Below are 144,179 nucleotides of genomic sequence, written 5' to 3'. Positions count from 1 at the left end.
TGATCACAGACAAAGCCATTGTGGCCTTTGAAACCATGCATACTATGAGCAATCTATTGAAGGGTAAAAAAGGCTTTATGGCATTGAAATTGGATATGAGTAAAGCCTATGATAGGCTTGAATGGTCCTTCTTAGCTGCAGTAATGACTAGACTGGGGTTTGCCACAAAATGGGTTAAGATTATCATGAGATGTGTGAATACTGTTTCGTACTCAATTCTTCTAAATGGTAACCCTGAAAACCTTTTCTCACCATCACGAGGCATTAGACACGGGAACCCTATTTCCCCATATTTATTCATCTTATGTGCTGAGGTCCTCAACAAATTAAACCAAAAGGCAGAAATGAGAGGAGCCATAACTGGTGTCCCTATTGGTAGCTCAGGACTGCATATTACTCACTTAATTTTTTGCAGATGATTGCCTCTTATTTTGTAAGGCAAACCCTTTTGAACGGAGCAAGTTTTTCTTCCTTTTAGAGACATATGAACAAGGCTCAGGTCAAAGACTTAACAAAGAAAATACTTCTATCTTTTTCAGCAAAAACACAAGGCCAGAAGCGAAGGAGCTGATCCTAGTTGTTGCTGGAACTAAATCCTCTCAATCTTATGATAAATACCTTGGATAACCAATCCAATTAGGGAGACACATAATCAAAGGCTTTAAAAGCATCATTGATTGAGTAAGAAGTAAGATTAGCAATTGGAAGTTAAAGCATTTAAGTCAAGCTGGCAAAGAGATTCTCATCAAAGTAGTCCTTCAAGCAATTCCTATCTATAGCATGAGAGTTTTTAAACTTCCAAAATCCATATTGGAGGAGCTTACCAAATTAACAAGACAGTATTGGTGGGGTCAACAAGATGATAAAGGTAGGACCAATTGGTGTGTCTGGAACCATATGAGAAGATCTAAAGCCGCTGGTGGTCTTGGTTTTAGGGACCTGGAATTGTTTAATATGGCCCTGCTTGCAAAGCAAGGTTGGAGACTGCTTCAATATCTAGATTCCCTAGCTGCTAAGCTCTTTTGAGCAAAGTATTATCCCCATGGGAACTTCCTGCAGGCACAAATCAAAAGAATTGACTCTTTTATATGGAGAAGTATCCTTTCTGCAAAACCTTTACTGGAGGCAGGCCTTATATGGCGCATTGGAAATGGGAGATAGACAAGTATTTGGAAGAACAAGTGGCTCCCAGGCCCCCTCCACATATGATCCTAAGCCCTATCAAGAATTATGACCCTGAGGCTGTGGTTGCATCATTAATTGACTAGTCCTCTATGACGTGGAAGTTATATTTTCTTTGAGGAAGAAGTCAATACTATTCTACAATTCCCATCAGTCTATGCCACAACTCTGACAAGATCATATGGAATGGGTCCAAAAATGGGGTCTTTTTCTATCAAAAGTGCATATTACTTGCAGCTGGCAATTCACAAGTCATCTTAAGGCCAAACATCATACTTGAACTGCCATCAAGAAAAATGGGGTAGACTATGGAAGCTTCCCATCACCAGCTTTGAAAAACTCTTCATTTGGAAGGCTTGTCATATCAAATCTCAAAAGGAGACAAATCATTGATGACTTTTCATGCCCCATTTGCTACCAGGCAGATGAAACAATAGAGCCTTCCCTTTGGGAATGCCCCTCAGCTACTAATGTCTGGAACTATTGTTCCGTGCACTTCCAAAAGAAGCAGGCAACTCAATCATCTTTCAAAGATATGGTTCTCTTAATGCTAGCTAAATTGAAGGAGTCCCTTCTAGTCGAGTTTGCAGTTGTGGTTTGGAAGATTTGGAGGAGAATGAATGAGCTAATTTTCAAGCAACACTTCACTAATCCCCTCACTCTATCTCTTCAATCAAAATAGAAGATGGAAAAATTGAAGATATTGAAAAATCCCACCTCGACACCTCCTATATTGGTTGGGAACTCAGTACCCCAATGGGAACCTCCTCCTCATGATTTTTATAAGATCAATTAGGATGCAAGCCTCCAAAAGCACAATTGTACAAGTGGTGTTGGTGTAGCTATCCGAGATCATGCAGGTCACTTTATTGCTGAAGCTTATGCAGCCCAACAGGCTATCCTTTTAGCTGTCAACATTGGCCTTAACAAGATTATCCTTGAAGGGGATGCCCTGTAGGTGGTAAACGAGCTTAAAGGCTCAACTGAAAATTGGACTCAAGCTAGCTTAATCTCCATGGATACCAGGATAATACTCAACTCTTTTGAATCATGGTCTGTTCAACATGTAACAAGAGCATCCAATGAGATCACTCATGTATTAGCTAAGAATGCTCTCGCTAATGATGATGTCCTTATCGAACTTGAAGACATCCCTGGATGTATTGGCCATTTGGTCTTTTCACGATGAATATAATTATCTTAATTTAAAAGAAAATTTTAATTTTAAGTGAGTTCTACAAAATTTACTCCATTAAATTTATTAATATTCATAAAAAGATTCAACTCACCTCAATTTAACTTAACGTCTAAACATAACTAAGATAAAAGGCTTTGGGATTATCAACCGCGTTTGTTTTGGAACAACCATAGGCATTGGTTTTTTTTAAGATCGAAAAAAACAAACAAATCTCAAAAACAACACATTAGCACGCGTGTCCAATGCCCTCTCCGACAGCCAATCAAAATCCACGTACCTAAACTTAGCACACCGTGGACTCGCCGGTAACAACAGACCTTGTCTGCTCCTCACCTTCAAGTTTCAACTGAAAATTAAAAATAATTAATTTGAAAACACAAAATTGCCAATTTATTGATCATTAGCTATCCATAGCTCGAATTCTCTATGGTTTTTTGAGACCAAAATTATAGAGAGGGATTTGGATCGCCCTCTGAATCTCGAGGAGCCGCTGAGATAGAGAGGGATGGCTATACTCTACGCGGTGGTCGCTCGGGGAACGGTGGTGCTGGCGGAGTTCAGCGCTGTTACGGGTAACACGGGTGCGGTGGCGAGGCGGATCCTCGAGAAACTTCCGTCGGAAGCCGATGCCAGGCTCTGCTTCTCCCAGGACACCTACATCTTCCACATACTTCGATCCGATGGCCTCACCTTCCTCTGTATGGCCAACAACACCTTCGGCAGTGCGTTTCTACTTCTCCTCCTCTTTTTCTTTTAATCTTTCAAATATCGAAACAATTCTTGATTTTCGATTGTGGTTTTGGCTGATGGATTTTAGGATGCGGAGGGGGCTTTGGGTTTATTGATTTTTATGCTGGAAATGATAATGATATTTGATTTATCCAATTGTGTTCCAAAAAATATTTTGATCATGCAAGAATCTAATCTAAACTTCAATAACTAACTTAACTTCGTTCTTATAAAAAAAAAAAATTAAACTAAACTTAGTTGCATTTGCTCGGTATTCAGACCAATTAAAACTAGTCTTCGGTTTGATTCATTATGCGTTAGAAACGATTGCTTATATCTAGATTGAGCAGAATTTCTACTAAGCTCCTGTTGATTTCGAAGGAAACGGGGGGAAACAACGCAGAGTATTAGTTGTTAGATCAGTTTCAGTCTTAGGGGAATGATAACATACTTTTGTTTTATGGGTAAAATAAAATTTTGTTGATAGAAGTAAGTAGGCGTAGCCCCAAGTACCTAAGAGGTATACAAAAATAATCTAATCTTAACTTCAATAATTAACTTTACTTTGTTCTTATAAAAAAAAAAATTAAAAGAAACTTAGTTGCATTTGCTCGGGAGTCAGACCTATTAAAACTAGGCTTCGGTTTGATTCATTATGTGTTAGGAGCAATTGCTTATATCTAGATTGAGCAGAATTTCTGTTAGGTTCCTGTTGATTTCGAAGGAAACGGAGGAAACAATGCAGATTATTAGTTGTTAGATCAGTTTCAGTCTTAGGGGAATGATAACATACTTTTTTTTATAGGTAAAATAAAATTTTGTTGATAGAAGTAAGTAGGCATAGCTCAAGTACACAAGAGGTATAGAAAAATAACATCTAGATACAATTATAGAAGCCCATAAAAACAACATTTTGAAGAAGAATCTCTTAAGTTCATCCAAAGATGTTCTTGATCTTCAAATCTTCGACCATTTATCTCCATCCAAAGACACCACATGAGACATAGGGGGATCATTTTCCACAAAACTCCAATTTAGGGGTTACCCTAAAGACCTCCCCAACAAGTAAGAAGATCCACCACCCTTCTGGGCATTACCCTTGCAAATCCGGTCCTTTTTTTTTATTGGCACCGGGTATCTAAGAACAACGTCCCAACTAATTCCGGAGGTGTACAAGCCCTCGGCAAGGAGTTTCTTGCAAGTGCATCTCGGGTAATTCAAGGGGAAGTTACTCCAGTCCAATGGCCCATAGAAATTGTTTACATCCAAGAGGAATTGAACCTTAGGCCTGGAGGGAGCATACCACTAAGACCAAGGCCTTTAACACTTGAGCCAACCCCTAGGGGTTGGTCTTGTTGAAAATGCCCCCCATAATGTGCTGGCCACTGCACAATGCAATAATAAATGATCCACGAGTTCATCACTTTTTTTTACAGATATAACACCAATCAGTAACAATATGCCCACATTTCCTCAAAGAGAGCTACCTTGAGAGGCACCTTATATCTCCAAATGCACTTCCCAGCAAAGGTGTGGCAGTTTGAACCATCAAAGCCTTGTACAAGGACCGAACTGTGAATCTCCTACTCCCCACATGAATTCAGATCATCCTATCCTCCTCAATGTTACCAATATTTGCAGCATACAGCAAGCTGAAAAAATCAGTGATGGCTCCTACTAGAGCTATTCATCAAGTCTGCCACTTACAGGGAATGCAATATTGAGGGTCCTATCTCCAAACCAAGGATGCTACAATACTAGCCTGTTGAATTTTCATTTTTGGGTTTATAATTTTGTGGGATTTGAATATGTTCATTAAATAATAATAACACCTAACACACCACTTGCCTTTTATTAAGCTTATGTGACAAGCCAAACTGATTCATTTGCCACTGATGTTTTACCATATCCGCCCTTTCTTCGATCCAGATTTGTAGGAACTCTCCTCTTTCAATATCTCGGAAAAATTTCGATATTGGTCAGAGAATATCTCTTCATATTATACTTATCAAAATAAAAAAATATATCTCTTCGTATTATGATCTTTAAGTTGTTTTCAATCCAGATTTAAACAATCCATTTTATTTTTATGGATTTTCTCCTAGATTATCTTTCCATTTGATATCTTTTGTGGTATATTTGCTTCCTGCCTCTTTTAAGTATTTATCATATCATCTACTTATTTATTGTAGTCATCTCATTATGTGTACATTTATACTTCTCTTTTGTGTGATAAGTAACCCTGCAGTTCCGACTTTTAAATCTCATTATCATTTAGATTTTCACATGAGAAGGATGTCAATCTATTTTTTTTTTTTATTGCTTTTATCCCCCAACAAAAAAAGCTGCATACCCCCGTGTTCCCTCTTTTCATGTTCTTCTTTTAACCATCGTTTTGTGACTTCTTTGTGCCTTGGTCCAGGGAGGATCCCTTTTTCTTACTTGGAGGATATCCAAATGAGGTTCATGAAAAACTATGGCAGAGTGGCCAACTATGCACCGGCTTATGCAATGAACGACGAGTTTTCCAGAGTCTTGCATCAGCAAATGGAGTTTTTTTCTAGTAATCCTAGTGCAGATACCCTAAACCGTGTAAGAGGTGAAGTTGGCGAGGTAAGTATCTTCAGTTGTTTTGCAAATTGCTTTCTGTTTCTTCTTTCTTATTTATGTATTCCTGTAATGACATGTATACAGCTGCCTTTATATCATTTTCAATTACAGTGCTTCCCTGGGTTATCTACATGTAAATCAGGGTCCAATATTAATCATTTAAAGTTAGCTATTTCAACTAGTGCCTGCTTGCGACTTACAATAAGACATTGTCAACTGTAGAGCATTTGGTCAAATTGTGTTTGCAAGTTATATAAAAAAGAGAGCTTATGCTTTTTACCCACAAATTACCACCTATTTTTCACTTTACACCCCCAAACTACTAAAATTTCAATTTGCACCATATAGAACTTATATTTTTTTATTTGCACCCAAACTACCAAAATTATGATATTGCATATGATATTGCACCCTCATTTCTTACTTTTGTGTCTGTAGTATCTATCATTTTCCTGTGGCATTTTTTTTTTTCTCACAAGCTCCAAAAATCTGGTGTCCAGATACGTACTATCATGGTGGAGAACATAGAGAAGATATTGGAGAGAGGTGACCGGATTGAACTTCTTGTTGATAAAACTGCAACCATGCAAGATGGTGCATTTCACTTCAAGAAACAATCCAAGCGCCTTCGTCGAGCTCTTTGGATGAAAAATGCCAAGCTTTTGTGGGTTTCTTATATCCTCTTATCAGTTTGGCTTTATGAATGCATTAATGTTCATTCTACCTGTTGTTAGTAAAGATTAAGACCTCGTTTGGTTACACAGATGAAATGAGATGAAAGTTGAATAAAATATTGTTAGAATATTATTTTTGTTTTGGTATTTGAAAAAGTTGAATTGTTTTTTGTATTTTGTTTGGAAGTTTAGGAAAGTTATAATGATGAGATGAGATAAGATGGTTTGTGAAAGCAAGCCAGGCCTAATTATATATTCATAATAGTGCACAAAATAAAATAAAAATTTGGATTTGATCATCTGCTTCTTTGGGGGGGGGGGGGGGTTAGGCATTATTATTATTTTTTATTTTATTTTATAAAATATAATTATATCAATACTAGAAATAGCATAGCCCAAGTATACAAGGCATATAGAAGAAAACACCCAGTAAGGAGTGAGAGATAGATACAAGGAAGTCACATGTAAAAACTATTGGGGATGGGGCGTATTATTATTTTTTATTTTTTTGATAAAATATAATTATATCAATACTAGAAATAGCATAGCCCAAGTATACAACGCATATAGAAGAAAACACCAGTAAGGAGTGAGAGATAGATACAAGGAAGTCACATGTAAACTAAGACTATTGGAGTCCAAAGCAATGATCCAAATAGAAAGGGTGTTGAAAAAGAAACTTTTCATCCAATGAGTGTACCCAATCTTCAAAGTTCAGGTCATTCTTTTCTGTCCATATGCACCACAAAAGGCAAATAGGCCTCATTGTCCAGACTTCTGCGATTTGGGGATTGCCATAAAGACCTCTCTAGCTTGCAAGAAGATCAACCACCCTCCTGGGAATAACCCATCTAACTCGATGAGGTTTTGTGAAATTACAAACAATGATTCTCTGTTCTTCTGCATCTATTCTTTCTGGTGTATGTGGAGAGTAGAATCATTATTGCTATGGCCTTGTGCTTTTTCATTGTTGGACTTTCGAAGCAAATCTTGGGAGCTTTTTAAGAGATTAGGCTTATATCTGGCTCATGACAATCCTATTTTCCATTTTTTTAGTTTTATATTTCTTAACATTGTTTTGTCCTGGGAGTTGACTGCTGTTCTTTTACATCAGAACTCTCTGTAGTTATGTGTAAATACTCTAAAACAATGATTCATTGTACCTCTCCTAAGGTATTCAGTGACATGTCTATGAGCTTAGATTTGTTGAATAAGGAAGTTGAGACTTGGAGATTAGCTGGCTAAACAAATGACAATAGATTTTGTTAGGGATATGATGTGTAACAATTTTAATCAATTTGGTTTTAATATTATGTTCTATCCTTTATTTTACTGAGCTTTTATTTTGTGATTGAAGACATTGGAATCCATTAGGATTAGGGTTCAGTATAAGAGTCAAGTTTTTATTTTTTAAGAATTTAAAATTCCTGATTATTTTGGGATATCCGTTAGTCTATTTAAACGTCTTCTGTACTCCAAGGAGATAGATTTTGATGGAATAAAATTCTGAGAAAGTGATATTCTCTCCTCTCTTTCCTCTGGACCATGGACTTGGTCCCCTCTCCCTCTGGTTTGTTTTCTGCACTCCATAGCTCTCTTCTTCTTCTTCTTCTTCTTTTCTCTCTCTTTTTTCTTTTCACTTGCATCTTCTCTCTGTTTATCCTTCACTAATCTCTAAAGTCCTTTGTTCTACATCGTAATACATTTTAGAGAATTTTCAATTAAGGACCATGCCTAAAATGACCCATCATTTCTTTTTTGGTTGGTGTTTTAGTTCTTCCAGTCATAAAGATCAGTTTTTCTAGTCAGAAGCTAGTTTAGAATCCTGAGTATAGGTGTCGTATTTGCGAAGGACTATGGACTGTGTATAATTAACTAAATAAATATGTAGTGATTTTTCTAATCATGCCTTAGAGTTGGACATGCCACAAATGTTATGTAATGTGTAAGAAACATAATAACTGTTTTGTCTGCAATTATTTGCAAGAGGTTTTCCATTTCTCTTTAATAATGAGCTATCAGCTTTTACCTGCTGCAAGTTTATTCATCAAATAAGAATTGCTTTTATAGAATGAAGAGTTTGATTCTATTTTACTAATTTTATGCATCAAACCAAATTCGGACCATACAATGGAATTGTTGAAAGTACTTGTACACATTAATAGTTTTTGCTGCTTATAGCCTTTGGGAATTGTAGTTTTCATCATATAAACTTTTCTCTTGTTCATGACAGGGCACTGTTGACATTCTTGATTGTTCTGTTGCTGTACTTTATAATTGCTGCTTGCTGTGGAGGCATCACCCTACCTTCCTGCAGATCTTGATTTCCATTCTTGCTGGTTTCGAAGTTCTGCTGAGGTATGCGACTGATGGCTGTTTAAACGATGTCTATTCGTTTCTTTTAGGGTGTTTGGAAATATGGTATCTTGGTCTGTGTAGGCTTCCAGAATTATCCTGTAGCTTCTTTTGCTGTTGTTGGGCTTGATGTAAGTAACCAGCATTTATCTTTGGAAGCCTGATAAGTGCTGTTGAATTGTTATGCTTCATATTTGTAATTTTTTAACAAAATGTATGAGTTCATGGTTAATTCATTATTTAGTACAAAATGTTGATCTGCTCTTTCACACACATATTCCTGTTAATCAACTAATCTTGGTCTGCTCTTTAACATAACTATCCGGTCAATTAGCTTATTTTGTTTAATTGCATGGTCAGTTTTGATTCTCATTTTATTAGTTCTTTTCATTTGTGAAATGGCTATATTATACTATAGTCTCAAGACCAAGCCTTTCAGGTCTTATACCTTTCGTCAAAGCTGCTTTGCTGTTACTTTCCCACTTCTATCCTTTGTATTGCATATTGTCTTAAAACGAATTAAAAAATGTTGAGATATACACGTGGTGAGATAATTCTTATGAATTATATTATAAGAGAATATGGTGGCATAAAGTCGGATTCTGCCTGGGCATTTAGGCCTCATCCCCCTCCATTTCTTTTCTTCCCACTTCTAAATCTATGATACATTTAGAGCATTGTTTGTGTATTTAAATATATGCATATCTTTGTAAAGACTTAGGTTCTAGTTATACATATAAAAAAAGAGTTAGGTTCAAGTTATACTTCATATCTCTTTTACAATGTTATACCACTTGGAAACCTCCCCTATGATCAATATCTTGTCGAACTGACCATCGGATTATATGATATAGCATGCTGATTATGCTTGCCAAATATCAAGATTATCTAAGAATGTACAAAGTATGACTTATCCAAAAACAAATGTATGAAGTATGTGTTTCTTTGTCCATATTTAAAAATTTACTAAACAAATGAGTTTTGGTTTGGATAGCAAATGACTTGTCAAATTAAACATGTATGATAACCGTATGAAGGACATGTAATCTAATTGTAGATTTGACAAAGTATCAGCTTAACAAAATTATTTTAAGAATGTGAAGAGTTAAACCAAACACAACTTGAATCCAACCCACACCCACAGGCACAGGCACACACACACATAGAGAATAAACAAAATAGTTAATGAACAGCTCTAGGAATTATGCTGAACATTCATGTTGTGCCTTCTGTCCATGATTTTCTTGCAAGTCATCTGAACTTTTTGTTCATAGTTGGATTTATGACTGAATAAGTTATCCGATAGCATCATATTTGAAACTTGTCGTAATCATTTGATGGGGGAAATTCTGGTCTGAAATTGGATGTCGAAAGTCTAATCTACATCCCTTTTGGACTGCATTTATTAAGTGAAAGTATAAGATATCAAAATATTTCAAGTAAACAATATAACTGAAACTAGGAAAAAGAAAAAAACTGTCCTAGTACTGTCATTTATGTACATAACGTTATCCGTGTTCTGGAATGCATTTCCGAGAACACAAAACTTTGTAATCCTGGGATTGGCTGGATTTGTAATTCAATAACCCATCAAATATCACAGAATAACAAAGCCTTCGTACTTTTTCCTTGTCTGAGCTTCGGCATACTTGTTTGATGATCTGGAAAATATGTCTGGAGCAATATATTGAGAATAACAGCGCACCAAAAAGTTTGGGCATTGACTTGCTGAACCAAATTGATATCTGCTTCTAGCTTAGAATTCCAAAATCTTCAGTAGTGGGCCTTTTGCTCCTCAGAGTGCTATTTTCTTGAACTTCATATGAGATGGTCACTGTGAACAGGGTTATAGATTGTAAAGATTTTGATTTTCAATTATTTTTCCACCTATAAGAATAGCCGGTATACCTTTATAAAGGTCGCATTGGACCATTTCATCTGTGTTTTAAAAATTTGATATATGCACTTGCTGTGTTTCTGTTCTAGTTCCAGTGCATACGAATATCTTAAGCAACAAGAGCTCGTCATTCTTATATTGTCAGCAAATACTCCAGGATCTTTTACTCTGCATGAATTGGGTGGGTCTACTAGAAGTCATACTGGAATGGGGATGGTGTGAATACGAAGAAAGATGCAATCTTTGAAATCCTTAGTTTCCACTATAATATAAAAGGGTTTAGACTGTAACCGCAAGAAGAGAACTCATCAATGTTTGTTATTTAGATGTTACCAAGTTTTGAGTCACTGCATGGACGGCAGGCAGTGCTGATAGACACTACTTCTCAAATAGTTTAAACTATAATTCCATTATTGAAACTTCTAGTTTTATTTGATGGTGCTGGATCTTGTTGTAGTCTTGCACTTACTTCCTGGCCACTGAATTTAATATCAACTGGCATAGACTGATGCTTCTTGTTTTCAAAAAAAGCTAGAGTGTAGAAGTTCTAGGTCTACAAAAGGATCCTACAAAAGTGAACTTACAAGTTGACGTGGCTTGATGTGAAACATTAGATCTACTTTACAATTAAAAAAGTTTTACAATTTGATGTCTCACATCAAACCCTGTCAGTTTGTAAGCTCATTTTTGTACGATCTGTGTGTAGACCAAGCATTTCTCTAAAGAGTATGTCAAAACAATGCAATCTTCCATTCCCACCCTCAATAAATGTTAAGTTACTTCTTTTTTCGTGGTCTTTGAATTTAAATCGGATTGGGGGTTCAAGAAACTTGTGCATGAAGCTTAGGAATCCTATGCCATCCAGGTGAGACAAAAAAGGGGGATTATGAAATATCGAGGATACCAATCCAAGTTAAATTATCTGGAGGCCTTTTCGTGATCAGAAGAAAATTAACAAAAATCAAATTGCTGAAGGACGATTTTATTCTTGTGGGAGTTTCTTTTAGTTGGTGGTCTTTAGCATGCAAATGCTTACATAACAGAGTCAAGTTGTCAAATCAATAGGTTATGAATCTTTTCTTCCTCGTCCCTCCTATCTTTGCATGCGATTGTACTTTTGACTCTTTTGTTCTGTTTGGCATGGAGATGCTTATACTGTGAAGCCCGACTTGTCAAACAGGTTTCATGGAGATAACAATATTGGTAAGTCCTTCCCCCTCCCCCTCCCCCTTGTTCTATGTTTTTTTCCTCCTCTTCAGCAGTTTAGAATCTTGAGAGAGCAGTCAAGGCAAAATTATCTCCTCCTTTTTCTACTTGTATTCTATTCCTGATTTTCTTTCTCCACTAATGGAGGTGAATTTGAGGAAAAATCATGAACTGCTGCTAACAAGATTCTGAAAATATGGGAAATGTTGTGAGAAGTTATAGTTCATGTAAAACTTGAACGGTCCCAGTGAACTCACATCACCTTATTATATCTCTTCCATGAGACTAGATGGACTTGTGCCCTTGCAATTGCAAGAATTTCTTTCTCTATTATTGTCCTTTATAATCTACAGGATATACAACTTTAAGGTAAGATGCTGCATGTTTTCTAAGATTTCGGATGTGTTAGATCTTGCGATTGTGCCGAAGTTTTAAGTGTCGTAATATGTCTTGTTTTAATATTTTCTTTTTGGTAGGAAAGTTAACACAATAAACAGATTTTGTAAATTAATTCTTTGATATTAATTTTGTCAAATAGAAAATGGGAACATGAGCTTTCGTGTTCCCACTTCCCCTGTTGTTGCCTGCAATCTTTCAAAACATGGGCATAAGAGTAGCAGGGGATATATTCTTACGTTGCTGGTTTACAAAGTATCAAGTACTCCAATGTATTATAAGCCTCAAACAGGCCAGTTCAAGTCACATACCGGGTCTCAATAATTACCTTGTATTGTGCAGGTCAAACGGAATAGGATCTTCTCCATTTCAAGTTTAATCATGTAAAATATGGACTAGTTTGGTCACTAGAATACCACCTTTTTTTCACGAAATTGATCACTTGAAATCGAGAGGATCTTGCTCCAGGTCCGAGAGTTTGAAATTCACGTACCTGAGATGGAGAGATTGCATGTGTCCGAAGATCAGTCGAGACAACATGCAACAATTAAAAGAAGGAAAAGAAAAAAGACCAACTCAACATGTTCTGAACTTTTCTACTTAGTTAACAGTGGATTGGAAATTTAACCCTATTGTGAACGAGGCAAGTCCATGGATAAAAAAGCTTGCAGATTTAGCTCCTTCCAAGCAAACCTGGTGGTGGAGGTGCTGAGCGGAACCTAAATGACGTGACTGTGCAAATGCACGAAATGCCACTCCAACAATACTAAGTGGGACGGCTTCTAATCTAGCATAAAAAGCACAAGCTTTGGGGTCATGCATGCCTAAAACCGGACAAAGAATTAAAATTGCCCCCACCCAACTACACAAAGTGGGGTGGGGAGGGGCTTCTAATGGTGGGAACATACCCAATGGGAAAGAAAGTTGAACCCACGAACAATCAATCAAACAGGCCATGGTATTAGTGGGTGCTTTCGTCTATGAACAAAACTGTGTAGGTAGGACAGTGATGAACATCCCCCCTCCCCCACAATGGAGAGATATAATTTAATAATCGTAGAGTACGCAAGTGTTGTACAGTCATTTTGAAAAAAAATAGAATTTATTATTAAAAATTTAGTTTTTTTCCATGTAGGTTTATATATTTATTCACTTTTTTTAAAGTAATTATACAACGTTTGCATACTTACGACTGTAACTATCATTTCTCTATAATTTATGTTTGGCAGGACCCTCTTCACATGACAATTATTTCCCACTAATTTATGCTTGCTCCACAAAAAGTATCGTTTTTCTGGTATTGCTGAAGGATTCTTTTTTGTCCATATCGCCATTTGGTTTCTTTCATCAAATATTAAACAAATTCGCACTCTATATTCCTTCACCTCTCTCGAGGTACTCCTTCACATCCTCCTTTCCTTCTTATCATGGGGACCTCTATCAGGGTGTTTTCACCACCACCTGCATTAATCAGCAGCAGCAAGTTCTTGTTGCCGTCTACCCTTTCAGTTTCTTCTTCAAGAGCCTATAAGACGTCTTCTAGAAAGCTGTGTAGTCATGTGATCCGAAGCAGCAAGTTTGGAAACTTTCTTGACTTGAAGCCGGAGTTACAACCCGAGTACTTGAACTTTGATCTCCCATGGTTCGAACCAGCATCTGATCGGTCTCGCTTTGACGTGATCATCATTGGCACCGGCCCGGCTGGTCTTCGTCTTGCGGAGCAACTGTCACGCTATGGAATTAAGGTATGTTGTGTTGACCCTTCCCCACTTTCTATGTGGCCTAATAACTATGGGGTTTGGGTGGACGAGTTCGAGAGCTTGGGGCTTGAGGATTGCTTTGACAAAATATGGCCTACGACTTGCGTGTACATCAATGAAAGCAGGACCAAACATTTGAACCGTCGCTATGGTCGGGTTAGTAGGAAAAAACTGAAAACGAAACTAATGGAAGGATGTATCTCCAATGGAGTCATTAAGTTTCACAAGGCCAAGGTCTGGAAAATTGAGCACCAGGAGTTTGAGTCTTCCATTTTGTGTGATGATGGGAATGAATTGAAGGCAAGCTTAGTGGTTGATGCGAGTGGCTTTGCAAGCACTTTTGTAGAATATGATAAGAGAAGGAATCATGGGTATCAAATTGCTCATGGAATTTTAGTTGAAGTGGATGACCACCCTTTTTATTTGGATAAGATGGTTCTCATGGATTGGAGAGATTCCCATTTAGGAAATGAGCCTGATTTGCGGGTTAGCAATTCAAGGTTTCCTACTTTTCTCTATGCAATGCCATTCGATTCAAACTTGATATTCTTAGAGGAGACTTCTCTAGTTTCTCGGCCGGTGTTATCATATATGGAGGTGAAGAGAAGGATGGTTGCAAGATTAAGGCACTTAGGAATTAGAGTGAGAAGGGTATTGGAGGATGAGAAGTGTTTGATCCCAATGGGAGGCCCTCTTCCCCGAATCCCTCAGAATGTGATGGCCATTGGTGGGACTTCCGGGGTCGTGCACCCTTCAACTGGGTACATGGTGGCTCGGATAATGGCTCTAGCCCCTGTCTTAGCCAATGCTATTGCTGAGTGCCTTGGCTCAACCCGGATGATTAGAGGGCAGCCACTTTATCATAGAGTGTGGAATGGCCTGTGGCCACTTGAGAGGAGATATACAAGGGAATTTTACTCTTTTGGAATGGAGACTCTTTTGAAGCTTGATCTGGAAGGGACTAGAAGGTTCTTTGATGCTTTCTTTTATTTGGATCCCTATCAATGGCAAGGGTTCCTTTCCTCAAGGTTGTCTTTCCAAGAGCTTGTTCTGCTAAGCTTATCCTTGTTCGAGCATGCCTCAAATCCGTCCAGGTTTGACATTGTTACAAAGTGCCCTGTGCCCTTAGCTAAAATGGTGGGCAATCTAGCACGGGAAGCTATTTAATGACCATTTAAGGATGGAATGTTGCAGCATGTATCTTGAATCTTGATATGTAAGAGGTTCAAATATTGTGGCTTCTTGAGTTTTAAGAACAAGTTTTTAAGGGCTTTGCTAATAGATGCATCTGTTATTGAAACATATATGTTTCCTTAAATATCTCTATTTTTCATTTCCTCTCTTTTGATTTTAAATCTCCACCACACAAAATCAAGAAATCTGGTACTTCATGTGTATATAAACTGTCAAGGAAATAACATAGTCCATGTTAGAGACCAAGTCAGTTGACATCTCATCTTCAGTTGTTACAGCTAAGTCACTTATCCAGCCATGATAACCATCACAATGCAGATCATGAGGCAACTATTCAAACTGATCAGACCTCTAAAGAGTCATTTATACTAGATCAGTCTTATGGTGATAGTTTTTGGATCTATTTTCGTTTGGTTATATGAAATTGAATTTTCAAACACTAATTCTATAAAAAGTCAGGCATTTATTAGGCGGGTTTGCCAAAACAACAATGATTTTGTTGTACCAGTTTCTATGCTAACTTTTGCACAGTTTCTATATTTTTTCCTTGGTCGTTGATTTGGTGCAGTTTTCATGTATTTATTTATTTTTCATATTTATTGCTTTGTGTGTAATAATTCTATTTAGGTAATTGTTTTTTTTTATAATTTCAATTGCTTCATTCACAATAAAATATATGCAAACATACAGATAATACATTACATCTCAGCATCTAAAAAGACTTGAGAAACAATAAAATATGGGCATTGATTCTTCTATTGTATAGTGTCGTCAATAAGTCGTGCATGTCGAGTCAACAAATGAGTTGCCTCGTTACCTTGTCGTCTAACATGAGTTACTTCATAAGCTATGAATCTACGAAGGAGAAGCTGAATTTGCCCCATCAAAGAATTCTAACTTAAAGTGCCTCTTACTTTGATCGAATCAATAACCACCAAGGAATCCCCTTTCAATATCAAATCAAAAAAACCCATACTCAAAACCATATGCAACCCCCGAAATGCAGCCATAGCTTCTACCTCATCAACACACACCAACTTCCTTATGACACATAGCAAATAAAACATCTCCTTTATCATCCCGGACAATCACCCTAATTCCAACATGACCAGAAGATTGAAACAACGCATCATCAAAATTAAGTTTAACTTTACCTTGTGGAGGTGGAATCCATGAAACTACATGGTCTTTACTTGGTAGCAAATGATGAGAATTTACAGTTACATAGATCTCAACATAGGCAAGACAGTTGTCTAACATTTCCATAACCCCATAGTCTTGTTGCTGAAATAAACAGTGGTTTATATATTTCCACAGACTCCAAGCAATAGTAAGTACAAGTGGAACACTACTCAAATCGGCCAACATTAATTCCCAAACCAAACTTTGAAAATCATAAAACAGTATCCAACATGTCCCTAACCTTGGGAAATTGGGTAAGCCAAACCACATGAGTAGATGAATGGTGAAATAAAGCATGACTACTAGTTTCCACATCCAACTTACAATGGGCACACAGATCAGAAGATTCACCTTGGTAGGAAAATTATCTTGACATGCCCTCCATGTGAATGGTGAAAAGGGTGGTTATGTATAATTTAACAATTTTTACCCACATGCCTGCTTATTCACTCCAAGCTTAAAATACAATATACGCATGCTTCATTTTAAATAGACATACATTTTTTAATCCATTTTTCATGTATTTATATATTAACCAATTATTATAATTATTAAATTTGAATAGTTGTAATAGTGGTCATATATAGTTTACATTTAAATATAGATGTATAAAACCCCATATAAATAACCAGTCCGCATGTTGTACGGATTATAGGCTCATAATAATAATACAAATGATAAATTTTATTTTTGTTTTCCCCTTTAAGAAGTTATTTTACATTCTTGAAATTGAAAACCAATGGATATTAATTTTAGAAAATATTTATATTTATAAAATTAGCATCAGGATTCTAAATAAAAATATGTATTTTTTATTTAATTATGATTAAAAAAATAAAAACTTGATATTGACTTTTATATTACTTTTTTTTTCTTTAAAAAGGTTACATTAAAATTTTCAATTATGAAGAAATACTATGTTTAAGTTTAAAAATGAAAATATTATCTGTAGATTTAAAATATTATATTCCTATATAATATTATTTTAAAAAAATAACAATATCTTCATATTATTCTTCATAATAATTCATCAAAATAAATAATAATCAATAGATTAAATTATTTTTATTTAAATAAATGCAATTATTATTTTTGGGTTCCAATTTAAGTATCAATTTATGATTTGTTTTTGACTTATCGTATTAATTGTTTTATTTTCTATAGTAATGCATTTCATATTAATTTATGGTAATGCATTTGTTAAATTATTATTAAAAATTAAAAAAATATTATTATTCTTATATTGTTTCTAATCCTTTAAAAATACATATTGGTAAAAATATAATTTTATTTTCTAAAATTGATATTGCAATTCCAAATTTGGAAAACTTAATATTATGTATAAATTTAAAAATGAAAGTATAATCTTTAAACTTGAGATAGAATTTCTTTTAAAAATAAAAGTACAATTAAGGTAGGATTTGGGCAACACGTGGATGCAACTCTTCCTAGCGCAACCTATGGATGCTTAAGCTCTTCCTACCTATTAGTGTTGTTTGGGTTGTCCCAAGTATTTTTTTTAAAATGACTTTATTATTTTAACCTTTAATTTTTAATATAATTTGCATGCTTAGTAAGTTATTGTGAAGTTGATAAAGCCCATTGATTGCTTCATAGGCACTCGTCTCCAAATGTGCAATAAACAAAGGCATTAGACCCATCTAGCTATCTAAATGGCCAATCAAAATCAACTATAAATGCAAAAATGATATAAATTGTGGTTGACCTGATCACAAGACTAAAGATTTCTGTATAGTCCAATCCATCTTACTACTAAAATACTTTTGCAACCAGTACAGTCTTGAATCTATCTATATAGCTATTGGCTTTATGTTTCACTTTGAACACACATTTGTTTCGAATGATATTCTTGTCCTTTGGTCTAAGACAGAGATTTCATGTGTGATGGACTTACAATGCATCCAATTCTACCTTCATAGCAGTTTGCCACTCAAGAAATATAGTAGTTGTGTAAGTGAAGTGGGTTCAATAGGAACAATTATAGAATAAAATGCACACAAGGGATATTCAGTTGTGTAATAGACTTGATAGTTTGGACAATTATTTCAAGTGGATATTTAGATTTTATTGATAGAATACGAAAGCGCAAACGCTTGATTTGAATTGTAGAAGGCTTTTGTTATGCAAATGGAGGGGCTTATATCTTTTATATCGGAAATAGTCCATCACAAGGCTGTTCTATGCTCCCTTAACACACGTAACAATTTTTCCTCTTCTTCGTATGTGAGTGATACAACAACAATCACTCAAAAGTTGTAATTACTACCCAAGAATGTATAGCAAAGATGCTCAGGTAATTGCTTCAACTCTGGAAGGATGTAAGTTGTAGTTTGTTGCATCTTTTTTTCAAAAAAAATGCAGAATCCAGCTTTGCTACAATTGGCACTAACCTCTCCACTTCATTGCTAAGTGACGTGTCTTGCTGTAAGACTTCCAAGGCAAATACATAGTGGATAAATTCTTCACTAACAACAAGTAAATTAGATCCATAAATAGCAAAGTTAGTGAAATTATAAGCTTGAGATGAAATGGTGATACATCGTTCTAGGTGATCGACTGGTGTATATTCTTGAAAGGCTTCTTCTACATTTTGCTTAATGACATCTACCCGAAAACAAGTGCTTGACTCTTATGGAAATCTCATGGCTTGGTAGATATTGAACATAATCTCTTCCTTATTCACTCTTAATGTTAATTCACATTTTGAACATCAATTAAAGTGCTTCCAGTAGCCAAGAATGGTTGACAAAAAATTAACAGGACTTCTTCGTCTTCCTCCATATCTAACACTACAAAATCAGCAGGAAAAATAAATTTATCCACATTTACCAATACATCTTCTATGATTCCTCGTGGGCACTTGATGAATCGATCTGCTAGTTACAAAGTAATGGTTGTTTTTTTTTTTTTTTTTAAAAGAGTTGGAGTCACCTGTTCAAGAGTGACCCCTCCCCAATTTTATTAATAGCCCTCACTTGTGGCAGAGGAAAACCGTGGTTACAAAAAACAAGTATCTGGGGTACAACCAAAAAACCCAGCATACCAAAAGCCAACCAACAACCATAAAAAATAAAACAACAAGAAAACAACAAAACCACAAGAAAAAAAACAAACTAAAACTAAGAAATACGAATCGAAGGAATCCCGGAATAGTCCATGCGAATAAGGCCACGCAACATGCGGGGAGTCTCCATCAAATGGGAGAAAGCTGAATCGTTACCAGAAGCACCATTTTTGGCTAACCAATCTGCAACTTTATTACCCTCTCGAAAAATATGGTGAATAGAGCAAGTCATAGAATTCATGATATCAAGAACTTCTTCCCAGAAGTCCTCCAAATACCAAACCCCACATCTTTTACTACGCCACCAAGAAATAACAGTCATAGAATCAATTTCAATTTCAACATGAGTGAGAGATAAAGACCTACAAACCTGGAGTCCGTGTCGGAGAGCTAAAAGCTCAGCTTGGTTATTAGAGCCTGTGCCAGTAAAAGCAGAAAAAGCATGAATTAATTTCCCATGATCGTTTCGAATAATCCCACCTATGCCAGAAACTCCTGGATTGCCCAAACTACTGCCATCTGTATTCAATTTAACCCAACCCTCCGATGGCCTTTGCCATTTAATAATCTTGTAACTCCGAGCAGGAGGGAAACTAGGTTGAACCTGCAAACTCTCAAGTACCTGCAAATCAAAACCAGAGATGTGAGAGCTAGTATGTATATCACGGCAAATAGTACTAATCCACCTTTTGACAGAATGAATGATGTCAGCGGCCGTTTCAAATTGGCCCTCCATACGCGCCAGACAACGCCTTCGCCAGAGACGCCAAGTAATAACCACCGGGAGAATTCCCACTATAATGCCCATTTGTGATGCTAATTTCGCACGACGAAACCAAGTTTGCACCGTATCTTTCCAAGTACGACCATTGACTATACCAAGATTAGCCCCAAAATGATGCCAAACAGTGCTAGCTATATCACCTGCAAATAAAACATGATTTTGGTCTTCATAATGACCGTTAGCACAGCAGTCACAACGAGAAGTAATAGGAATACCAGTGCACCGAAGGTGATGATCAACACTCAAAGCCATATGCCAGGCTTTCCACATATTGATAGACATCTTCAAAGGAAGACTTTTATGCCACATCCAAGAATGCCCTTCCAGAGATCCACCTCTAATACGAACGCAATCCCAAGCCGACTTGGTGGAAAACAACCCATTATCATTTTTAGTCCATATCAACACATCACAAAGTAATGGTTGTTTGTTTCATCCTCCAAGTCTTAATTTATTGCAAATAGAAAGTGACATAAGATTAATGCTAGTACCAAGATCACATAAAAATTTATTAAAAAATGAATTTCTAATAGTGCAATACAAAGTGAAACTCCTTAGATCTTTTAATTTTTGAAGTAATTTCTTTTGAATAATGGCACTACATTCTTCAGAAAGCTTTACTATATCAAACTCCTCTAATATTCTCTTCTTGGAAATGATGAACTTCAAGAATTTAACATAATTCGGCATTTGTTTTAAAGTATCTGCAAAAAAAATATTTATGTGAATTTTCTTAAAAATATCCAAAAATTTAGAAAATTGCTTATCTAATTTTTGTTTTTGGAAACGTTGAGGATAAGGGAATGGAGTAGGGAGAATAGGCGGATTGTCAGGAAATGAAGTAGCTGGAGGCCTTTCAGTTTCTCTTAATGTATCATCCACAATATCCTCTTCTTCTACTTTATTCTTCCTTTTAGCCATTGTTTGCAACTGTAGGGGTGGACTTGATTTCCTTTTATGGTGACCTCTCAATTTCTCTTCTACTTCTAAGTGTGATGGTCTTGCATTGTTCCTTTGAATTCACTTCTGTGTTGCTAGGAAAAGTTCCTCTTTATTGGGCATTGATAGTTGTGGCTAGTTGCCCAATTTGCACTTCAAGATTCTTCATAGAGGCTCACATGTTGCTACAATAAGTCTTAATGTTGTCTAACCGTCTAAATGTTGTCTAACCATGAATCATTCTTTTTGAACATTGCTTTTGTTTCCTCAACAAAGCAAACCATGCCATCCTTAAGTGACATATTCTTCTCGCTTAGTTGACTATCAAATCCCGGAGTAGATTCCAGCACATTCTTTGTACTTTCATAAGAAAAATTCTCATGATTTTGAAACCCTATATGGTAGTAATTTGACATAGGATTACCAAGATAGTTTTAGTTCTGATTGTTGATGTATAGAACTTGTTATTGACTCGTTTCATTACTTGGAACTGTCATACTTGCAATTGTAGCATATTCTACACTTTGTGGTATTCTTTAGGTTGTCAAAGCTGAAGAGGCTGCTAACGGCTCCAATTCATGAATCCCAGCAACTTTCTTAGGTATAGTTCTTTCGGTTGGTCATTGATAGTTGTTTGAGGCCATTTCATCCAAAAGAGAGGTAGCACCTTCAGCTATATTTGACATCAAAGTTCCACCAGCAGCATCATCAACTTTGGTTCGAGTTTATCCATTTAACCCATTGTAGAACATCTAAACCTACAACCAGTCCGGCAATCCGTGTTAAGGGTAGCGTCAAATCAAATCTTTATACATTTCACATGTTTCGTAAAATGATTCGAAATCATTTGTTACTTGAATTGACCAATTTCACTCTTGAATTTGGCTGTTTTTGCAGGTGGGAAGAATTTATCAAAAAACTTTTCAGCCATGTCCTGCCAACTAGTGATACTTCTCTGTTGTAGATATTGTAGCTAACCTCTTGCCTTGTCCCTCACAGAAAAATGAAACAATCTCAGTCTACTAGTGTCTTCAGTAACACCATTAATCTTTACAGTGTCGTAAATCTCCAAAAAATAACTAAATGAATATTGAGATCATCTAGTAGCGATCCGCTGAATTGGGCTTGTTGCATCATGCTAATTAAGGCTGGTTTGAGCTTAAAATTGTTGGCATTAATGGTTTGACGTCTTATATCCGAGTAGCTGTCATTCACAACTTGGCGTACATAATCTTTCAAGGTGTGTGGTTGTGCATTTGTTTGTCCATCAGCCATAACTAGTACTTTATTTTTTCTTCATGATCCGAGTTCTTTCAATTTTCAGATCAAAAAGAGTAATTTCAAGATATTTGGCACAACGTATCCAATGTAACACCTGTAAAATAAAGAATTTCTAAATTAAAACTAAGATTACTTAGTATTGATATTAGCAAAAATAAGAAGAAATCAATCCCGAATAACGACACCAAAAACTTGATCAATACAAAATTACAGTGCATAGTATCGTAGTTTTATAGTAAAGTGATGAAAAGAGTGTCATTCTCAGGAATTGGTAACTCACTTTTGACAAGTACCAAAATTATACTAACCTCGACTATATTAAGAATAGTCACTAAGATTGTTTGTAATTGCAAATTGAAATAAAATCAATCCAAAGAAAATATTCAAAGAAAAAGAAAGTTGTTGTTTGATGATCAAATCAATGAGAAAAAGAACTTCTAGGAAATCTATTTTACCTAATCCATCACTATATTTTTCTCATATAACTAATTAAATTTAATTCTCTCCGTTCGTTAGCAAAATCTCCAAACTCATCCAAAAGCTCATTTTGATAGTCAGTTGAATTTATTCTTAATCATCATTTTACACAAGAGTATGTAAATTAATAAAGCAAGAAAGCATTAAGACCAACGATTTTAAGACTACATATGTTCATTATATAGGTCTTTCGATTTCTATATTTACTTATGCTAAAATATCCAAGGTCTATCCAATAATTCCCTCTTTCGAAAGTAAATCATAAGATCAAAATCATCTAATCAATGGTTAGTCAATTAGAAGTAATAAATTTAGAATAAATCGGACAAATATAGTAGATAATTACTTTAAATTAGCGTAGAAAAGCAACCAAGTTTGAAACTAGATTTCATCGTTTTTCTAGAATGAAGAAAATTTAGTTCATGTTAAAAATTAAATTATACATCAACGAATTCACCATAATTTTTCTGAGAGGAATAAAAGAAAATCGACTATCTACCGTCATCGTCAGCATCCTCAAGTTTTTTTTTTCAATTTTCTTAGCTTTTTTTTTTCTTGATCTTCCGTTCTTCAGCCTTAACTTCGGTGTCTTTCTTCCTGCTTTTTTATGAATTTTCCTCTTCAACGTCTCTTTTCAATTTTCCTTCCGTGTCGTCCTCTAAAAAAAAAATCTTGGTTCCACTTTTTTTTTTTCCTTTTCTATATCTTTTTTTTTTCTTTTGCCATTCAGTCTCTTCCTTTGTTTATTTCATGTATCAACTTTCGTCGTATCTTCAGGAATTTTCATTTCGCTTTTTTTTCTTTTACGCATCTTCAGTCTTTTCTTCTTTTGCAATTTTTTTGTTCCTCCAGATTTTGCTGTTATCTAGTATCCTAAAAATCAACTTTAACATCGGCCTCTCTCAATTCGAATTTCTGCTGTTATCCTCTTCAAATTTCTTTCATGTTTTGCGTCTTCGAGTTTTCCATCTTTGGTTTTTTCGTTGTTCAACGACTTTTGATTTTCACCATTTTCGAATTTTCATATTAAAAAACTCAATTTGATCTTTATCCCCAAATAGCACCAGTGACCAGCTCTTATATTTGAATAAAATCTTTATTTAAATGTGAGAGTGTCCTTAGATGATAGGCTGTTAAAATCTGGGTCTTTCTTTTCTTCAAATTTGAAATAAAAATTAAATGACAACGATGAAGTTTAAAACTGACAAAAATAAATAAAATTAGACTAAAGTTTAAAGTTAAGAAGTGATAAAATATAAGAAATTATGCAAGGCATCAGAAGGATAGTCACAAAAGCTGAAGTTCCCAGGTTTCAAAGTTGTTTAGTGTTGTGGATGGTCTCTAATCCATGTTTGGTTCCGATGGAGACAATATTGTCTTTTTCAAGCTCCACTTTGATACATTTAAATGAAAATATAAACTATAGAAAATTAGTTTCAACTTGGATACTGAAACTATGTTGTATTAATCAATTTATAGACATACATGAGCTTCAATACGATATAATGGATAAGCACTAAATTTCATATAAGAATTAAGTTATAGATATACAACTAAGTTTCAAATATATACAATAGTTATCTTTTTGAATTTAAATGGTCTAATCTGGTTGTTGTTGTTTTTGATAGGATAATGTCACTTTGAAATTTATCAACAAGATCATTTGGTTTCTACAACTAATCTTGATCAACATCTGTTGAGTTATCAAGTGAGAGATGGAGTCCTATGTTCGAGTTGTCTAAAGCAGAGTAAGGGCCGTTAGGATAGTGAGATAAGATGAGATAGTTTTAGATGAGTTGAATAAAATATTGTTAGAATATTATTTTTTAATATTATTATTGTTTTGAGATTTGAAAAGGTTGGATTGTTTATTATATTTTGTATGAGAATTTGAGAAAGTTGTAATGATGAAATGAAATGAGTTAAAAATGCTTATGTATCCAAAAGGGGCCTAAGTCTTATTAATAGACCCCTTCAAGCTAATAGGAGGTGAGACTACCATAAGCTTGGACCTGAGTAAATGAAATTGAGTTGCAGATAAAGCTTTGGTAAATATATCTACTTGCTAATCAGAGGTAGAAATGAACTTCAGCTGAATGCACTTATTGATGACTTTTTCACCCACAAGGTGGTAGTCCACTTTCATGTGCTTGGTACGAGCATGGAATATAGGGTTGGTAGCCAAGGCAAGTGCACTAACATTATCACACCAAAGGATGGAAGCTGTGATGAGAGGAAGATGAAGTTCCTTGAATAACAAGTGAAGCCAATAAAGCTCAGCTGTAGTGATGGCCAAGGATTGACATTCAACTTCAGCACTTGATCTGGAAACTAATTCTTGCTTCTTTGCATTCCAAGAACAAGACAATTACCAAGAAAAATTACAAAACCTAAGATGGATCTTCGATCATCTAAGCTACCTACCCAGTTAACATCATAATAAGGTTGAAGTTGCAACTGTCCCTTAGTGTAAAGGAGTCCATGATCAAGAGACCCTTTTAGGTAGCAAATAGCCCTTTTTGCAGCAGTTCAATGAATTATAGTAGGGCAGTGCATGTATTGACAAAGTTGATTTACAACAAAAGCAATTTCATGTCTAGTAAGAGTACAATGCTGAAGAGATCTCATTACATGTATATACTCAGTAGGGTCAGGGAGTGTTTCACCATCAAATTTAAAGAGTTTAATACTAGAAGAGTAAGGAGAAGGTGATGGTTTGGCACCCTGCATGTGCACCCTAGTTAGCAAATCAGAGATATACTTTGATTGGCAGAGATGGAGTTCATCGTTGGTGCGAGTTGCTTGAATGCCAAGAAAAAAAAAATGAGAGGACCAAGGTCTTTAAGAGGGAATTCCTACTGAAGTCGTGTGATTAGTGAATGAATAACTGAAGCTTGAGAACTTGTGAGGATTAGATCATCAACATAGATTAGGATGTAAATTCAAACATCACCATAATAAAAGTAATAGAGGGATATATTAACAAGTGAAGAAGTGAAGCCAATGTCCAATAGAAAGGTAGAAAATTGATTTTGAGGGGTAGGCCAAGGTCCTTTGGCAAGATGCCTAGCCAATTCTTCTTTTTTAGGTGTTAAACGAGGTCCCATGCTGAGGAGCTTGGCCAATTTTATAGTTCTCAAATCACTGACTAGGCTCCTCTATTGTGATGCTAGACCAAACCTTATTATGTGCCGACTAGGGTCTGGCTAGTCTTTTTTGTATGCTGACTAGAGTACTCTTTCGAAGCATTTATCTAGTCTTTTATTTTGTTTAGGTGCCAACCAGGGCTCTCTATCGAGGTGCCTAGTTATTTTTCATAACTTTTGAGGCACCAATCAAGATCCCTTGTTGAGGATGAGCATGGTTAGTCGTTGTCCTTTTCAAGAAAATGTAGATATAATTTGAGAAGTTGAGAAAGGAAAATACATTCTTATTTGAAATTAAGACTTTTCATTACAGAAGCTGCATATTACATTAATTTTTACTAGTATTATCTCCTTAGGTGTTGGGTCTCCTTCATGCCATGAGTGAGGTAGCCGGATCAGGTTGTTACATCCATAGTGTTTTGTTTATATTTGATATGAACCCGCAGGAATGAAATCCCTTTTATGTCTTCCACAGCTTATATCAAGTGGATCAAAACTAGTTCTCCTTCTTTCAAACCCATCTTGAGTGTTGAGCTCTTGCAAGCTTCATCCCAAGTGGATTGCACCAATCCTTGCATTGCATCCTTGATCTTCTTGGCTCTTGATCTTGTGATTGACCCATCTGGAACTTGCAAATGATCTTTAAGCCTAGGCTCACTTTGGTTCCCATCAATATTTCTTTCACTTGTTTTCTCTACTAGGTTGAAAAACACCCCATTTATCACTTTTTGGCTATCAAATTCGTATACGTGCTATATCACCACACTAGCTAGACGCCAATCTACAAGATGGGCCAAGAAACACCGCCATATGACTAGCGTGTATGTCTCATGCGGTACCAAATTTGCACACGAGCTCCAACATTGCTACGATTCTGTGACTTTGATAACTATAAGTGCAGAATTGACGGAGCCTAAAATATTTAAAATGCCCAACCTGACTCTATTCCTACCATGACCATTCTAGCCAGTGTGTAGGCCTTATGCGCTGATACAGTGGCTAGTGCTCATTGGGTGTTGCCAACAATCAGGTTTTTTCATCTCTAATTATTCCTACTTCCCCTCAATGCTCAAACTCTCCATTCTCATATGCTCTTTGGTTTCTTATCTTATTTTGCTCTATTTTTTTAAATATTGGAAGCTATATCCACCATTATTTATCTAACACAACTAAACCATTTGCTTGTCCCCTCCTATCCTTATCACGTAACCCTATATGACTCTATTTTATCACCGCCCAAGTCTTATGTCTTTCCTTTTCAATTTCAAACTCTTTTTGGCTTGTCGTCACTTTCGACATTTGTTTCATCATTTTTTTTTCCTTTCCTTCTTCTTTTTTCTCTTCCTCTTTGTCCCCACACAAAAACCTCTTATATGTTGCCATTGCACCTACTGCCGTCGTCTCATGCTCTTCTGTTGATATTAGTGTTCACTAATCTCACTCCCTACCATTAGACTTGCACAACAACTGGTAAGTGAGATCCATGCACCACTTAAATTTAGTAACATTTCACAGGTTTTGCTTTCTATTATGAGAGATAGGCCAATGCTATCTTTTTTGTCGAAATAAAACACTAATTCTTGCTTCCCTTAAGAACGTTTTGGAGGATGAGAGTGCCGAAAACTCTATTGAGTGAACTAACATAGTTAAGTGCATTGCGTCTTTACCTGTTGTAGTTTTCAACCATTGTAACCCCTGTGTGATATTGCATAAAAAGTCTCCTTTGTGGTGATTCCTAAGCTCTAGTCGAACAATAAGTGCTTTCGTTTTATTGACTTCCCCTATGTAGTTTGTCTTAAACTCAAAATGTTTATTGTACATTTTAATTGAACTTTCTCCTTTATGTGCTTTTAAGATTGATCTAGCTAGTTATTATATTAAAAATTAAATTAATAATTATGTTGAAGTGGCAAGTCACATGACATGCCATGGGTTAGAAAATTTAAAAAGCCTTAAGAATATAAAATAAAAAATTTTAGAACTTAAAAAAAAGCTCAAAGATATAAAACTAAATATATTTTGAAACATCTAAAATAAAATAAAAGGGAGGGATGAAAGATAGAGGGAGGAAAAGAATAGACGGATTGGAAATCCACAAGAAGATAGTGTTACATGCTATTTAAGAGCTAACTAGTAAGATTAGAGATCGGTTTTCGAGATTGTTTTGCTAGATAGTAGTATTATATGTATTTATAATTTTACATACAAAATTCATGTTATCAGATTCATTTAAAAATTTAAAAATCTTAAATTTTATAATTTTCATAATAATACACGAAAAATTAAGTTTTTTTTATGTTAGCATTTCTTTCGCTAAGAGGAAAAAAAAACTTAAGGGAGCGAGTGACCTTGGGGAGGGAGGCAGGGAGTGCAAACTTATGCCTGTTTAGTAGGGATGGGCAGCAGGGGCCCTCCCTCCGTTTCCCTCTCATATTTAATATAAAAAAATTGATTTTAATTATAAATAATTTATATAAATATATACAATTTATTAAAAATTTGAAATTGAATTGAAGTTAATGTAACAATAAGTCTCATATTGCTTAAGTATGACTATTATATTATCTTAATCTTCTATATAATGGTTGGCCTTGAAGGCCAAAACAATCCAAAATACAACTCTAATGAGTTTATATTCTTTTTAAATGTATAAATTTTAATTTATAATTTAAATTATATTATAATTTGGATCAAAAGAAATTTATAAACCCAATAGGTCGTTAGACTGAGCGAGGGGCGGGGCAGTGTGCAGTTTCAACCTCACCCCCGATAGCGGGGCCTCCTAGGGGCTAGGGGCAGAGTTGGAAACCCTCTCCTACATGATGCGGAGCGGGGCGTGGGGGGCAGAGAGGGAGTGCCCATACGGTGAGGGTAACACCCATACCTTTTAGATACAGAAATAGTTTCATCTCATCTAATCACATCACTATAATTTTTTTAAAATTTTTATACAAAATAAAATAAATAATTCAATTTTTATAAATTTCAAAATAATAAAAATATTAAAAATTAATATTTTAATAATTTCTTCACTTTTCCTAAACAGACAACTCTTGCATAAACTGACAACCTTGTCTTGCATATGAAACGAGTATTCATAATTCATTTGTTACGTTAGAAGGTTACTTTGTCAATGGAGTGGAATCTCAGGAAACAAGCTGAGTGGTGGTGGTAGCGATCCGCAGCAGAGTCTGTATCTTCATCTTCTTCTTCGCCAATCTTTGTGAGGTCGCCCAACCTCTAGGGTTTGTGTCGTCTGAGACTCCCAATTTCAAAGGAAAAGAGAAAGATATCATACATAATGTCACAGAGCGGGAAGCTGATGCCAAATCTGGACCAACAGAGCACGAAGCTCCTCAACCTCACCGTTCTCCAGCGAATCGACCCCTTCGTCGAAGAGATCCTCATTACCGCTGCTCACGTCACTTTCTACGAGTTCAACATCGACCTCAGCCAATGGGTTGGCCTCTCTCTCTCTCTCACGCGCACACTGTTATGATCTGAGGGTTAAAGGTTTAATCAAATTAGTATCCAACAGCAATGGTTGGGTCTTTAACACACACGCACAGCACACAATCACGCACGCACGTACACACACAAAGCTCCCAATTTGTTATTTTGCGCTTGCTCTGATGTTTTGTTTTTATTTCTGTTTTTGGCTTCAATTGCAGAGCCGCAAGGACGTCGAGGGATCTCTCTTCGTCGTGAAGAGGCAAGCCTTCATATAACTATATAATTGTGTAATTGTGTTTAGAAAATTTGGGGATTGATGTTTTGTGTCTTTTTTTTGTCTTTACTGATAATCTAGATTCTTAATTTTGCGGTTTTTCTAATAACTTATTTTCTGTCACTTCAGGAACACGCAACCACGTTTTCAGTTTATTGTGATGAACCGGCGCAATACGGGTTAGTGTCTTTCTTTCCTCTAGTGATCCTTAATATTTGTGATTTTTTTTTGAAAAATTAATATTTAAGATTTTGAATATAAGTACAATTATTTGGTGATTCAAATTGATCATGGGACATAATTATGCATTCTGTCATTATTGTTCTTAAGAAGGGTTAAATTTCTCACCTTGCTGCAGAAGAATCGGTTTAGAGTCTTACATTCCTTTTTATCTAGCATTCATATATGTTTATCAGTTTATTTTTTGAACTGAAGAACGTGTTCATATGAATAGATAATTTGGTGGAGAATCTGTTGGGAGATTTTGAGTATGAAGTCCAGGTTCCATATTTATTATATCGAAATGCAGCACAAGAAGTGAATGGTATTTGGTTTTACAATTCACGCGAATGTGAAGAGGTTGCAAATCTTTTCAGCAGGTAAAGTTTGTTTGTTTTTTGGTTTCACATTTCCTGCGAAATTCATAATCTCATAACTTGTTGTTAATTGGACATAAATAAAGATTTATGTTCACTTCTGAAGTGTGTCACTTTTATTGGACCTTTCTATAATCATTGCTTAAAAGAATATCCTTTATGGGGATCTGACTTATGCTGTTCCATCATTTTATGGTTGTTGGAAAAACTGTTGCACTTTCATTGGTGCCATCATCGGCTTAAGTGTTCTGTATGTGTGAGGATCATGGTTCGGCTGCTCATCCCAAAATATGACTTAATTGTGATCATTGATCTATTGGCAGTTGTTGGCCATGTTTCTGCATGTAGTTAACTAGCATCCTTCTAGTTGGTATAAGATGTATTTGATGTTATATGATGTCTTTTTGTCTATGTTATCTATGTTCTATTTTAATTTCATATGTTTGCTAAAATCACGTTCTATATTAATAGGCTATGCTTGTGGATTACATTTCATTTGGGCTTTAAAGCCATTTTTCCAATAAAGTAATGACTTAAGTGCAAAATTGCTGGGGTTTTATATCTGTGCAGCTTCATAATTTGGTATTCATTCTAGCTTCAGAACTAGGTAGTATGTGCATCATATCTTATTTTCTTAGAGTTTATTAAATATTTATTTATAGTATTATCCAATTATCCATCTTGGATCTGTTTAGTGGAGAGAATAAAGAGGAAAAGTATCTTCACAAGTAATTTGGTGTATGTGAAGTAAGATATTTGATTATTTCTCTGTGTTCTTTATTCAACTGCTGCTCAATCCCTGTCTCTGTTACAGTTGATTGAAAGCGATTGAAGTTGAAGAACACTTTTTTCCCCAATGGGTGAATGAAAATTAGACTAATCATTTGGTTAGTAGAATGGTAATACTTGTAATGGAGTGAGGGACTTTTGGGTATCGTGACATTAGGAATTATTTCGAAGTCATAAGTGGCTCAAAGTACCATGGAAATAGGTTTTTCAGTTTATAGTAAATGGAAACTCCGTATTAGGCCAAAGAAACATGGCATGTGTGCATGGGTTTTGGTATACTTGTGTGACATCTGATCAGGAGCATGGCAAGGTTGTAGGAATTTTCATGAACACAACTGCTATGGTTCATGGTGTGAGGTCAAATCTTGATGCGATTAATGAGTATTATAGAGTGGGGAGTTAGATCCTACAGACGATTCCAAAATTATTATGGCATTCTGTTTAGAGCAAGTTACAGTAATTTTGGGATCATTGCAATTTGCAAACACATAGGTTTTCTTTTAGGTCATCCCCATGCAATGTTGTTGGAAATTGGGCTATTTCTTTTATTTTTGCATTTTATGCAACAAAGTTAGGACATTTAATATGCACATGCTTGATTGCACCCAATATGTTGTGGTTTTTTAAATTACTGCACAGATTCAGATTATTTTGTGCTTATTCTACTAGGAAACAAAACTTAAGACGAAAACAAGGGTTTTCTACTTTGGTGGGATGACTTTTGTCGGCACATGGTGTGTTGGAATTTTATTTGATTGATTTGTCATTAAGGAAAATGCAACATGAAATAAATTTTTTATGGTTTTTCACTGATGTGAAAAAGGAGAAGCTTCATTTAAGAAAGATTTAGTTTTCGTCAATTTTACTCTGGTAGTTGGAATGCTGCTTTTGAAGCTGGGCCATTTTGTCCCAATCATGTTAATGCACATATGTTAGTACTTGTATGGGTTATTCAAATAAACTGCTAGTTTTTTAGAGAGGATAAACTTCTGGGTGAAGCCCATTCTCGGAAACTTGTGAGTAGAAAACTGCGTGAGAAAGTTTCTGAAGTTTCATTTTCATTAACAGCTTTCTTTACCAGCCTGTGAACTGTTGATCTTGTGGCTTTCAATGAAAATGTATATCCAACATTGCTAGGAGGAGGCTAGAGGAACTAGATGGTTGCCAATGCTATGCATTCATTCCCATATATAAAGGTGCTGTATACGTCTGATTTATTCTATTAAATGGATCTTAGATACAAGTTACTGTGGATTATTAATGAACTCAATTTAAAAGGTTCCAATGGATTGTACATTGCTAGTAACTGTCAATGAGAGTAAAATAATCAGCATCTCGTAATTTGGTCCTCATGATGAGAAGTTATTGAAGTGGAGGTCTAATAATCACAAGAAATGTACAGTTAAGGCATATTATAACATTTTGTCAACACATGATCATACTCCATTTCCATGGAAGAATATTTGGAGGTCTCGTGTGCCTTCTAAAGTAGCTTTTTTTGTATGGAATGCCGCTCTTGGGAAGATTTTGACCACTGACAATTTGAGGAAGAGGATGTGTAGTGATGAATTGGTGTTATTTGTGTAAAAAGAATGGAGAATTTGTGGATCATCTCTTGCTACATTGTGAGGTAACAAGGGTGTTGTGGGATGAGATCTTTCAAAGGGTTGATGTTGCTTGGGTTATGCAGTTGAGGGTGGTGGAATTGTTGGGTTGTTGGAGGAAGATGCAAGGCTGTCATCAAGTGGCAGCAATGTGGAAGATGATTCCGTTGTGCATCATGTGGTGTATTTGGACGGAAAGGAATGCACGCTGCTTTGAAGATAAGGAACGTACAATGGCTGAGTTGAAGAATTTCTTTCTCCACACTTTAATGTTTTGGTTTTCCGCTATTGTCTTAAATGAGGACAATGTTCATGATTTCTTGTCTTTAATTTATCGCTCTTAGAATGTATTTAGGTATTCTTCTATATACTTACTGTGTACATGGGCTATGCCTTTTTCATTCAATTCAGTAATATTTATCTTTTACTTATAAAAAAAAAAATTATTGTAGCTTATCATTGTTATGACTACTGAGTATGGTTGAGTTCATTGATGTGCTTTCATTGCATATATTTATGAATGTGAATATAGGTAACTATGTTGCATATATTCCGTTGTAAGTGACTTGTATCCTTATTGTGTCTGATACTTTTTGGATGCTTCCTGATATGTATCAAATTTTTAAAGAAAAACATAAATCATGAATAGAAACATAGGAAGGGTTCATGACATGCATTTTGAATAATTTACAAATTAAGAAATATTTTTACATGATTAAGTTGATTTATCAACATTAATGCAATATATAAATATTTAGTTATGCATCTATTCACAAATGAAGATGCATGCTCATATTTAATGAATTTATATATTAGTATATCTGTTCAAGTATATTTAGTTATCATTGTATCTCTATCCACATTTTGAAGAACACAGTTGGTCAATTTTAACAAGTCAGCTGAATGTCTACATAACCATTTGCTAGTGGCTCTGGATAACTCACTGTGACTCAGGGCCTCCAGACATCATTTGCTTGGTTTCAAGTTTTCAACTGAAATATACGCATTATATTTATTTCTGATAAGTAATTTAATCTCTGCGCTTTTGATCTTACTAAAACAAAGATAACATGTAGATTTCAGTTGAGACCAAGCAAAGATATTGTGATCCATATTATCTATCTGACAAAGAACTTGTGATGCATAGATTTGTTTCACTATTTTAGTTTCTTTCTCCTACCCTTTTATTATTCTTTTTTCGTAATTTTTTCTTTTATGCTTGCAGGATACTTAATGCTTACTCCAAGGTGCCTCAAAAGTCAACAGTGCCTTCAAACAAAAGGTAATAAGTAGCATCCTATTCCAATTTTTTTTTTTTCTTTTAATAAGTAATGTAATTTTATTAGATGCACTTAAGGGCACAACCCTAGTACACATAAACTATATAGAAGGATACACCCAAATAGCGAGAAGGTGATAGAAGCAAAATTCTTTTTAACCTGGAATTAGAAAGCTTGATGACGTTTTAATATTTGTAAAGACTTTTTGCTGTATTGATAAAAAAATTTTGTAAAGAATTTTTGTTGTTTACAACTTATTCATTTGGCTGCCATTTCTGCTCTCTATATCATAGCCTATGGAACAGTCTTATAGGATCTTACACAATGTATCATTTAATATATTGTTGCATGACTATGCCAGTTGCGTTTTCAAAATTAGCAAAAATGTATTATAGTAAACACTGTGGTTATCGTTTTGAGCTTTGTTTTTTTATTATTATTCTTTTTTTCCCCTTTCAAAAATTCGTCCTTTTTTTTTTGATAGTTCTTGGATTGACATTTTTCTTAATTTTTTTTTTTAAAGTTACGTTTTACAGATTGCTGCAAAGTTTTTACATCTGTGGTTATCCTTTTAGTTTTCAAGTTTCCTAGTGGCACTGGAATAATCAATGTTGTGGCCTAAAAGTCAATAAAAACTTCCACTTGTCCTTTATTTTAAGCAGCATTATTTATTCTTTTCTTCGGCTGACACCCTTGAGTCATGACATGAATGTCATTCATGTCTACTTGTTCTCTTCTTCTATAGATTTTTGTTTATTGTAGAAAATTCAAAAAATAAATGTTTTGATTATTTCTCACTGCAGTGAATTCGAGGAATTAGAAGCAGTACCAACTATGGCAGTTATGGACGGTCCTCTGGAGCCACCGTCATCTACTGCCTTCAATCCCCCTGATGTTCCTGATGACCCTTCCTTTGTGAACTTCTTCAGTGTATGTAGCTTTAACTCTGCCGTTGTAACACCCATCTCTTCTTGGGTTAGAGATTCTACTAACGTTATTTTAACAAGTAAAACTGAATTTTATTAATGCTTGTAAAAGTAGGCATAGCTCATGTACATGGGGCGTATATAAGAGAAAACACGTTGTTAGAAGCTAGAAACTAGAGATGCTACTAACGTTAACATTCCATGAGCCGGGTTATAAGAGAATTCCATAAAGATCAAAATATATTCTATAATAAAAGTAACTATAGGCATATGAATAGTATTTTTTGTTTGTTTTTCTTTCATTTGTAAAGAATTTGCTTGCCCTTCCTTTTAGGTGTTTCTCTTGTATATTCCTTTTGTACTTGGGAAAACCCTTTGGTTTTGATGAATTTCAATTACTAATAGAAACAAATACATTCACCTTATTCTCCAGCTTGCTTAACTTCCACACTTCTTTAGCAACTTATTAAAAACATTCCTAGCTATTATTGTAAAATGTTTTAACTTAAGCTAATACTCAAAATCCTTTTGAGTTTAACTTTGTGGTTTCAAAGAAACTTAATTCTTTTATTTATGATTAATCATATCATTCATTCATGTTAAGCATAAAACTCATGCACTAGTTGCAATGATCCCCTTTTTGGATGGACTACACTACAATTAAGTTTATGTCCTAATGCAGTTGAGACCCTTGAAAGTCTCTTAGAGTTGCTGTTTCCAGCATGTAGGTATCACTTTTGACACCTAAAGCCTCAGCCCGACACACAAGTGTCGGGTCCTAAAATCCTTCTAAAGCCTCTGTCCAGATCTATTGTTGGGCCTTAAAGTGAGCTTTTAGGTCTCCATAGTCAAGTGTCCAAGTGCACAAGTGTTTGTAAATGTATAGGCTGTGACCAGCCTTGTGCTTGTGGTGTCACTCTGATTCCAATTTGTGCCTCAAACCTAGGAAATTTGAGTCATTACTTGACTTAAATATTTCCTTCCCAAACATACCAAGCACAAAACGCTTTTCAATTTTAAATCTTCAACCTTTTTATCTAATCATTACTTAATTATTTCAACTTTCTCAAACTCCCAAACAAAACACAAAAAATAATACAAATTTTTTTTATTGGCACCGGTTGTCCGGGACAACTTTTTTAAATTTTAAAACAAAAATAATATTAAAAAATAATATTCAAACAATTTTTAAACTTTATAATATTTTTATTCAACTTTTTCTCTCATTTTCCAAAATCCAGTAAAACATCTTAACTCAAACCATTTCACTACTATTAACAGATATATTGAGATATTTTAAGTATCCGCCTCCAATAGTCTGCACAGTGGATGTCCTGCTGTACATGGCACTAGATTCCTCCTATTCTTGGCTCTGTCAACCTCATGTCACTTTGAATTTAACAGCTAATACATATGATTAAGGCCTTGTTTGGATGTTGAGATGAGATGAAAAATCTGTGAATAACAGTGAAATAGTTTGTGAATAGTAGTGAAATGGTTTGAGTTAAGATATTTTATGGGGTTTTGGGAAATGAGAGAAGATTGAATAAAAATATTATAAAGTTAAAATATATTTAGAATATAAATTTTTAATATTATTTTTGTTTTGAGATTTGAAAAAGTTGAATTGTTTTTTGGGATTTTTTGGAAGTTTCAGAAAGTTGTAATGATTAGCTAATGATTGGATGAAAAAGTTGAATATTTGAAATTGAAAAATGTTTGTGCTTGAGTGATATTTGGTTGTTGAGATGAGATGATATGAGAGTCAACATCCAAACGGGGCCTAAGTTTGGGATTTGACTAGTCATAAATATATTTTTGCAATTTAGAGCTTCATGAAATTAGATTGTCAAGCTTGAACAGCAGTTGTAACCTACCTAACATCACTTTTTTTTTGATAAGTAATAAATTATTTCATTGATAAAGAAAGTAGGCATAGCCCAGGTACACTGGAAGTATACATGTGAATACACCTATTTAAGAACTAGAAATAGTTACAAGGAAATCATGGAAGCTGAGGCCATCTAAAAGAGCAATGGCCCACAAAAATAAAGTCTTCCAAAAAAAATTCCTAAACTCTTCCATGGAGCGCTCATTATCCTCAAAAAGCCTCTCGTTTCTTTCACACCAAAACATACAAATGGGAGTCATCTTCCACACAGCCTTGATCTGTGGTGTTCCAGTGATCCCTCTCCAGCTTGCTAACAGTTCCACCACCCTACCCGGCATTACCCAATCTATTCCCATTTTGCTGAAGAAATAACTCCATATATCTCGAGTAAAATCACAATGTAAGAGTAGATGGTCTGTCGTTTCACCACTATTTCTGCACAAACAGCACCAGTTCGTGATGATAAGGCCACGACGTCTAAGATTATCTATGGTCATAATCTTTCCTAGAGCTGCTGTCCAAACAAAGAATGCTGCCTTGGTTGGTGCTTTACTCCTCCATATGATCTTCCATGGAAAATTATGCCTTTGTTGCATAGTAATAGAATCATAGAAAGAGCGTACCGAAAACTTCCCTTTCCTAGAAGGTCTCCATTCCAACAAATCCTCAGCTGTGGCCGCAATAGGAGTGCTGTACAGCAAGTTCAGAAACTCCACCAAACAAGTCACTTCCCAATCATTAGCATCCCGAGTAAGGCTAATATTCCACTCTTGTGAACCTTGATTAATTACCCGCAAATCAGCCACCATAGCTTCCTTCTCCCTTGCAATACTGAAAATTATGGGATAAGCCTCCTTCAAGGCCGTATCTCCCACCCACACATCCTTCCAAAAGCTAATCCTACTCCCATTCCCCAAACACAACCGAGTATGACTAGCAAAGGAGCACCAACCTTTCCGTATATACTTCCATAGCCCCACTCCATAAGACCCCCTACCTTCTTTAGAAACCCAACCCCCTCGTTCACTACCATACTTCATGTCAATCACCCCTTTCCATAAGGCTCCCCTCTCATTGTTATAACGCCACAACCATTTACCTAACAAAGCCTTATTAAAATCTCTCACATTCCTAACCCCCAAGCCACCATCCCTCAAAGGAGAACATACCTTTTCCCACCCCACCAAGTGGAATTTAAATTCATCTCCTATTCCACTCCATAAAAAGTCCCTTTGAATTTTCTCCATTCTAGTTGCAATACTTACAGGTAGAGGAAATAAAGATAGGAAGTATGTGGGGAGGTTGGATAAAGTACTTTTGATAAGTGTGATACGCCCCCCTTTAGATAAATACAATCTTTTCCACCCGGCCAGCCTCCGCTCAAATTTTTCCAGCACCACCTCCCAAATTGTCTTAGTTTTGAAGGAAGCCCCTAATGGAAGTCCAAGGTACTTCATTGGCAACGAAGAAACCACACAACCCAATATGTCAGCCAACCCTCTGATATTGTTTACATCACCAACCGCAACCATCTCCGTCTTAGTAAGATTAATCTTCAACCCGGATACCGCTTCGAAACAAAGTAGGATGGCCTTCAAAGATTGAATATACCCTACATTTGCCTCACAAAATAGCAAGGTGTCATCTGCAAATAAAAGGTGAGAAATAATGGTAGACCCGTGGATATCTCCTACTGAGAAGCCAGAGAAAAAACCTCCCTCTACTGCAGCCGACACCATTCTACTTAGTGCCTCCATAACTAGAACAAACAAGAGGGGTGACAATGGATCACCTTGACGTAGTCCTCGCGAACTATTGAAGAACCCCACAGGGTCCCCATTTACCAAGACTGAGAAGCGAGCCGTTGACACACAATACCTTATCCATTTCGTCCATCTTTCCCCAAAACCACATCTCCCCAACATATAAATCAGAAAATCCCAATTAACGTGATCATAGGCCTTTTCCATATCTAATTTGCATATGATACCTGGAACTCCCGACTTGATCCTGCTATCCAAACATTCATTAGCTATAAGGACCGGGTCCAAAATTTGTCTCCCTTTCACAAAGGCATTTTGTGACTTAGAAATGATCTTCGTCATGACCGAACTCATCCTATTAGCAAGGACTTTTGAAAGTATCTTATAGACACTACCCACAAGACTAATCGGCCTATAATCTTGTACCTCTATTGCACTAGTCTTTTTAGGAACTAGAGCAATAAAAGTAGCATTTAAGCTTTTCTCAAATTTGCCATAAGTGAAGAATTCCTGAAAAACCAACATTACATCCTCCCTCACCACTTCCCAACAAGATTGGAAAAAAGCCATATTGAAACCATCCGGACCTGGAGCTTTATCTTTATTCATTTTCCTGATTACTTGTTGTACCTCTTCCTCTTCAAAAGGTCTTTCCAACCAGGCCGAACTATTTTGATCAATGGCCTCAAAGGCTAGACCATCTATAGTAGGCCTCCAGGTCTGAGATTCCGACAATAAATGTTCGAAATGGGCAGCCACATACTCCTTTATCACAACCTGATCTGAGGATGTACCAACATCTGTATTTAAGGACTCAATGGAATTGAACCTCCTATGTGCATTAGCAACTCGGTGAAAAAACTTTGTGCATTTATCCCCCTCCCGAAGCCACAATGCCCTTGACTTTTGCCTCCACGAGATCTCCTCCATTAGAGTCAGATGTTCAAGTTCAGAAACTACTTGATCTTTTCGGTTGTTCACATCTTCTACACCCTCCAAGCTTTGTAATTCTTGAAATAAGCTCTTCTTCTGTATAGTTACATCCCCAAAGACCTGTTCATTCCATTTCTTCAAATCCTTCTTCAAAGCTTTCAACTTTCCAGCCAATACATTGCTCGGATTACCCTCAAAGTCGTATGAATTCCACCATTGTCTAATCAAGTCCACAAACCCCTCCGTTTTTAACCACATATTCTCAAACTTGAACGGCCTTCTACCCCCTTGAATGCCACCACAATCTAACAAAACAGGGAAATGATCTGAACATATCCTTGAGAGCCTTTTCTGGCTTAAGTCTGGATATTGTAGCTCCCACGAGGGAGAAATGAGGAATCTGTCTAGTCTTGACCAAGCTTGATAATTAGACCAAGTATAATCACCTCCCATTAGAGGTATATCCATCAAATCTAACTCAAAAATGAAATCCGAGAAATCCACCATAGCTTGATTTTGTCTTCCCCCCCCTGATCTTTCACTGATAAATCTTGTCACATTAAAATCTCCTCCAATACACCAAGGAGCCTCCCACCAAGAGCTTAAGCCAGCTAGCTCATCCCAAAGCAACCTCCTCTCACTGTGTAAGTTAGGGCCATATACCCCGGCAAACGCCCATACGAAGCCATCCTCAATATTTTTATACAAGCACCCCACCGAATATTCTCCCACAAACTCATCAATACTCTCCACCACCCTCGTATCCCACATCACCAACACTCCACCCGAGGCCCCTTTCGAAGGTAAGTATGCCCAATCTACAAATTGACAACTCCAAATACTCCGAATAATTCTTCTATTAATAAGCTTCAACTTTGTTTCCTGCAAGCAAATGATGTCCAACTTCCAATGTCTTAATAATGCTCTTATTCGAAAGCGTTTATTAATTTCATTCAGTCCCCTAACATTCCAACTCAGAATTTTTGGCTTCATTTATCAACTGTTCCAGCCCTCCCCTTGTTTCTACTACGACTTGCACTTCCCTCCTTTCCATCGTAATTAATGGACCATGTCAACCTCTTCAACTCCCTCTCCCTTTTTGACCCTGCACCTTGATGTCCTGCCTCTATGGCTATAATCAATGCCTTGAACTGCTCTTCATAGCCTTCACACGAGATTCCCATACAACTTTTCAATTCTTCTACCTTTTTCAACACCCAATCAGAAGACACACTAGGAGGGATCATACTTATAGGGGTAGGATCCTCTCCTACTGACTCCTCCCCCTCTTTAGAGTTTACACAATGATCATAAAGCATCAACTGCTGCCCTTCTTCTAACTTCCCCTTATCTGACTTACCCCCACACACCATAGTCTCACCGTGGATCGAAACTGCCCCCCCGCACTCCAGGGCAGCAAAAGGATCTCCTCGGGCTCCCTCCAGAGGCTCACCGTGAACCATCTCTGACTCCCACCACCTTAGTTGTACTTGACCCAAGTGTGACAGGTCCAGAAGGCTCGCCGGAATAGTCTGAGACAACCCACTCAGCGACAGCCCTCCCTGAGCACCCCCCGAACTTTCCACTTCCACAATACGTAGATCCTCTGCGTCGATTTCCCCCTCCTCCTCTTCTGGCGGCCGTAAGACCACCGACGGACCACCACCTGAGTCGCCGGAGGTGGTCGGCCCTTTCTGTGTCAGACCCGACTCATAACTCGGGCCCGAAACAAGCGTATCGGGTACCACTGGTTCACCCGATACACTGCCCGAAATCGGGCCTCTCGGCTTCCAGACCTTACGTGGGCTTCTGCTTGGGCCCAGCCCAGTAGCTATCTTCTTCCCCTTCCAGTCTTCTTCATGGCCCACGACGGTCTTCTTTCCAAACTGATCCCAGCACAATTCTTCTTCCCGTATGCAACCTTCCTCCTCTGCTGGAACAACTTTCCTCTTATCATTACTTGGACCACAGCCCACAACCAGTCCCAAGCCCATTCGTCTTTTCTCCTCTGCACACTGTAACAACCCATTGATATTCCGTTGCAACAAATCAATCTGACATTTCATCTCCTGTAGTGCACGCAACTCTTTTTCCTCAAACAAACCGACAGCCACTCTATCACCTTTCTCTCGAGTCTGCACCCTCTCATAAGTGGCAGCCCTCCTTTGCAAACCTGCTCCACCTCCTGAGCTTGTCAAGATGTCAGAACTATGGCCTCCTTTTGTACTGTCCTTGTATAGCAGTGCCTCCCGATATGACCGAAATGGTGGTTGTTGTGGTGGCTGAAACACAGGACCACCTGTCCATGCAACCTCCCTCATAGTCTCCCCCATCTTCCTCCACCCCCTTCCCTCCCTATCTTCTGGTATGAATAAGAAGTTTCGATACCCACCTCCACCATATTCCATCAATGCCATGAAGGAACCTCTTGAGTTGTGACGCCTCTGTGCAACATAGCCCCTATCTCCTTCCCTATGGGCAGAATAAAAGTCCTTCCTCACAGTCTTCAAGCAATCCTCCAACGCTTTGATGAACCACCATGCCGTGCCTATCCCCAGTCTAATCTCTTTCACCACCTTCCATCCTTTATCAATCAAATAAACAAACCTCCCATCCCTTACTATCTCGAAAACTTTAGATTCAATGAGAATCTGCTTCACAGTACCCATAACTCACTATAATCAAACACTAACTACCACTACATACACCAGAAAATCACCAGAAGAAAAAACTAGGATTTTTCTCCATTAGTGGTTTTGGTAGTACGGAGAGAATTCTAGCATAAGGCACCACGTCAGAGCATTCATGCATATGCCAATAGTACTTGAGAACACCACCTAACATCACTTAGAACTCATTTATACTATTTATCTAATGAAGGACTATCATAAGGATTTAATTATGATTCATTTTCAAGCATTAGTGAACCTCTTTACCTAGGTTGTGGCTGCAAATTGTTGAAAATCAGGTGGTAGAATCTGTTCATCAGGTTTCCTTGATATAGACCTTGCACTTTTCTGCCTTGAGGCTCTGATGCGGTAACATTTAAAACCAAAAGGAAACAAGTTAAATTGGTGAAGTCTGGAAGAATTTCGAGTCTAGGGTTGAACACTTAGAAAACTTGTGTTGTTTTTTATTAAGAGGTTGTGCTAGTGTTAAAACCTCTAAAAATGATCTATTGATTGGGAAGTTTGAGAAGTGGTGCTGCCAGAGAATTAGAACAGCAAGAAAGTTAGGTTTTAATGCATTGTTTTACTGCTGGAGGTCGGGGATAAAATTTACTCAGATTTGAAGAAGAAAACTTGGGTTCCCTTACCAAGTATTGGTGGCAGCAACAGATAGAGAGGAGAGGTTACTGGTTTAGAGCTTCTAATTCAAACCTATGACCTGGATAGCATGTAGGAGTCCTTAAACTTGCTGATTATCTCTGAAAATATACGTAAGAAGTGAAAACACAATGGTTTTCTTACCCTAGACTGCAGAAACTATGGAAGATTGAAGATTTAAGTAACTTGAATTTGGAAACCAATTTCCTAGCAGATTTACCAAGGGTGAAGTCAACCCGTTCTTCTAGAATTTCATGAAGAAGAGGTTGCAAAGTGCAGGTCTGGGAGGGTATTGTCCTGCACCTAAGGCCTCGTTTGTTTTTATAACTCCTCTCAACTCATCTCTTCTAATCATTACAATTTTTTCAAATTTTCACATAAAATAAAATAAACAATTCAACTTTTTCAAATCTCAAAACAAAAATAATATTAAAAATATATATTCTTACAATATTTTATTCAACTTTTAACTTTAATCTCAACTCAACTCAACTCATCTCATCTGCAAAAACAAACAAGGCCTAAATGTTTGATACTGAAAAATAAAAAAGAATAGACCTTAGGGAGGGGGAGGCTCAGTGGCTGTGAAGGGGTTAATATCTTGGGCGGGTTTATAAAGAGAAGAAACCCTAAAGTATTCATAAGGTGGGGCGACACAGTGCATGGGGCTGCTGTTTATTCCTTGCAGCTCCCGCTTGATTTATAGAAAATAATATCAAGGTGCTAGGGTGTACAAGGGTGGCAACTAGGGTTATTTTTGGGGGCTGGTAGGGCTGAGCACCGACAATGTTAGAATCAGAATGCCCTAATCCCTACTCCGACTCTAACTTTGTTGGAGTTCGACTTCGAACTCTGACTCTAACTCTGACCATTGAAAAATTCGACTCTGACTCCATTTTCTTGGAGTTGGAGCAGAGTCGGATTTGGAGTGGAATTTTTGAATTTTTGCTCAGCCTTAGAGCCAGAGGAAAACATAATGGAATAAGGTCATGGGGGAGAGAGAGAGAGAGAGAGAGTTGGGAACCTTAACAACGTAAAATGGCACCATTTTACCCTCTAAAGACGATGTCATTTTACTTAGGAGTGCGGCTGTGTTGTGTGGTAAATAGAGTCGAATGATGCTGTTTTGACTCTGTTTTGGCCCTTTTGGGCTGGGGGGCTTCTAAACCCTCTTTTTTTCCCCTAAACCCTGTATTGGGCCTTTTTTTTTTCCTAAACCCTATATCAAACCCTAAACCATTTTAATCTTTGTTTTAGCCATAATTTTTTTATTTATGGTTATTTGTAATTTTTTTCATCACTAAATTTAATTGTGAGTATTGATTATTAACAATTACTCTTTAACTAGAGTCTAATTACATGTTATTATACTATAATATTACATATTATTAACTCAGTATAATATTCTATACTAATGTCTAACTTACTCCTATTATAGACTTGTACTATAGATTATAGTGTTTAATTATATTTTTTTTATCGGTAAATATGAATTTTATTGAAAAAGGCGAAGCCAAGTACTATAATGTTTAATTATATGTTATTATACTATAGTATTACATGTTATTATACTAGTGTGTAACTTATTTCTAACTTATCTCTATGCTAGACATATTTCTATTGTTTAATTACATGTTATTATAATATACTAGTGTCTAAATTATTTATAACTTATTTCTATACTATACTTATTTCTAGTGTCTAATTACATGTTATTACATTAGCATTACATGTTATTATATATGTTATTATACTTTAGTAAATTAGTATTATGTGTTATTAACTGATTATACTAGACTTATTTCAATACTAGTGTCTAACTTATTTTTATTTTGATTATGTTTGATAGTAATACTTTGATGTTAAATATACTAAACTATTATTAGTCTATTTATATTTTATTTTATTTTTTTATGACGGGGGAACCACCCCACGGCAAAGTCCTTAGGACAGGTTTGGGACATCAAACAAAATACAAAATTCTCATCTCATCTCATCTCATCATTACACCTTTTTCAAATTTTCATACAAAATATAATAAACAATTCAACTTTTTTAAATCCCAATACACATTTTTCAAATCCCAAAACAATAATAATATTAAAACTTAATATTTTAAACTTCAAAACAAAACACAAAATTCTCATCCCACACCCCAAACCTACCCTTAGAGACTCATCCATGAAACCTAAACCCCTAGGGAGACTAGTACAACAACCCATCACCATGGCCTCCCACTTAAATTGCAGTTGATCTCAGGGGGAATCGAACTTGTGACATGGGGCACATGCACACAAGTTCGCCCTTACCACTTGGGCTACCCACGGGTGGGTGTCTATTTATATTTTATATTATAGTTTAAGTATATTATTTTATAATAATTAGCTCATACTGTAAGGTCTGGTTTGTTTTCGCAGATGAGTTGAGATGAAAGTTGAAAGTTGAATAAAATATTATTAGAATATATTTTTTTGAAGAACTAATTACTGCGATTGAGGCAAGCCACGCGCTAGAAACCAAATCAAGTTTCAAGAAAAACAGGGAGTTACAACGTCTTCATTGGGCAATCAACTACAACACTAAGAGTGGTAGCTCAACTAGAGGGAAGTCCAAAGGGAGGGCATTGTGAAGTTTTAGTTCTAAAGGAGGAAATAAGAGGTTAGGGTTGGGTTTTCGGGTAGCGTTTTAGTTCTACGGGAAACAAGGGGTTGGGGTCTGGCTTAGTGTATTTTGGGTTGTTTTTCACGGGGTTTTTGGGTCATTGGGGTCAATGGGCAAGATGTTTTCTTGTATACATCAGTGTACTTGGTTATTCCTTTTTTATATATATAATATTTTTACTTATATAAAAAAATATATATATTTTTTTTAATATTATTTTTGTTTTGAGATTTGAAAAAGTTGAATTGTTTATTTTATTTTGTGTGAAAATTTAAAAAAGTTGTAATAATTAGATGAGATGAAATGAATTGAGAATACTAACAAACGAGGCCTTATATTATTGAATTTAATTATATAAGTTCTAGTTATATAACTATGTAACTATACTAATATATATGATCAATATATATATATAAATACATATTTTTATAACATATGTACAATATCGTAGTGGTAGTCGGAGTTGGAGTTGGAGTCAGAGCATGAAGTCGAAGTCGGAGTCGGTCCGACAACACCTCAGACTCCGACAGAAAAATGAAAAAAAAAAATCCAATGTCAACTCCAATTTGTCGAAGTCGGAGTGGAGTCGGATTCGGATTCGGAGTCGGATTTTTGCTCAGCCCTAGGAGTTGGGCACTATATCCTATTCTTGGCAATTTCATGTCCCTAATTGAGTTAAAGAGTTTCCTAAAATGTTTCAAGATTTTCGGCAGCCTTGTAGTGTTGAAACCCTAGGATTGTATTTTTTATTGGCATCGGGTATTCGGTGACAAAGTCCCAACTAATCCTAGGATTGCACAATCTTTCAACAAAGAGTTTCCTGCAATTGCATCTCGGGTAATCAAGGGAAAATTCTCCTATTCCGATGGCCCCAAGACAAATGCGGAGTTTCGAACTCAAGATGTCCGTTTTATATGGCTTGCCTTAGGAACTACACCACCCCTTAGGGTTAAAAACCCCTAGGATTTTGTTTCTAAAACTGGCCGTGACAGTTTTTTCCTGAAGATTATTAGGTAGCTTCCTATCATTAAGCTAGAGAAAACCTTCCTAAAATATTCCCAAATGTGGCAGCCTTGTGGGGATATGATATCTAGGGTTTTTTGTTTGTTAACTGTTACAGATGAAAACTTGCCTTTTCGGCCAGATCTACACCAAAAACAAATTCTGTGAGCCCTAAATTCAAATCTAATTAATATCCAAAGTTAATATACATTTAACATAAAACAATAAATAGAAAATCAGTTGGCCCAACGGTCCTTAGTCTTGAGATTCCACTCCAATGTTTGAATTTTTGGGCTTGGGTGTGACATTGGGACAATGGTATCCAGTTCTAGAATTTTTTTTTTTTTTTGGCCGGGCATTTTACCGTGTTGGAATCTGTAATAAACATTCAACATAAAACAATCAATAGAAAATCAGTTGGCCCTTGGGCCCTAATCTTGAAACCCCACTCCAAGGTTCGAATTTTGGGCCGGGTGTGACATCTGGACAATGGTATCTTGTTCTGGATTTTTGTGCCTGGCATTTTATTGTGGTATAACCTGAGATCAAGTGTTATGGTTTACAGTGGTTTTATTGTCTTAAATATAATGTGCATCATTCTTTTGAAAGCAATATAGTTTAACAAAATCATTTCATATTTTTGAGATTTTGTGAATGTTTTCTCCTCCTTTTAAGTAAAACTTCTGTCTTTATTTGATAAAAAACGTGAAGGAATTCAAGCCACAGGTCGGACATAGATCCCATGTCAATACAGGACATGACAACAATCCCCACAACGTGGGATTTGCAATCACTTTTTTGGAAATCTATTTGGAGATATATAGATGTATCACACTTCCCTGTTACAGCAAGAATATCCATATCTAGAATCAACTTCTGCCTCCTTTAGCCAAAATGGATACCTTAATGTTTATATGGATAACATCTTTATATCCTTAACGGTCTTAATTTATTAAGTTAAGAGATTAAAGATCAACCTCTGTTTTATGATCCAAAAAAGGAAAATAATTTTGGTAATTTCTGTGTAGTTGAGCATGATTGAGGCTATTGAGCACCTTTTTGCAGGCAGCTATGACTATTGGGAATGTTTCAAATGCAGTGATGACTGCACAACCTTATCAGTCCTCTGCAACAGACCCTCCAAATTCCCATCCAGTTGGTGTTGCCTCTCCTACGGTACCAACCTTGCAAATCCCATCTCCTCCTCTGTCATCTTCTACTCCTTTAATGCCTCTCCTTTATACTACTGAATCCAACAGTAACAGCAACAGGGCCACCAATCTTATAAAGCCCTCTTCATTTTTTGTTCCTCCGCCTTCCTCTTCTGCAATGATGATGCTACCTGTCTCTTCATCCGTGCCTACTGCTCCTCCACTTGCTCCAGCAGCGACCCTACAACGCCCATATGGTTCTCCATTGTTACAACCATTTCCACCACCAACTCCACCTCCACCATCTCTTACTCCTGCGTCTGTTCCAACTCCAAACTATGGACCAGCTATTAGCCGAGATAAAGTCCAAGAAGCACTACTTGTGCTTGTTCAGGTTAGTTTTCTGGTTGCTGAAATGTTTTTTTATTACTCTAGTTACTGAAATGTTCAGAGCCTCTTCTATAGGTATCTCATTCTTATGGGGTTTATGGTTGTAATTTTTTCAGATTTTTTGTGAAATCTGTTATCGTCTTTGACAGGAAATTGATTGCCTATAGATCATGAAGTTGCTACTCGACTAATTTCTGGACATTTTACATGCAGAAGAATTTGGACTGTTAGGGATGACTAAATAATTAGGAGTCTAATATATTTATATGGACATAAAAAGAAAACTATTTTCTAGTTGTATAATATCTATTGTCACTTTCTCAGTAAGAAAGTTATGCCCTAGCAATAGAAATGGTTATCAGTTTGTTTACCTTTTTCATTGTAAAGAAGTTTGCTAACTAACTTTTCTTTTTATTAAAGTAGTTTGCTTGGATAATTGCTTGTTGGGTGTTTTAGAATATTACTATACTTTTATATAGAAAGGAAAAGAATAGCAATATTCAAAGAAAAACTGGAGTTAAGGTTGAATTGATGTAGCACCCCGGATTTAAGCATAGAGTGGTAAATGAGATCCCAATTGGCTGGAATGGAGAAATTCTTGCATTTTATAATCTTTTTAAGGAGTTCCAATCTAGTTCTTTTGGAGAATAGGACTAGATATGGCTTGAGCTTTCCTTTGGTCATTATAAAAAGTGGAACAGATTGTTACACCCTATATTTGGTATGAGAGGGCAGTGAATGGAATTCTACATTGCTTGAGAAGTTGTTCTTGTGGTTTATAATGATATCAATGGACTCCGGTCATGACCTTGAGTAGTCATTTTAGAGTATAAGCTTAATGTGGTTTAGACTTTCCTTGGATCATTCCCCCGGGATTAGTCGGGATGTTGTTCCTAGACACCAGTGCCAATAAAAAAAAAAAAAAAACTTTCATTGGATCATTACAAATAGTACTAAAGTCAATCCCTAGTCAAAAAGTGTGAGACTTGAGCCCTACCACTTACAATGGAATGACTTGACAAGAATGTTAGAGATTTAAAAGGGAGATTGTAACACCACGAATGTAGTATAAAGGGTGATGAATGGGATCTCACATCGTTTTGGAGGGAGAACTTGCAGTTTATAGTGATTTCAATGGTCTCCAATTGTAATGTTGATTGGCATTTTGGAGTATAAGCCAAAATGTGGCTTGGAATTTCTTATGGGTTACAAATTTTGAAATTTATGAGTGTCAGATTCTTGTTTGTTGTCTTTGTCATCTTTTGGTGGTTGTATAACTTCACCGCATAACACCAGTTTTCCACTTATTAAACTTGCCACTGTAGTTGTTTCCAATGGAAATGCTTTTATTTTTTATTTTATAAAAGAACATCACACTTCATTAATAAGACAAAGGTTAGCATACAGCCATTACAAGCGGTTGAATACGTGGAACAATATTGTTTATATCAAGTTCAGAAGCTTCCTTTACTGCTGCTTTTGCTAAGCTGTGGGCTACCTCATTAGCTTCTCTCCTGATATGTCTAGCTTGCCAAATCTCACCTGGCTGTAGTAGTATTTTCTTTGCATCCTCAATAAGGCTTCCAAAATGACCATCATCTGATTTGCTGATCTGTGACGCTTTCGCCACTTGGCTGGCATATCTTTCTAAAATAATTTGTTGTAGTCCAATCTCGTTGCATAGTCGAGTAGCTTCAACCATTCCTCTAGCTTCAGCTATTGTAGAATCAATGCGGTAAAATAAAGGTTTCATTTGGGTTGCCAGTACATTCCCTTCATTGTCTCTGATCACCGATCTAATACCTAGTTTACCAATCTCTGCTTGGATGGCTACATCCCAGTTCACTTTGACCCAATCATCTGAAGGAGCTTACTCTGCTCATTTTAGTAACGGTCATTTCTTTACTCTGCTCAGTTTCCCGCTTGTAATTTTTCATGGACCGCATAGCATGTTCATACAGAATGCTAGGATGTAAGAAGGTTCCCTCAGAATTGCCTTTATTGTTTGTTGTATATTATTGCCAACTTTTTTCTGATAAAGTGAAAGTAACAGGTGACGATCTGCAATAACAGTAGGAAGTACATGGTAAAAGCATGCCTGGTACATATGTTATTGGGCTGGAAAATCAAAAACAAAACAAAAAACGCATCAATTATGAAACTATAATGACTCTGATAGATGTTTAAACTTTATTCCATACACTCAATTTTCCCAGGTTCTTATGTTGCCTTTTCTGATATTTGAGTTTTGATCATTGATATGCTGCATTCTTGTTTTAAAAAGGGCTTATCACTCATCACCAGTATCTAAAAGTGACATGTTTATAGATGGTTTAGATTGATCAGCTGAGTTAAATCTGACCTAGGAACTCTTTTTAACCATCCCAGAGTTAACTCGTACAGTTGGCATATGAAAACCTTAGCCACATGTTTCTACGGTAAGGCGAGAAGCTAAGCTATTCTATATACATGATCTGGAGGATAATTTTGCATGTTCACCAATGGAAAAACTGTTTTCTATTTGTTGAAATTTGATGGAGATTTTTGTTTTTTTCCGGTCTCTCATACTTTCACATCATGATCTCTTTCAAGTAAATCGTGGTGTACAAAACTTACCTAGTCAGTTTTTTTTCCATTGTATCTGATAAATTTGGCACGTGTGGTAGGATAATCAATTTATTGACATGGTGTATCGAGCTCTTCTGAATGCACACAACTCCTGACAAATTGGAAGAGGCACAGACGTTGCAGATGCTGGATTTTTGCTGATTATGTAGTTTTGTTTGTTTGTTTTTCTTTATTTGGTTTGTATCTTGTAGGTGGAAGTGCATGTAATATAGAGATTGTATAGCAATTATCTCCGATCACCTTTTTCTGCTGGTAATACATTCCATTAATATAATATAGCAAGTATATGGATATTTATTGGTTTGTGAAAGGTGATAAATTTATACGAGCTCGAGTCTTCTGACGTGCTTATCTTCCATTGGTGTCAGTTTGCTTATCTTCCATGGGGGCAGGTGCCGGGGGAGAAAACCCCACCCCCGTTCCATGCGGGGAGGGGGCGCCCCCACTCCGTATGGTGCAGGTAGCATCCTTTGTTTGACAAACATAAGGTTCGTATTGTCAATTAGGCTGTTCTCAAAACCGATCAAATGGGAGGAGAGAAACTTGGGCAGGATTCTTGACCTTCTCAACCATAGGTTGGCCACATCCAACTTTACTAATTGCACTTTGATCCCCAAACTTTAGACAATTTGCATATTGACCCGATTCCAACCAAACTTTATACAACACACTTACGATCTGATTCTCACTTATTCAAGGACTCATTCATTTAATACACATTTTAAAGCATCAAACACCCAAAGTAGCCGAAGCATGCACTTTCATGCCCTTGAATCAAAATTCCTAGGTTTCCTCGTTCAATCTCATTCTACTTTATTTATAAGCCACATACTTTGGTTTTAATAAATACCAGTTGAAACAAGATAAAACTCAAGCTTAAACACACATGAAAGATTCGGTCTTCAAGAATAAAAAAAATCTCAACCTTTCTTTCAACCTTGCCAAACCTTCTTAATTCATTGCATGCATCACCTTCATTACACTTTTTAAGAAAAGATAACCATGACCCTAACTTAATTACTCAAGACTTAATCATTCCACCAACATCTTTACTCTTGGCCAAGTCATAACAACCCTTCAACTTGTCATTTTCTTGTTCTAATACCTCATTTATTCACATTAGTCATGCATGCTTAACACAAGAGACTAAACAAGAATTTACACGCTTAAACTTTTTACACTTTAAAACATAAAATCCGAAATCTTCTTAAGTCTAGGGTCCCAATTACCAAATAAGCACACATTTCAACTCAAACGTTCCATTTTACCGCTTGATACCACCGACAGAGATTTAGGTTGCGTTTGGATAGTGAGGTATTATCAGGTATTCTGTGAATAGTAGTGAAAATAATGATAGAATATTAAATAGTAGTAAAAAGTAGGTGAAAAGTAGTAATAAAATAATGAATAATAGTGAGGTATTCTCCGTACCCAAATTAGGCCTAATCACATTTTTCTTAGCACAAATCAAGATCATTTCACTTCATAAGGGCTCGAAATGATAACCATGAAAAATCCACTTCAAAACTCCCAAGTTTAACCTCAACCCAAACTAGATCCGAAAACCATGCACACCTAACTTCCATCGACGCATGCTTAACAGAAGCATGCATAAACCAAATATGTCCAGCCCATAGTTAGTCCATAGAGACTCGAACAATAACCAAGAATACATTTTACAACCCACATCTTAACCACAGGAAAAACTAGTGGTCTGAAAATCACGAACATGCTACATTCCTCAACATTCAACTCAAACATGCATGGATTCAAGCACTAATTATCTAACCTCAAAATAACTCAATTTATAACATAAAAGAAAATAAAAACAGATTTGATAAAGAGATTTTAAGTATAAACAACTCTCACTGACAGCTCCAACGTTGGAAAAGCGTTTTTGTGAGAGAAAAATGGAGCAAAAGCTGAAAGAGAGAGTGATTTTCGTCTAAATAAAGAGGGGCATGAGTTTTGAAGTGTTTAGTGGTCTTCCAAGGATCTTCACATTGTTAGGAATTTGGACTTCCTAAATTCACCTCCTAGGATCCACCCTTTGGTGAAATATGAAGAAAAACAGAGAAATAATAACAACACAAGAATTTACTTGGAAACTCCCAAAACAGGAGAAAAAACCACCAGACCCAGAGAAGAAAATACACTGTGAAAAATTATTACAATCACACAATTGTTCTCCTCACCCCAAATGACACCCACAAAGTTTCCCCATTAACAAAACTTTAACTCTCACCTCTTTCCCTTTTACAAGAAAAAGCTAATAGAGGAATTTTACTAGAGTCACAAGTTACTAGATAAGCTTATGATTTGGTGTACTTAACTAAGAGGTTAGGCCCTATTGTTTATAGGCCATGGGCCTTGGCTCCCTTTACAAATCCCATCGGTGTGGGACTCCAAAAGGAGCACAAACCCAACAATCTCCACCTTGCGACTTTGGCTGGTTCCACAGCCATGCTCCATCGCAATGAAGATCTTCATAGCTTCTGCTATCATGCTCCACCATAAAAGCATATCCACTCAGAATAAACCAATTCCAAGCATTTCAATTTCGGCACATGTCGAAAATAACCTTCCTAAAAAATTATGGTGCAACTTCCACGTTTGACTTTCCTGGAAGTTCATCAGCCATCGACATAAATTTCTACCACACACCCTGCATTAATGGCAAACCAATGCCTGTGTGCAAACATGTGGACTCGCTAACATTAACACATCCTCTATCGTGGCAACTTTGGGAATTAAAGGCATGCCATGAGGATGTACATGTCCCTTTAACAGACATCGTCTTCCATGGAGAGGGACACAACGTTAGTTTCATTATCAGTATCTCCATTTACTGACTTGGAGCTACTTGCCGAACCTGCGCTTGCTCTTAGACAATTTTTCTTGGCGTGCCCAGATTGTCCACACCCCCAGCAGACTACTTTCATCTTCATGGAGTTATTCTTCTTCCCATTACCAGCTACTACCAATGCTAAGTTCACAGGTGGACCATTTATTCCACACCTAGTCTTCTCTCTTCAGAAAAGAGTTTACTGGTAACTTCTGAAAAAATTATTTTCTCCTTCCCATGTATCAAAATAGGCTTCATATGCTCATAGGAAGATGGAAGAGACCAGATGAGCCTCAAGGCTTGATCATCATCATTAATTTTAACTCCAATAGATTCTAGCTCAGAGACAATGCCATTGAGAACACTTAAATGATCTGAAATAGTCGTACCTTCACTCATATGCAGTGTATGAAACTGCTCCTTCAGGTACACCCGATTTGAGACACCCTTTGTCTGATACAACTCTTCTAGATTTTCCCAGAGTTCCTTTGCCGTATATATTCCATGTATATTTGCAAGAACATTCTTGGCCAAGCACAGACGTATCGCACTTGCTGCTCTCAAATCCAGATCTTCCCAATCTTCATCACTCATTACAGATCTGCTCTTTGTTTCATCAGTCATGCTAGTATCACTGCTGACTTCAGGGGTTGGTCTGCCCTTCAACGCCTTGTGTAATTCTGATTGAATCAAAACATCCTTGACTTGAACTTGCTACAAGCCAAAATTGATTCTCCCATCAAATTTCTCCACTTCATATCTGATAGAATTGGAAGCCTTACTTCCTGACATTGCCTCGATGAATTTTACCATAGAAATTAATGGTACTCACTAAGTAAGTTCCCAGAAAAGATTATTCTTTCTTAAACAGAACTTCAAGGTTTCCAGAAAAGATTGGAGGGTTACACTGGACCACTTAAATACCAATTTCCTAGACAGAACCTCCTTAGACTGTACGTATCCACACTACCACACCAAAGCTCCACCCACCAAAAAGAACCTAGTGGCTCTGATACCACTTGTTAGGGATTTAGACCTCCTAAATTCACCCCCTAGAATCCACCATTTGGTGAAATATGAAGAAAAAAAGAGAAATAATAATAACACAAGAATTTACGTGGAAACTCTCAAAACAGGAGAAAAAACCACCAGACCCAGAGAAGAAAATACACTATGTAAAAAATTATTACAATCACGCAATTGTTCTCCTCACCCCAAATGACACCCACAAAGCTTCCCCACTAGCAAAACTTTAACTCTCACCTCTTTCCCTTTTACAATAAAAGGCTAATAGATGAATTTTACTAGAGTCACAAGTTACTAAATAAGCTTATGATTTGGTGTACTTAACTAAAAGGCTAGGCCCTCTTATTTATAGGCCATGGGCCTTAGCTCCCTTTACAAATCCCATCGGTGTAGGACTCCAAAAGAAGCACAAACCCAACACACATGGGCTTAATATAAGACAGTTCGGCACAAGGGAGGAGAGTGACTTGGAGTGTGATTGAAAGGCTTGGGAGGCAGTTATTATTAGAGATCTTGGGCATGAAATTGCAATAGAGCATAAAGCAGGTTGATCAATCTGATCATTGCTCTTACCCATTATGAGTGCATATGTTATCGTTAAAGCTCAGTTACTTTGAAGTGAAAATCCTGTTCATCAGAGTAGGTGTGGGTCCGGTACAGCTGCAAATGGAAAATAAAGACAAGTATAGCCACTTGTTTGGATTAGAATCCTCATCAGTGACTTCCTGGTAGAGCCACAGCCTAACTTATTTCAGAATGGGAAGACCGTGGAGCTCCCATCAAAATGAGTCTTTCTGATTGACTTCTCATGGCGGATTTAAGAGGTATCTCCACAATGGACATGGATATTTTTCTGATCCGAACCGTAACATTTCTTCCTCTCAGCTCAACTTCTTCGCTTCTCTCGGATTTCGATATTCCATCCGAAATACACATTTTGGTTCAAAATCTACATTAATGGTATTCTCATAAATAACTTGAAAACTGAGGGACAAAAGGGTCATTCTGCTTCCTGTTCGACTTCCCCTCTTCTCCCCCTTCCCTACGACATCAAATCCCAAGAGCACTAGCAATGGCTTATATTCATTTTTATCTCCATCTTCATATTTGCATAATATGTCTTTAAATTCATCTATATGCATCTCTAAATTTTTACATAGCTATGAATAGTGCTTCTTCAAGTTTGAATAAACACTATTCACTCTCCAAACATTATTTTTAATGTTTTTTTTTTCTCTCATACCCATTAAAATTAACTTTGTGGAATTTGTATTAAGATGATTTTGATATATAAAATTTGTATTATTAAGTTGATGATACAAAGTGTTTTTTTGTACATATTAATATTTATTGATAAAATTGGTCATTTTGATATATGAAATTGGTAATATTTAGATATATGAAATTTGTATTTTTGAGCACATGGTGCTAATTGTAAAATATATAAAAAATAATAATTTTAAGAAAAAAAATTAAAAATAATAATATTTTATTATTATTTGGTTTAAAGATGCATAATCTAATGTGGAGATTTTTCTTAATATGCTAAGTAAATATTCAAAATATGTGATTTTGAAGATGCATATAGAGAAACCAATGCTAGTGCTATTCTAAATCCTCCTTCCAGTTTTTGCTCTTTGTCAGTCTTATCTCCACTCTCTCATGTCTCCAACGACCGACATTGATGCCACCTCTACAATCCACATCGTCGTAGCTCGAGCCTTGTGTTGCTCCATGTTTGCATAAAAATATATCTGCAAGTGCATTGAATCGTAACAAGTAGTAAAAATCCCTTAACTTTTCAGTATTTTCTCTCGAACAATATCAAAAATATCTTCAACTAATAACTTCATATCTCTATGTGAATTTAACTAATTGGAGACTCATTAAGTTCTTTGAATTTTTCTTGAAAATCACACTACTCGCAGTAAAACATCTTTGTTTTCGCTCAACTAATGGTGTTTAATTATAGAGCTTTAATCACAAATCATCTATCGGTCTCATTGCAATCCAAAAAATCGAACAATAGTTAGTTAGAAAATTGTAAGCATTAAGAATAATGAATAAACATTCAATCATGAAAATATCAAAAATAAAATAACTTGGAATATAAATCGTGTGTTCAATGTTAGGCTACATCAAAGCTCTAGAAAATATAATTAGTTCATAATGCAATTAAAAAGAAAAAGAATAAAACTGGTGTTCTTCGTTGAAGTAGGTTGATGAAGCATGCGGCTCTCGCCTCTGCCCTCTAGTTCCGCATTCTCGAAATAACACTTAAAGAATAAATTATGGAACTTTAAACTCAGTCTCAGACTCTTAAACATAAAAACTCTCGACTCCGATTCAGAACTAACTCAGACCAAGACTAAAACTAAAACTAAGATTAAGAACCAAGACTCTCTATTCATCCCACAAAACGGGTTAAATAAATGTCAAAACTCAAATCCGGAAACAAAATAAATGAGGCTACAATCTAGCCTAAAAATTTGAAAAATAGTTTCTAAAGATAGATGTTAACATAAAAGGAAATTATCCCAAAAATATCAGAATTATCTAAAATGGAAGATTCAGTGATATGCGACTTGAATTGCTGAGTTCAGGAGGATTTGGTCGCCAATAGATTGATTGTGAAACTCGGAAGGTTCCCACCGGGTAGATGCCGTATGCGCTGAATATAACTTGCGGCAATGTCACAAATAAACGGGTGTAGAGGTTACAAAGACCACACGGCCCTCTCTTCGCCTACCGAGTGGAAAGACTCCCAACCGGAATGAAAGACTCATCTTGCCTTTTCTAGTTGTTGCCCACGATGTCGTTTAGGTTGGTCTTTTAAGTTGGTCATTTAGACTAGTAGCTCAATCTAACCACCTAGAGCCTTGTAGCCAAATCTTTGTGCCTTCTGGTCGTGAGTTTCTTCGCCTACCGAGAGGTAAGTCTTCTCGCCTTTGGGTGAGAGAAATCTCTTTCTTGCCCAGGGGACAAGGCTTCTCGCCCAAATCTCATCAACTCTCTTAAGATCTCGCTGCCTCTCATCGGTCTAGATCCGTAGTCTCTTCTTTTGTACCAAAATGCTCTCCTTTTGCATTAAATCTTCCCATTCCTTCAAATTCAAGAAAATAAATAAAAATATGTAGAAATAAAATAAAATCAATAGTATTGAAGGGAAAATGACACTTTTCATAAATAAAAGAGTGATAAAAATCCAATAAAAATAACACTTATCACTCCACGCCGTCCCAACCCCTATTGCTCCACGCCACATGTATTTAGTCATTTCTATTCTCAGACCTTTCTGAAAGCCTTGGGATCGAAGGCAGGGCGGTTAATCATGGCGTAGGGAAGTATAATCATCCCCTCGTAATTGCAAAGTGCTAAAAGTGCATACAATGTAATGGATTTACTTCGAAATCCTCACAAGAGCACAATGAGGACTCACAAGAACTTAAACCATAACATATAATTGAGAAATGAGTAAAACAATGATCTAAGAATCCCTTGCAATTAATTCTTCGAAAAGGTTTTTGAGGAACCTTCAACTTCCAAAGTAAAATCAATCTTTAACAATTTTGAACAAAGACCAGTATTGTAAGTCCAGTCAGTCTAGTCCTTTTATACAGGACTTTACAATGAAAGTAAAAAAGGCATCGTAATGAAAGTAAAAATGCAGTCATCGAGCCTTCTGTCCCCATTTCTTCTAACTTCAAGACGCACTGTTTCACCAAAAACCAATACACACCATATTGAACTTCCACTTTTGTTAATATCGTTGCCCATATAGAATGTACAAATTCATTTAATAAAACCCTACATTTTCTCCTTTCAATCTGGTAATATTGTTGGCTACAGATCATACTTCTCTTACATTCCTTCATTTCAACAACCTAGAATAGCAACACTCTTCTCAATTCCTCTTACATTCTCCTCCCCTTAAAGGTCCTGACAATTTCCCCCCATTCAAAGAATCTTGCCCACAAGATGTGGGTAAAGGTTGCACGATTTCCACAACAATTCCCAGGAATTTCCTTCAAAAGATGCCCCCCACCACTTAACCAATACTTTAGTTGCTACTTGGTTACTCACCTTCATCATTCTTTCTAAAATTAGCTCAGGCTCAAACTGAATCTAGCCTTGTCGATCCAGTGGAGGTAGTGTAGGGAGGGGAGTAATGTGCTGGCCTAACTTATTTTTCAAACAAGACATATGAAAAACTGGATGTAGCCTTGAAGAAGCAGGCGAGTCTAACTTACATACTACTGAACCAATCTTCTCAATTATCTAAAAAGGCCCATAGAATCTTGGAGATAGCTTTAGGTCATGTCTCATGGAAACTGACTTCCGTCTATAAGGTTGAAGCCTAAAAAATACCCAATCCCCAATCTCAAAACTCCTCTCAGTCCTTTTCTTGTCAGCAAACAGCTTCATCCTTTGCCGAGCTTATGCAAATTCTCACTAACGTGATCAAAAGCTGCTCCCTTGATTTCAACTGCTGATCTTTAGCATCATTAGCAATTGTTCCTAGAATGTAAGACAACAACTTAGGAGGAAAATAACCATAGAGAGCTTCACAACGAGAAACTCCAATTGAAGAGTGACAAGTGCTGTTATAATACCATTCCTACATAGGAATCCACAAGCTTCATTCCTTTGGCTTGTCACAAGTCTAACACTTCAAATATCCTTCCACACACTTGTGCAACACCTTGGTTTGTCCATCTAATTGGGGTGATATGCAAAGCTGAAATTCAGTGAGGTTCCTTCATTTTGAAAAATTTATTCAAAAAAAAAAAAAAACTTGTAAAAATTGAATCCCTATCCGAGACAATAGACTTAGGCATCTCATGCAATTTAAAGACCCCAGGGAAAAAAACTTGAGCCACTTTACTTGCTGAATAGGGGGTGAGCCAAAGGGAAAAAGTGAGCAAACTTGGTGAGCCTATCCACCACTGAAAATATAACAGTGAATCCACAAGATAAAAGCAAACCCTCAATAAAATCCATGGAAATATCCAACCATGGAGAATTTGGAATTGGTAAGGGTTGCAGCAACCCATTTGGATGGAGATTCTCATGTTTATTAGAACATACATCACATTCCCGAACAAACTTTTTGTATCTCTGCGCATTCCTTCCCAAAAGAAATCCAATTCTGCCCTTTGTACTGTTTTATGATAACCCACATGCCCAGCTTGAGGGTTATGATATATATATTGTAGTGTCTTCAATTGAAAAGCAGAGCTAGGTACCATAACCAACTTTCCTTTTTCTCATCAGAAAACCATGCTGCAATGTATAGTGCTTTGAAGCTTGTAAACCTTACTGAAGCTAAGAATAAATTTGGCCGAGAGTAGGAGATAACTGATAGATTTGCTTTAATTCCTCAATCCACAATGGACTTGGAAAAGTGATCAAAGTTAAAATAGCTAATTCTTCCTCAGACTTCCTCGAGAGAGCATTTGCAACATTTTCATCCCCCTTTTGTAATCAATGGTGCAGTCATAACCCAAAAGCTTTGACAACCATTTCTGTTGAGTCTCAATACCCACCCTTTGCTCCAACAAGTACTTCAAGGCCTGCTGATTAGTTTTGATCTTGAAAGGTTGCTCCAACAAATAAGGCCTCCATTTATTGATAGCACACACAAAAGCCAAAAGCTATTTCTCATACGTGGATAATAATAATGCTTTACCCTTAAAGGCCTTACTGTAAAATGCAAAGGTTGGCCCCCATGTACGAACACACACCCCCAAGCCCACTCCAAAAGTATCACATTCGATTGTGAAACCCTAGGGAAAATCTGGTAACCTCAACACAGAAAGTTCAGTGATTGCCTTTTTCAAAGCCATAAAAGCTTGAGTTGCCCCCTCAGTCCAAACAAAGACATTTTTCTTCATCAAGTCAATCAACGGAGCATCAATAGTGCCATAATATCTTATAATTTTTCTGTAATAGCCAGTAAGGCCCAAAAAGCCTCTCAGTGCCTTCAATGAAGATGGAACGAGCCATTCTAGTCTTGATTCAATTTTAGAGGGGTCAGCTTGAACACCAATGTCAAAGGTAACATGCCTTAGGTAATCAATCTCCTCCATGCCAAACTTACATTTAGCCATCTTTTCATACAAATTATTCTACCTCAACACTTCCAGTACTGATCTTAGATGTGTCACATACTCACACAAATATTTATTGTGTATCAAAATATTAAAAAAGAAAAAAAAGAACACATATCTTCCCTAGAAAGGCCTGAAAATGTCATTCATTAACACCTGAAAAGTGACAGAGGTATTAGTAAGGCCAAAAGGGATTCCTAAGAACTCATAATGACCCTCATGAGTTTTAAAGGCAGTCTTCACTATATCACTTTCCTTCACTCGAATCTGATGGTAACTAGATCTTAAGTCCAGCTTGGCAAAGACTTGGCTCCAAACAATTAATCAAGCAACTCATCAATGACAGGTATAGGAAAATTGTCTTTGATGGTTTCTTGATTTAATGCACGGTAGTCAATGCATATTCTCCAACTACCATCTGATTTTTTAACAAGTAAAAAGGGTAAAGAAAAGAGACTTTGGCTAGGCTTCACTACTCCAAACTTCAACAAGTCTAAGTCTTGCACAATGTTATCTATTGTAGTTTTCTGGTAATGTGGATATCAATATGGCTTCACTGATATTGGTGTAGTGCTCTCTTTCAAAAGAACTGATGATCATAATTCCTTCTTGAGGTAACCCCATTGGTTCCCCCAAAGACATCCTTAAATTCTTCAATCACATTTGCAATTTCTTTCACTTGAATTTTAGGTTTTTGTACTTGCTCTTCTGCCACCAACTGCAAAAACCACGATTGTTGTTTGACTAAAGAGAACTTCAAGCAACTATCAACATTATGGACGTTCAAATTATCAAACCTCACTCCTTGCAAAGTCACTCTGGACTGTCCCCCTAAAACACATAGACATGGTAGTGAACTCCCAATTAATGGTGCCCAAAATCTTCAACTATGGGACTCCAAGAACAATATCATAGCCCCCAATGTTAACACATGAAAAGAGACTGTAAATTTGGAACCTTGAATTTTGATGACCTCTTCACATTAACCCGTGGTGCACACTGTATCTCCATTTGCCACCCTGACTTGTAAACTAGATTCATTATGGATTTTAAGTTTGGCTGCCTGCACCATTAGTGGATCCAGGAAGTTATGTGTACTTCCTAAGTCCACTAATATCTCTACTGAACATGCTCCAATCCTTCCAATCAATCTCATGACATTGTTGTTAGGGCACCATGAGATAGCATGAATGGATATCTCCAAACTCTCTTCATTCACTGCTCTTTCCTCCACTGCAATGTTCTCTTCACTATCTTCACTAAGTACTGAGCCTTCTACTACAGAATCCTCTACTTGTAACAAATAGACTTTTGAGTTTTTGCACACATGTTGGATTTCAGTTTTCTTCATAGTGGTAGCACAAATCCTTCCTCCTTTCCTCATCCATTTGGGAAGAAAAAACTCTTTTAACCGAGTTAGTTTTTTCTGTGTTCTACCATTCTTCCATGACCCCTTGGACGCAAACAAGTATTCTTTTTGAATTTTTACTAGCCCAAATGCTGCATTAAGGTTAATAGGATTGAGCATCCACACTGGCAAGTGAATCTCATTCTTCAACTCACTTAAAAAATAACTCAACTTGTGCCTTTCAGACAAACCCTTTAATCTGTTAGACAAGACTTAAAATTGAGCTGTGTAAAGTGCAACATATGATGTATGTTTGAGTCAAGTCAAAGAATCTATAGGGTCATCATAAGTTGTAGGACCAAATCTCACTTGCAAAGCCTTCACAAAAGAATCAGTAAAAATCTCACAGTCTATGGCATCCTGGTACCACAACAGTGCCTTACCCTCCATATGATATAATGACATCAAAAGCCTCTGATTCAAAGGTGTTTGATGAAACTCAAAATACTGGGTGGCTTTAAAAATCCACCCAGCATAGTTGTTACCATTAAAATGAGAAAATTCTAGCCTCACTCCACGAGGTAAAGAAAATCTTTCCTCGTTATTTGTACTCCTAGGCTCATGAAAACAATCCTTAAGAGGAGACATTTGACGATTCTCAACAAGAGATTTAATCATATCAATATTTCCATGAATGTCATGATGATGATTATCTAATTCCTTCGTAAGGCCTCCTGCTGCTTCTATGAATATTCTTGCTGCATCTTCAGAGCTGCTACCTAAGTCCCTTCCGCCATAAGAGGATCAACCTCTTTGATACCAATTGTAATGGATTTATTTCAAGATCCTCACAAGAATATAGTAAGGACTCACAAGAATTCAACCCAGAACATAGAATCAAGAAACAAGTAAGAAAATGATCCAAGAATCCCTTGCATTTAATTCTTGGAAAAGGTTTTCAAGTAACCTTCAACCTCCAAAGTAAAATCAACCATCAACAATTCTAAACAAAGACCAATATCGTATGTCTAGTCCTTTTATACAAGACTTTACAATTAAAGTAAAAAATGACATCGTGATGAGAGTAAAAAATGACTTTGTTTGTATATTACAGTATGCCAAGATCTAATTCACCACTATATCTATTATATACTAGTAAAAACCTCCCAACAACTATGATTTTATCTAATTGCAAATTAAGAACTTTATTGTTCTTTCCTTTTTGTTTTCGTTTAAATTGGAAAAAAAAAAAACAAAGGCATGGGGGATGGAAGTGCAGATGGGGCTTTTTAGGTTTGCACCCAGAAAAGAGATGGCATCATCATGAAGCAACAAGTGAGAGGGGGACATGAAAGGGGAATTAGCTGAAACGCTTATAGCCTGTGGCACTGTGCAGATCTCCCTCTCTTTTTAACAAAGTGTCAGCTAGATTTTGATGAGATCTTAAAGAGTATGTAGGTGCTCAAAAGTGTGTGTATATATATAATATATATGCATACATACATATGTATTTGTGTGTATATATATATATATATGTATGTGTTTGTATTTAAGTATATACGAGAATTTAGAAATATTATTAAGTTTTTTAAATATGCATGTGTTTAAGACTTATATTGATATTATTTTGGAATATATAAGAGAATTGGAAAAAATGGATTTATATCCCTTAAACTTGACATGAGTAAGGCATATGATAGGGTGGAATGAGTGTTTTTGGAAAAAATGATGGAGGCTCTTGATTTTGCTAGTTACTTAGTAAATTTAGTGATGAAGTGTGTTAGGACAGTCTCCTTTTCAGTGCTTGTTAATGGATGCCCAAAAGGACCTATAAATACAAGTAGAGGACTCAGGCAAAGAGACCCCTTATCTCCTTACTTGTTTCTTTTATGTACTGAAGGCCAAATTTCATTGTTAAAGAAAACAATTGGAAGGGATGTAGAGGAGGAGGGTGTTAGAATTTGTAGAGGAGTCCCTAGGATTAATCACTTGCTGTTTGCGGATGATAGTGTGATTTTCTGTAAAACTGATGTTACTACCAATGTCAAGATTCATTCTTTATTGCACAAGTATTAGAGAGCTTCGGATCAATGTACTAATAAAGATAAAACTTCAATGGAGTTTAATAGGAATGTGAATGATGAGCTTAAAAATGAGATTATGCAGCTTTGGGGGAGGCAACTATGAAAAGTATTTGGATATCCGACCTATGGTTGGGAAATCCAAAAAACAAGTATTATCGGGTATTAAGAAGAGGTTGTGGCAAAAATTACAGGTGTGGAAAGGAAATTTGTTGTCACAAGGGGGTCGGGAGGTACTTATAAAGGCTGTAGCAATGTCTATTCCGACATATGCTACGAGCTGTTTTTTGTTTCCTAAAACTTTGCGTTCTGAGTTAGAGATGATAATGGCTAAATTTTGGTGGGGAAATCAAGCTTAGGGAAATAAAATTCATTGGGTAAGTTTGAAAAAACTTTGCACTTCAAGTTTAAGAGGAGGCATGGATTTCAAAGATTTAAGATTATTTAATTTGGCTCTTCTAGCCAAACAAGGTTGGAGAATTCTAAAGAATGTTCTCTCATTTACAAAATTTATAAAGTCAGGTATTTTCCTAATACCTGTTTATTTGAAGCCAAAGTTGGCCTTAATTTATCCTATATTTGGAAGGGGATTTGGGAAGCTGTTCAGTGGTTGGCAAGGGGTTGTACGTGGAGAGTGGGTAATGGAAAATCAGTACGAGTCTTTAAAGATTTATAGGTTCCTGATTCTACTTTGCTGGAAATTCATCAAGTCGATAATGAGCTTGATGAGAACTTGCAAATTCAGACTCGCATTGATGAAAACATAGGGTGGTGGAAGGTCCAAGAACTAAGAGTTCTATTCAATCCAAATGTGGTGCAACAGATCTTGAAAATGAACATTTCTATAAGTTCAGATGATACTTTATTTTGGGTTCATGAGAAGAATGGTGTTTATTCTATTAGGAGTGCTTATAGAGTGCACCAATTATTTTAATCCAATCCGCTTTGTTAAGGGGATTACAATTATGTGCTCAATGGGGGGGTTCCAAAAGTGTTGCTGGAAACAGATTGTCTAATACTTGTTCATGCTTTGAATGATGTATATGAGTTTCTAATTGATTTTGATTTTATTCTACAAGATATCCAAAGACTCATGATGGGTTTTCATGAAGCAAAAGTGGTGCATGTTAACCGTTTGAGTAATATGGCCGCTCATAGGTTGGCAAGACATGCATGGGAAGTAGATGATGTAGTGATGTGGTGGAATTATTGTCCTTCATTTGTAAGTCAAGCTATTTGACTTGATAAAAATTCTATTTGATTTCAATAAATGTTTCATGTTTAAAAAAAAAAAAACTACATTCCAAATTAACATCAATACAAGTATTAAATATATGCATATTTGAAAAACTCAATAATATTTCTAAATTCTCGTATATACTTAAATACAAATACATACATATATACATATATACAAATACAAATCTAATTTTACAGTTATTAAAATACTTTTTAAGCCCGTCGATGCAAACCCAATCATGCACTTTACGGGTGCAAATGGTTGGTCGATCAACAATGACAATCCATGCACAATTATTATGGTCATGTCCAATTGGAGAAGTTATATTGGGTTGTTCTCTCCTTCTATTTTTATTGAAAAAGAGAAAGAAGAAAGAAAGAAGAATATATTATCAAGGTCTATTAACGATGACCTAGGCCACGCTAACATAGTTTAACATTCTTTCTCATAAATTGATTTACATTTGTTAGATATATTATATAATAAAAATAATTTTATAATTTAACATATCAAATTAAATTATATTAATTTATAAGATTATTTTATATAATTTTTATGTGATTAGAATATTTTTCGAATGAAGAAAAGATTAAGGAAAATATTACTTTGTCCTTCTATTTATACTGCTCCATTTGACCGTTTGACAAATTTTTTTTTAATGATTAAAAAATTAATTTTAAATATATTAATATATTTTTTTATTTTTTAAAAATATTTAAATATATTAAAAATATATATTAAAAAAAAGGATTTTGCTAGATATAAGCAAGTTCGTGTACCATATTGCGTACTGATAATTTTTTTTATTTAAAAAAAATGAAAAAAAAAATTTGAGAGAAGAAGAAAAGTTTTTATATCATAAAAATTATTTTCATATTTAATTCATATTTTTTTCGTTAAATATATATATTATATATTAATATTAGTGTACAGATTGATGCACAAACTTCCTCGCAATAAGATTTTTCCTAAAACAAAATAGCGCACAGCGGTAACAGTGGGGCTGCATAGTAGGCCCACTCAAAGATTAATAACAATTCGGATCCGTAGATTTTCATATTTGCAATTTCAGAAGGGAAGAATGCGCAACTCCCATCAAAAGCTTCGCTTTACTTGCTCTCATGGCGGCTTTAAGAGGTATCTCCCAAGCTGGTAACATTTCTCCTGCACGGATGAACTTCTTCAGAGGATTCGCTTCCAGGCTCTTCGTCAAAGGTATTACTTCTCTTTATCTGGTAAGGATTTTTTGGGTGTTTGCTCCCTTTGGTTACAGAGAAAATATAGGAAGAAGAAAGGGATTCAAATTTACGCAACCGAGACGTGATGAAACCCAGTGAAAGTTTCGGGGGTTTCGATTTGGTGTATTGCTGAGTGATGGAGCTATTAAATGTTCTAAAAAATGCACCCAATCACTTGAGAATTAATAAGGTGTTGGCAATGCATATAAATTATCTCCCCGTAGACGCCATTTCCGTTGATGCAGTTGTTCAAATCAGTCTGTATTGCTAACCCGTATGATTTGTGTCGCTGCGTATATTATGAGCACATCTGTATTTAGTGTCTGGTAGTTTTGCTTTCTATCTGGCTAGTGATTCATGTTGGGTGGTAAGGTAGAATCATATAGAGCATGAAGCAGGTTGAATCTGATCATTGCTCTTTCCCATTATGAGTGCGTATGTTATTGTTAAAGCTGGAATTGTCAGTTACTTTGAAGTGAAAATCCTGTTCATCAGAGTAGGTGTGGGTCCTGTACAGCTGCAAATGGAAAATAAAGACAAGTATAGCCACTTGTTTGGATTAAAATCCTCATCAGTGACTTGCTGGTAGAGCCACAGCCTAACTTACTTTGAAAAAAGTTCTTTAAGTTTCTAACGCTAAATTTAGGATTTGAAGTGTTATAAGAGTTAAGGTTTGTGAAATTAAACTTACAGACAGCTCTCTGGTGCTTTCTGATTACTATGGGCTTGCCACTGATGGCATCCATTTGTGTTCACCTGGCCTTTATGTTTTCTGCCTTGTTCATTAACTGAGTTGGTTGGAGGGAATAAAGTCTAATGGATAAGAAAGTTCAGTGTTTTAAAAATTTATAACCATAATAAAAAAAATTTTATGGTTTTAGGATGGAGGAGAAGGCCTGTATTATATGCCTAATAGAGATTTAATTCTCTATGTTTTACACTCTCATATATGATAGTATTCTAGGTCTTAAAAACTTGTGCTTTTGATTCATTGGTGGAGCTATTTGGTGGTTGTACCTTGCAGTTCTCCATGTTCTTGCTAAATTTGATGAAAATAGGACTGAAATTGGATGCTGAGGTTTAAAATGGTTCAACTTCATTCAGAATTAAGCTATGTTCGAATGCTTACAGAGTTATATATGAATGTTAGTGAGACAATCTAGTGCTACATAGGCAGATTCTCATTTTAGGCCTTTTTTTTTTTATGATGTGGAATCTTATCAAGGCAGGGCCCTTGAGACCCACTTCTAAGGAATAAACCTGGATATACAACCCCACCCACCAAAACCATGTATAAGGTAATCTAGTAGACCTCTAGTGTGGAATCAGATCCAGGGTATCCGAGTCTCTGCAACTCATCCCATGCCCTTTGACCACTACGCTACATGCCTCACAGATAATTTTAGGCATCTTTTAATCATTAAGGGATTCTTTGAGCCATCTCAAACTATATCTAAGCTGGTGTTCTTAGAAATCTACACTGCTATATATCCATTGTCTACACAGTGTTTAACTTATTAATGATTGGATTCATCTGATAAAGTTTTTTCAATTCCTTTTTATCTTACTTTAATCCGATAATTCCAAAAGTGATGCTATTGCATTGTTTATAGGAAAAGAGGAGTCTATGGAATATCCTGAATGCCAGAATGCATGCACACACACACAAAAATCTGCCCCCACAGGCCAATCTTTATTCCATTCAGGATTGCAGAGTTTCCTGCTTCTACACTTGGTGCTGTATCCCTTGACATAGCTCATGAATTTGTTGCAGGTATATCTTTCTCCACCACGGAGGATACACTAGTGGAAGCATTTTCTAAATTTGGCCAAGTTATTGAAGGTAACCTCTATTCCTACCGTCACAAGAATCATTTTTCCAATGATAATAATCTTTAGACATCCTGCACTTCTCCTCTTCCAGCTAAAGTAATTATGGACAAAGTTAGAAACCGAACAAAAGGTTTTGGGTATGTGACTTTTGCTAATGAGGATGAAGCCCAGAAAGCCTTGATGGACATGAATGGGAAGGCAAGATTACATGATCTCCTTCAATTTTGTCTCTTCCCCCACGGTCCACCCCCCTCCCCCGGCGTCTCCACACTAAATTGTGAATCAATAAAAATGAAAGTGGAAAATTTATTTTGCAGGTACTTGATGGACGCGTTCTTTTTGTGGACAACGTAAGGCCCAGTAGGAAGTTCAATTCTGGTGTGCCAATAACAAGAGGACCCCCAGTGCCAGCAGCTGATAGCTGATACTAACCTTTCAACTATTTTCTTTACACATGCAACAATGTCAACAAAGTGGGTTAATTGCCAGATATTTCTTTTGTAGCTTGTATACTTGTCATGATTCAGTAAGCATTCAATCTACCCTTGCCTCCAAACACCCCTTAAAACTTTCCATCGAGTTCTCTTTAGCAATACCCACATAAATAATTAAATGTTATCATATCTCGAAAGCATCACCTGGTTGTTCCATGGAAATGGGTAGGCAGTTGGAGGAGGTCTCATCACTTATATAGTGAAATTATACAAGACAGCAGAACTATTCAAGGCAGTGGAACTACTTGATTGTTGCAATTTTTTTTTAAAACAAAATTATAATTAGAACAAATATTCAAGTTCATAAAATTAGTGTCTATGTACTACTTTACCATCCGCATCATCTGATTGTTCCATAGATATGGGTTGGCATTTGGAGGAGGCACAAAAGATGGTATCCACGCATGAGACACTTGACTGTAGTAACTATGCATGTGATTTGAAAAATCTGGATAATGTGGTCTCAATATGTCTTAATATAAGACAATAATGTTAATCAACACAAGTTGGCATTGACAGCACATAAAATAAACACACGATAATTGTTGAAATAATATTACAATACCTGGGTTGATAGATTTGTGACAGGTGATGTTATGCGATATGTGTTTTCTTTCTCTTTCCCCATGTAAACAATTCAAAATAGAATATTGAGATTTTGTATAAATCTAGAAAAGTAATAGCCAAAATGATAATGCAATCAGGTTGTTGATATAAGACTCTAAATTGGTTTATGACTCTTTCCCCATTTTGGCTTTATAAACAGTCTTGTGTTTTATTACTCTAATTTAATCTAGTCTTCTAATCTTCAAACTAAGTTGAAAACAAAAACTCATTTCTTCATATCTTTAAAACAAAGCCAATATCTTTAACACAAAATCCAAAATCAAATACAAGAACAAATTTTTATGGACTTTATAATTTGGGCATTTTATTAATCTTACAGACTTTTTCATAGACTTTTTTTTTGGAAAGAAACACAAAAAAACTGAATCTTTAAAATAAAGTCGATATCTTTAACACAAAACCCAAAATCAAAGACAAGAACAAATTTTTATGGACTTTATAATTTGGGCATTTTATTAATCTTACAGATTTTTTCATAGACTTTTTTTTTTTTTTTGAAAGAAACACAAATAATTGGAAAGTTTTTCCATGTACTCGACAAGATTGACCTGCTTTCCTAGGTATGAAATTTTTTCAGAGTTTTTCACATAAAACTAATCAGATAAACAAAATCAGATGAAAAAAATCAAAAGTTTTGATCTTGGATCTTACCTGGTTCAACATCGAGGGGTAGAATGCGCGGGGGATTGATTTTGAACTGCTACTTCTTGCTGAAATTGTAGACAACGTCTCTTCTTACCTTTCAAGCCTTTTTTGTTTTTTTTTTTTTATATAGGCGATGCGCCGATGACATGGCAGTTAGCCACGTCAGAGGTGTGCACATACAGGCATAAATTTTGCCTGTATGTAGCAATACTGTTAGTTGAAATTAAATGAGATGAAATGAGATGTAATCTCATCTCATTTTTATATCTAAATGGGCCTAAATCTCTCCATTTATTTCTAAACTTCCACGACCCCTTCTTGAACCAAATATGAAACCCATTTAGCTCTGGTGCCCAATTACTTCAATTATTTATGAACCTCCCTGAAAAATGCTGAAGAGTGGCACAGAAAGCCACCTCATATATACCCCTATTCTCGGCCTGCTTAATTGGCAATAGGCCAAGACCAACATGACTCATATTAAGGATAAAGGAAAATGTTAATATGTAGCTTGAGTTTGCCTTTTTATTTGGACTGTTTATGTATTTAATTTTTTTATTTATTTAATAATTAAGAAAGTAATTTTTAGTATATTGATATAAGAAAGTAATTTTTATATTAAAAAATATAAAAATAAAAATAAGATAAAAATAAAAATAAAATGATTTTTATATATTTTTAAATATATAAAAATAAAAGATGGGTGACACGCTAGCAGGACTCAAGGAGAAAAGCAAGCATCTCACTCAATAGAACAACGAATATCAAAAGGCAGCGCACGCACAAATTAGTATAGGGTACTTTCAAATTTGCTACATGTTTTGGAGATGGGAAGACCTTCATCTCTTCCCTTTTTATCTTGAAACAAAGAGAGACAGATGAGAGCTTGGAATCAATCATCTTTAAATTGAAATTTCAACCTCAAACTACACAGTTTTTGAAAATTAATATTCTCATAATATATCTAGAATTATCTTGAGTTTTGAAAATGAATATTCTCGTAATACACCTATGAATATCTTGGCAGTATTCTCCTAATATAAACCCTTTTTTTTTTTTTTCATTTTTCAATTTTTTTCTTAATTTTTTTGTTTAGCTTATTTTTTTCGTTTTTTGTACAGCAAGAAATTAAATTGCATTTTTCTCATTCTTTATTTATTCATTTATAATATCAAACAATCATTTGAGTCACATCTCGATAAAAAATCAACGATTTAATTACTTTTATATAAAAACATTTCCCAAGATATAGTATATAAAATTAAAATTTATTCTGCAGGAATAGGTCCGAAAGACTCTGCCTTAAAAAAGTTCCCTGACATAAAATAAAAATAAAAAAATAAAGGTAACAAACTGTCCCATTTCCATTTTATATAATAAACCATAGAATGTTTTGGTATTTATTCATTTTGCTTGACAACTGAATATCCATTAAAATATAATAATTCAAAATATCTAATATTTTATGCTTAATAAATTCTCTCTGTCTCACTGCTAACTCGTATAGGACAAAAAATCAGCTCTCTGTCCGGGAACTGGGAAGTTGGTATCGGTAACGGGTGAACTGAAAGCTCTGCCTCTGCGTGTGAAAGCTCTGCAGCAAACACAAACAATTCTTTAAAAATTCTTTAATTTCTTTTATTACTAAGTCCAAGGATAATAGTGGAAATGGTCAAGTCAGACTTTGGTTTTTAAATCTGATATTTATTTATTTTTGCTGAATTTTATATTTATAATTTTATAATAATGTAAAGCATGACTTTCCTTGGGTTGGAAAGTCTTTTTCATCCTCATTTTGCTTGGACAGCTGCCAAAAAAAAGCCACTATGATTCATAATTTGAGAAATGATACTTGTATTCGTGAGTAAATAAGTACTGTATAATTATTTTAAAAAAAAAGTAAATAAATATAGAACTTACATGAAAAGAAATTAATTTTTTAATAGAAGATTTCACTTTTTTCAAAACGACTGCATGGCATTTACGTATTCTACTACTGTATATAGCATTACTCTCCATAATTTATAGAAGAAACCTCATTTTGTGATGGTTATTGACTTGATCAGTAATTTGTAGAAGAAATCTCATTTTTTTAATTAAAAAGGTTAAATAAATTTGAAAATTAGGAAATCATAAAAAAGAAAATTTTGAAAGCAAAATTAAAGAAGCTTATAGAACTATAAATTAAAGAAACTAAAAATCGAAAAATAAATTATATACATAAAAGAAAAATGCTAAATGTACTTAAGAAAAACTTACAAAAAACTTACTTTTCCACATGTCAGTTATTGATATGTTAAAAATCATAAAATTTAAAATTTAAAATTTAAATTTCAAAAGAAAACTAACAGAATGAGTCTTGTAAGTAAGAGTATAAGTACATATAGCACTACTCTACATAAAAATAGAATAGATATATTTATCTTAAAAAAATTCAAACAATAAAACAAAACACGCTCGAAAGTTTTTTGTGGAGTTTGTGTAACAAAATTCTTAGAAAAATTAAAACGAGAATAATTGCCAAGGAGAGAAAGTGATCCCTTTCACATTAGGCTATAAATAAAAAAGGTCACTCGGCATTATGATTTATTATTAAATATGTGATCAAGCACAAATTCAGTTTGATTTCTTTATTAGATCAGCTATTTATGAGTACAAAATTATGATTGATTATTTAACGATACAACTTTAATAAAACTTGGCTAAATTCGTATAAAATCGAAAATTATTTTGTATTTATTATTTTTATAATATTATCTCTATATTTATAATGAAATTATTTTTTAATAATTAAATAAACTAGAGAAAATCATACTAAACGCGTTACTTGAATCAACTATAGTCATTGATATATGTATATATAACAAACTTTATAAAAAAAATATTAACAAAAATTCTATACTTTGTTTGTCTAACTTTGTAGATAAAGTTCTAAAATACAATATAAATAATCTATTCTATCAAAATAAAGTAAATTGTAAACAAACTCAAACTCACTCAAACATGTTAAATGAAAAATCATACTCATCATTCCACACACCGTACCTCTTTAAATTTTGAGTAATGCTACATACAGTCGTGGAATGTAAAAACACCGTGCAGTCGCTTTGAAAAAGAGTGGGATTTACTATTAAAAAATTAAATTTTTTTCATGTGAGTATCATATTTATTCACTTTTTTTAAAGTGACTGTACATCGCTTGCACACTCACGACTAGAAGTATCATTTTTCTTAAATTTTTCTTTTTCTTTTTTTCCATAACAAGAATTTTGCATTTCCATTTAGTTTTTATTAAAAATTTAAGGGAGACACCGACTTTTTAAAATTTGAAACTCATGGACCAAATCAAGGTTTTGTCAAATTTTATGAAATTTTTAAAGATGGCTTAAATCCAGGAAATATTATTTATTTATTAATTTTCTTGCAAAATTTATTAGAAGGAAATTTTTGTGATCAAAACAAAAGGAAGGTCAAAACTGAAAAGAGTATACTTTCATTTTTTTTAATTCAAAGAATCATTTTTTTCTCGACGGAGCTGTAACGGAACTAACCGGTCGATGTCTCATACAGGAATTCTTTCAATACCCGTGGGCGTTACTGTTCTCTTCTCAATAAGAAGAATTAGCAACTTTTCCTTTTAAATGAGAATTGTTAGGCATACAAAAGAATTATATAAAAATAAATTTATAAATTGACGTGATTTTATATAATTTATTAGATCTATTTTATAATCTAACGCATTAAATCAAGTCATGTCATTTTTTAAATTTACTTTTATATAATTATTTTGTGTGTAAAGAATTTCTCTTTCTTTAAATTGTTGAATTTGATAGCTACAAGTGATGGCTTAATGGGATATACTTCTTCGAAAAAATTTCTTCAAAATATTACTTGAATTTAAGGAATCAAAAAGAGAGATCATCCTCGAATTTTTGAATAATTTAGGATGCGTTTAGATGTTTAACTGAGTTGAGTTGAATTGAGTTGAGATGATAAAATATTGTTAGAATATTATTATTTATTATTATTATTATTTTGAGATTTGAAAAAATTGAATTGTTTATTATATTTTATATTAAGATTTAAAAAAATTATAATGATGAATTGAGATAAGTTGAATAAAGTAATCTTAATTCAATGTCATTTACCAAATAAAATGCACCAAAATTGTCAATAGCAGTTGTTTTTCTTCCACCCATTAGGTACCTGTCTCAACAAGAATGATAGAGACCATTCATTTGGAGGACTTGATCTTTGATTCAAAGTTCTCCTAATATTTTAAGATTTTATTTATTACGACTTCATCCAACCAAACAAAAAGCTGATCATTTAAAAAATAAATTAACCATATGAATATACCGTTTTTTGTAATTATAATGAGAGCGTGCGTATATTTCACCAGCTAGTACTCGATCTATTATAGTTACTAGTTTATCTAATTATATTCATTAGATCCAACATATTTTAAACATATAAAATGAGTTAAGAATATGAGCAACACTACACTTACTGAAAATATGTTCCGAATGTGTATTTCGAAAAATATATTTTATTTTTTTATTTTTTTTTCTTTTGTTTATGTATTTTTTTAATCATCATAAAAAAATTTTAAAAAATAAAAAAATTCACAATATTATTAAAAAATATTTTATTAATTACTAAATAAAAAAGAAAAAAAATATTGGGAACACTTTTTAGATCCCGAATTCAGGACCTAAAGCATTTCTATAAGAATATATTATTGACCACAAAGTTCACAAGAGCATAAATAAATAAATAAATAAATATTATAGGTTCCTCAAGGAAATTTCTAAAGTTTTGAAAGAAAGAAATTCTAAGGAATTAATTTGATCTATTGATCATTGTTGTCCTATGTCTACTTCTTCTACATCAGCACGTGATCAATATATAATTTGTCGGTTGTACCCCTAGAAAAAAGAAGAATTAAATTTGTATCAAGATGGTGAATTGTGACTATTTATTATATTTTATTTGTAAACTTATTATTTAATGTTACATCATGAGAAGATAAGAGAATGTTGAAAAAATTGATAATGAATAAATTTTTTTCATAAATAACATTGGATTCAAACATTTAAGAAGACGTTAAAGATCTAGACATATATGTCTATCTTTTTTCTAGTTAAAACTCTCAAATTTAAATAAGAATTTAAGAGGACGTTAAAGATATCGTTGTTTGCTGGATTTCATAATACGTGGCCTATATGTTCCAATCAAAAATTTTATGTGCAGTCAATTTTATATATTTTTTGTACATTCTATTAATATGATTGGTTATATTACTTTTTTAATATAAAATAATTATTTTAACCAATTATATTAATAGAATGTATATAAAATATGCTAAAGTGACTGTACGTACTTAACAAAACTCATATGCTAATAGTTTGATCCAAGATTCTCAATTCATCGTGTCATGATGATTTGTTAGAAGATTTTAATTAATTAAGCATGCAAACCAATTACTGTCGACATTGGAGCCACTACTATATCATCATCATGACGTCCGGACTTATCGCTTCAGGTGCACGAAAATCGTCAACAATTTAAATGTGATGCAATATTAGCGGAGCAGAAACGTGATAAATCTGATTACATATCTTCTTTGATTCTCTATTTTAATCGATCTAATCTTTATATAAATTTAGAAAACCGCTGCGAGTATTTTTATTAGATTAGTTAAAATTAAAAAATAATTTTAATAAATATAAGAAAATTTTAATTTTTAATTATTTCATTCACATAAATTTTCATAATAATTATTTTTTTTATTATATAATAATAAAATAATATAAAATAAATTTTATTTTAATTATTTACATTAAATCTCTACATTAGATTATACATTTATTCATTATACAGTAATGAATAATTATTAATTTTAAAAATATTTAATTTTTTAATTATTAATTTATTTAATTTTATCATATTTTATTATTCTATTTATTATATGTTAATTAATAATCATGTTCTTATTAAATTAATATATCATTAAGTCAAATTAATATATTAATTATGATAAAATATGTGATAGAAAGAAAGAGAAAGAGAAATAATTAATAAAATATGTATTTGATGTATGTACAGTAACTTTCAAATTTAAAAAATTTTTTGAAAATCACTATAGTTAAATTTTAAATATTTATAATTTGACTAATCCAATGTGAGCATATTTTACTCTTTAATAACTAAATATTCATTAAATTTAACTTTTAGCTAATCCAATGAGAATACTTTAAGCCATTGTGCCATTTTCCCTCAAATAATGACTTTCACTTACATGTTGTCACCTCAGAAATTATACTAAACTCAACTTACACTCGTTCGCATAGAAAAGAGAAGGGCAAACAATAGGAGATAGGAAACCGAGCTGTGCTTCACGATAGGAATCGATCTGTGCTTCCAGTTTCACCGCCGAGCAGAGTTCCACCGCCAATAGTCAACCTCCACCAGTCCACCAACACCAGTCTAACGTCGATTGCCCACCTTAGAAATTGTCCACCATTTGAAATAAGCCTTTATCCCAACAATTCCCAGACATATAGCAATCAGATGAAATAGCATATGAATGAACTTCCGCACTTTTCTTTCCAACTAATTTGGATGTTTCTCTGCTAGCTTCTTAATTTTTCTAGTCATTAAAAAGCACAGATAAACTATATAGAAACCTTCACCAGCCATGAGAAAAAAACTTAAAAACATGAGAAAGGGTGAACTTGCATCCAGAGAAAACGAGAGCAAGATTTCAACATTTCATCAAAATTATAGGATGAAGCAATTAAGAAAATAGCTTGCAGGTGATCCTGGGGTTCTCATTCGTCAGAATCATATTCCAAGCCTCCCTCATAATGCAACAACAAAACAAGGATGAGAACCAAAGAAGGGTGTTCCGTACGAGAGGGGGGGTGCAAGGCAGCCATGCGAAAGGATAGTTGCTGGAGGACACTAAGAAAACCAGAGGGGGCTGTGAAAGGGGCAAGGGACATTCCAATCTGATGCAATGCATCCACAAGATTGTTGTAGTAGAAAGCCTAAGTGTCACCGTATTATTGGTGGGCTGTTATTTGGGTAACATAAGCTCGACCGATTTTAAGGATTTCTTATAAATTTAACATGTGAACTCAACAACATTTAACTATGCTCGAATGAGAATTTCGAGCATTTCTAATAAATAAATAAATAATTTTTTAAAATTTTTGATATTATATATGTAATTGAGCTATCGGATTTGGATACAAAATTAAAAAATTTGATTCTTTAAACAAAAATAAAGTTTCTATTCTCTAAGAGAGATTAAGGTAATGACTATCGATTAGGTTAGCTCGGGTCATTCAAATCAACAAAAACCTGATTCGGATAATTAATTATACATGTCAATCTCCCTAAATCGAAGAGGGCACATGACTTATATTGCTGATTAATCCGACACAACCCATTTAGCTCTTAAAGTAATAAAAAAAGATAAAAAAAAACAAGAAGAAAAGATGAAAAAATATTCATTTAACATTTTATCACATCTAATGTTGGGTAATAGGGCAAAGGCTATAGAACAAGTTTTCAACAGAAAATTTAGAGTGATTTTTAGGTTCTGTTTGGATATTAAAAGTATTTCATCTCATATTATTTCATTATTACAATTTCACTAAATTTCTACACAAAATATAATAAAAATTTTAACTTTTTCAAATTTTAAAATAATAATCATATTAAAAAAATAATATTTTATTTAATTTTTAACTTTAATATAAAATTATTTCATTTTATCTCAGTATCTAAACTACACATTAATCCACAACTAAATTTCTAAGGGAAAAAAAAAAAAAAAACAATGTCGCAGGTCATTCGAGTCATGGATTAATTCCTACAACTCGTGACTAGAAATTATTCTCAATTTTAATCCTGTTATTTACTTGTCAGATTTAATAAAAAAAAAAGAAAAAAAAAAGAAAAAGAAATTGCAAATCCAACAAAAGTCTCACTTTTTATAAATCTGTTTGGACATAACCAAGCCACGACGGCCAAATAAGACTATCGCCTGCAATGAGGCCATCAAGTCTAATTAGCAAAAAATTAAGATCGTGCGTTTCAAAAATTTGGTCAAGATTTTATTCAAATTAAAAGTTAAATAAAATATTATTATAAAATATTTTTTTAATATTATTTTTATTTTAAAATTAAAAAAATTAAATTATTTATTTTATTTTATATATAATATCTGCAATTTTTTATTAATTATAAGGTTGCTTTTTTATATTTTTATTTTATGTTACCAATTACCATTAGATTCTTCTTATTACACTCTCTTTTATATCTTTTTATTTTTCTAGGATTTCACACCATTCTCGGATCTCTCATATTTTTTCTGGGAAAAATTTTTGCATCTGCCTACACCGGCACACACTCAATGCATTGAGTGTAAAAAAAAAAAAAAAATATGTGAAGTGTGTGCCGGGTGTAGGCAGATGCATAGCAAACCCCTTTTTCCTGAAAGGTAAAAAGATCTTTGGCGTGTATTTGCTTGAGATTGTGTTCTGACTTAACACTTCAGATATCAATCAAATCTCTAGAAAAAAAAAAAAGCATTTTTCAACTTATGGTTTTTACAAGGATGGATGCTTCATTTATCCCATAAATATATTCAAGAGAAAAGAAAATGCAAAAATACATTTTACAATTTTTATTTTCTAATAATTAATCCAAAAAATTAAAATTCCCTTTAATTATTTCAGAGTTTAGAAATACTATAATTATAAATAAAGAGAAGTTCAATGGATGTTTCCTTAAATAATAAATAAAATAAAATAAAAAAATAAAAGGCTAGATTGATTAAGTACTGATAATATTATTACTTTAGAAAAAAAAAAAAAAGTACTTATAATATTAGAAGCCGTTGTTGACTGCTACATACTTTGACTTTGACACACTCTCTTTATAAAAGCTTCCATTCACACCACTCCTTAATTTGACACTCTCTTTAGACAAAGCCTTTTGAAATATTTGAGCCTTATGGCTTCTTCCTCGACCGGCACACCTTTTGCAATCGTCGATCATGGCGGTGGCCTGGCGATATCTTCCTTGCATCCAGAAATCATCCAGACCCACATCCTGACCCTACTCGACGGTCCGACTCTAGCCTCCGCTGCCTGCGCATCGTCCCAATTGCACAAGCTCTCCAACGAAGACAAGCTCTGGCGTGACATCTGCTCCGCAGAGTGGCCGTCGACTGAACACCCTCTTGTCAGCCGCGCTATCTCCTCGTTCCCAGCCGGGCACCGTTCGTTTTTCTCGGACTCATTTCCGGCCATCGATTACCGCTCACAGACGAAGAATACCAACCGTTCATCTCTCCCGGAGGTGCTGCTCTCCGCCGTCGACATGCACTACAAGGACGAGCTTATTTTGTCTAAAGTTTATGAGACTGTGACAGAGTCCGAGACAGGGTGGTTTCTCTGCTCGCCTTTCCGGGTCGACCTGCTTGACATGAAAGAGTCGGTTCAGACACAGATACGGCAAGTCGGAGATGAAAAGGCGTGGCTCGAGAACCTGGAGGAGAACTTGACCTTAAGCTGGATCGTGATTGACCCAAACCAAAATAGGGCGCTGAATATTTCCAGCCGGAGACCCGTTTCGGTCCAGCGGCATTGGTTGACAGGGGAGATACAGCTCCGCTACGCGACGATTATGGCTGGGGATCATAGTTCGTTGACTTCGGACTTCGTGCAGTGCGCGGTTGTAGTGACGTGCGGGGGGAAGGCGGGAAAGGAGATGGATGTGAGGGACGTGAGCATGCTGCTGGAGGACATTGAAGGGAAGCATGTGAACGGGAGGGAGAGTTTGGTAGTTCTGAAGGCAGCCATGGAAAGTGGGAAGAGAAAGAAGGAGACGAGAAAAGGGGAAGGAAAAGAGAGGTTCGAAGAGTATTTGGAGATGAAGAAAGGGAGGAGTGAGAGAAAGAAGAGGAGAGAGAAAGCGATGGACATGGCTTGCATTCTTACCGGGGCTACTATTTTCTTGACCTTTTGGTCCTTTCTTTTGTTAAGATAGATGGGGAAATTAACCGTCACTTTTACAGTTATTGTTACAGTTGATACAGAAAGGGTCCAATACACATTGTTTAATAAAGGGACCAATACGCATTGTTTAATAATTAATGGTATTATATATTTGATGATGTATTAATATCTTTTTAACTTTGAGTCATATCTTATTATATTATTATATATACTTTTTTTTTAATCAAATAAATCCATCATCTTTCATAAATCAGTAAAATAGTCATTACAACTATTATCATTTAACACAATAGAAAAAAACCCTTCAGGCCATCTTCTATTCAAACCAACTCCTCACTAGACATAATAGCAAATTGTGCAAGAAAGTGAGCTACTCTATTTCATTCTTTATATGTGTGTTTTAAGTATCCAATTTGGATGTGTACAAAGAATTCCTTTAATATCTTCTATAATCTGTTCATGCCATTCCAAGCACTCATTTCTATCATTTACAGCTTTAATCACCTCCAATGAATCACCCTCAAGTACTACCTTCTGTATATTAAGCTCTACACATAAGCATAGGGCCCTCCATAAAGTAGTAGCTTTAGCGATCACAACAGATTGAATACAATCTTTTGGCAAGCATAGAGAAACCTATACATTCCCTTCCTCATCTCTAACCACCACTCCAGCTCCCATCTTTCTCTGGTTGGCCTTGAAAGCAGCATCCCAATTTATCTTTACAAAGCCTTCTCTTGGACCTTCCCATCTAACCATCCTTCTCTCCACTACAGTAGGTTTAATTCTCTCTATCCCCTTAGGGGTCCTCTCCTAGGGTTTCCTTTTCCTAGGGTTTCTCTATGTAGAGGTTTTTTTTCCTGGCGTGGTACAGGCGCGGTGGTTTTTTCTTTCTGCCTTGTTTTGTGTAGACGTTTGGGTGGGTGATATCTGTTACAATGGAAGTGAATTTGGAAGACATGTATAAGAAACTCTCTCTCACGTCAACGGAGACTGAAGAGATTCAAGTAGACGTCCAGCGGTTGCAAGATGATGTTCTTTGTGGTGGGAAATGCCTGTTGGTTAAACTCTTTATTGAACGTCATTACAACTAGGAGGCCTTCAAATCCACAATGAAAAGAGCTTGGAGGCCAGTTAGGGATATCCAATTTAGGGAGTTGAATTCGGTGCTCATGTTAATTGAATTTGAGGACGAACGTGATAAAGATCGTGTTCTTAAAGATGGGCCTTGGTCTTTTGATAAACACTTGGTGTTGGTCAAAGAAGTTGAAAGCCATCAACAAGTCCATCAGATCAAGTTCACAGAAGCGTCTTTCTGGGTTAGGTTGCATGACCTGCCACTTATAGCAAGAAATGAGTATGTTGGGAATCTGATAGGGAGTACGATTGGAAGGGTCATTGAAGTGGATATTGAAAAAGGTGAAATGGCTTGGGGGGAATTTATGCGTATACGGGTTTCCATTGATATCACCAAACCTTTGTTACGTGGAAAGATGATGAACATTGGTCTTGTGGAACCTGTGTGGATTCATTTTTCTTATGAACGACTACCCAACTTTTGTTATTGTTGTGACCTCTTGAATCATGTCCATTTGGAGTGTGAAAAATGGCAGGGACTCCAGAGTAGTTTTGAGTCAGAGGGGCTTCCTTATGGTAGTTGGTTGCATGCTGCGTTCCAATCGATGAAACGATGGCCTCGTCGGGAGAGGCAACCGAAGGCTGGTAGTAGTAACTCGGTGACTTCCCCGATGGAGTCCACGAGGAAGGAAGGTGATGTTATCATAGATCAGGGTGAGAATTTGGGAGCTCCTTTTAGGGTTACGACGACTTTACAGGAGACGGTTCCCCAAGACACGCTTATGTTGAACTCCAGGATTCTAGCAAAGATTGTTGAACGTGAGAAGAGAGTTGATAAGGATACTGCTGCGGATGTTACGCAGGAATTGTTGAAGGTGGATGAGGGAATTACGGACCCTCAAGATGGCTTTCAATTGGGCTGCATCAACTTAAAAGAACCCTATGTAGTGGGCACGGAAGGCCCTTTTGATGGGCTCGCAATCAAGGTCAATGAAGCCCACAAGGACCTGGTTGGACCAAAGCTAACTAAACCCGTTCTACTGGAGGGACATAAATGGAAAAGGCTATCCATTCTTAACAAACAACAGCCTCCTATTTTAGTCTCTCCACAATGGACATTCTCAACCCACAAACGAAAGGAGCAGTTGGAGGAGGATGCAGTGGCGACTCAAGTCTCACGGAGGAAGGTGGCGTCTATTTCTCTTAATGATGTCATGGAGAAGCCTCAAGAATTTTCATCAGAGGTGGCTGATATGCCGGTGGACTTGGGAACCCACGGGGCATTCGGGTCCTTCGGGATCTCATCAAGAAGGAAGCTCCCGATATAGTGTTTCTTCAGGAAACACGTCTAAAGGTACGTGATTTTGAGAGATGTAAATTTAAGCTAGGTTTTGTCAATTGTTTAGTTGTCGATAGTGAAGGAAGAAGTGGGGGACTTGCAATGTTATGGGCGAGGGATATTAATTTGTCGATTCTGAGTTATTCGAAATCTCATATTGATGCTTGTGTGAAAGAAGATGGTGTAGACCAGTGTAGTTTTTTCTTATCAGCTTTTATGGTCATCCTATTTCTAGCCAAAGAAATAGATCATGGGATCTAATTCGTTCTTTAAGAAGAAATGAGGATGAAGGGTGGCTGATTTTTGGGGATTTCAATGAAATTCTGTTTAATCATGAGAAGTTGGGGGGGGGGGAGAGAGAAAGATTGCAAAGTCAGATGGAAGAGTTTAGGAAAACTGTTGATGAGTGTGCACTAAGAGACATTGGTTTTAAGGGTCCTAAATTTACATGGTGTAATAGGAAGGAGGCTACCGCCAGAGTGAGTGAAAGGCTGGATAGATTTTTTGGTAATCCTCAATGGTGGAATTTGTTTCCATAGGCTGAAGTTGTTCACGGAAGTGTGGCATACTCAGATCATACCCCCATTTGTTTGGAATTAGAAGTTGTTCAAGTTGAGAAGAGGAATGAATGATTGTTTAGATTTGAAGCTATGTGGATTGGTGAACCAGGCTGTGATAACATTGTGAAGGCTACATGGAATTTTGCTAATGAAAGTTGTTCAATGGAAGATTTGATGCGAAGGATTGGGGGTCTGTGGTAAACGACTTCAAGTATGGAATCGTGTGGATTTTGGTAAGGTTCAAAGGTAATTACAGAAGGCCAAAGATCGGTTCAAGTTGTTGCAAGAGTGTGATTTCGTGGGGATGAGAAGAGATGAACAGCAACATGCTAGGGATGAGGTTCATAAATGGTTAGAGCGGGAGGAGATTATGTGGAGGCAGCGAACTAAAACTTTGTGGTTGAGAGAAGGAGATCATAATTCAAAATTTTTCCATACTAAGGCAAACCACAGGAAAAAAAAGAATTCAATTGGAACGTTACAGAATGAGGTGGGGGAATGGAAGGAAGGGGAACTCAGAGATCAATTGATTGTGGAGTATTTCAGGAATATGTTTACACCAACAGAGCAGTAAGGAAGCTGTGATTTTTTGGGATCCTTGGCTGAAAGAGTGACTGCGAACATGAATGCTGATTTGAGTAAGCCTTATACTGAAGTTGAGGTGTTTGCAGCCTTGAAGCATATGGAGCTAGCATCAGCACTAGGACCCGATGGCATGGCACCTTTGTTCTTTTAGAATTATTGGCCTATCCTGGGTAAGTCTGTGTCTATTGCTGTTCTGGAAGTACTGAATTCTGGTATTATTCCCTCCTCTATGAATCACACTTTTATTTCTTTGATTCCCAAGAAGAAGAACCCTGTGAAGGTGGCTGATTTTCGTCCAATCAGTCTATGCAATGTAATTTATAAATAGATTTCTAAGGTCTTTGCTAACAGACTTAAGAGGGCATTGCCATGTATCATCTTAGATTCTCAATGTGCTTTTGTACCTGGTCGAGTCATAACTGACAATGTGTTAGTCGCTTATGAGTTAGTCCATTTTTTGAAAATGAAGAGAACGGGTAAAAAATGTTATGTCCCTCAAACTCGATATGAGTAAAGCATATGACCATGTAGAATGGGGTTTTTTAAAAGGAAGTTATGAGCATGTTGGGTTTTGAGGAACGATTAATCGAGTTGATTTTGAGTTGTATCTAGTCTGCTTCTTTTTCAATCTTAGTGAATGGGGAGCCCGATGGTCATATAGTGCCTAGTCGAGGGATTAGACAAGGGGACCCTTTGTCCCCTTATCTTTTTCTGCTAGTTACTGAAGGGTTGATTTCTCTTTTGAAAGATGCAGCCAGTCATCATGAGATCTCAGGTATTAAGATTTGTAGAAATGCCCCTTGCATTAATCACTCATTATTTACGGATGATAACATTATTTTCTATAAGGCTGACGTGGGTGAAAACAGAAGGATACAAGATTTTCTGAAAAAGTATGAACATGTTTCTGGCCAGAAAATTAACATGGAGAAAACTGCAATGATTTTTAGTGGCAATGTTTCAAGGGACATGCAGGAAGAGTTAAGGCAACTATGGGGTGTCTCTGAGGTGCAAAATTATGGGAAGTATTTGGGTCTTCCTCCTGTAATTGGTCATTAAAAATCAAATTCATTCTTTGAAATGAAGCAAAAGGTGTGGAAACAGCTTCAAGGTTGGAAAGAGAATATGTTATCCCAAGGTGGGAGGGAAGTTTTAATCAAGGTAGTGACACTTTCACTCTTAACTTATTCAATGAGCTATTTTTTCCTCCCAGTTAGTCTTTGTGCAGATTTGGAATCCATGATGGAAAAGTTCTGGTGGGGTCAAAAGAAGGAAGAAAAGAGAATCCATTGGATGAGTTGGAGGAAAATGTGTGAGCTGAAAGGGAAAGGGGGACTCGGTTTTAAGGATCTGCATGTTTTCAACTTGTCTTTGCTAGCCAAACAAGGGTGGCGGATTATGCAAGAGACGGATTCTTTGATCCATAAGGTTTTCAAGGCTAAATACTTCCCTCAAGGAGTGTTCTTGGATGCTGGTTTAGGTAAGAATCCTTCTTTTACATGGCAAGGCATTTGGGAGGCCAAAAAGTTGCTGAGTCAAGGAAATTCATGGAGGATAGGCGATGGTAAACAAGTCAAGCTCTTGAAGGATCCTTGGATTCCAGGCCATCAGTCTTTGATGAAGGAAGCCATCTTAATTTCGGATGAATTTCGAGAAGCTACTGTTGACAGCTTAATTGATCCAGTTTCTAGAGAATGGAACTTAGTTCAACTTCGAGCTCTCTTCAATCCAAATTTGGTTACAGATATTTTGAAGGTTATGATCTATCCAAATAAGCAACCTGATAAGATGATTTGGTCCCATGAAAGGAGTGGAAAATTTAGTGTGAAAAGTTACTACAGATTTTTTATGTCACAATTTCAGGGTGGTCGAGGGGAGTGCTCTAACGACAGGCAACAACAATCTCTTTGGAAGACTTTGTGGAGAATGAGGCTTCCTAATAAGATAAAGGTTTTCACTTGGAGGGCTTGTAAGAGATCCTTCCGTCCCAACATAATCTTCTTAAAAAGCATGTCAATATTGACGGATCTTACTGTTTTTGCAATCAACACACTGAGGATATAGCTCATGCTTTAGTATACTGTCCTAACATTTATTCAAGCTAGTTTTCATATCTTCCTCTCATTCATCAGCTAGGATTTAACTTACCAGTTCTGCAAATAGCTTTGGCTATTTTAAATCAGGGACAAGAGGAGGATCTAGCTACGTTTTTTGCTATTGCTTAGGGACTTTGGTGGAGAAGAAATAAAATGATTCATGATTAGAAATTTACTACAGTTCAACATGTCATTGACCATGCAATGTCTGTGCTGCAATCATATACTGAGTTGAAACCGTTGCCCAGGAGGAAAGTTCAAGAGTACTATGATTGGAAGCCGCCACCATCAGAGTGGTTGAAACTTAATGTGGATGGTGTTGTTTTTGGTGAACTTCATAAGGCAGGGGTGGGTGTGGTGCTCAGAGATGACGCTGGGAAGGTGATTATGGCAGCAAGCAAGATAGAATTGGAAGTGATTAATGCAGAAGCTATTGAAACATTGGCCATATTCCGTGCATTACAGTTGTGTGCTAGTATGGGACTTCACAGTTTGATTGTGGAATCAGATTGCTTGATGGCTATCAAAGTTCTCAACAATGAAATTCCTTCTGATGCATTGTTGGATCCATTATTGCGTGAAATCCGGAAGCTGTTAAGAGTATTTATTGCGTGTAAGTTTCAACATGTCTATAGAGAAGGTAATCGGGTTGCTCATATTCTTGCTCGATATGCTTGGAACGTTGAGGATATCTCAATGTGGAATGAGTGTTATACAGACTTTATTTCTCAGGCTATTTGGCTTGATAAATGTCTGTAAACTTCGTTTATTAATGATTTTCCAGACTTCTTATAAAAAAAAAAAAAAAAATCTCTATCCCCTTCTGTTGTGCTTGTTGGGACTTATTAAGATTTGCTCTTGCTTGCTGCAACACACTCCCAGGGCTAGTAAACTTCCCTTCAAAAATCCACCAATTCCTTCTAAGCCATATATATCGCATAACAGATACCACCAACTCCATACTTTCCAAAGACAATTCAGCTATTAATTTCCTCCATACCACAGCCAAATCCACCTCAGATGACATCCATTTTTGCACTGGACTTTCCTTCTCAACCCATACATCCATTGCTGCAGGACAGCTCCATAAGACATGGCAAATAGTTTCATCTTCCCTTAAACAAATAGGACAAACTGGCTTTTTCACCACCTTTCTTCTATAGAGGTTCTCATTAGTGGGAAGACAATTATTAAGAGCCTTCCATAAAAAAATTTTAACCACTCCCGAGGTATTGAGTTGCCACAATTCTCTCCAACCTTCTTTAATCTTCCTCCCATCATATAGTTCCCCTTTCAAATCCTTCTTCTTGCTAATATCAAGATGGTAGGCACTCCTTACACTATAATACTCATTCTTAGAGTAAGTCCATATTCTTCTATCCTCCAAACCAGGATAGCTCACAGGGATATTGTAGATGACTTCAGCTTCTTCATCATTAAAAGTAGCCTTCTCTACCTCTCTATTTCACTTACCATCATTCCCAATCAACTCTGCCACCTTTGCTTCAGCATTCATATACTTAAAAGGAGACTGCACTCGATGAGAAGGTTTATTGGGTAACCATTTATAATCCCAAACTTTAATGTTTAAACCATTGCCCACTCTCTATACAAGCCCTTCCTTCAGTAGTTTCATTGATCCCCATATGTTTCTCCAGATCATAAAAGGTCCAGAGCCTAGCTTAGAGTTCAATACATCATAATTTTTAAAGTACTTAGCCCTTAACACCATAGTAGCAATAGAGTCTGGTTTATTAACAAGCCTCCAACACTGCTTTGCTAAGAGAGCAGTATTGAAACTTTCCAACTCTCTAAAACCAAGTCCTCCAATCATCTTTGCACATCCCATCTTCTCCCAGCTAGCCCATTGAATTTTTTTCTCATAGTTTTTATAACCCCAACAGAATCTAGCCATAATACCAGCTATTTCCTTACACAACCTTTTAGGCAACCTAAACACACTCATATGGTATGTAGGAATGGATTGAATGATTGTCTTAATTAAAACTTATTTACCAGCAGGGGATAGAAACTGATTTTTCCAGCTATTGACCTTTGGCGCCAAACCCTGTTCTTAATTCCTCTAAAAGTGTCATAACGAGCTCTTCTAACCATAGAAGGCAACCCCAGGTATTTTTCACAGCTACTTTGCACCCTTGCCCCAAGATCTTGCACAATCCTCTCATTCTCTTCCTGTCTAACTCGGGAGCTAAACAACACAATGGATTTTTGTAGATTCATGCACTGACCAGAGGCTTCTTCATATACCTTTAGGATTTCCCTCACTTTCAACCATTCAGTCCATTTAGTTCTTGCAAAGATGATACAATCATCACCAAATTGGAGATGAGAGACCCTTATACCTCCTCTTGCAGTAGCCATTCCTTTGATTTCACCATTTTTCACACTAGTATAATATTATATTAATATGGCATTGTCTATAAATTATTAGGTTAATTTTCATTTTTTAAAATAATAATTTTAAATATCACATCATGGCAATAAGACTGTAATAATATGGAAAATGATAGTTACACTATGATAGGTACAATGCCAAAGCTAGTGTAACTATCATTTGTACCGACTACCACATGATTAGACTTCTTTTTTTAGCATTTGTGTTAGTTTATTTTTATAGAAATGATAGTTGCAGGCATAAGTATGTAAACGTCATGCAATCACTTTAAAATAAGTGAATAAATACGATATCTACATGAAAAAAATTAATTTTTTAATAGTAGACTTCATTCTTTTTCAAAGTGACTGTATGATGCTTGCGCACTTCACGACTGCATATAGCATTACTCTTATTTTTAAGTATTGTGTTAGTTTATTTTCTTGTATTTTTTTAAATTCATAAAAAAAATGCTTTAAAATAAGAAACCCAAAACAAAAAATACACTGTCCGTACAATTGCTCGGTACGTGGGTTTTCTCGGTCATTATCCATATCGAAATCTTCCCATCTGAATGTCGTGATGACGATGAAAGTTATATAGCTATGATTCATTATATATAAGCAATCAAGTTCTGAAAGGATTTGGATACACTAGAGCTATAAGAAGATCATAGCCATCGATAGACGTTTTACAATATAAGGACGTTGCATGTGTTTTTTGGTACTTGGGAAGAAAGTGCATGGTCGTGATCCAAAATTGTAATTACTAGGTATGGGGACTGCCGGCCGGACTGCTACTGTTACGAAACCAAACACCAAGTGAAAAACCGACACTTGACGAATATCTCACTTTTGGTTGGTACAAATTAAGGACGGCAGGACTGCATCAGTGCAGGCTGCTCGATACCGCCGGCCTTTTGACTTTCAATAAGTCGGCCTTTGATCAGTATAAACATGTTGAATATCGATATTACCTGATCTCCTTTTCTATGTGGAGCCATTTATTCGTCATTATCATATCACTATAAAAAAAAAAAATGAATTTTTGTGATTAATTTATTATAATTAAAAGATTATTCGTAATTAATTTTAATTACTAATAATTATTTTACTAGAATTAATTAATTATAAATAAATAATTTTCTTATAATATATATCAACTTTCTTTTTTGGTGGGTTGGTTGGTGGGGTACCCACTATTTGCGTTTTGGTTACGGTACTTACTTTTAATGCATAATCTAACACAATAGGAATTGTGAAAAGAGTTATATATTCTCGGTCCACGGTGATGATGATTTGGAATAAAATTTATTATATTGATAATTATACAATCTCTTATAGTCATGCATAACTTTCCATATATACAAGAGAGAAATTTTTAGAAGATTAAAAGGTTGAACAAGATGGATTGCTCATGGGGAGATCGAGGATCAACCTTGAGGAGTCGTACTCATGCCTAGAGAAGTTGTAGAGATAGATTTGTAAAGATCGTGATTGAATCTTATTACTTGACTTTATGAAATCATTTTCTTTTTTGAAATCTAGTCAACTTGTTCATAATTCTTTTTTACTTTATTTATTCCCTCACTATTAGTGATAGATTTTCAATAGATGGACCAAATTATGACTAGGTTACTTTTATTGTGAGCGAAGTTCAAAGATCGAATCATAATATTTGAGCAAAGTTCAAATCTCAGCATTTTAGAATAGAGTACAGAAGAAAATACACGATCAAAAAAGATTGAAACAACTGATCATCTACCAACAACTCGAATGTAAGATCTATTTAATAAAGGGTGATGCTACTGTACTGCTCAACTTTTATCATTAGGCGTGCCCACTAGTGCAATCAACTTTTTAAAATTATTTTAACATTTTTTTAACATTACAAAAAATATACAAATTCACTTATGGTAATTTTTGTAAACAATTTAGAAACAAAAAAAATACATTAGCATTCAAATTCAGAGAGTAAATCCAGAAAACTAAGTAGCATTTTCTTTTAATAGATCTTATCTCATTTAAACTGTGTAATTAAATTCTGATTTTATTTTTGTCTTTCAATCAAATTGTCATATTCAATTATTTTTCAATATTAAGTGGCTCCGGATTCTTTGCTCCTTGTTTTAATTAATTATTTTTCATTTTTAGTCCTTTTGCTGAAAGGTATTGACTTATAGTCGATTAGGTGCTAGCCCCATATAGAGGCATAGCGAAGGCGGTGGGAAGGGCGGCCCTCCCCGCCAACCCCAAAAAAAATTTATTTATATATATTAAATAAATATATTGTATATAGATATACACAATTTATAAAAGACTTAAAATTATATTCAAGTCATTGAATTGTTTTGGCCTCCTAGTAAGTCCCACATTGCTTAAGGATGACTATTGTATTGCCTTGGTCTCCTATATAAAGATTGGCCTAGGAGGCCAAATCAATCCAAAATCTAACTCTAATGAGTTTAAATTTTTTTATATTTATAAATTTTAATTTATTATTTAAATTATATTATAATTTTGGTCTAAAAAAATATTTTTTTGGTCTAAAAAATATTTCTAGACCAAAATTTTTTTTTTTTAATATAATGGCGGGGGACGGGGCGGATGGGGGTTTTTCCCCTGCCCCCGCCTCCCGGGGGCGGGGGGCGGGGAGAAAATCCCCAACCCCGCATGGTGCGGGGCGGGGTGCGAGGAAGGGCACCCCCGCCCCGCACCATGCAGGTAGCAGGCCTATAGTCGATGGAAGTGTAAGAAATAAAATTAATTGATTAAATTAAAGCATTTCCACTTAAAATTCTATTGAAAAGAAATATTAATTATATGGTACAGTATTGACCACGTACAAGGAGTGGTAAAACATGGATTAAACAATAATAATAGTAAAGGGATAAAGAGTACGTCATGGAAAGTGATCAAGATAGCGAGGTGAGGAAGCATTAAATGAATTTATCCATTTAAGAATCAGGTAGGACTAATATCACGTGGCCATCCTATAAACTGATAGGTGTTTTTTCTTTTCTTTTCTTCTTTGTCTTGTTCCCAATTCAAAAATAAACTGAATAAATTCAATACTTATGTCATAAATTTTAAAATTTTATTTATAAATCGGTGTATATAACACACTTAAGGCATGTTTAAAAAGTGAGATAATTTTAAAATTTATTACATAGTAATTAAATAATTTGAATTAAGATATTTTATTGAATTTTAAGAAATGAGAAAGAAAAAGTTGAATACAAATATTATAAAATTAGAATATTATTTTTTAATATTATTTTTATTTTAAAATTTAAAAAAAAATAGTATTATTTTGTGTGTTTTGTTTGTAAGTTTGAAAAAATTATAATGATAGATAAAAAAATTGAATATTTAAAATTGAAAAGTATTTTTATTCTCGTGATCGATGTTTGGGAATGAAACTATGAAAAGTTTTGATATGATGTGAAATCATATCGCTTCCCAAACAAGTCCTTAGTAATGCGTTTATACGATGATATAATTTGATTTCGAAAAGAAATTTCAAAATTTAAACTTTACAAATCAACTTTTAAGTTTGAATAAATCGATCGGACTTAGATCAATACAAATATGTTCAAATCTTTCACGTTGTGTTTGGTTTCTAATGCTCTTATGACCAACATTACCTTTAGATCTATTTGGTGGGGGGATAGCCTTTGTTTGGGTTTTGTTGACGATATTTCCCTTGTCCAATCTCCCAATGGATCCTCATCATCAAATTCTCACTTGGAAGGAATACATATATATGCCTCCACATGATTATATACTGAAATCTTTTTCTTGTATGTATTTTTTACATTTTGATAAGTCTTGCATGTAGAAAAGATTTAATTTTCAAGCTTATTTCTACACACATCCAACATTTTTTGAAATATTGAAAAAATATTAGTGTTTTAACTTTTTCATAACTAACGTACGTTAAATAAGTTTGGAAGGAGAAAACTTCTTGTATTAATGGTGATTTTTTTTTTTTTTTTTTTCCGTTTCTTGTAAAGAAGAGATGACACCTTCTGAAACTTCATGAGCATATTTAGAAATACATGGAAAATACTTCAAGAAGCAAACGAGATGATGTACAAAAAAAAAAACAGACAAAGAAAAGAGAGATGACGCACTTAACCTAAATATGAATGGTAAAGATGAGAACTGATGCATATCAATTGAAACAGTGAAGAATAATGAATTATAATGAGGTTTATTATTGCATAACAAACTCAGAGATTCCCTTCCAAAGTTGTGGTAATAGAGAAAACAAAAGAGTGATTGAGAGAGAGTGGTTTGAATTCAGAGATGAGTTGAGATGAATTGTGAATAGCAGAATAAAAGTTGAATTGTTTATTATATTTTGTGTGAAAATTTAGAAAATTTGTTTTGAGATTTGAACAAGTTGAATTATTTATTATATTTTGTGTGAAAATTTGAGAAAGTTATAATGATGAGATGAGATGAGTTGAGGTGAATTTTGAATTTAAACAAGGCATGAGACTGTACCTAAGGGAGAGTGCACTGATGAGGGAAGCTGCTTTTTATAGATATTTTGAGTTAGAAAATGTTCGTGCTTTTGCAAACTTGAACCAAAGTTTTGAGATCAAGACCGGTCGGTTTTGGTCTATATTTTAGAAGATCAAAAAGTTTCAGTTCAGTCTCGATCTAGGGTTTTTCCACCCCCAGACCGGACCGGACCGAATGAAAAATAAAAATATATTTTTTGTATATTATTTATATAATAATTGTACAATTTATTATGTAATTTTCATATAATATATCACCATTACTAATATAAAGTTTTAAATATGTTATTAACACTTGTTAATATTCTATCAATTAACTAATATATAATATTAATTAGCTAATTATATAGAAATTATATAATTTAATAATTTAATTTTCATCTAATTTATTATCATTGACTATATAAAATATCTTTTTATTGATTTAGTTACATAATCCACATTAATAAGTCAGTTAATTTTAATTTAGTATTTTAAATAATTTTTTTTATTAATTGATTTAAAAAAAAAATTAGGCCGGAACGGACCGGACCGATAGCTACCAGTCCGGTCCAACCCCTATGGATGTTCGGTCCGGTCCGAAAAATGATGGATCGAAAATGTTCGGTCCATTGCCGGACTAGACCAGACCGACTGATTTTGCACCCTTGAGCTAAACTAATAGGTTTTAAGTTTTGAAAAAAACTTTGATACATATAGTTTTTGAGAAAAATAAATAATTTACTCGCAAAAGAATTTTATAAAAATAAACTTATAAACTGACTTGACTTGATGTGGTACGTCAGATTCATGTAAAGTTACTTTTATTGTAAAATAGATCTAACATATCATATAAAATCATATCAGTTTTAAGTTTATTTTTGTAAAATTTTTTTATAATTGTAGCACTTCTCTTTGCAAAAATATACTTTTCACCCTCAAACTCATAACCGAGTTATACTTTGTACCCTAAACTATTAACCGTAGATAGTTACATGTCAACCACATAATATGTGTGATTGGAAATAAAAAAAACCTTAAGAATAAAGAAAAACATTTTTCTAAATTGACTCTTTTCTCGATCTAAGTCTATGTTTTAGCTTGGATCTTGGATTGACCAAATGACTAGGTTGCTTTTAACGTGAGCAAAGTTCAAATCTTAGCATTTTATAATAGAGAACATAAGAAAAGACCCGATGAGAAAGATGGAAACAACTCTAGCTACCAACAACGCGCGAATGTAAGATCTATTTAATAAATTAAGAACAAACTCCTGCCAAAGGAATCCTAAGATTACAACACCAAGCTGGAAAATGATGTTGTTAATGACATGTTTTGCATATCAGTTATAGGGCTCGATACTCCTGCAACACAAGAAATGTAGGGGCTCGGGAGGTGCTGAGACACCTCTGATGCCTAAGTCAGTTTTCTGATTCTTAGAGAGAATTTTGGTATGTAAGAGCACATGAGAATCGGTTTCTGACCTGGGATTGAACTTTTATACTTCCTACCAAAGTGAGACCCATTTCATGTGTTAGGGACACCCATCTCCCGTACAAGGTACCACGCCGTCACGTTCAATACAATGTGGTTCTCTCATGTAACACCCGGGCCTAGCGCCAAGCCTTTTTTTTTTTGGTTTAAGAATGTGAAAAGCCCAGTTGAAATTTTTTTCAAGTATTTTTTTTAGGCAGAGAAAATTTAAGGAAGAGCCCATTTATTTTTTTTCACTACCAGTCATGGGCCCAATTTTATTTTTTTTTTAAATGGACCATAAAGCCCAAATCCATGAGTTTTTTTTTTTTCCTTCCTGACCCACTTCATGCACGTCTCTCCTTCTTGCTTTCTCTAGTGTTTTTTTCTTCTTCTATTTCCTATATATATTCCAAAGTTAACTTCATAGTTCACGCACATCCCTCCTACTTTTATCGTTCATCTTCAGGCATTAGGCAAGTTGTCTTATGAAATGTAACGGGTAGGATTTTACAGATTTTGCGGTTTTGGGAATTTTAGGAAATATTTTTCAGATTTGATGTTTATGATTTGGCAGAGTTAAGAGATATTCTTGTTGATAATGAAGGATTAAGATTCTACAGATTTTATGGATTGAGTTTTTCTAAGATCTGAGATTTAGAGATGTAGAATATTTTTTTTAAGTGGTTTTTTTTATGAGATTTAAGGTCGTAGGATTTTGCTGGCCCACGGATATGATTTTTAACGATATGTAAAGTTTTAGGACTTGCGGACCTATGGAATGAGTCCCACGAAATCTGAGATTTTAGATTTTGCATATTTTAAGGAAATGATCTTATCATATCTAAGATTTCATTTCTAGTAGGCTTATACGGCGGACAATAGGAAATGATTCTGACAGGATTTAAGGTTTAGATTTCAGGTTGACTTCTTGTAAAGAGTTCTGGGTCAGGAACTTGAGGCTTAGATTTGTGATATTGATGTTTTAAAGACTACAATCATGTTGTTATAATTTCTGAATTTGACTCTAGTGGGTTAAAATATATGGATTGGTTAAATGTGGGGTTTAGTTAATTTTTTATGTGCGTGAGTGAGTTATAGTATGTCAGGACTACAAGTTGTTAGAGTGCGCAACGGAAGCATGATTTTGGTGATATAATAGTTTGAGAGTTTTTTTTTTTTTTTTGTTATTTATTGAGATTTATATTTTTGACTTAAAATGGCAATGTGATCGATCGTGTATGACTAGGGAAAATATGGAAGAATATGATTGACAATATTGGAGGGTTAGAATTTGGAATATTAGGCTCGACAATTTTTGAATGTTAATTAGGTTCGACAATATGACTGATGATTGGGATAGGCGTGGAATGGTTGTAGCGGATAAATATTTAGGCTTTGCTTGTGGTACTAGTAAATTTCGATGACGAATTTTTTTTTTAGGGGGGGAGAATGTAACACCCGGTGAAAAGCCCAGTTGAAATTTTTTTCAAGTATTTTTTTTTTGGCCGAGAAAATTTAAGGAAGAGCCTATTTATTTTTTTTCACTACCAGTCGTGGGCCCATTTTTTTTTTTTTTTGTGAAATAGACCATAAAGCCCTAATACATGAGTTTTTTTTTCCTTCCTGACCCACTTCATGCACGTCTCCCCTTCCTACTTTCTCTAGGTTTTTTTTTTGTTTTTGTTTTTATTTTTTGTTTTTTGTTTTTGTTTTTTCCTTTTTTTTTTTCTTTTATGTTTCCTATATATATTCCAAAGTTAACTTCATAGTTCACGCACATCCCTCATGCTTTTATCGTTCATCTTCAACCCTAGAATAAGTTGCTAATGCTGCCCTGTTCAACCACCATCGTGCAACCCCCACAACTTCTACCACCGAGTTTCTCCTGTTGTCAGCATACTCAGTATCGTACCCCAAGCCCTTGCATCACAGTCCTCCGCCCCCCAACTTGCACTTATGCAGTGCACCACCCACGACTAGCAAAGGAAGATCATCACCACGGGTAGCACCACGTGAGACACCGAGCACACAGATCGCACAGCAAGAGACTCACTCACGCAGGCCAAAAGTCAGTCTGCACCTTCACGGTTTTACTCAACCATCACACGGAAACTGCAGCTGCTCAAGGAGGTCAAGCCCCTGCATGCTCCTCCACAACGTTGCCATAAGCCACCACTGTGACCCAGATGTGAACCCACCAGTATAGCCACCTTTAGCCATCCCGCAAAACCTCTGTTCCTCACTCCCGAAACAGAGGATGTGTTCCTCCTACCTTGAGCCACTGTGACAACTTCCCACCGAGAGCTCCTTCACGTTGCGGCCCCACAGAAACTATCGGCGAAGACTTCCGTCACCCCCGGTCTACCTCACGCCACCTCCGCCTCACGGTAATCTCCCTCTCTATTTTCTCTCTCGCGCAACTCTCACTCTCCGTTCTCTCTTTCTCGCTCATCACTCTCTCTCTCTTCTAGTGCACCGCCATAGTAATCACCGCCAACACATCCTTCACATCCACCCAACTCCGTCGCAGCTCCACTCATCACAGTGAACCTCCATTGCGTACGTAGCTTCCATTTTATTCAAAGAATTTGGTTTTACGTAAGTGTAATTACATTCTTCTAAGCTATATTTTACATTAATATTGTTAATTACCTTTTTACCCTTTGAACTGCAAATTATGCTAATGTGTTTTAAAATTTTAATGTGTTAATAAACACCTATTTAATTATGATTACAGAAATATTTTAAGTATTTTAACATGTTATTAAGTAAAGTTTTATTTTAAGAGTAAACGATGTTGGTGTAATGTTATTTTTACAATTTAGATATGATTTAGTCTATTAAAAAATAGTTATGGTTTGTTTTAAAATATTTTGGGATAATTGTATTATCTAATATTAAACTTTATAGTTTGTTTTCAATAATAAATAGGTCATACTTTTAAATGATTTTAGGAAGTGATGATTTATAATTTGAGGTTATGAAATTTAGGTTTTGAGGAATTAAATAGGTTTAGAAGCTTAGGCTTAAATATCAAAATACCTGATTGATTGGAAATTTATGAGAATTACGTGATTATTTTATAGGTGACGATTAATTATTGTTCAGCATTTTGAGGAAAATTCTGAAAAAACTAAGAAGTCCAGGTAAGCGGGGTTCCTATGCTAGACTTTGCATAAAATAAAAATGAACTGATGTTGATTTATGAAAATGTTCATTATGAGTTTAAAAAAGAAATGTGAAAATAACATCAGTTATTTGTTCGCCATTACTCATTGAACTCTAATGAAAGAGAAAGCGTTTTTGTTATGATCGGTGTAAAAATGAGCTTATTTTTTACATTCTATTTCAAACCGATGCAAAAAGAGCGAATATGAAAAATTTGTGCATAATTATGTAAATATGCTTTGGATATGTGCTTTGATTACGAAGATGATATGATTTTGTTTAGTACTCTGTTTGGATAAGATGTGATTTTTGAAAACCTTTTGCATGACTATCTGATTCTGAATTTGATTTTGTTTCTGCTTTGTTTAGTTACGGCCCTACCACGGGTGATAATAGTGGATACGGCCCAACCACGGGTATTAATAATGGATACGGCCCAACCACAGGTTATAATAGTGGATACGGGCCCTACCACGGATTATAGTAGTGGTCTCTGTTTTGAGTACACATCTTGGTGACAGAGTGATTTATGTTCTGCTTGGCTATTTGCAGATGCACAATCCTACCGCGGGGGTTATACATGGCTTCTGTTTTTATATGATGTTCTGATGATGATGATGATCATTTATGTTATGCCAAATGATATTTTTGGATGAGATTATTTATGAATCTTTGCTCTGATATTTTTGATAACATATTTTGCTTCCGCACTATGAAAATGGAAATGTTTTGTTCTGCATTCTTATATCTGTAAATGTTCATGTTTACACACTAGTATATGTTCTCTGCTTACTGAGTTGTTGATAACTCACCACTTATTTCCAAATATTTTTTAGATAATTTTTTATGGTTCAGCTGGAGAACAAGAGTATGAAGTTTTAGCAATGTCTGATGATCGTAGTGGAAAAGGTGCATTAGGGTACAAGTACTTATTTGAGAGTCGTAGTTAGTAAATTGATTTATTTTTTGGGTATTTTAATTTGACGAGTTAATGATATTTTCGAGTTTTGGAGAGTTTTTAATTTATGTTATTGAGAATTTCTTTGTTGCCCCCATGCAGGAATATAGATATTTGGGTTGATTAAATGAATTAACATTTTATGGAGTTTTCCGAATTTTATAGCTCTGTTATTGAAGTTGATATTAAGTATCAAAAGCTAACTCTCCGGACTTTTAGGATCCAATTACCTCGCAAATTTCTACCACACGTTTGCAATGGGAATTTTCTCTTCTCATTTCTCGTCTTTATTTTCCTTTCTTTGTTTTAACCTCACGATGCTTTAGTAGTTCATAATTCTCAACGGATTGGTTGCACGTTGTGTGTACCGGTACATTTTTCCAATTGGGGTAGCATGTGGAGGCTAGATCCCAAGCTCCCTTGTGCAGTGGAAATAGTGGAATCTGCTCCCATCGTTTTTCCTTCAGTGACACTTGTCACTTGCCCACTTGGGGCAGTCCAATCAGCTCAATCTTCTATTTAAACACGTGTCCCATCCTCCTTCTCCCTTCCTTTGCACTCTTATCATCCTTGCTATTATCTTAACGAGGATCTAGTGGATTGCAACTTCCTTTCTGCCGCCCCATCCTATATGTCTTAAACTACCTTAGGTTGCCTCTGTCGCGGCTTCTTCCCAACGCATGGTGGATCCTTATGCCGTGTTGCGTTGTCTAGTGCATGGTCTTAGAAGTCGCAACTTCATCCATCCCAACGCATGAGGTATGGCGGCACGACGACAATCTGTGCAGCTTCCGTTCTAGTGGGGGATAGAGGGTTGCCTGCTGAGAACCCTGCTTTTCCAGCCTCAAGGACTAATTCAAGTAGTTTTTCTTTATATTAGGTCACGATTGGGAATTTCCCGCTGGAGAGGCAATTCGCCGTGAGTTCCCCATCCATGTCGTTTGGGGCTCGTCCAGGAGGACAAGGAGATTTCTCTGGTTTTGTTCGATTGGGAGCAAGCTTGCTTGAAGGCTATCTACGCCTGGGTTGTGAAGCATCAAGAGGAAGTTTGAATGGACGCCCTGCTGACCAGAGCCAACATCGACTGGCTTCTAGTGACTCCGGATCGATCTCGTTTCGGGGGTCGTCGCAACCCGAGGGAGCCATCTACTTCTTGGGACTGAAAAAGGCCTCATAGTCCTCTAATGGAAGGGAAATGGAAGAGACCTTGTATTGAGGATGAAGTAGCTCATGAGTCGTCAGGGTCTAGTAGAAGCAACTCTAAATCTGTGAGAGTGCCCCCCGCGCGAAGGGCCTGGCCAGTCTTCGCAAGCCTACTCTTCGTCGAAAGTCCTGGAACCGACTTAGGGTCAACAACCTACCTTTTATCTCATCCTAATCGGTGCCCACATCTTCTAACTTGCCGGGTGATCAGGAGCCCGCTGAGATTCCTAGCAGCGAAGAAGAAGAGCTCTAGATGGCCTTTTTCTCGACTTTCCTAGCACCTACTTCGAGGGGCTCTTGCAATCTAATCCTGCCATTTGAGGATGTCTCAGAGATACCTGCCTCCTCAAATAAAATTGCTCAGGCACACCTTGTTTTCCCCGAGGCAACCCTTGACAGCAAGGCATTGAGATTCCTGGGCGACAACAGAGTGTCCATTCCTCACACTCTGATCACCATATAGGGTTGTCCCCGAGTCATCCCTTGGTTGTAGACCATAGCGAAGGGAGGGTTTCCATACCTTCCTCTCCCTCCAATACATCATCCGAGCCTAAGCTTGTTTCTTTGGCTATACGCTGAGGTTGTTGTGAATTAATATAGAGCTATGTTTGTGTGGTAGTGCTTGTCTTTCCAGCCTTCTTGGGAATTGGGGGGCAGGTCTCCGCTCTCTTATTTTGCTAGAGTTTTTGTTCTTTGCATTCATCTCGCCCTTTCTTGGTTCGGTTAAGGCCTGCAAGGTATCCTCCATGTTAACAAAATCGTCGTCTCTGTCCATGAATTCCCTTAGGGTTGATGGAGCCTTCCGCGCCAATCCTGCCATAAATGGGCTCCTGGGCACACATCCCCTAGAAGGGCGGCCAACATTATTTTCTCATCCTAGTTGTCGGTGGTCAACCCTTTTTTGTTAAAGCAGGTCAAGTATTCCTTTAAACTCTCATCTTCCTTCTATTTGATTGTCAGAAGATACATTGATGGTCGTCGTTGCCTTCTATTGACCATAAACTGCGTTAGGAATTACTTCCCTAATTCATCAAAGCTATCAATTTTCCTGGGTCATAGTGCTCCTAACCAACCTCGTGACATGCCCTTCAATGTCAAAGGGAAGGCGCAACAAGCTATTTCTCCAGGAAAATTATGGAGGGTCATGTGTGCTTTAAAGTTCTCCAAGTGGTCCACTAGGTCCCAGGATCTATCGTACATCTCTATTTGCGGTACTTTAAATTTTGAGGGAAGTGGGATGGTCATTACCTCTGAGCTATAGGGCAGGTCAGTGCGGTTAAGCAGCTGCTTGACAGAGGACGATCCTCCCACCTTCTTAGCCATATCTTCATACTTATCAACGAGGCTGCGCAACTCGTCTTGTAATCTATTTTCTCCAATTCCTCTTCGTTCTTTCCTTTGGCACTTTGCACCTCCCCTTCTGGTTGCTCACTCTGGCTTGGCGTCATGGCCTCACTAAGTTCAATTTTGCGGCGCTTCTGGTCTTCATTCTCCCTTGTGAGGTCCTCCATCGTAGCTGTTGCTTTCTTCAACTTTTCTTCCATCCTTGCCAGTCGTGCTTCCATGTTTGCAGAACTTGTTTCCTGGTCTCTAGTTGCTTTAGAAAGTGTGGTTGTTGGCATGTGGAAATCATGTTGGTGTTCTGACATCTAGAGATTTCACATATCCCACAGACAACACCATTGTTGGAGGTGTGTTCCACCTGCCGTTGACCAAGACATTTACTCTACAACAATAATAAGGGGCGGCACGGTGTGCCCGATCCACCTCTGATGCCTAAGTTAATGACTAGAAAGCTGGATTTGTTGTGAAGGTATTGGATGAGAGAGTTACCTAAGATTACCATCTTCTGTCCAGTATATAGGTGTGAACATTAACAATAAGTATGGAATATCAATCCAATCTCCTGGTTTCCCTTATTGGTTCAAGTGATTGACATTGATACCAATAGGCAATTATTTAACAATATGATAAGCTTATTGATATTTCCTTGGGTCAATTATCCTATCTTATCGAGTCAGTGGTTATCGAGTCAATCCATATTGCAAACAGCCCTTCATCATCTTAACCTGATACTCTTAGGGCTTCCTCCTTGGGCTTGGGCTTATTGGGGTGATAAATGTCCCTCCACTTAACCTGATTCTTCTACTTAAGTTAATCAAATGGAGGGCTTTGAGTAGATTTTGGTGGTTCAATAATTGTTGTTAAAGCCGCTTAAGCAATTTCTTTAAAAAGAAGGGTATGGAAGATAAAGTTTTTCAGTCATGAGCGCTCATGCGTACTATCTTATTAAGAAAGGGGCCAAAAGTTGCGAAGAAAGTCAAGCTGCTCTAATCGGATTGTGAAATCAGCAAGTCTTAGATCACATCCTTTATAGTTTATATGTGTCTTTTGGCTAGCTAGTGAGATTTTTGTTTTGCAGTTTTGTGGTTTGTATTTTTGGTTACGTTTAATGTTTCAATCAATCTGTGGATGATGAAGTAGACAAGAGTGATATAGAAGCTAGATGAATATACATACATACATATATATATATATATATATATATATATATATATAAGTAAAGGGATAAAGAGAAATTCGGGTGCGACATGGCAAGTGATCAAGATAGCGAGGTGAGGAAACATTAAATGAAGGGTTATATGCATTTAAGAATGTAGGCCCAATATCATGTGGGCATCCTATAAACAGATGTGGTGTCTTTTGTTTTCTTCTTTGTCTTGTTCCCAATTCAACAATAAATTGAATTAATTGAATACTTATGCCATAAATTTCCTAAAAATTCTTTTTATAACTTGGTGTTGATAACACATTTAGGACTTGTTTGAAAGGTGAGATGAAATGAAAATTTTATAAATAGTAGTTAAATGATTTGAGTTAAGATGTTTTATTAGATTTTAATAAATTAGAGAAAAAAAAATTGAATAAAAATATTATAAAATTAAAATATTATTTTTTAATATTATTTTTACTTTAAAATTTGAAAAAATAGTATTGTTTTGTAAGTTTTGTTTGGAAGTTTGGAAAAATCATAATAATTAGATAATGATTACATGAAAAAATTGAATATTTGAAATTAAAAAATATTTATATTTTTGTCTGTTTGGGAATAAAATCACGAGTGGTTTTAATATGAGATGGGATCATCTCACTTTCTAAACAAGTCCTAATAATGTGTTTATAAGATATAATTTGATTTCAAAGAGAAATTTTAAAATTTAATTATTATAAATTAAATATTACCATTTAAGTAATATAAATGATGTACTCCTTACACCGGCTTAACAATATAATAACTACTCTTTTGATGAAGGATATTTGACATATTGTTTTAAGAGAAATGCAGCTGTTACAAGGAAGTCTTACACCACACACATCCATCTAATTAACATGTAATTTGTTATTTTTATCATTCTATTTAAATACACATATATTAAGTATTAAAATAGAATTAGAAAAATGACAAATAACATGTTTTAGGTTTTGTAAGCCTTCCATATAAGACGTTTTTTTTTTTTTTTCCACTAAAGGTTGGATTATGGTAACTCGATCTCCGAAGTCTGCACATTCTTTACGCAAAGCATCAAATATCATGTGAAATCATTGATATTTTTTTGAGTCGATGGGACTTGGACATGGAGAACTTATAGAGATTTTACACTGCTATGGATTTGTATATTGAACTCACAAATATTTCTATTGATACTCTGTACCTTTATACAAGCCGAGAGCCTTAATTTTAGGCATTCAAAAATATGTAACTGAAAATGAAATTTTACAATCAATAAGAAAACAGTAAATACATAAAATAAAAACTGATCCTATAATATATGGGAAGCACAAAATCTGGAGATGTTAATGATGGCAGCTAGACTTGAGTTGGCACTTGGGTGATTTCTTTACTTTCCTTGATACGCCCCCGCAAGAACGGGCTACCATCAGATAGGCCGATCTTGTCTCGCAAATGTTCTGTTCGTTGTCTTGAGAGTGGCTTAGTAAGTAAATCCGCCAGCTGGTCAGTAGTGTGAACATGTCGAACATGAAGAATTTTTTTCTCAACTAAGTCTCGCACAAAGTGGATGTCTATCTGGATGTGCATCATTCTTGAATGCTGGACAAGGTTAAAACTTAGTTGTGTAGCACCCAAATTATCACACAAGAGAATAGGTGGCTGTGGCAATGTAAACTTCATTTCTTGGAGGAGTGACAGCAACCACATGGATTCTGCAGCAGCTGTTGCTAAAGCCCTATACTCAGCTTCTGTTGATGACCGTGCAATGGCACGTTGCTTTTTGGAGCTCCATGAGATGGGTGTGTGACCAAGAAAGAGAATATAAGCTGAAGTTGACTTTCTATCATCTACACTGCCAGCCCAATCAGCATCTGAGAAACATGTGAGTGCTGGTTTTGATGTTCTGCGAATGTTGATTCCGTGAAAAATGGTGTTCTTCAAGTAACGCAACAATCGTTTAGTGGCTGTCCAGTGGGTCTGTGTGGGGCAGTGCATAAACTGTGATAGTTTATTCACTGCAAAACCTATATCAGGTCGAGTTAATGACAGATATTGCAATGCTCCAATGACTCTTCTGTATTCGGTGGAATCAACAGATGAGGAACCATCTGCCAGCTTTAGAGAGACCGATGTAGAGAGAGGAGTTGTAACATCCTTAGCTCCATCCATGCTTGTTTTAGCAAGTATATCTCGAATATATTTATGCTGAGTTAGAAACAAGCCTTCTCTGGTAGGAATAACCTCAACACCAAGAAAAAAATGTAAGGACCCCAAGTCTTTAATAGAGAATTTCTGTCCAAGGTGATTAACAATGCTTGCAATAAAAGTCGAGTCATTGCCAGTGAGAATCAAATCATCAACATATACCAAGCAATAAGCAAGTATCGAACCATCATGAAACACAAATAGAGAGGAGTCAGATTTTGCATTGATAAAACCAACTGTTAACAGTGCTTGTTTGAGGGCAGAATACCAAGCACGAGGTGCTTGTTTTAACCCATATATTGCCTTTGTAAGACAACAAACATGATTTGGTTTTTCTATGTTCTTGAACCCGGGAGGTTGCTTCATATATACCCTTTCTGTGAGATGTCCATGAAGAAAGGCATTATTGACATCCAATTGCCTTAGAGACCAACCTTGCATAACAGCAAGAGCTAAAACAGTGCGTATGGTGGCTGGTTTTACAACAGGACTAAATGTCTCTTTGTAATCCAGCCCAGGTCTCTGATTGAACCCTTTGGCCACAAGCCTGGCCTTAAATCGATCTACAGATCCATCAGCATGCCTCTTGATCCGAAATACCCATTTACAGCCAACAATATTACAATTATTCGGAGGGATCACAAGTTGCCATGTATTGTGACGCATCAACGCAGTCAACTCGGATGACATGGCATCACGCCATCTGGAATCAGTGAGTGCTTCGGTAACACTCGTGGGTTCCAAGGAGGGTGGAAGAGGATGCTTTGTGACAACAAAAGATTTTTTCGGTTTATGAATATTATTCATGGATCGGGTTGTCATTCGTTGTGGGTGTACTTCATTAGTTACAGAACCAGTTGGTACATGCACTTCTAATGGAGTATTTTGGCTCAAAATCAAAGGAGAAGAGAGAGTACTTACCTGGAGAGGAAGCGGTTCAGGGGATGAACCATTCGCAGACGATGGCAAGATTTCAGCATCCATTTCCGGAGATTCAGGAACCCGGAATGAAGGCAAGAGCAATTTCGGCAATAAGATCGGGACAGAGGAGACTTCGGCTTCGGATGAGGATGAGATGGGCGCATGCGTGTTAGGGTTAGGTTTCTGAAAAGGGAAAGTCCCTTCGTGAAAGATAACATGCCGAGAAGTGAAGAGTTTTCGGGTCTTGGGCTCAAGGCATAGATATGCATTTTGAGATAAAGAGTAGCCCACGAATGTGCATGGTTGGGCCTTTGGCTCAAGCTTATGTTTATTATAAGGCCTAGTTAATGGATAACATAGGCAGCCGAATTGTTTGAGTTTGAGGTAATTTGGGATTTTTTGAACAATTTTTCAAATGGTGATTTATTGTTCAAATTCAAAGTGGGCATTCTATTTATGAGATAGGCAGCGGTTTGAAAAGCATATGGCCAATATGAAAGAGGCATGTGAGCATCTGTGAGTAATGTGAGACCCGTTTCAACAAGATGGCGATGTCGTCTTTCAGACATACCATTTTGTTGAGGAGTGTGAGGAGCAGTTGTGTAATGACTAATCCCATGAACGGAAAAATAAGATTTTAGACCAATATATTTCCCACCATTATCAGAATAAAGACTCTTTATTTTTGTATTAAACTTATTTTCCACAAGATTTCGGAAGTGCGGAAAAATTGTTTGAACATGAGATTTATGAGTCATAGGATAAAGCCAAATGTATTTGGTATAATGGTCAACAAAAATAACATAATATTTTGAACCATCAATACCAAGGTCATGAGATGGACCCCACACATCCGTATAAATCAACTCTATGGGAGTAGAGCTAGTGAGACCATGTGAATGAAACGGTTGACGATGAGCTTTATTTTGAGAACATGAAGTACAAAGAGATGAATGACCATTCTTATTTGTTGGTAATGAAAAAGCATGAATTAAGTGATGAACAATTTTTGATGAGGGATGACCAAGCCTTTTGTGCCATCCATCAGCAGTAGTACGTTCATGAACATAGGCAACAGCATGTTTGGGATGTGGTGGTGGATGCTTTGGAAATGGGTATACTCCATCTTCACATTCGCCTTTGAGTAGTGTCACCCCCGTGATCCGATCCTTCACCAAAAAATAAGTAGGATGAAATTCAAGAAAAACATTGTTATGTTTGGTAAAATGGTGAACAGATATGAGATTTTTCTGAATTGTGGGGACACAAAGAGTATCATGTAAATGAAAGACACGATTGGACGATTCAAGAGATAATGAACCAATATGAGATACAGGCAAACCTGATCCATCACCAATTACCACCTCATCAGTACCATCATATTCAGAATTAACCGAAAGATTAGAGAGGTCGGTGGTCATATTGTGAGATGCCACTGAATCAACTAGCCACTTTTGATTTTTTTTCTTGGGAAGTGGCTGCGCAGTTTGCAGTGAAGTCGGCTGAAGACATTTTTGGGCAATTTTTGGCCGTGTGGCCCACTTGATCACACCATTGGCACTTGGGCTTATATTTCCTATAGCCCGTGTTTGAGTGCCCAGGCTTATGAGGCCCATTATTGCTGCGGGTTTTGTTGAAGGGAGCCTTAGGGCTCGATTTGTGCTGTCCAGGAGCACCTCCTTGCCGATGAGAGTAATTTGCTGTGGGAGCAAATGTTGCTGCCGATTGATTCTCCAGCCGACGAAGGTAACTCTCATGACCCACAAGAAGATCATGTAGTTCTTCAAATTGGAGTGAGGTCTCACGAGTACGAATGGGTGCTGCAATTTCTCTAAATTCGGGACCCAACCCATTGAGAATGTAGAGGGTTAAATCGTCATCCGAAACGGGATGATCGATGATTGCGAGTTCATCAGCAATCACTTTGATTGCTTGAAGAAACTCAGTCACAGTGCGATTTCCTCGAGTACTCAAGGTCAAATCCTCCTTGAGTTGCATCGCGCGTGTTCTTGATTTTCCTGCATATAAACGATTAAGTGATGTCCAAGCCGCATGTGATGTTTTGTATGCAGTAAGGAGGGGAGTAATAGTAGTGGAGGTAGAGGCAAGGATGGCATGGAGAATGAGTTTGTCTTGACGAACCCAGTGGGAGTTCGCGGCTTTGGAGGCAGCAGATTGCGTTGCATCAATGGCAGGACATTGATGAACACCAGTGACAAAATCAATGAGATCATATCCGGTAAGCAGTGCTTCAAATTGAGCCCTCCACTGAGGAAAAGTAGAAGGGGTGAGTTTTTCATTGATGGTGGTTGCAGCGTTGATGGTGATGATGGGTGAATCGGTGGCAGCCATGTCGTAGGAAGCAGGGGAAAAAAAAAATACTCGTTAGAGGTTTGGCTCTCTTGATACCATATAGAGATTTTACACTGCTATGGATTTGTATATTGAACTCACAAATATTTCTATTGATACTCTGTACCTTTATACAAGCCGAGAGCCTTAATTTTAGGCATTCAAAAATATGTAACTGAAAAGGAAATTTTACAATCAATAAGAAAACAGTAAATACATAAAATAAAAACTGATCCTATAATATATGGGAAGCACAAAATCTGGAGATGTTAATGATGGCAGCTAGACTTGAGTTGGCACTTGGGTGATTTCTTTACTTTCCTTGATAGAACTAGTGGCCCATAACAAGAATTTTTGTTGATTACAATAATTGAATTTCCGCAAGTTTTGAAAAAAATAAGAATTTATTATTATTTTGTTTTTTACAAAGCTCATATATTTTTGGGTAGTCTTTTTTTTTTTTTTTTGTGAACTTTCTTTTAGCAAATATCATAAATTAATATATTATATTTTAAATAAACTTTTATTAATACGATTGGCTTTAAAAAGGTTTTTTCTTTTTTTTCTTTTTTTGTAAAATGAACAATTTCATTCATCTCAATTACATAGGAGGTATTTCATTACAGTTGGGAATAACAACCATTTCGGAAGTTTCCACCGTGAGTTCTAAAGCTTTCTTTGCAATACAGTGGGCTAATTCATTTCCATTTCTTTTAACAAAGTTAAATTGCCAATGTACTATTTGAGCTAATAACATTCTGGTATCATCAAGCACCAGTTTCACGCTGTCCCATCTCTCTTTGTGCAGATTTATTGCTTGAACAACCTGAAGAGAGTCTCAACAATTAAACTAACACTTACAAGTAGATACTAAATTCAATGATTAAAAACTTGCACATCTCTCTCTCTCTCTCTCTGAGAAAAGTTTCCAAAGCCTAGATCTGGTTTTTTTGCCAATGAGGAGGGGAAAGTCTCGGCTTTCTCCATCTATTTACTTTGTCTATAAAGTTAGCTTCATTTTCTTAGTTATTTTGTTTTCTCCAATGTTGAAAAAGACAGATATGCAATTTTTTGGCAACATTCGAGAGATATGTGTGGTAGGAAAAAGCGCCCAGGCCACCAATCATTTAGGAGAAAAGTGGTGGTTTCATGATAATCGCCATTCGTGGGCCTCACGCACCGCCAACTACGCGAGCTTTTCTCTCCACACACGCCAGACCAATGGATTCGCCACCATCAGATTCTTCAGATCTGACTCATATCTAAAGTATTTAGCAAAATATTCGAACAGTTGAAGCCTGACGATCACCACCTCCTCTTTGGTCCCTTGGCAGTTTCTCTCCGCCACAACCAATAAGCCCCATTTTTTTTACTTTTGCCCCTGGCGCGATAATCACATGTATTCATTTGGGAGAGTGTGGAGTTTTGCGACAATGTATAACACGATGGCATTCGAATTTTTTATCGAATTTTTTATTATAAGAGTTATCCTATTTGGCCACAAGATCATGAGGACGAGGCAATGGACTTCCCAACAGCCACTTCAAGACAAAATGTAGTCACTATAATCACCATCGCCTACGGTCATGGAATTACAATACCACTCTCAAATTATATAAAAACCACCATTTTGTGTAGCTCCCTCTTAGTAGGGAAGGGTAAGAAACATTTATTTGTTTTTATAAGTGCCCTTTTCTTTTTTTCTTTTTATATAGTGCTGCACTAGTTAAGAAATGGTATTTGGTGGGGTCCCTTGCCCTTACTCATGTATTTTTATATTCCTTAATTATAATATATCGAGCTTGTTTAGGAACAAAAATACTAAATTCAATGGTCCTAACCCTTTACATCCCTCCTTAACTTAGAAGAAGTTGTGGTCTCTAAAAATTCATGATCGTCTTAAATTCTTCCTTTGGAAAGTGTTGAACACTTTGCCTACTAGATCCCAGCTAAAAATCTACATCTCTCTAAATGAAAATCAAGTGCTTTGTCCCATCTGCCAAGTGGAAGAGGAAACAACCTCTCATTTATTCTTGAAATGCCCTTACTCAAAGTCCTCAAAGCATATAGTGATCATTGTAATGCATGGGATTGGAAAACTCTGAACAACAGCCCCAGCTGGTCAACCCTTCTCCAAAGCACTACTCAATCACATTCGATGTAGCATTCATTGAATTTATAGTAACAGAGTACTCACATAGTTGCAACCCAAACCAAAGTGAAAAGCCATGGCAACATTTATAGAAGTAAAGGAAGCATGTTCAAAACACTTCAAGAAAATCATCATAGAAGGGGGTTCCAAGGTAGTCATTACAGATTTAATGCAATCTTCACAAGCCTCTAAGTGGATAATAAAAATAACAATAAGAGATACAAAATTATTACCTCAAAGCTTTGAGAATTGGTAGATAGTAAAAATAAATCGTTCTCAAAATTGATGTGAGCATTCTATTATGTGTAATGAGCTGCCTCCAACAATATGTATGTAAGCATACCTTTAATTAAGATCTCACAATGTAAATTGAAATTGGATAGTGGAAAGGTTCACCTATTTAGTTCAGCTTATATATTTCAGTTTACTACAACTTTTATTATCGAAGCCTGAGAAAAAAAAAATACTAAATTCAATGAAAACCTTATGATCAGAATCAGTATCCGGTCAAGCACTGACCCCACTTTATCCTCTCCAGTCCTACGTGGCACAATATCATTGAACTACGGCCCATCCAATCATGCAATGTATCCGCCACGTGCAAAAATCTCGATCACATTTGACAGATCGTAATTAATCCTAGCTAAAATAACTAAAACTCTCTCACCCAAATACAGCTAGCTCTGACTCAGTCACCTCATCGACAAAAATGGCCGCAAGCTTTGCCATCTCATCGGCCGTCTGTATAGGCCTGGGAACCTAGCTCCTCATTAGCATCACCTTCTCCGACGTCCGCAGCCAAGAGAACATGATGCCTCGCTTCAGGTACTGCTGCTAAAAAACAACATCAGCTCATATGTATATAAGATATGATTTCTGCAACAGGAACAGGAATAATTAATGTACGTGCGTACAACTGTTGTTGTCGTTTTAAGGTTTTGTTTTTTACTTTTTTTTTTTTTTTTCATGAAGTTTTCAGAGGGATTGGCTGAGGACTGATTTCAATGTGATAGGATTTGGGTTAATAACTTAATAGGGTGGTTAGAGCCATCGAGCATTCCTGCAATAGATGGGAAGAGTTTGACAGCTAGGGCTTTTCTTGGAGAGCATTGGGGCTGAGCTCGCTCATCATGACTTCCCCACCCCTCCTCTCGGTTCTGGTGAGTTACCTTTTCTAGTGTCCGAAATATTTCTATATATAGTCTTAAGTCTTTTTAAAAAAAAAAATAGATAAATTTAAAATATACATAAAAATTTCACTTTTTAGCAATAGGCTTTGTTATTTTTTAAATATTGTCTGCGAGATTTATATATCTTAAAACTGTATCTAATATTTATTTTTTAATATTTTTACATTTTTGTTTATTAGAATCACGTGTTTTAATGAATGCATACAAGACAATTTTTTAAATTAGACATAAAAAAAAAAATTAAAAAAAAAAAAAGTGTTTATCAATTGCTTAGACACTTGTTCTTTTTATAAATGAGTGAGAGAAAAAAACATTCTTTTATATCAGCTTATTAAGGCCCAACTCAAGCATGTTGTATTTGGAAGGCCAATGCTGGCCTGTCTTGAATCCACCAGAAGCTAATTTAAAGCCCAAAATGAAATAAATAAATAGGGAAGAAAAACAGCAAAACAGGTCCCACCGAGATTTGAACTCGGGTTACTGGATTCAGAGTCCAATGTCCTGACCACTAGACCATGGGACCACAATAGTGCGTAGGATGTTGAAGTATAATTAGACCAAAAACTAGGCTCGTTTAGGATAGGTTTAGATTGTAAGATAAAATGGAAAGAGTTAGATAAAAATTAAAAATTAAATAAAATATTATTTTTTAATATCATTACTTTTTTGAAATTTAAAAAAATTAAATTGTTTATTATATTTTTTGTAAAAATTTATAAAAGTTGTAATAATAAGATAAAATAAGATGAATCCCCGTTTGGATACAGAAACAGTTTCATTTCATCTCATCTCATCATTATAATTTTTTCAAATTTTTAAACAAAATATAATAAACAATTTAACTTTTTCAAATCTCAAAATAATAATAATATTAAAAAATAATATTTTAATAATATTTTATTCAACTTTCATATAAAACTATTTCATCTCATCTAACTATCCAAACGAGGTCGAATTCCTCCAAACTTCTTGTAATTTCATTTCCAAATATTACTCACACACAAAATACTTTTCAATTTTTTATTTTTTCATCTAATCATTATATAAATACAAAAATCGATACAACTTTTACAGACTTTAAAATAAAACACAAAAATCAATATAATTTTTATAAACTTTAAAATAAAAATAATTTTTTAAATTTATAATATTTTTATTTAAAATTTTCTCTCTTATTTTCTAAAACCTAATAAATACTTAAATTGCCCAAACCAACTTGAGTATATGGGAAGGCAACAACTCCACCTACAACATGAAGTTCAGCAAATACGCCATAACACTAAGTGGATAAGTGATTGAAATATCAATGTTGATGGGGCTACTTTCTTTGATCAACAGGGATTGATGTTGTTCTTAGAAATGAAAATGGTTGCATTGAGAGGTTAGCAATTGTGTGCACAATGGAGTACCGAATTTGATACTTGAATCTGACTGCTTGGTTCTTGTATCATAAGCTCTTTAGCTTGTTAACAACAATATAGTGTAAGGATAATTGTTTTGTCTCGATTCAATGAAATTTTTTATTATAAAAAAAAAAATACTATCTGATAAACTCGCACCAACACTTCACTTTAAAATTTTCGAATTCAGATCAGAAAATCTAGCTGATCTTCTTCTATAAATTCGTAGAGTTAATTTATAAATTGGCCTCTTTTTTATTTTTTTATTATAATCTTTTTAAATTAATTGAACTTTTTTATTCATTATCCATACATAATATATTTGATAAGAGAAAAAATTAAAAAAAGATTATGCATTGTGTGTGGTGTGAGAATGATCAGTAAAATTTTTCTTTGAGCAAATTGATTTCAAGGGAAGGACGGAGAATTCAGGAAATTATTTTTGAAAAAAATTTAAATATAAGTCTAATATTTTTATATATTATTTAAAAATATATAATTTTATTTTTTATTCTCATATTTTATAATAAAAAACAAAATTATATATTTTTAAATTATATATAAAATATAAAATTTCTGTGTACTACACTCATAGTTTTGAACCTGGCACTCTCAAATCTCTTTTAATTTGTTTATTTATGACTTCCAACGTCCTTTTCCCCTTTCTTCTCCTCTAGATGTTTCTAATTATGAACTGTCTACTTCTTTAATGTACCATAATCTGTGTACCTCAAAGTTTGTGTCTAGCTGGAAAATAAATAAAAGAATAAAGGACAAAAATACAACGTTAGTGTACGATGTTTTGTTCATTCCCGCTCAATGCTCTTTTGAATTCTGCAAAACATAGAAAATTATAACACGCCAGCAGACCACAAACTACGTAAATAGAAAATTAATTCCAAGCAAAAAGCTCATATGATATGATTTAAGAGAAATGTTTTAATCATAAACGAATTTCACAAAAATAAATTCCTAAATTGATGGAGTGAATTTGAGAAGGTACATCAAATTATAAATTAATTAATTTTATTATAAAATAAATTTAATATATTACATGAAATTATATCAATTTATGAAATCACTTTTATAAAATCTCTTTGTAGCTATAGCAATACTCATGACTTAAATAGATCCGACACCATTATAACAAATAGTTCATATTATCATAACAAATTCAAGACACTTAAATAAATTGTTTATTGACACACGAAACAGTATATCACGAGTGTGGAAGCCTGCTAATAAATTATAATTTGAGTACTGACATACCGACTTATAAATGGCATAACTAAGAAAATAATATGTACACGGTCTATATATACAGATCCTTTAAAAAAAAAATAGGATGCACCTAGAAAAATTAACTGGTGATGAGTGAAGAAATACAACTAAATTGTCCCCAACTAGCCAGGTTCCTAACTTCCAATATACATTCTGCAGAGATTTGCAGAAGGATCATGCTTTGCCACATTTTTTCAAAGCAAAATCTAAAAATATTATTAGAATTTCCCGAAGAAAACAGATTCAAAACATATTTTCAGCACAATAAAGAAGACAGCTTTTTTCCTTTTTTTTTTTTTTTGTTTTTTGTTTTAAAGCTAAGACAAGTTGGAATTTCAGTTTAATAAGCATTGAACAGCTCGCTGCTGTGCAGTTATGAAATCAAGGGCCTTTTAGGGCCCAAAATCCAAGTGATCCTTAGACCACCATCTCTCTCTCTCTCTCTCCAAAATTAAAAATTAAAAAAAAAATGTACGAAACTGAAAATTGATGGCCCATGAATCCTGTATTCTTCTGCCGAAGAAAAAACCACGTGATTGGCTGTCCAAATTAACGGGAAAAAAATGCAGGTAGGTGGGCCAACATGAATGAGGTATCCGACCAATCATGTTAAGATTTCACATGATTTTCAAATTTTAAATATTTTTCATTATTAAAAAAAACAAATATATATATATATAATGTATTAATGAGATCTCATATATTTAAGGTCAGATCTTACTAAACAAAATTATAATGTGATTTGATATTATAAGTTAAATCTATTTTATAAGTTAATATATCATGTCAAATTATATCAATTTATAAATTTATTTTTATAGAATTTTTATTCAGTCTAAATACTTCTCTCTATATATAATATAATATTTAATAAGTAATAGAGTCGAGAATAAGATCAGGGTAGGTTTGGGGGGTGAGATGAGAATTGTGTTTTATTTTAGTATTTAAAATATTATGTTTAAGTATTATTATTGTATTGGAATTTGAAAAAGTTGTATTGAGATTTGAAAAAATTGAATTGTTTATTATATTTTGTATGGGGATTTGAAAAATGTATAATGATGAGATGGGATGAGATGATAATTTTGTGTCTCATCCCATCCCCCAAACCTACCCTCAGACTCCCTTAACGTTTTAAGGCTCGATTTGAATGACCAAAGCATATCATTTGGGATGTACGGTCCTGAAATTTTGCTTATCCAAATATTGTATTTTATTTTTAAGTTTTGAAAACATCCACTTAAATAAATAATAGATAAAAGTGTAAACTGATAGTGAACAATTCAAAATAATAAAATGAACAGTACAACCTGACGTGAACAATGCGTGAACAGTGTAAAATCTCAAAGATTCGAGTACTCTATAAATACTGTGGGACCCACACCTTTTTTCAAATCTAAAAAAGTCAAAATTATTTCATCTCATTTCATTATCCAAACACAATTTTTTATAAACTATCTTATATCATCTCATTTTAACTAAAAAAATCTCATTACTATTTAAAATATCTCATCTCATTTGAAATGTCTATCTAAACCAAGTCTAAGGCTTTCTCTCTCTCCCAAAATCTTACCCATCTCTTAAAAAAGATCCTCTCATCTCCGTAGAGGGAGGTGGAGCTTCAACTCCTCCCTCCCTCCTACTCTTCGGTGTTCTCTGGAATTGTTTAGCAAACTTTTTCTATTTTTTTCTTATTTTCCATCTTTAGCACGAAGATGAGTTGATATACTCATTTATGTCCATCTACGATTCTCATGCATCGCACGCGAAAGACTCCTCAACTGCTGATCCTTTAGCCACTAGAAGAATATCACTCAAACGAGTGGTGCGTGAGTCCGTCAGTATCCTAACCAAAGATCATGAAAAAGAGAAAGTGAGAGTTTCCTTCAACCAAATCAGACTAGCAAATTGCAACAACAAACAATCTACAGTGACTTTTGGTCACAATATTGTAGTCCGATTTTTGAATTGCAACAAAATCGCTTCAGATGACTCCCTCTTGTGGGAAATGTGGAGATAATTGTGTTGTATTAACTGGTTTGAGATAATTGTTAGGATCTCAAGCCATTTTTACTTTTGTATCTTATAAATGTTTAATATATATATATATATATATATATTAGGTTTGTTAAGGAAAAAGAAAAAAAAGTAATAGAGTAGAGAATTTTTTATAGTTATTTTTTTTAAATTGTGAAAATTATTAAAGAGAGAAAAAAAATTGTAGAAAATGGTCGGAGACAAATACTCAAAACTAGAGTCAATTCTGGGGCCCAGTCCTGCCAAGAGTATGACCGATTGAATAAAAGAGTGAGATGCACTGATGGCCTACATGTAGTACTCCGTACCGGAGAACTTCACCTATTATCCATATTCTTTGGCTCGAAGATCATTCTATTATAGAATTTCTATATCAACTTAAATTCATAGAATTTAAATGGCATCTCCAAAAATTCTTGACCTTTCAGGTACTCACCAGGAATTAAAATTTTACGAGACTTTTTTTCCTCTTTCCTCATAATCCATTGTGTTTTCATGTTATATATGTAATGAGGAGTGCTACATTTATAAAAAGATTATACAAAAGTAATTTTATAAACTGACGTAATTTCATATGATCTGTTAGATATACTTTATAATAAAAGTAATGTTATAATCTGACAAATCACATCAAATTATATCAATTTATGAGATTACTTTTGTATAATCATTTTGTGACTAGAATATTTCTCATATATAATAAACCTGGTAAGTGGAAGTTCTTAGATTCATTGCATAGTGGGGAAAATCCAACAAGAAATTATAGATAATAGATCTAATCAAAATGTATTTTATTATAATAATAATGTCACTTAACTTGTTTTGTCAGTAGCACAAATTCATTGAATTCACATATAAACTTACATTAAAAATTTGAAAAAAAAATATGTTTAATTTTATTGATGCTTAATTTGTATGCATCATAAGAAGCCATTGATATCAATTAATAACTAGTTGGTGGGTAAGTATTTTCTTTTGTTTTAATGTGAGATGTCTTAAGGTGGTCCAAGTTTCAAGAGCAAGCTAGCTTGATATGGCAACAGTTTGCTAACATCCAAAGAAAATGATATAATAATGATATCTTCTTCTAACAATATAGACCATTATTGAGAAGAAAAAAAAAATGATTCCAACTCAAATTGACAAATAATAATAATAATTTGAAGACCATTATAAGCAATGAAAATACAAAACTTGGAAGGAAAATAATTAATCCTTATTATTTTTCATTTTTCTTAACTCTTTTCTTTATATTTAATAATATTTTTTTCATAATTCTTTAAGTTATTATAAAAAAATTACTTATTTGTGACCAGCTATTTCTTGTAAAAATAATTATTTTTCGCTAAAATGAATCTGTTCTCGTCACAAATAATTCATCACAAATGCTCATTTTTCTTATAATAAAGGTGAAATTCACAACCATTATCTAGGACAAAAGATATAAAATAAACTGATATGTATATGTGTATGTATATATATATGTATGTATGTATGTATGTTAGCATTTGAAATTAAAAACATAATTATAAGTAAAATGAATGAACTTATCATGAGTGCGGTAAAAAAAAATGATTCAAATGTTATTGACATAAGAGGACAAGGATATATATGATAATGGGTACAACATGATAGGAAAACAACAAGGTGTGCGAAAAAGGCTATTAGATGCAAGTCAGGTAGCATTTTTCACTTTATAATGTGAGTGTCACAATCCAAATCTAGTGCTATGTGATAGGGCTGACTCATGTCCTAAGGCTATATATATATATATATATATATATATATATATATATATATCTTTTTGTTTTGGAATCATACAACATGTTTGTTCATTATTTTCTTGTCCTTTATAGTGATGGAAAATTTTGCAAAATAATGCATTGACATTAACTCTTAAATCTTTATCACAAACACGTCGGAAAAGTTGTATTGAAAGTAGTATTAATGCAATAAAATATCGATCTCAATCTCATAAAATAATGCATGTTTTAGTTCCATTAGGAAAAATTAGTGAAGATTCTAAAGCGAAAACTAAAGCCACATGCTTACACACACACACATATATATATATATTACCAAAAGGCAGTGGAAAACACGAAAAAGTAAAAAAATAGGGTGCAAGAAAGTTGAGTGACCAGATAACTGGAGTCGGAGAGGACCAGATGACTGGAGTGCAAATATGTAAATAAATATAGAGGACTAGATAACTCGAGTGAGTAAACAAATAATAGAGGCGGAAAGAAAGTAGACAAGATAAAATAATCAAAATACTCACAAATTATCAATTAGAACACTTGTTCTTCATTTCGGATCAACAAAAATACATGAAAATATTTATGAATTACAATGGAAGAGTAAGAAAGCAAGAGAAGATAAGGGTTCTTGTTGATTTTCCTAAGGGCTCTCGTAATAAGGTCCTTCATCTCAACAAAGCCAAGTCCTCCTTATATAGTCAAAGATAGCAACCCCTCTCCAATTTTATTAAGACTCTTGCTTGTGGCAAAGGAATACCGTGGTAACACCATAAAGCCCACTTATAACCAATAAAACAAATTAACTAACTTTCCTAAGATAAGGGAAACCTTCCTTATCTAGTCTAATAATTCCTTTCAGTAACACAAAGATATCCGAGTGAGATCTCCACATGCCATTTTGACCCTTAGCTCCCAAACAAGCCAAACCATCCGCCGCTGCATTTATTTCTTTGTAAACATGCTTGATTAAGTAATTGATTCCTTCTAGTCTTTCAAGAATCTCTTTCCAATAATCTTCCAAGTACCATAATCCACACCTTTTAGTTTTTAACCATTGGATGACAAATAGTGAGTCCATCTCATTTTCCACATCTGTTATACCCAAGGAGCACACATGTCGAAGGCCATAAAGCAGTCCCATAACCTTAGCCACATTATTCGAACTATTGCCTGTAGCATATGTAAATCCACACACCAGTTCACCTCGATCATTTCTCACTATGCCACCAGCACCCGAGGGCCCCGGATTTCCCATTGAACTCCCATCTACATTCAGTTTAAACCATCCTCTTTTTGGACGAGACCATGCGACTTGTTTCACCACCACTTTTTTTGGTTGTTTTATTTGCAAATTTAAGCCACAAATAATCTCCTCATCTCGTTGAGTGAGCTCGTTTGTTTCCTTAAATTTCAAAGCAATCCATGCAAGCCAGTGTTTGATAGAGTACCACACGAAATTCACCGATTCTAAAATTCCTTTCATTCATGCTTTACAACATCTCCACCATAACCTCCAAGTAATTACCGATGGGATAATCCCAAGTAACTTCCCAGAGTATGTCAATCCTCTCGCACGTCGATGCCAACAATTGACTCTATCCCTCCAGTTTCGCCCAACCATGGTTGGCATCCCAACCTGCAAGCTACAAATATTCCATACCTGTTGAGCAAACTCCCCTCTTGCAAGCACATGACATTGGTCCTCATAACCACCTGTAGAACAATAGTTGCAACGTGAGACAATAGAAATACCCACTTTGCAAATCTGATCGTCCATATCTAAGCAATCATGCATGGCTTTCCACATGGTCATTAAAATTTTCTTAGGAATTGCCGGATGCCACACCCATTTCGCCCAAGAGAACTCTGTCGCATTGGTTCTTACACACTGCCATGCCGAAGACGTAATAAATTTACCATTCGGATTTTTCAACCAAAGCAACCTATCATCACCCGGTTTACCTTGTCCCAGTTGAAGGAGGATTTCTTCTGTTTTTTTCATGCCTACTAGTCGCGTAAACAACTTAATGTTCCAACCCCTCTCCAATTTACATTCCTTCAATGTTAATTCTGGGAATTCACTAATTGGATGCTGAATATATAATGGCCCATTCTCTGTCTCTCCAAAACAATACCTTGCCTTCTTGCACTTTCCAAAGAGTGGCTTACTAGTACAATAATTCTTGGGATGAACAGTAGCAGGAATCATGGAGTCTTAAGCAATAATTGTAGTAGTTTTTGTTGGTTGGTGCCAACGTCAATAATTAAAATAGGGGATCAATCTCTAGATAATCTTGGAGTGGTTTATGGATCATGTCTAAATATGTCATCATAAGGATCAGTATTATCAACAAAGGATTTAGAGGATGCCTTCAGAATTATCATCATCGTCCTGGAGGGACTTCTTCGACATGAGATAGATTAAATCTTTTTTCTTGAGTCCTTGGAAAAAAGACTTCTTCTTGGACTTAGCATATTTACTTCATTTTTTAGATGAAGCAAGTTGTTATTTTGCTTGAGGAATAAGATACAGGGACTCTTGAACCAATGTTTTAGTAATATGAAAATCTACAGGAAAATCTTCAATACTTCCTAGATTCGGAGAAATTAGAGAAAAATCTCTATTAACACTATCAATCACGTCTTGGTATGAGAAAATCTATCATACCACTTGACAAACTAATTGCAAACAAGGATACCGTTTTTCTTTGCATAACTCCACTTCAAAATCTAAGAAACTTTTTATTTCCGGCAGAAGTAAAGGGAAAAAGGAAATTTCTTACCATGTTGATCAATCTTGTAAATAGTGACAAACTATTTAATAGCACTATTGAGTTTATTAAGAAAAAATTTTGAAATTGAGCCAAACTGTGTCCACCATCTCAGAAATCATAAAGGGCATTGGGAATTGAATTTTTTTTTATCAAAGTTAATAAATCATGAATGAGACATCTCAGTATTCAAGAATAACATGAATTTGAACCAGGTTTCAATTTAGTCATACGGGTTTTGCTAGATACAAGCGAGTTAATGCACCATATCGCGTACTGATGATTTTTTTTATTTAAAAAAAATGAAAAAAAAATTTTTAAGAGAAGAAGAAAATCTCATATATCATAAAAATTATTTTCATCTTTAATTCACATTATTTCGTTAAACATATATATTATATATCAATATTGGTGCACAAATTGGTACACAAACTTGCTTGCAATAAGATACTTCCTAGTCATAATAACAATTGAAAATATCTGAATCAGGGATTTTCTTGACAACATAGGGATGTGTTCCCCATTTTTCTTCAGTGATCAAGTTTAATATGTAAACATTGTGGTAGATTAACTTGGTTTGATTAGTTTTATCAAAAATAGGTTTAATAAAGATGAATTGTGTTTGGGTGAGAATGGAGGAATAATATTAAAAGTTCTTCTGATTATTTTTAGGAACCCAATAAATACTAGGGAAAAATATCCAAAAGCGGTTTTGTAGGGATCAATCTATATTGAACGATTAGGTTCAATATAAAACAAGTTCTAGCAATATTACTTTTGGACATAATCAACCCTTGAAGCAGAGTGTTTATCAGAATTAAAAGACTGAATAGGTTGATTGGATATTAGCATATAGATCTTAAAGTGTATAAGAGGCAAATATACCCTGGTAAAAGTATTGTTGCATTTTTTATATGGTAAAATATAGCATTCAAAATCCATATCAATTAAAACAGATCATTAAGACTAAGAACCATCAAGGAGAAATAATGATTGTTAACATGATTATAAAATAAACAACGTGAAAATGCTTTAGAGTTTTGTCAATTATAAAAAATAATGATTATAAGGTCTCGTTTAGATAGTGAAAATGTTTAATCATCTCATCTCATCTAATCATTACAAATTTTTTAAATTTTTACATAAAATATAATAGACAATTCAACTTTTTCAAATCTCAAAAAAATAATAATATTAAAAAATAATATTCTAATAATATTTTATTTAACTTTCATCTCAACTCATCTTATCTCAACTCATTATCCAAACAACACTTAAGTTTGGTGGTAGCAAAGGTAGCAAAGCAAGGATAGATAAGTGAATCAAAAAGTTCTGAACAAATTAAGCCAAGAAGCATATATATATAAATATATATATAGTTATATATATATATTATTAGTTGCTGGCATGTATTTATTTCACACATGATGAGACTACCAAGAAGATAATTAATTTAATTTAAAGAGATGGAACTCTTTTGTTTATGAAATTGATTTTCACAACTCATTTATAGTATTGTTTGCAGGTATGGCGACGAGTATGGGTGAGAAACTGGGTAGTTCCTTGGGCAAGGTTTTGTTGGTGGATTCAGACGGAAGTGATACTTGTTGGGGGAAATTTTTACGTGTGAAAGTATTGCTGGACATTACAAGACCCCTTGCTCGAGGGAGATTTATATCTCTGCATGGTTCTAAGTATTGGATTCAGTTTAAATACAAACGACTGCCCAATTTCTGCTATCACTGTGGCAAGATCAAACATGGTGTTGGTAGATGCGAAAAGCTAGAAATGGGGTCACATATTGTGGCTAGCTTCAGTCATCAATATGGTGCTTGGATGAGAGCTAGTAACAAGAGTTCAGTTGTGAGTAAAGTGCATGATGGAAAGGATCAGGGTGGTGATGGTTCATCTGAGCATGGCCGGAAGGAACATTCAGGCGAGTCTAAGACGGATGGTGCTCAAGAAGGCAAGGAGGATGAGGTGGCTAAGGATAAGGAAGATAACCGTCCATTTCCTATTCTTGGGGGGAATGACCATAGTTATGCTTCTACTTATGGGAATAATCTTTTCTCTTTCTGTGCTAGGAAGGTTGACGGTGGTATGGAGACAGCTGGCTTTAAAAAAACGGAAGATTCTGTTCAAAAAGATAATATTGATTGTGGTAGGGATCTTCAAGGAAATCTCATCTTTAATGAGGCTGCTGGGGTGACAGAAATGTTAGAGGTTTTTTCTGACGAGTTTCCTTTGAGCACCATGCAAGAAACTATGTCTAAATCAGGAAAGTTGGGGTCGAGTAAAATAACGAGTTGGAAGAGGAGAGCACGTGCTAGTGGTACTAATTTTAGTAATCAGGTCTTTGAATTAGACAAGGAACTGAATCTCACTACTCGTGGTGTTAAGAGGAAGTCTTCGGGTTGGCAGGAGGTTGGTGGAGATAAAAGAGCTAAGCTGATTCTTAGAGATGAGGAATGTGATAATATTATTATGGCAGAGGCTGCTGTGCAGCCCTGCCAACTCAAATGATTCTCATTAGCTGGAACTGCCGAGGGCTTGGGAACCCTCGGACAGTTCGTGAGCTTCACCATTTGGTGAAGGAAAAGGGCCCAAAGGTAATCTTTCTCTCAGAAACAAAATGCAGGAGAGAAAAGGTGGAGAGAGTTCGTAACAGGTTGGGTTTTGATCGTAGTTATGTGGTGGATAGTATTAGGAAAGGTGGCGGATTGGCCATGATGTGGAAAGCTGAATTACAAGCTGAACTTTTATCCTTTTCCCAGCATCATATCTCCCTGTCCGTTAGCAAGGATGATGAGCAAAAGTTTTTGATTTCAGGTTTTTATGGTAACCCAGTGGTGGAAAAAAGAAAAGAGAGTTGGCAGCTGCTCAGAAAGCTTAAGCCCGAAGGAGATGTTGCCTGGTTGTGTTGTGGGGATTTTAATGAGCTACTTACTAATGATGAGCAATATGGTGCAGTTAGAAGGCCTTTTTCTCAATTGGAAAACTTTAGAGAGGCCTTAGATGAATGTGACCTATGTGATCTAGGATTTGAAAGGTCTCAATTCACTTGGAGCAATAAAAGAAATGGAAATGCTTTTATCAAAGAAAGGCTAGATCGCGCTTTTGGTAACCATGCCTGGCATCAGTTATTTAGCCATACAGGAGTGAAGGCTCTTCCAGTCTTACAATCGGATCATTCTCCTCTTCTGATTACTTGTGAGATTGATGTGGGTGTAAGCAGGAAACCAGAAAAAGTGTTTCGTTATGAGGCAAGTTGGTCAAAACATCTAGAATGCAAGGAGATTATCCAGAAGGTTTGGAAGGATAGTATGAGAAGGAATAATTCTTTGTTCTACTTCAAGGACAATCTATCTCGCTGTAGGTCCAAGCTTCTTGTCTGGTCCAAAATTAAGGGTGGTAAGCAGTACAAACTCCTAAAGGCTAAGAGAGATAGATTACAAGAGCTTCAGAGGAGTAACAAAGGTGACCTCAATGCTGCCATTAAAAGCCTGCAGGAAGAAGTGGATGACTTATTGGAGGAAGATGAGACTAAATGGAGACAAAGATCTAAGCAGTTGTGGCTAACAGAGGGGGACAAAAATTCAAAATACTTCCATAAATGTGCTACTCAGAGGAAGCTTTCAAACGAGATAAAGTCCATTGAGAATATAAGAGGTGAGAAAGCTAGTAACCAGACTGATATTTGTAGTTTGTTTCAAGATTATTTCCAGTCCTTATTCAAGTCTTCTAACCCCCTTGGTTTTGATGAGGTTCTGTGTGACATTGAACCTGTTGTTACTTCTGAGATGAATGGTCAACTGGAGAAGGAGTGTAGTTTTGATGAAGTCAAGAGGGCTGTTTTTGAGATGAACCCTATGAGCTCACCAGGTCCGGATGGTTTCTCAGCTGGATTTTATCAAGATAATTGGGATGTAGTGGGGTCTGAGGTGTTCCTAGTTGTGAAAGACTTCTTGTCATCCAGAAGAGGTTTGAGACACATTAATGAGACTTCCATTGTTTTGATTCCAAAGAAAAACAGTCCTCGATTTGTCATTGAGTTTAGACCTATAAGCTTGTGCAATGTTCTTTATAAAATTATCTCAAAGGTCTTGGCTAATAGACTCAAACAGCTTCTTCCTTCTCTAATATCACACTCTCAAAGTGCTTTTGGTCCGGGTCGCCTAATTTCAGATAACATTATTGTTGCCTATGAAATTATGCATTCTATGCAACATAGGATGAGAGGTAAAAAGGAAGGATTCATGGCTCTCAAGTTGGATATGAGCAAGGCGTACGATAGAATTGAATGGTCTTTCTTGATGGCTGTCTTAAAGAAAATGGGCTTTAGTGAAGTTTGGTCTCGATTGATCATGGAGTGTGTAGAGACAGTTAGCTATTCCTTGCTCATCAATCGAGTTCCTCAGCAGCATTTCAATCCTTCAAGAGGGTTAAGACAAGGGGATCCTCTTTCCCCTTATCTCTTTATTCTTTGTTCAGAGGTGCTTGGCAAACTGTTGGATAAAGCTGAGGAGAAGGGGCATATTTCTGGTTTTCCTTTTGCTCGAGGAGCTTTGTCAGTTAACCATCTCTTTTTTGCAGATGATAGCCTGCTGTTTTGTAAAGCTAATGCATTGGAATGGAGCAGGCTGTTTAGGCTGCTGAATTGCTACGAACAAGCTTCTGGTCAAAGGCTGAACTTGGACAAAACTGCTATCTACTTCAGTAAGAATACTTCTCTCGCTGCTAAGGAGGCTGTTCTCTCAGGGGTTAGTTTGAGGGAGGCAAGTTCCTACGAGAAATACCTAGGACTCCCTTCATATGTGGGCAAGCATAAAGTGGCAGCTTTCAGTTCCATTTTGGAATCCATCAGAAACAGAATGAACAATTGGAAGGTTAACTTCCTCTCTAAGGTTGGCAAGGAGGTGCTACTGAAGTCTATTGTCCAGGCTATTCCCACCTACTGTATGAGCATTTTCAAGCTCCCTAAGGCTGTGCTAAATGCTATTAATAAGCTCATGAAGAAATTTTGGTGGGGTAGTAGGGATGAAAGGACTAAAATCCAATGGATTCCTTGGAAGCAATTGGGGAGACCAAAAGGGGAAGGAGGCTTGGGACTCAGAGACTTTGAGGAGTTTAATTTGGCTCTTCTTGCAAAACAAGGTTGGAGGTTAATCCAACAGCCTCTCTCTTTAGCTGCTCGTGTCATCAAAGCCAAATATCATTACAGAGTTGATTTCCTACAAGCTAAAATTGGAAGTAATGCTTCATATCTTTGGAAGAGTTTTATGGAGGCTAGACCAGTATTGATCGAGGGCCTGGTTTGGAGGATTGGCAATGGGGAATCAGTGAATATTTGGTCAGATAAGTGGCTTCCTCGTCCTTCCTCTTATAAGATCCAATCTCCTCATCTAGAATCTGAAGCTGGAAGGAGAGTATCTGATCTTATTGATAAGAATGCAAGAGTTTGGAATATGGATCTCTTAAGAGAGCTGTTTGTAGAAGAGGAGGTGAATCTGATTAGAAGGATCCCTATTAGTGTGAGTTGTGTAAAAGATAAGCTAATATGGAGGTGCTCTAATGATGGTAGATTCACAGTTCGAAGTGCTTATCACTTAGCAGGAAGTATGACAGCAGAACAAAAGGGGCAATCTTCGATGAGGGTGGATAAGGGTGAAATCTGGACTGATATTTGGAAGTTAATGGTTCCAAAGGCTTCATGCATGCATTTGTGGAGAGCTTGTCATGAGTCTTTACCAACGAATCTGAATCTGTTTAAAAGGAGAATAAGTGAGAATGCTTTGTGCCCAATCTGTCTTTCTGAACCTGAAACAGTGACTCATGCTCTTTGGTCATGCAATTCTGCCCAGGATGTGTGGGGAGCTAGTCTCATTAAACTGCAGAAATTCATAGTAGTGGACATTTCTTTCAAGGGCTTGGTTAAGGAATTATTTTCTGTCTTGAATGAATCTGATATGGCATTTTTTGCAGAAACTTGTCATCTGTTATGGAAGAGAAGAAACAGTGTTGTGTTTGAAGGTAAATTTTTAGATCCAAACATTCTCATTCAAACTGCCTTGTTAAGTGTCAGAGATTACCATGATGCCAACCAGAAGCTAGCAGTGGCCGGGCCTTCAGCTGTTCAAGTTGCTCAGTGGTCTGCACCTCCTCCTCAGGTGTTTAAGGCCAACTGGGATGCCTCAGTGGATAGAGTCAATTGCAGAGTTGGTGTTGGGGTGATTATTCGAAATTGCTTTGGTCAGGTGGTTGCTACTCTAAGGTCTCGTAGAGATCTCTTTCCTGATCCAGTTCTGGCTGAAGCAGTGGGTGCACTTGCTGCAGTGACTCTGTGTCAACAGTTTTGCTTGACTAGGATTATGCTTGAAGGAGACGCAAAGATTGTAGTTGATGAGATTAATAGTGTCGATGGAAAGTGGACTTCTTTTGGAATGATTATTCAAGACATTAGAAACAAACTTAATATGATGTTGCAGTGGTCGGTTAAGCATGTTCCTAGGAATCTCAATAATTTGGCTCATTTATTAGCTAAGGATGCACTAAAACTCTCTGAGGAGAGCATTGTAATGGAGGGTATTCCTCCTTGTATCCAAGCTGCATTTATTCAAGATGAATAAGATATTTTATTTTTTTCAAAAAAAAAAAAACTATAATCAGGATAACAATTTGAAAACTATTGTGTTAATTTTGAAAAAAATTTGAAAACATGGTGAATATCCTAATCTTAATGGTTTAGATTTATTTCCATGTTTAAAAGTGTTAAAAGAATTCTTGCCAATGGAGACTAATACCCCAATTGAAATAGCAATTAAATTACATTTTAAAAAGATAGATTCTTCTCCAAATGCGTGTAGTGCAATTTGCATAGAGAATATTATTGACCATACTGCAATTAGTTATAATAATAATAATATTATTAATATTATTATTTCATATTGAATATAATAATCAATTTTAAATAAATTAAAAATGAAATGTCTCACTTTAACTTTTTGCCTTAGATGAGCCGCCCTATTAATACCAAATATGAACACATATATATGAGAAATGGTATTTGCTATTGTGGAATTCGCAAGCGTCATGTAATTTATTTGAAAAAAGTTCGTAATTACAGAATCTACATAAAAAAATTAATTTTTTAATAGTAAAATTAACTCTTTTCAAAATGAATGCACATCATTTTTGTATTCTATAATTGTATGTAACATTACTATATAATTTATGTGCATTGTCATAGTATGAGTCAATTCCTGTAATAAAAATAATAATATGAGTATAATTTATTCACTTTGGTCAACATCTCCACATGTGTCCAAGTTGTTCCCCTAACCCTTTCAAATGCAAGTGGGTTTCCCTCAGCTTGATCTACTTAGGCATAAACAATGTGGTTAGGGAGTATGATTGAGTACACATTATCATTTTGTGGAGGATCAAGGATCCATATTATTAATATTAATATTAATATTAATTAAATATTGCAATATATACATGAGGTTGTCAAACAAAAAGAACATTCCAGCTGCCAGAATATTAGGGGTTAATTAAAGTAGCTAATCCTATAACAAGATGTCTTCTGAAATACATCACACAATCGAGGATGTTATCAATCTCTTACAAGATGTCATATTTTAAAAATTATAAATATTATTTTAGAATATGGGCATGTGCTATTCCCTACCTGCCATTATAAATAATTTTATTTTTTTAAAGATGTTTAAAAAATGGTTGACAAAAAAATTAAAAAAAAAAAATTGAAAAATACATTCGCACTTGTCGATACAATGTGGAGGCACCATTCTTGATCTCCCGAGCATTGTCCTTCGAGAAATGTTAGATCGACATATGAATTTTATAAAATCAAGTTTTAAAAATTAATGCAGTTTCATGTTATATGATAGATCTACTTTTATAAGAAAAAATACTTTATAAATTTGATTTATTATATTCATCTACATCAATTTTGAAGTTTCTTTTTATAAATTAAGCATTTCTAATGCAATTTTCATGATATGATATATTATAGGAGTGTGAACCAATGTTTTTAATTTCGTACCGTACCGGCCAGTATGGCCGAAATTTTTCGTTTCGGCCGTCCGGCCGGTACAGGTACTATATATGTTCCGTACCGGCCAAAATACCGGCCGTACCAGACGGTACTGGCCGTTTCGGCCTAAATTTCGGCCTGTACCGGCCTATTTATAATTTTCATTTTTTCAAACTACAAGTTCATTTTTTGACCCCCAATTTAGACTAGACTATTTATAATTTATATGTATGTATGTATTTATATATAATTTATTCATATATAAACTATTATTTTAAAATATAATTGTTATATATATTTATATATATAATTTATTCATATATCGACTATCCCGAAACGGTACCGGTATCGAAATATTTCGTTCAAGTGTCTTGACCGGTACGCCATCCGGTACGGTATTCAAAACATTAGTGTGAACATCATTCCATCGGTAAGACTATTTAATAATTAATTTAAAAGAAATAAATTTTTATTCTAGATTTAATAAATCATACCTATTAGTAAAGAAAATACAATTTAAATAACTTTCCATTAAACATATAGAATTACTTAAAAATGTATTAAATTAACTGTATTTAAATTAAAGAAAATGAACTGTACCAAGAACCTAGTCAAGATTCTGACCGTCCATTCCATTCGATTCACATGCACATGCACGTCCCTGATTGAATGCACTTAGGCTCACGTGTCGGCCACGTCCTCTTATCTTTCTTTTTAACCAAACACAACCAAACCCAACCCGACAACATCGAACATATGTAGGCTAGCATTTCCAACCCCTCTCTCTCTCTCTCTCTCTCTCTCTCTCTCTCTCTTATTAACTCTGCTTTTCATCTCTCTTTCCCTCTCAAGATTTCTGAAACAAAGCAAAGGGCAGCCAAAGGTGGGGGGGAGGGTAATCGAAGTCCCTTTGATTTCCTTCAATCAAAACCTCCATTCCAAATTCTCCATCTTTTTTGACAGGTCTCTCTCCCACGCACTTTCTAGGTCCCCTTAGATCTTTAAAGACTGTCAAATGCTCCCACAACCAGAATCTTTGACACCCACTTTTCTTTGCTAAACTCTAGGACAACAGTCCCCCAATACTTGCCATAAATAAAATAAAAAAGAGGATCAGCTTCTTGTGCCCCTCATGAAGACTTTAGCACCAACCCAAATCTTGAAAGGCTTGAAAATCCCAGAATTGGGTCTTCAAGATTCTTAGCGACAACTCTGGTGTACTATCTTTTTTTTGGGTTTTATGAACCTTTAACATACAATGTCTTGGCAAAACCACAACAACTTGGAAGCAAGGACAGGGAGTGTGAGCAAGATCAGAAAGAGAGGCTGTTCATCTTCTTCGTCTTCTTCGTTGGTCCGTAAGTACCGGTTCAAGCGTGCAATTCTGGTCGGAAAGCGGGGCGGTTCGAGCACTCAGGTCCCGACGTGGAAGACAAGCGTTAGATCGCCTTCTTTGGCGATGGAGAACGATGAATTTCCCAAGCGTCCGACTTCTAAAGGTGGCGTTCTCGGTAGTAGAGGGAAGGACCTACTGTCGGTGTCTGCGCGGAAACTGGCTGCGACATTATGGGAAATCAACGAGGTCCCTTCGCTGCCCGTGAAGAAAGGCTCAGAGGCACTGAAGGATCAAAAGAAAGAACTTTCAAGCCGACAGAAAGAGCCTAAATTGTCCCGCCATTTGTCAGATCCATGTCGTAGTCCCATTTCAGAGGTGGGTTTTCTATTACTTTTGGACTTGGGTTTTAGATTCAGGCATTGGCATTGGCATTGGGATTTCCAACACTCAAAATAGTCCTTTCTCTACCATTGAATCGGATCATGTACACAGCATTAGTGTTTTTTTAGTTGGGAAAGTTGTATATTCAGTGATTATAACGTCGAAGTGACTTGTATTTGTCTATTTTTTTTTGTTTTTTGTATATTATGCAGAGAATGGAGCGATCTGGAGGTGGTGGCAGTCACCAGAGAAGAATATCAGCCATTTCTCACAAGCCGCAGTTGACTGAGTATTGTTTGGGAGCGCTGGACTCCATTAGCAGTGCTGGTTTGGTGGAGGTAGGCCAATGCTGTTCATTTATCGCATGCGGGGAGTCACATGAAAAAGCTTTTCAGAAAAAAAAAAGAAGAGAAAAATATAATATGATAGTGACATAGATATCGTGTTTGGAGTCATTTTCCAAAGTCGGCCATACACACAACTTTTTCCTCACAGTGAGTGGTCCATTAGCTAGTTTTCTGTCATTTTCACTTGTTTCTGAAGACGTGAGAAAAAAGTGATCCAAAAAATGTTAAACACCACCGTTTCGATTTTTAAAGCTTTTGAAATAACGGAAATCACGTCTTGAAAGTTCCACAGAAGGCTCTTGAAAACTCATCATCAAGTCTTCTGCCTTTAATTTTCTGTTTGTTTTTTTCTCTCTAGTATTTGACATGTCCATTCTAAGTTTGTGCCTACGTTTGTAATTATTTATGTGCATACGCATATTTCATTGGAGAGAAACATTATATGTTTGAGCTTGCATTCAAGTCCATTAGCTGTGTTTGTTAGAGAATGACGTATATCGACTCTTGATAAGTTTTGGTAGTAAGAAGGATATGCTTCACAAATGCAGATTGAAAGTCATTCCTTGGGCAAGATTCATCGCAGAGGTTTGACTGAAATCAAGACCCGTTTGAAGGAGGTCAGTAATGGCCTAACAACATCCAAGGAGCTTCTAAAAGTTCTGAATCATGTTTGGGGCCTTCAAGAGCAGCATTCATCAGGTAGATCAGTTGTCTCAGCCCTGCGCATTGAGCTTGATCGCGCTCGCAGCCAGGTGGACCAATTGATCCGGGAGCAAAGGTCTAACAGCAAAGAGATTGAGTACCTCATGAAACATTTTGCGGGAGAAAAGGCAGCTTGGAAAATCAAAGAACGAGAAAGGATTCGTGATGCCGTAGCATGCCTAGCAGAAGAACTTGAGGTTGAGAAGAAGCTAAGAAGACAAACAGAGAGATTGAACAAGAAGCTTGGTAAAGAACTTGCAGATACAAAGGCATCCCTGTCAAAGTCAATGAAGGAGCTTGAGAGGGAGAAGAGAGCAAAGGAGATTTTGGAGCAAGTTTGTGATGAGTTAGCCAGAGGCATGGGTGAAGACAGGGCACAAGTAGAAGAACTAAAGAAAGAATCGGCTAAAGCTCGGGAAGAAGTGGAAAAGGAAAGGGAAATGCTTCAGCTGGCTGATGTATTGCGTGAAGAGAGAGTCCAGATGAAGCTTTCAGAAGCCAAGTATCAGTTTGAGGAGAAGAATGCAGCTGTGGATAAGCTCAGAAATGAGCTTGAGGCCTACTTGAGAACCAAACTAGGTAAAGAAAACGGTGATGGGTCTCCAAAGTTCGAAAAGATCAAAGAGCTTGAGGCGTACTTGAAAAGGATTAATTTTGGGTCATCCCAAAACGTGGAGAAAGAAGAGGATGAAGGTGAAGTGGCAGATGGAGAAGGTTACTGTGAAGGAGATGACTCGGCTGAAAGTGATCTTCATTCCATTGAATTGAACATGGACAATACCAACAAGAGCTACAAATGGGGTTATGTTCGCGGAGATGATGCTCAAGATGATTCAAGAAAGGTTTCAGTCGATAAAGAATCAAAAGGGAGGAGGTCTCTCTCCGAGAAGATTCAATGGGGAAGCATTTGCTTAAACAGGGGAACTTCCAATGGTACAAATCGGGACTTAGGTCCTAAAATTCAGGAAAATTCAAATGGGTTCGATCAGGAAAGATTATCTGAGGTGCTTTCACGAGCTCGAACACTAGATGATGATGATGAAAATGGCAGGGATGTCTCTATTAAGGGTCTTAGTGATCGTATTTTATCTGGTCCAAGAATAGCCTTGGTCCAAAGCTTTGATAGTCCACCCAGGCAGTGGGGTGAATTCTTGGCTTTGCAAGCTCCAAGCAATGATGCCTGGGAAAGTTCAATGGTGTTACAGGGAGAGGATTTGATGCCTAAGGTCGCAGGAACAAGAGGCAAATTTCAGACTTAAACTAGTTCAATATAACAAAACATTTTCCCTTGTCATGTTCTTCCCCTGACCTATGCATTGCTTGCATGTTCTTGAAGTGTTCAAAGCATCCTGATGCCCCATATGTTTGTGCCGACGAGTCGCCGATATATAGAAAGCGAAAATGTAAATAGGACCTCATACAAAGTTGTACGGGTCCAGTATAATTTTTCTGTACAAAGCCTGCTATAGGCCAAGAGTACCTGAATTTTGCAGTAAGTTTTCACTTATAGATGGTTCTGTGTAATCTTGAGCTGAGGAAAATCTGAATTCAAACCATTTTAATTCAATGTTGGCTAAAGCCATCTATCTTTATGTGTAAAAGAGGTTTTAGTTTCATTTTAATGGTAAGAAGAATTACTAAAAGGATCAAACCAAAGTTAAATGAAGGGAAACAATGATTATCTCGGCTTCCCAAGAGCATCTATAGATAGTTTGATTCAAGGAGAGAAAAGTAGATCTTCTTCCATGAGTACATCTTGGAAGAAGTTATTCTTTTTTGCCTAGTTAGAAGTAGAATTTTGGCACCTTGATCCTTCAAATTTCATGAGATCTGTTCAATGTTTGGAGTCCACATGATGCCCATATTGAATGGTCATATATAATTTTGATTCAATGATAGCATCTGCAAGAGGCATTGGCAGAGTCTATTTGGATCATATACAGTTTGATTAAAATGATAGCATCTGCCAGATACCCTAACATGGAGCCAGCCTAACATTTGGTTAGAAATGTATATATTCTTGGGTTTTAGGGATAGGGGCAAGCTAACCATTTTTGGATTTTGTGTAAGTTATTTATTGAATCCAATGTTTATGTTATCTTGTATGCCTAACTTTCCAATGATATCTTCTCTGCCTAACTTGCCATAAAAAAAAAAAAAAAAAGAGGATCTTCTTTTTCCTTCTTAATTTTGTATATTCATTCATGCATGTGAGCTTATTCTCATAAATTCGTTCAGGTATTTCTTCTATTTAAAAAAAAAAAACATTTTTTAAGGAAAAATATATATATAATTCGCACTCTCGAACTACTAGTCGCATTTTCATCTCAAATTATTAGAACTGAAATATTGCATCCTCAAACTACCAAAAACTAACACACTACTTACTATTAAAATGAATGAAAAATAGGTGAAGGCCTGATCAGAGATGCAAGGATGCTGCTTAACAAGTTTGAAGCCTGGAGAGCAGTTAAAATTCATCGGACTCAGAACCAATGTGTGCATTCCATTGCGCAATGGACATCTGCAAACTTGATGTTTGGAGATATACCCAGTATCAAGATCCCATAATGTTTTTTGAACTTCTATAGTGAGAAGGATCCGCCTAGTGCACCTTTGTAAATTTCATTTTTAATTTCCGCTTTATTTACTTTCAGTCTGTGTGCTTTGTACTATGTACCTCTTTTGATTAATGGAAGTTACTCTCAGTTTTGAAGAAGAAAATAAATAAATAAATAAATTTTGATGGTCGCATCTTAATGGTGAGTACAAAAGGTTTGCTAGATTTAATAGTTTGGAGTACAAAGTAGGGGATGTTTGATAATTTGATGACAGCAAATATAATTTTATTCGTGTGTTTAAATAAATATTGCATTCATTGTTTGAATAGAGAGAAGAAGGTCGAGATGATTGAATGACATGCTGGAGTTTGGATGCAAGTGATGAGGTGAGATCATTTGGCTCTATCTACATGCACTCACACTCAGCATTCAGCCAAAACAAATTAAGGTGGGCAACATGTTAGCCTAGAGCTTGGCTATGCCCAGACAAAATGCGTGCAAGGAAAGATCTCTCTGTGCATGAATGTCCCCTTTTTCTTTTACATTACCCCCTGGCGTTACTGTCCCTCTTCGACTTGTCAATGTCTTGCACTAATTAATGGGGGTAGGGGTCTTCTTCACCCTTTGGAAGTTCTCTTTATTCAGTGGTGGGAAATGTGAATACACCTTTGCCTAGATTCAACTTATCTCGGGTTATTTCCATCATTCAACTCGAAATTTGACACCATCTACCTCTCCCTCGATGTTATTGTATTAATTCTTGGAATAATGCTATTATACCTCTTCAATTTGCTCCTACATTTTAACCGTTTATGCATTTAATTTTTTTTCTTAATAATTAAGGAAATGACTATTAATGTATTTGTATTTTTTAAAAATATTTAAACATGTTTAAAAAATGTTTGAAATAAAAAGTCAAAAAGAAAAGAAAAGTACAATTTGCACTAGGTGGCACAATGAACAGGCACCTGCAGACAGTAGAATAGCACCGCTCTAACAATTGACTCCACTCGGGTTGCGAATAATTATGAGTTGGACGCTTTAAAAGTTTATCTTGGCACTTTAATAACTCGGAGTTGCAAATAATTATGGCTTGATGCATGCAGCTTGTTTCGTTTGTTGAGGAGCCATGAACACCAAACCTTCCACTCATTATCACTACACAATGTTCTCTAAGTACCTTCATAATATTGAAAACCATAAATGAGTTGTGGGATAGATTGACATGTTTATCATCTGCCTGGTTTTGTTCCCTCACAAAGCAAAGTAACCTCAACGAAAGCAAACAATAATTTTTCACAATGGCATGGACAGTCTCTGTCAGACACAAAGGATTAACCTTCACCAAAGCAAACATCAATTCAGATCTGGAGCAGAATCTGTTCCATGAAAATTTACCAAAGATGGTGAAATTGTGTACGGGGGGGGGTTAAGGCAGAGTGCTTCTGAGTTCTGACAAGTTGTCATTTATATGAAAACTGCATGAAGGGACGTTGGAATAGAATCACATATGAATGAGTCCAAATTTAGACAAAGATATCCAAGCATGCATATGCTGCAAAATTGCATTCTTCCATCCAAGTATAAATTATAATAAGAAAAATACTTTAACCATAAAGTAATTACACGAAAGTAAATATACAAACTGATAAAACTTGATATGATACGTCAGATTATAAAATTATTTTTATCATAAAGTATATCTAACGGATTTCATGAAGCCACATCAATTTGTGGGTTTAATTTATGTAATCTATTTGTGTCTGTAACAGTTCTCTTATAATAATAATAAAAAAGAACCCAAGTAAAAGAAAAAGAGAAATCAAACTAAATAGGTTCTGGGTTTAAGTTTTGAAAAGTGGTACATGTTGTTAACGTTACAGGAAGTAAAACCATATATTATTTGTTGGTAATTATTGAATAACAACGATATTGATTTGTACCAACAGAGTAACTTATGCTATGCAAGGAAGACATGTCTGTGCAGGAAGATACAACAGCATTGAACATATACATCTGCAAACGGTAATAAAGAGGGTGTCATTACCAGTGCCCTTCCTATTATTTATGACAAGGCCCATATTTTGCAGAAGTACCATTAATGCTGGCTGGTGAACATTGTAATTACTTGTGACCGCCTTCAGTTTCCTCTGATGCTGATGTGAAAGTAACCGGTTTTGTTGGATGGTCCCTCACAATCAAGCTTAGCACTTCTGGCCTTGAATAGTGTCCAACCACATCAAAATCAAATTTTGCCCGTGCTATTTCTCCAAGATCTGCATCGTTTTTTTTTTTGGCCATTCCATTAAAATCAGAGCTAAGTCCCTTAACCTTTTGCACAACTATATGTACCAACAAAGAAGAAAAAAAAAACAGAACTGCACTTTTCTGGGTGTGGTATGCTCTGTCCAGACCAAGTTAATATAACATTACAACTATACATGGACAAAAAAAGAAAAGAAAAAGGAGACGCAAGACTATAAAAGGGACAACAGGAAAGGGGGCACAAAGTCAGAGAGAAATTAATTGCAAAGACAGATTGAATTTTCAACAGCTAATATTTTTACCAAAAAAGATTGCGTAAATCAGATTAAAAAAGTTTAAACCATAAGAATTTCCATTAAGATTATGGTCCCGTTTAGATTCGAAATTCACCTCAACTCATCAACTCATCTCATAATTATAACTTTATCAAATTCTAACACAAAATATAATAAACAATTCAACTTTTTTAAATTCTAAAATAATAATAATATTAAAAATAATATTCTAACAATATTTTATTTAACTCATTTAAAACCATCTCAACTCATATCTGAATTCAAACGGGGCCAAGATGAACGATGGTGTGCTTCGCCAAGGATAATAATGTCAACATTGGTCACTGCACCGTCCAACTCTAAGGTTGATATTTCAGAGGTTTACTGTTTTCTAAATGAAAAACCAAGAAGAATTGGAATGGCTGCAAAAAAGCACGCAACTTGCTCAAACACTGATGAACTAACCATCATCTTTTAAAAGCAGGTTGCTTGGAAAATAATTGTTTTCAATCATTCCATAGTATTATATTTTCAACTAAAATAATATTTAAACTACAAAACTTGCACACATGCATGCACTTATGGGCACACGAACTTGAATAGGATTCACCTCCAATGTTTTCTGAGAATATGCTTCTTAAAACGGGAAAAACAAATCATGTAGATGCCATGCTTACAAGAAATAGAGATATTATTTTGGAGAAGAGCCTGAAATTCTTATACCACAGTCCCAATTAATTTTACCCTCTGCAAAAGGTGAGAGTACTGACAAAAGGAGAAAAAAGAAAGAAAGAACAAAGTATAGCATCCAGTCCAGATGGCTTCTTTAGGTCTTATCGTTGCATCCTAACACTTGGGGATAGAATCTGTCCTAGATGGTTTCTCTCCGTCTCTTTCACTTGGCATCCTTTCTATCACTCCTAAACTAAGAAGATGGATACAGAGAGAGAGATTCTTAGGCAACAGTATTTTTTACTCTTGAAACAGTTCGACAATTTTTAAATCAGGACCCTAAATGTTATTTATTGAGTGATGGTGTGAACTCTTATGAACAACACAAGAAGGAAAGTTTGAGGAAAGCACATACAACAGTGACATACCTAGATCTGCTGAGATGAGTGCCTCCCCATCATAATTGGGTCCTGCCAGAACAGACCCTGATGGCGATATAATGACACTGCCTCCAGCACAGACAACAGAATCTGGTATGAGCTCCTCCTCTGTTCCTGAAAATACATACTCTGGAGGAGGGGGGTAATCTTTCCTTCGACAGAATTGGTTGGCAGATAAAACAAAACATCCACCCTCAAGGGCAACATGGGTCATTGACGATTGCCATATGGGCCTGGCATCAGCCGTAGGTGCACAATATATTTCAATGCCTAGAAAACAAAGTGTTACGTATTAAACCTAAACATAAAGATGTCTAAAACTAAATATCACGCAACAAGACAAGGATGATATAATGTCCACAGAGAAAAAACATCATACAGTACGAATACCTACTTTCAGATTCAACATTTTCCACAAAAATTTGCTTCAGATGGCATTCAATCATCAAGAAGAAATTACAAGGAGCTGGAGCACATGATTTAACAACATATATCTGGTAATACACTTAAATAGGATAGAACTAGCCTGAGAGCTATTAATATTTGACCAAAAAAGAGCCAAGATTGGAGAAGGCAAATGAAGGTTGCACTATTGCCCACGTGGACCCGGGCAGAACAATGGTGGTCTCCAAAGTTGAACAACCCAAGCATGCAGCAAATTTGAGCCCCAGCAATGTGACGTTCTAAAAATATTTATGTCCGAAGTACTTGAACACCTGGGATCTGGTTAAATCCAACAAATGCACACACCCAACCACATGCATATGTGAACGCACATGAGTCCAAACACAGCATAGCCAGTAATTGCATCAACAAGGTGGCTAATACTTTCTTGAAATTCTGTGGTTGCTACAGGCCTCATATCAATCAATCTCTCTATATTAGCATCATCGTAAATAAACAATCAAACCAGCTATCGGTTACCAACCTATAAGATAAAAAAATGATGAAAAAGAAGCTTGAAAAATGTGACAAAATATTCATATTATTGTTCTTTGCTACAAACCTTTAGCATACATGGCTGTCCTTAGAAGTGGCATTCTGTTTTCCCAACAAATGGCAGCTCCTATTTTTCCGATTTGAGTGCTAAAAACTGGAATTGTCGATCCATCTCCAAATCCCCAGATGATACGCTCCAATGCTGTTGGCATAACCTTCCTGTGCTTTCCCAGGTAACCACCTTGAGAATCAAAGAATAGAACAGTACAGTAGAGTGTATATCCATCTCTCTCTATCACACCCATTACCAAATGCACCTTATACTTTCCAGCCATTGCTGCCAAAAGGTCAACTTCAGGACCTGCATTGTATCAAACAAATCAGTGAAATTTGTGAATAACTATACAGATATGACAAATAAAACTTAAGCCTCCAAAGAGTATCAACAATGAAATCAGCAAACAACTTATGCTTATTATATTTATTTTCATTTAATAGATATGTTGCTACTTAATAGTGTCCATTTGAACTACTCGCTACTCACACATTCCATACAAGACCTGAATTCTTCGGGTTGTGGTACTGACCAAAATCAAATCTTTGCAAATATGGGTGCGCGGAAATGTGTGCGTGCATGTGTGTCTCTATGTGTGCAGTGAGGCTTACAATAAGAAGAAATTCCAACAATAAAAAAGGTTATAATATAGAGAAGGTAGAACTAACTCTAGGAATGATAAAAGTATTGCATTATAGGCTTCAAAGAGTACGAGAAATCAAAATCTGAAATTTCTTCTATTAGGGAAGAAATAGTCCCATGCAATGACTCAAAGAAGCTATTTATAATATACTTTTTTAATAGGCAAACAAAAGCTTTATTGATAAATGATTAGTAGCCCTAGCCCAAGTATAAGGGATGTATACAAGAGAAAGCACCCAGGTAATGATTAGAAACAGATACAGGTACAAGAAAATCATGGCGACATAGCCCATTGAAATCTATAACTATTGCCCATAAAAACAAGGTACCGATAAAGAGACTTGTAAGTTCATCCAAAGACCGTTCTTGATCTTGGAAATTCCTATCATTTCTTTCCCTCCAAATACACCACAGTAAGCATATGCAGACCATCTTCCACATTGTTGCGACTTGGAGATTGCCATATAAACCTCTCCACCAATTTGCAAGAAGATCAACCACCCTTTTGGACATTACCCATGCTAACCCAACTCTCCGGAAGAAATCATTCTGCAAGGCGCTTGCAACCTTGCAGTGAAGTGGCATGTGATCCACTGTTTCTCCACCTTTTTGTACATACAGCCCCAATCCACTACTATGATCCGGTGTTTCCTTAAGTTGTCCATAGTTAAGATCTTCCCTAAAGAAGTTGTCCATGCGAAATAGCAGCCTTGAGTGAAGCCTTACTCCTCCAAATGCTCCTCCAAGGGAAGGAAATACTATTTTGAGAGGTGATAACCTCATAGAATGAACGTAATGAGAATTTTCCTCTCTCAGAAGGACTCCAGAGCATCTTGTGTGCCTCATTTTGTTCATGCTGCTATAGAGTACAAGAAGTTGAAGAATTCTGCAATGGAACGAACTTCCCAATCATGGGCTGCCCTAAGAAAGTTGACATTCCACGAAGAGCACCACCAGAGACAAGCAATACATCAGCCAACGAAGCATCGCACTCATGTGGGAACCTATAAACTGTAGGGAACGCTTCTTTGAGGGCCTTATCTCCACACCACAAGTCATGCCAAAACCTGATCCTGGAACCATTTTTCACCAGAAATCTTAGATATCTGGAGAAACCCTCCCCCCATACTCTTCTAATATATTTCCACAACCCCACTCAATATGGCCCATGTACTTCCTTAGAACAACACCCCCCCCCAAACAATAAGTGCTCCCATGCTGGAATCAAATCACAGCTTTCCACAAAGCCTCCCTCTCTTGGTGATATCACAACCACTTCCCTAAGAGAGAGCTCTATTGAACACTCGCAAGTTTTGAATTTCCAACCCTACCCTTGGGAGGCAAACCTTGTCCCAGCTAAGGATGCCTTTATCCTTTATAAGCTCTACAATCATTGCCCTTCATCTTTCATAGAACAATTTTAACCACCCAATTTCATTAAAAGTCACAAAATAGTCAAGTGGCCTTGTTAAGAATACAAAAGACATAATAAAAAAGCATTTAACATAGTAATAAAAGACATATCTTGGGTTAGCTAATGTGCTGCATTAATCCCTACAGATTTATTAGGACTTGGTTTTGACACAAAAACCTTGGTTGTATCTAGGGGTGAGCATTGACTGAATCAGAGTCGGTATCCCCTAAATCCGACTCCGACTCTGACTTTGTTAGAGTTTGACTCCAAACTCTGACTCCCATTTATCGCAGCGAAGTCGGATTTATATATCGTAACTCGCTTTTGATGATGAAAAAAAGAAAGATCAAAACCCAATCAAAATCCAAAAAAATATTTAAAAAGTTACAAGAAGCAATCGATCGGGACAAACTTGCATTTTGTCGCAAATAGAGAACAGATCTACAATATAAACGAAATCGAAGATATAGTGTTCTACATTAAACTTTATACTCAAGCTTGAAGCTCCTTCGAAATCGATCCTTGCTCTCCAGGTACATCTAAGAATGAAGTGCCAAGAAAAACCAAAGGAAGCGCCGAGAATAACATAAAGAAACTGAGATACACAGGGCTTGAGGAATCTAGAGACTATCGTCTTCAACAAATGAGGAAACGACGACAAGGGGATGCTTTAGATAAATTTAGGGGCTTTTGGTGGCAAGCAGGGCAGCACCAAGAGATAAAAGAGAAAAGAACGGCGGCTTGAAATTGAGAAAGTGAGAGTGCGATGTTTTAGGGTTTATTTAGAACAAAGATGCAAAACGGCACCATAGGTTACATAAGGGTAGTAGGCACCACATAGTCTATAACTATATAAGGGCTGGGCTTATAGAACAAACTATATAGGGGCTAGGCTTGTAGAACAAACTAAATAAGGGTTTAAAGTATAAACAATACATGAAATAAGTTGTAACTATATTATAATTAATATGTATATAACATGTTCTGGACTTCAAGGGCCATATGCTCTTGAGTTATAACTCAAAAATTAAATTACATCATACAAACAAGTATGGTCCATAGCTAATATGTTAAGATTAGTAAGCATATTTATAGGATATACTCATAGATTATTAATTAATTAGATTTTTAAATTGTACCTATATGATTAACAGATTATGAAAATGATCAAATTAATAACTATACTTACTGAAAGCATATTAACGAACAAATCCTTTTTGTAAAAATTTTAATTTTAATTATATCATGATATAACTCTTACCCATTACTCTAGAAAGTACACTAAATGTAATTGTTAGTATTGATTATTAATAAATACTAATTCACTAGTGTCTAATTAAATATTATTATGCTATAGTATTACAATTTATGTGTTATTAACTTATTATTCTAAACTTATTTCTATACTAATATCTAATTTATTTTTATACTAGACTTGTCTAATTACATGTTATTATACTATAGTATTATATATTATTTCTAGTGTCTAATTACATGTTACATGTTATTATACTATAGTATTACATGTTATTAACTCATTATAATATTTTATACTAATGTCTAACTTATTTCTATTATAGACTTGTACTATAGTGTTTAATTACATGCTATTATATTAGTTTCTAACTTATTTCTAACCTAATTATATACTAGACTTAGTATTATATGTTATTATACTAGTGTTATTATACATTAGCATTACATGTTTTTATACATTGGTTATTATACATTACTATTACATGTTATTATACTTTAGTTATTATACATTAGTATTACATGTTATTATATATTTATACATTAGCATTACATGGTAGTAATAGTATGATGTTTACATATAATAAACTATTGTCAGTCAATTTAGTCTTTTTATATTATAGTACAAGTATGTTTATAATAATTAGCTCATACTATTATTGAATTTAACTAATTTTATTAGTTATATAAAATATATATATATAATGAATGTATAGAAAAATACATGTATTTTTATAATATATGTACAATATCAGAGTCGGATTCGAAGTCAAAGGGCAAAGTCAGAGTCGGAGTCATGACTTCAACTTTTTGGGGAAAAAAACTCTGACTCTAACATGTTGTCGGAGTCGGAGCGAAGCCGGAGCGGAGTCGGATTTTTGCTTAGCCATAGTTGTATCATCATACAACTAAAGATCAATTTTCTTTTTTTTGATAAGTAAACTAAGGATCAATTTTCTTGAACTCCTCTTCAGCTGTCCATGCACTTTCGCTAGCTGGCTTGCCCAACCACTTCACCAATAACTGCCTATAATCATTGCCTCTACTTGATTCAACTTATTTGACAAGAAGCACATCTTCAATAACATCTTGCTGCAGTTTCGGTGGTAGTTGAATTTTTTGTCGAACAGATTGCATTTCTCACATGGGACAAATACTTACTTTATTCATTGATGTACCATCATATATATACACTACATACAATTGACATTTATACCCTCACAGGTTACACTAATTACAATCATGTCCTCTAACAGAACAAATCTTATTAAACATTTCACATGGCCCAAACTTCCTTCACTTGAGCTTGTGAAAAGTTCCTGAAGGAAACCTTTCACCTCTCAAATGCACGGATACCATAACACACTTGAACACCTAGATGCTGGTTTGCTGTTGTGGCATAGGCTATGGTTCAGATGATATCTTCTCAATGGTTCTAATTACAGAATTGTAAGTAAACTTAGCTTGAGGGATAACAAAAGCCCATGTCTTCACATGATTTCCAACAAGGGACCTCAACAAGTTACCCAAGATATGACTGACCAATTCCTCAATTTACCCATCCTCCAAGAACCATCTTTTTTAGGTGTAAGCAAGGCAGGGATAGCACAAGGGCTTTTGCTCTCGCACACCAAACCTATGGCAATCAACTTCTCAACCTGCCTTAGCATTTCAGCTCACTGCATAGGTGGCATTCTTTAAGATGGCAGATTTGGCAAAGCTACTCTTGATACTAAATCAAGAGCATGCTGAATGCCTCCAATGGATAACAACCTTGTGGTACTTCATGATTCATCATTAACTAGCCCCCTTGAGAGTATTGACATTTAGGTCCCTAAAACCAATATTCCTTAAAATTTAGATAGAAAGCTCAAAAAGACCCCATATAAGCTTCCCCATCCATTCCTTATAATAGGGAAGAGCTACAGTGCTTTCCCAAATTTAGGGAAGAGCAGCAGCTAATGTTAATATTTTTTTTATGAATATTTAATTCTTCCTACCTCTGTGCGCTGGCCTCGCTTTTTCTCTACTGTTGTAACAACCCAACCCACGCTCCAAAAAAAGAACTTCCACATTCCCGAAATACCCCCCCCCCCTGTTAAGAAAGAGGGAAAAAGTGTTTGAATAATTCTGTATATTGATTTTGTGTTCTGCTTTACAAAATATATAAGCGTACAATGAAACTAATAATGGAAATTTACATATAAGGAAACTATACTATTGTAACAGTTGCCTAAAATAATAAATCCCTGATTTTGTGCAAACTAAATTATGGGAAGAGATGATTCTGTCAATACTCCCCCTCAAGTTGGCGCATGAAGATTCGTAATGCCCAACTTGGATGAGAAATGGTGGAAAAGATCTTGTCCTAAAGCTTTGGTGAAGATATCTGCAATTTGCTCATGTGAAGAAGTGTGAATGGCTTTAATGAGGCCGGAGCGAATTTTGTCGCGAATGATGTGGCAATCGATCTCAATATGCTTGGTACGTTCATGAAACACTGGATTGTGAGCAATGTGAAGTGCAGACTGATTATCACAGTAGAGATGGAAAGGCTCGGGATGAGGAATGCCAAGATCAGTGAGGAGTTGCTTTAGCCAGGTGAGTTCACAGGT

General features: G+C 35.6%; 8 protein-coding genes, 1 non-coding gene and 1 pseudogene across 10 annotated transcripts in view; 7 read left to right on the top strand and 3 right to left on the bottom strand.

Moving 5' to 3' along the window:
- Positions 1-2,696: 2,696 nt before the first annotated feature.
- Positions 2,697-11,118, top strand: LOC108998952 (vesicle-associated membrane protein 714). 2 transcript variants are annotated; one of them, XM_018975723.2, is made up of 5 exons: positions 2,697-3,102; positions 5,532-5,722; positions 6,220-6,383; positions 8,627-8,751; positions 10,803-11,118. In XM_018975723.2, exons 1-4 carry the CDS (start codon positions 2,886-2,888, stop codon positions 8,715-8,717), a joined length of 663 nt encoding a protein of 220 aa, XP_018831268.1. In that variant the 5' UTR covers positions 2,697-2,885; the 3' UTR covers positions 8,718-8,751; positions 10,803-11,118. The 2 variants fall into 2 exon arrangements, with proteins under 2 accessions (XP_018831268.1, XP_018831267.1); XM_018975722.2 differs by lacking the exon at positions 10,803-11,118 and having other exon boundaries at positions 2,698-3,102; positions 8,627-9,023.
- Positions 11,119-13,564: 2,446 nt separating this feature from the next.
- LOC108998951 (capsanthin/capsorubin synthase, chromoplastic-like) lies at positions 13,565-15,363 on the top strand. Its single transcript, XM_018975721.2, has one exon. The coding sequence runs from the start codon at positions 13,675-13,677 to the stop codon at positions 15,172-15,174; it is 1,500 nt and encodes a 499-aa protein (XP_018831266.1). The 5' UTR covers positions 13,565-13,674; the 3' UTR covers positions 15,175-15,363.
- Positions 15,364-29,139: 13,776 nt separating this feature from the next.
- Positions 29,140-51,105, top strand: LOC108998950 (mRNA-decapping enzyme-like protein). The gene is made up of 8 exons (XM_018975720.2): positions 29,140-29,555; positions 29,767-29,807; positions 29,952-30,001; positions 30,277-30,421; positions 34,037-34,093; positions 34,895-35,021; positions 47,659-48,138; positions 50,801-51,105. The coding sequence occupies exons 1-8, from the start codon at positions 29,397-29,399 to the stop codon at positions 50,855-50,857; spliced, it is 1,116 nt and encodes a 371-aa protein (XP_018831265.1). The 5' UTR covers positions 29,140-29,396; the 3' UTR covers positions 50,858-51,105.
- A 9,314-nt stretch (positions 51,106-60,419) lies between these two features.
- LOC108998929 (uncharacterized mitochondrial protein AtMg00860-like) lies at positions 60,420-60,743 on the bottom strand. The gene has a single exon (XM_018975702.1). The coding sequence runs from the start codon at positions 60,741-60,743 to the stop codon at positions 60,420-60,422; it is 324 nt and encodes a 107-aa protein (XP_018831247.1).
- Positions 60,744-66,468: 5,725 nt separating this feature from the next.
- LOC108998923 (small RNA-binding protein 11, chloroplastic-like) lies at positions 66,469-69,269 on the top strand. The gene is made up of 4 exons (XM_018975696.2): positions 66,469-66,627; positions 68,425-68,493; positions 68,575-68,681; positions 68,801-69,269. The coding sequence occupies exons 1-4, from the start codon at positions 66,534-66,536 to the stop codon at positions 68,906-68,908; spliced, it is 378 nt and encodes a 125-aa protein (XP_018831241.1). The 5' UTR covers positions 66,469-66,533; the 3' UTR covers positions 68,909-69,269.
- A 9,982-nt stretch (positions 69,270-79,251) lies between these two features.
- Positions 79,252-80,409, top strand: LOC108998937 (F-box protein At2g27310-like). The gene has a single exon (XM_018975709.2). It carries the CDS (start codon positions 79,277-79,279, stop codon positions 80,312-80,314), a length of 1,038 nt encoding a protein of 345 aa, XP_018831254.2. The 5' UTR covers positions 79,252-79,276; the 3' UTR covers positions 80,315-80,409.
- A 29,749-nt stretch (positions 80,410-110,158) lies between these two features.
- Positions 110,159-115,683, top strand: LOC108998938 (annotated as a pseudogene).
- On the bottom strand, positions 111,434-111,505 carry TRNAQ-CUG. The gene has a single exon. It is a non-coding gene; the product is annotated as a tRNA-Gln (tRNA).
- Positions 115,684-129,069: 13,386 nt separating the features above from the next.
- LOC108998960 (uncharacterized protein At5g41620-like) lies at positions 129,070-132,641 on the top strand. The gene is made up of 3 exons (XM_018975734.2): positions 129,070-129,992; positions 130,211-130,336; positions 130,894-132,641. Exons 1-3 carry the CDS (start codon positions 129,540-129,542, stop codon positions 132,304-132,306), a joined length of 1,992 nt encoding a protein of 663 aa, XP_018831279.1. The 5' UTR covers positions 129,070-129,539; the 3' UTR covers positions 132,307-132,641.
- A 2,772-nt stretch (positions 132,642-135,413) lies between these two features.
- LOC108998953 (bifunctional nitrilase/nitrile hydratase NIT4A) overlaps positions 135,414-144,179 on the bottom strand; it is a 17,915-nt gene continuing 9,149 nt past the window's right edge. Inside the window, exons 3-5 of the mRNA XM_018975724.2 lie at positions 138,267-138,560; positions 137,249-137,530; positions 135,414-135,884 (exon numbers count right to left, since the gene is read on the bottom strand). Coding sequence (XP_018831269.1) covers positions 135,733-135,884; positions 137,249-137,530; positions 138,267-138,560 — 728 coding nt within the window. The 3' untranslated portion in view covers positions 135,414-135,732. The remainder of the gene's footprint in view (positions 135,885-137,248; positions 137,531-138,266; positions 138,561-144,179) is intronic.

Source organism: Juglans regia, chromosome 14, assembly GCF_001411555.2.
Source record: "Juglans regia cultivar Chandler chromosome 14, Walnut 2.0, whole genome shotgun sequence".
Lineage (NCBI taxonomy): Eukaryota > Viridiplantae > Streptophyta > Magnoliopsida > Fagales > Juglandaceae > Juglans > Juglans regia.
Note: the sequence above shows the minus strand (reverse complement) of the source record. Positions and strands in the feature narration are given on the sequence as shown.

What these genes read in the sequence shown, in the direction of transcription:
- LOC108998950 (XM_018975720.2), top strand. Translation starts at nt 29,397, where the DNA reads ATGTCACAGAGCGGGAAGCTGATGCCAAATCTGGACCAACAGAGCACG. An exon ending in ACATCGACCTCAGCCAATGG is followed by an intron (nt 29,556 to 29,766) that starts GTTGGCCTCTCT and finishes CTTCAATTGCAG; the next exon opens with AGCCGCAAGGACGTCGAGGG. An exon ending in CCTTTGTGAACTTCTTCAGT is followed by an intron (nt 35,022 to 47,658) that starts GTATGTAGCTTT and finishes ACCTTTTTGCAG; the next exon opens with GCAGCTATGACTATTGGGAA.
- LOC108998923 (XM_018975696.2), top strand. Translation starts at nt 66,534, where the DNA reads ATGGCGGCTTTAAGAGGTATCTCCCAAGCTGGTAACATTTCTCCTGCA. An exon ending in TTCCAGGCTCTTCGTCAAAG is followed by an intron (nt 66,628 to 68,424) that starts GTATTACTTCTC and finishes AATTTGTTGCAG; the next exon opens with GTATATCTTTCTCCACCACG. An exon ending in ATTTGGCCAAGTTATTGAAG is followed by an intron (nt 68,494 to 68,574) that starts GTAACCTCTATT and finishes CTCCTCTTCCAG; the next exon opens with CTAAAGTAATTATGGACAAA.
- LOC108998960 (XM_018975734.2), top strand. Translation starts at nt 129,540, where the DNA reads ATGTCTTGGCAAAACCACAACAACTTGGAAGCAAGGACAGGGAGTGTG. An exon ending in GTCGTAGTCCCATTTCAGAG is followed by an intron (nt 129,993 to 130,210) that starts GTGGGTTTTCTA and finishes TATATTATGCAG; the next exon opens with AGAATGGAGCGATCTGGAGG. An exon ending in GCAGTGCTGGTTTGGTGGAG is followed by an intron (nt 130,337 to 130,893) that starts GTAGGCCAATGC and finishes TCACAAATGCAG; the next exon opens with ATTGAAAGTCATTCCTTGGG.
- LOC108998937 (XM_018975709.2), top strand. Translation starts at nt 79,277, where the DNA reads ATGGCTTCTTCCTCGACCGGCACACCTTTTGCAATCGTCGATCATGGC.
- LOC108998951 (XM_018975721.2), top strand. Translation starts at nt 13,675, where the DNA reads ATGGGGACCTCTATCAGGGTGTTTTCACCACCACCTGCATTAATCAGC.
- LOC108998929 (XM_018975702.1), bottom strand. Translation starts at nt 60,743, where the DNA reads ATGGCTAAATGTAAGTTTGGCATGGAGGAGATTGATTACCTAAGGCAT.
- LOC108998952 (XM_018975723.2), top strand. Translation starts at nt 2,886, where the DNA reads ATGGCTATACTCTACGCGGTGGTCGCTCGGGGAACGGTGGTGCTGGCG. An exon ending in GGCCAACAACACCTTCGGCA is followed by an intron (nt 3,103 to 5,531) that starts GTGCGTTTCTAC and finishes GCCTTGGTCCAG; the next exon opens with GGAGGATCCCTTTTTCTTAC. An exon ending in ATGAAAAATGCCAAGCTTTT is followed by an intron (nt 6,384 to 8,626) that starts GTGGGTTTCTTA and finishes TGTTCATGACAG; the next exon opens with GGCACTGTTGACATTCTTGA.